This window comes from Gymnogyps californianus, chromosome 7, assembly GCF_018139145.2.
Source record: "Gymnogyps californianus isolate 813 chromosome 7, ASM1813914v2, whole genome shotgun sequence".
NCBI classification, from domain to species: Eukaryota; Metazoa; Chordata; class Aves; order Accipitriformes; family Cathartidae; genus Gymnogyps; species Gymnogyps californianus.
The window spans coordinates 21474059-21596651 of record NC_059477.1 but is presented as its reverse complement, the minus strand read 5'-3'; the positions used below and the strand labels follow the sequence as shown (position 1 = coordinate 21596651).

Genomic DNA, 122593 nt, shown 5'->3' with positions numbered 1-122593 from the left:
GGTGTTAGGCTCTGGTTTTTTACTTATCATGTGCTCTAATCACTGTCCACCAGGAAGAGTAGGAATATATGTGTTGTGGGCATGTTGGCTTATTGCTCTGCTTGCACAGGCTGCATGTTTGTCTCCTAACTGCCTCCACACAGTCTCATTGCTGCCTGTCTGCCTGCCCAAGGTTATCTGGGCTTTACTCCTCGGCTCTCTTTCCCACAGAAAGATCAATATCTGCTCATAGTTCAAAGTTGCTGAGAGAGTGTACAAGTGTCAGAAGAGACTGACATGAAATCAGGGGGGTGGGAGAGATATAGAAAAGAGTTTGGATTTTGTAAGGGGAATGAGGTGGAACGTCGTATGGTATGGTCCCAAGTTGTGTGCCTCTGCTCTTCAGTAGGGCTGTTCAGTCCAACTCCCTGCTCTTCAGTAGGGTTAATATGTGACATAGGACAAGGTATGTGGTCTCCCTGTGTTTCCTTTGGAATAATAACATACTACTTCTTTATAGAGGAGTTGTGAATATAAATGCTTTAAAGACGATGTGCTCATATTGACTAAAACTCCTCCCAATACACTCACTGCACAGTTTGACCACCTTCTTCTTACTCAGGGCTGTCCCAAGATTTTGCTTGTTGATCCAATTTCCATATTTTCCCCCAGCTCCACAGCTGCACTCCTGTTACTCAGAAAAATATCCTGAATATGCCCCACACACCTGGATGCTATTCTCCTTCCTTACATACCTTGTCACTGGTAAACTTGGCAAGTTTACAAGAAGAAGAAGAAAGGTGAACTGTGAAAAATAATTGCATTACTGGCTGGTGGCAGGAGAAAACAGGGAAGTGGAGACGTAAAGTTTCCACCCCTTATCTAGGTTGAATATATATATGGGTTGAGTGTTAGAGGAGGCTGTATATGCCTATGTAGGAGACTTCTGAGTGAAATGTTATTTTAGCCAAAAAAGAACAGCCCACAGAGATGAAAACAGCTTCAATCAATCACTCAGAGCAGAGTGAACTGCACCATTCATCTTGGTATTCTCATTACCAGTGACCCCAGCGTCAGTGTGTGTGAGTCCAGGCTCATTCTTAGCTTCTGCACTCAGTCTCGGCACTCATGTGGTGCCTGCTCAGACGTTACCTTTTCAATCTCTCCACCTAGAGGGTTAGCCTGTTGCTTCTGACCCCTCCCAAAACGCTGGCTTGCATCAAACGTATCCACCCTGTAACACACACAAATAGGAGCTCAGATCCTGGTCAATCAAGGGACTGCAGGAATGTCAGCAGAGATAAAGTTCTGCTGTAACGTAACAAAGTCCTGGTCTCCAGGCTACTACCTCCCAGTTCCAGACGTCTGACCAGTAGTGTTAGTTCAGAGTCTGTGTAGCTCTGTTTCCTCTTTCCTACATCCCCCCTCTGCTGCTTTCCAGTTTTTGATGCTTTACTTTGAGCACTGCAAATAGTGTATAAATGATAGCGGAGCAGCATATACCAAAGGAAAGAACAAAGCTGACTAGATTGTGCTCTTTGTAAGTATGCATAAGAAAATACTGATCAGCTGGGGTTTGTCTGACTGGTAGAGCAACAGTAAACAGAGGAAGTTATTAGTTTTATAGATAGTGTGATCAAAATCCCTGTGAGGGCTATAAAATAGAGAGCAGCAACTGAACTGATGACCAGTGAGGCATATGGTATCTAAATTAACAGAGAGCATGGGATCTCCCAGGAGGAGGTCATCAGGGTATCAGAAAGCTGAGGCAGAAAGTTCCTTTTGTCTCTTCCTACATTAAATTCCTGAGATAAGGGAATGCTACACTAATATGGAAAACTAGGTAAAACTGGAAATGTAATGCTTTCTCTTGAGTCTTTGCTGTAGAGTTTAATGGATAAGGCTATGTACATTGCTAGAGCTACCTCTAACCTCACTGTGTACATTTCTAAAACTTAAGAGGGTGTTGATTACTCTGTTCTCTTATAAACACTGTTTTACTTCTAGAATGCAAATGATCTTATCCTTAATTTAGAGCTAAGTAAATGAGAACAGGCAGGAGAAATTCATAAATCAACTGATAACTATATCTCATTAAAGAGAATCATTGGCACTATAGAGCAGCTTCTTTCTGAATCACTCCATGTGCCAAGTACACTTAGCATGGGTAGTGATGGAAGTGAAAAAAAGCAGCAAATCATGAGCGCAGTTCAGTTTTTGTGGGCATCTATTCCACTGAATTCTGTAAGAATTTTGACAGAAAAGGAATATTATTTTTCAACCCCATACTCTAGTGCATCGATAAGGATGACAGCGCTTTATAAAGTTAGTCTGTGACACTGAAGAAACTGCATGACTTTGCACTTGTGTTTTCTCCAGACTTTCTTATTTTAAGATGAAAAATTTGGAAAATAATTCTTTGTGGTTTAGTGTGGCCTCCTAAGAAGCAGTCAGTGGTTGTCAATCACAGATTTCTCCTGAATCCACTTACTTGGGTTTAAAAGTGGCTCATGTGATAGAGCTGTATCATTCGGGCATTGGAGTCCCAGCACTGCAGCATCGTAGTCTCACTCTCATTCCCCAGCATAAGGAACAGATAATTTAGACTAAGAATACATTTCCATTTTGTTGCATTAGCTGTCCTTCACCATGGACCGTTCTCTCTTTCATAAGTAATATGTGATTCTCTCAGCTCAATTCTAGTAGAATATGGGGGCTTCCTGCATGTAGTAGGAAAAATAGGGATGTGAGATTTACTGAGGGAGAGAAGCCAAAAAGTGTACCCATTTGCAGGTCATTTCTTTTTGCCCTCCATCTCATAGGTTCCAGAAGTGTGAGAAAAATGACGCTGTTCATTAGACTGGAGCAGGAGTCATGGCCATGCTGACACCCTTGTCTTTGAGGGGTATATCCTTTCTCCTCTTCTTGTCCTGGGTTCTCAAACAGCTGGTCAAGCTGTTTGCCCCTGAGCAATAGGGGCTGATTGAAGAGTGAAGTGAAATGTGATTTATTCCCAGATGAGGATTGTTTGCTTTGGTTTGGCACGGCCAGCCAGGCAGCGGGAGGTACGTGCCTCGGCCGGTGCTCCTGAGGTTTGAGCTGAGCTGGAGGAATTTGTTCAAGTGTTCAGTGAGGAGCAGTCTGGTCATCTATGTGCAGGACTGAGGCAAGGAGCTCCTCTTTCCAAGCCTGGAGCAGTTGTGTGTATGGCCATGGTTGTTCCCTTTGTAAAGAAGAGGAAGGAAGCTGACTCTACTGCATAAGAGTGTGGTGAGAATTACTTCACATTTCTATAGCTCTGGGAGGATGGAGAGCATAATACAAGCATTGTACACATTTGAAGTAATTTTATTGATGGTATTTTTATTTACAGAATTGGAGGGGGGGCAAATTTATATTTGAATTGTTCACATAATTTATGCGTTTACCTATTTATGTATTATTCTGCATCACTTAAGGCATCAAGGTATGAAGTGACACAGAAACATACCATGCACTGCATTCCGAAAAAGATTTTTCTGTCAGTCTACGAGGGCAGTGTTTTTAAGTCTTTATGTTCAGCTAAGGAAAGATAAGTCATTTCAAAATTGTGAATGAAGCTTTCCCCAGCCTTCCTTGGGATCCTGGGCCTGTGATGGCAGCCAAGACGACTGGCATTTTTAAAAAAATCCTCTCTTAATTAAGAAATTTGGCTTTTCTAGGTCCTTCTCAAAAACTCTCCCCATGTTGGGGGGCACTTACCTATGTCGTAGTTGATAGGCACAAGGAGCATTGACTGCCTTTCACTAATATGTATGTATTACTGGAACAAGCCACCTTACAAGCATTATACATAGAGGGTCTGTAGAGAGGGTCTTCAGATTATTTCCCTTGGTGTGAAGACAGTATCTCTTACCCAACACACCTTCAATGCCATAGTCGTGTCCCATATCTGTGTCCCTGTTTTGACCCTCACAATCCCACTATTGGGCTTTTTCCTCCTGTCTCTTTTTTTTCCCCAGCTGAAGTGGAGTTGTTGAAGACTTTGTATAGAGCACTTGCATTTTGTGAGAAAGATTATGGATTTTTTATACACTCTTGTTTAGTAGTCCTTGAAGAATGGGTTATTTCAAAAGTGATTCTTGAAATATTGAAAAATATTGCCATTAGAAAATACTTAATCTTTCCTGTACCAAAATGTTCCAAAATTACAACACAAGTTCATTAAGTAACAGGTGTATTTTTACAGCATTGGATTCATCCATTCAGCCAAATCAATAGCAATGTGGCAGCCATATGATCATCCAATATTTATGTGTAGGTTGAACAATGATCTTCCTGGCTAAACTTTGTGCTGTTTCCAGTTTTAACACAGTATAGACACAGACAGCTGTTTAATTTGTCAATAAATATACTAAGTAACTAAAATTCATTACCATGAGACCCAGATTTTAGATTATATACTCTCTGTAGCTAAATGGAGGCAAATAACAGTTTAATTACCTTTTCATTCCATACTGAATAATTACAATGCAAGAAAAGAGTGGCTATATGTATCTGTACTCATCAAATGAAAGGTTCCCATCCAGTCTTCCCCAAACAAATGCATTCCACCAAAAATAACACAGGCTTTTTTTACCTAATGTTTCCCAAAATGAGAGGACAAGCAGGGTGCACACAGCAGATCCTTTTCAGCTGCTCACCAGAGTCTTGGCTTGCTTTCCATTTTATAGAAGTCCATTTCTAGCTATTAGAGTGGTGAAGAAAATGCAGCCGTGTATGCTAGAGGCAGAAAGGCATTTCCAGAGAGTTTGAAACGATCGTTTTTAACTGAAACATGTCCCAGGCATTCCAAGTGGAGCCAAGAATAACACTTTCAATATTGATATAGTTAAGAGTCTGACTCCTTTTTAAAGTATGGAAGCAAGGGGAGGAAGTATATCCAAAAATGTTCACCAATGTTCCCTAAGGCAGGAGGAGGAGTCACAAAGGGCCAGCCAAGGAAGGAGCAGAAGATGAATACATTAAGATATTTAAACCTTTAACAACAGGCAGTAAAACTGTAGTGAGGCATAAAATTTGTTCTGCTTTTCTTAAAGGGCAGCTCAGCTTTCAGAAGTTTGGGAAATCTTCTGTTAATCTTTGTGAAATCCACCTAGACTGGGAAATGTTGAGGCAAGCCTTTAAATCCTAAATACGCCTTTGCATGTGCCGATCTTGTCTAGGGTTTTGTGTTTTTCCTTTATGCACAGAAAAATGCAGGAGATGCCATAGCAGTTTTTAATCTTTCTTTTATTTTCATCTACTGATGTTCAAATTAAACTCTGTTAAAACTTGTTTGTTGGTAATCTGAAGCCAATAAATAAACCATATACTCTAGCATGTTAAAAATATGAACTGGTGACTCCTCTTACTATGCCAGTCATGTTGCCTACCATAAAAATGTGAATATGCTGAAGCAAATAATAATAATATTAATGGCACATAACTCAGAACTGTTGGTGGTGTATCCACACGTGCTTGGAGCTATATACATAGGTTAATTTACCTTCTGGTGAAACTTCTTGCTGTTGTGGATAGATGGTTTCTTTTAGTAAGGCTTTAAACCAGACAGTTGCTTTAGTAAGGCTTTAAACCAGACAGAATGAGGGATGGTGTGAAGACGCTGCCTTTTGGAGCAAGCTTATTTAAAGCCTGTTCGGGTTTAAAGCCTGCCATACTCTCATGGAGAACTTGACTAGGAGGCTTGGCTGAATGTTAATACAGCTGTTCACCTAAAAATGCTCTTGTTTCTGATTCTTGGTCACAATTGCTAAAGAACAGTATTTCGTTTAAGGCAGCCCCAGATCCCCAAGCTGGGGGCAGGCAGGTGGCCAGAGCCCATCCAGGCTCCCAGGGTCCTTCATGGCTATGCTGGAAGAGCTGACGGACTGGGGGGATCACAGGAGGGACTGGGGGGGTTCATGGCAGGGGACCGCAAAGGTTTAGGGAGGGACTGGGGGTGTCGGAGAGGACCTGGGTGGGGAGTTCATGGGAGGCTATGGCAGTGTGAGCCGTCATTGGGACAGGCTCTGGGGTAGACTCCGGGATGGGGTGCTCAGGGCCCAGGAGGCAGAGGCACAGCAGAGACCATGGAGGGAACCACTGGCACCCAAGCAGCTGTTATTCCCAAGTATTTTTTTCTCTGCTACCTGCATTCAAACCAGGGTCCAAAGAGCCCTGCATGGTGGGACAGTCACTCTGGGATACCCGAATTTGAAAAATTCTGATTTTGAAGACACCTGTCTATGAAGATGGTGATGGTGACTCATGTTTTACGCCCAATCTTTAAATCAGCGGTTACCATCCAACCCAGCGCAGCCGGAGCCCCTCTGGCCCCGTGGCTGCAGGTTGGTTTCCGTGGTGGAGGCAGCGGTCTCGCCGCCCGCAGTAGCAGGCAGGGGTCCCCGGAGGCGGCGGGGCTGGAGGAGCCGGGCCCCCCTGGCGCCTCAGCCCCGTGGCTGGAGCTCTTCAGGCTCCAGCTCTTCCCGCATCCAGGCCGCCGTGCTCCCCCCGGGGCCCGGCCCCGCTCTGGCCCCGGCCGGGGAGAAGCGGCCCCGGCGCCGGCCCCGCCGGTAGGGACCGTCCCCCTTCGTCTACGGGGCCAAGCGGGGCTGCGGCAGGGAGCTCCCCGGCGGGGTGTGCTTGTCCGCGCCGCTCCCCGGGGGGCCGCTGGCCCCGGCTGCGCCGCCGGGAGCCCCCTCCGCCGGGCGCTGGGCCGCCTCCCGCGCTGCCCCTCATCCCTGGTGTCTCTTTGCCTTACCCTAGGATGTAGCGGCAGCCCATTTCTCATGGAAATAGTGCTTTGTGTAACTGAATTGACATTTGGCCTTGATACCTGTATCTCCTGATAACTGAAACAAATTTCTAAAATAAATATTGTACTTTGATCTTCCAGCCCTGCATTTTTAATGACAGCTCTGAACATCACTTCATTAAGAATACATTTTAGGAGACTGAAATGCTCCGAGTTTGAACACTAATTATTTGTACAGAAAATTATGACTGCAACGTTTCATTATTCAGCCCATTGGTTTCTTCCAGAAATGAGAAACTATTCTCGATTTTTAAATAATGTGCTTTCTTGGATGCAGATTTATGGCATTTGTAGTGTGGCATCTGTATAGAAACTTACCCAACTTTCCACTAACTCTTTTGTAACGTGACAAAGCATTTTGGTTCACCGAGATACCTGGGGAAATAACGTACCTTAAAGGTTGGGGGGACCCTCGGGATGCGCAGTGTCTCCTGAACTACCTATCGACTGTCATTTCGTTTATAAATATTGTTCAGATGATTCTCCTGGCAATTATTAGATAAAACGAATTAACAAAAATCGAGGTAGGAATTAAATCGGGCACCTCGTAGGAGTCCGGTGTTGGCACAAGTTTGGGGATGTAGAAGTTCAGGGACGACGCAAGTGCGAGCGCCGCCCTTTCGCTTGCCTGGCGGGTTATTGCTCCGCCGGCGAGCAGAGGTGCGGGCCGGGATCCCCCCGTCGGGGTCCCCCCTCGGCTCCGGCTGCCCTGGCTGCAGCTCAGACGCGAGGGGAAGGCGAGTGCGCTCCTGCCCCGATGCGGCTCCAGTGGCGCGGCTGGAGCTTGGCCAGTGAGCCCGGGAGACCCGACGGCTGCGGGCGGGTGTGCGCCCGCCCTCCGGGCTCGCTGTGGTTCCCCGTCTCCCGCCGTGTCCCGCGTGGGCGCGGCGCAGCCCCCGCCGGATCGCGCACCGGCGGTGCTGGGGGCTGTTTGTGCGCGGCGGATGGAGGTGCCGCACCCCGCGAGCCCCGCGCCCTCGCAGGCAAATGGGGAACCCCGCCGGCCGCAGCCGCACGCCCCGCCGGGGGCTGCTGCCGGGCCGCGGGCTCCTGCGGCAGCGGCGAGCCCTGCCTCGACGCGTCAGTGCGTGGTAAAAGCGCGGGGTGCGGGGCGCTCCTCTGCCTGTTACCGACCTGGTGAAGCGGTTACCTGGCACGGGGGAAGAGCTTGAAGTGGCTGCTGCGTAGGGGATCGGTGTTACACGGGGCCGAGCTTTTACTTCTCCCCAGGACTCAATATGGAGCCGTGGGAGAGGACTTGGCACTTTAATCCCTTCAAAGAAACCGATCTAATTCAAGCCCTACAACTCTTGAAAGTCTTTGAGCGGACAGTGATTGTTTCCACAGGAAAGCCAGATAAAGATCTCTGTGTGCTGGCGTTTAAAGAGACTTCAGTGGCGGTGTGAATACAATTGAACCCAGCGACTGCGGGGAGGATCGAGTTACCTGGGCAAACAGCTCCCGAGGACCAGAGCCAGCCGGCATCTGCCCGAAAGGGCACCCCCCACCCCCCCAAGATAGAGCTGAACGTCCTCGTTTGATACCTGGCCAAACAGGCCGGCTTACACGTTTGCGATGGCCTCGGAGCAGATGGGGAAGCGGCGAGGAGAAGAGCGCGCTTCCAGGGCCACCGGCGGAGCGCGGTGCTGAGCGGCCCCGCGGAGAGGCGCGGAGGGGCGCGGAGAGGCGCAGGGCCCCGCCTGCCCATTGCTGAGCGGCGCAGTGCGAGGGGTCCCGCCAGCTCTGCGGGCCGCTGAGCGCAGCAGCGGGCAGTGGCGTTAAGCTGTGACCCAGATGTGCCTGGTGGTGGTTAGCGGGGAAATAGCCTCGCACGTGGTCGAAAGAAAAGCAGGTTAGATTCTTCATACACACACACACTTATATATAGGTACATACACAGGCCCAAAGGTGAGGGGTGAGGGAGCAGAGCCCTCGGGGCCGAGTTCGGCTTTGTGGCAGGAGGTGGACGAGAGGGTGGAGGCAGAGACCCGGTAACAGCGTCCGTGCTCCCGAGGAGCCCCCCCGACCCGCTCTCGCCCCCGGCCCCGGCCAGGCAGGCTCAGCCGGGCCGCCGGGCGCAGTCCGCCTGCCGCGGGCACCCATCCCGCCTCCAGAAACACTATCAAGAGAGACTCCTGTCTTCATTTAAAGAAATTACGTCTTTCACACCCGGCTCCCGCTAGGGAAGAGGAAACTTTTCCGCTCGGTTTCTCGGCTGGCCGGTTTGTCGGTGTGTCTGTCTGCGGGAGCGCTTGCTGCCGGTGGCACCCCGCCGTCCCTCCTGCGAGCCCGGCTGGGCGCGCTCGCCTGGCCCCGCGCCAGGCGGGGGCTCCAGATAACACGGGGTTAGCGCCGGCTGAGCGAAGCGAAACCAAACCCAGCTACCAGAGGGGAAAATGTGCGGTTGTTTGCGGAGTCATATCGAGGGCATATCCCTCAGCCTCGGGGGAAGGGCGGGCGGAGGGAGGGAGCGGGGAGGAACCACCAACAATTACTCCAGGGAAGTTTTACGACTGGGATCGACCAGCCCCGATCAGGTGAACTCGCTGTACTCCTGTTACTTTGAGTCATTAAGCACTATCAGCGGAATCCGGAGGCAGATTTCTCGGGCGATAACAAAGACACATTGTCACTTTAGGGCTCTGCCACAAATCCTTAATTGCAAAAATAAAAAAAAAAAAAAGAGGGAGGGGGGATCCAGTGTCTTGCACATCCAGTGCGAGGGTCTCCAGGCGGTAAGGGGTCCTTTGATCAAGAAAATCCAATTATTTGTGTATATACATTTCCCACATAGTGATTACTTCATTAATTGTCCCGCCTTTATCTCCTCCCTTCCCATCCCCCCTAATAATCAGTTCTTTTATCCAGACCAACAAACACACCATAGGAGCTTTGTGGATTCAAAGGATTTGCTTTCGCTTCTGAAAGAGCCGCTATTCTTTGATGATTGGGTAGCGGCAAACTTCAAAGCCATAAATCTTCCCTCTGACTGGCTGGCGGCCCAGCAAAGTCCTTATCAAATTCTTGGAGGTGATCCTGGTGCAGTCAGACAGTCCGCGGAGATCGCGCAGCGCGGGGGGGGTGGACAGGCACAGAGGCGAAGAGATCAGAGGGAAGGAGGGAGAGGGGGAGAGAGAGAAGGAAACTGGGCAGCTCCTCGTCTTCCCCTCGGCGTCCCCATGCCTCGGCGGTGCCCCGGCGCCTTCCCCTCGCCCCGGGCGCAGTAGCCATGGCCGCGGTGGCTGTCCTCCGGAACGACTCCCTCCAGGCTTTCCTCCAGGTCAGTACCCGCGCCCGGGGCGGCTCGCCCGGCGCCGCGTCCCACGGTCGTGACCCGCGTTGCGCGGGGGCAGCGGGCGCCTGCTGCCTCCCTCCCGGGGCTTCACCGCACGGGCGGCCCGGGAGAGGTAGGCAGGGACCCCCGCGGGGGTGAGGCGGCCGGGCTCGGGCTCCTCGGGCCGGCAACTTCCCTCTCCCGCCAGGAGCCCGGCGGTAACTCCAGGCAGCGTCTCGGGGCGGGGGGGTGGGGGGGGGTGGCGCGGGGCGGGGGCTGCCCCCTGCCCGCAGCGGCCGCTTCCCCGGCGCCCCCGGCTCAGGAGAGGCGGCGGGGCCGGCGGCACCGGCCGCAGGCGGGACCGGTCTCGGGGCGGGGCGGCGGGGGGGGCCGGCCCGTCCTGCCCGCTCGGCGCGCGCTGTTGTCGGGAAGTTTGCCGCCCGTGCGGGGAACGGCGGGGCGCCTCCGGCAGCGCACGGGCCGGCGGCGCGGGCAGAGGCGCTGAAAGTTTCCCGCGGGCGGCGCGGCCGCTCCCGCGGGTCGGCGGCGGCGGGCGGCCAGTAACGCGCTCTTCTCCCTCCTTCCCTCCCTCCCTCCCTCCCTCCCTCCCGCTCCCGCGCAGGACCGCACCCCCAGCGCCTCCCCAGACTTGGCCAAGCACTCGCCCCTGGCTCTTCTGGCCGCCACCTGTAGCCGGATCGGACAGCCGGGCGCAGCGCCCTCGGATTTCCTGCAGGTCTCCTACGACCCGACGCTGGGATCCCCCTCCAGGATCTTCCACCCGTGGAGCGGCGAGATGCCGGCGCACTCGCCGGGGGGGCTGCCGCCGCCGCACCCCAGCCTGGGGCTGACCCCTCAGAAGAACCACCTGCAGCCCTCCTTCGGGGGGGCGCACGAACTGCCCCTCACCCCCCCGGCGGACCCCTCCTACCCCTACGAGTTTTCCCCCGTCAAGATGCTGCCCTCCTCCATGGCCGCCCTGCCGTCCAGCTGCCCCCCCGCCTACGTCCCCTACGCCGCCCAGGCCGCCCTGCCGCCCGGCTACTCCAACCTGCTGCCGCCCGCGCAGCCCTGCCGGCAGCTCTCGCCCAACCCGCCGCCCGAGGACATCCCCTGGTGGAGCATCCAGCAGGCCGGCGCCCCGGGCGGCTGCGGCCACCGCTTCCCCGCGGCCGCGGCGCTGCCGCGGAGCCTGGTGCTGGGCCACTCGGACTTCGCCCAGTACCAGACGCAGATCGCCGCCCTGCTGCAGACCAAGTCTCCCCTGGCGGCCACGGCCAGGAGGTGCCGCCGCTGCCGGTGCCCCAACTGCCAGTCGGCCGCGGGCAGCGCCCCGGAGGCGGAGCCGGGCAAGAAGAAGCAGCACATCTGCCACATCCCCGGCTGCGGCAAGGTGTACGGCAAGACCTCGCACCTGAAGGCGCACCTGCGCTGGCACACGGGCGAGCGGCCCTTCGTCTGCAACTGGCTCTTCTGCGGGAAGAGCTTCACCCGCTCCGACGAGCTGCAGCGGCACCTGCGGACTCACACGGGCGAGAAGCGCTTCGTCTGCCCCGAGTGCGGCAAGCGCTTCATGCGCAGCGACCACCTGGCCAAGCACGTCAAGACCCACCAGAACAAGAAGCTGAAGGCGGCGGCGGACGGCGTCAAGCGGGAGGACGGCCGCGACCTGTGACCGCCGGGCGGCGGGGCGGGACCGGCCCGGGACCGGCGGCGACCGCCGCACCTGCGGGCCGATCTGAGCCGCGCCGCGGCGGGGACCCGGCCTGACGGCGCTCCGCAGCCGGGGGCAGGGCGGCCGGCTCTCGGACTCGCGTCGGGCCCGGCGAGCGGGAGCTCGGCTGGGGGGGGCGCCGGGAGGAGCCACGGCCCCCGCGGACCCTCAGGCCCGGGACTGGACGCGCGTGGGGGCCCTGGGGCAGCCGCCGCGCGCCCTCGTCCCGGGACAGGCGCCCTCCCCGCCCCTGCCGCCCCGGGGTGCGGCTGAGGGGAGGCCGCGGCCGCCGCCTCGGGGGTCGGGGCTTGTGGGCGCCCCGGGGGTGGGGCGGCAGCGTCGGTCCGGCCGTGCCGGGGCCCGGCCCTCGGTGCTGTCAGGGGAAAAGACTGAAGTTTTGTGTACAGGTTATTTAATAGTTCTGTTTGAATACAAGTGTTTCCCTCCTCGTCCTCGGCCCCGTGCGGGTCTCCAGCATGAGATGTTTCTGTAAAGCGAGACCCGCGACTGCAGCGTGAAATAAACACGTTAACACTGGGGTCACGCAGGGAAGGTCCCGCCGCGTCGGTTTCATTTGATCGTCCCCCGCGCTCTCCCCCGCCCCCTGCCCGGAGAGCGCCGGGCCCCTCTGCGCGCGGCCGCCGCCTTCCCGCCATTTCCCGCTGAGGCGGCGGCGGGCGCTGAGGCGGCGGGCCGGGGCCAGCTTCATCGCCGCGGCCAAGCGGAGCTCAGCGCACGGTGACCTGGGAGCTGCTCATGGTAAACACCTTTAAAATCCCTAGCTTCTTCGGACTGATGTTGGCCTGTTGGTATGGTTTCGGTTTTTTAAATTATTGTCGTTATTTTGTTTCCTACACGTGAAGCAGTGAGAGAAAAGAGAAACACATGGTGCCAATACTGGGAGTGAACGTATAGGTCAAGTACTACAGACTGGGATATACATTCCAGCAGAGGTGGGCAGTAGTCAAAGTCAACAATGCCCCTTCTCAGAGAGGTCCAGGCCACAGGGCCTGTGACAACCAGCCATTCCCGGCCTGAAGTTGTCTGTGGCACGGCACAGCCAAAACATGCTTTCCATACGTTAACTTTCTGTAAAATTGCAGAATTTAAGGGTGAGACGCTTGTTATCCTCCCAGTGTGATGAAATGGCAGTCAGTCTCCCACACAGGGGAGGATACTTGGCACAAAGCTGTGTTTAAAAGTACTTGCTAGACAGTGACAGCTTTTAGGGTTCCTTATGTCTCACTGGGCATCACGTAAGTGTGAGTTTAGGCATACATTCATTTTGGCAAATTTCTTTTAAAATAATGACTGTTTTTACTGTAGCAAGTTCCCTATTTCTTTTTTTAACTGAAATTTGTATAGAACGAACAAATGAGGAACCTGATTAGTAATTTCCTAAATTTTGCATTTTAACATAGAGAATATGTTATTTGCTCCTTATATTTTTACCAAGTCAGCTTTATTTTCTGGCTACCTAATGAGACAGCCAAATAAAAAGTGCCAGCGGAACTTCACTGGGACTAATCTGGAACCATTCAGCTTCAGATGGGTTCCTGTCGTGGCAGTTGTCAAACAAGCTTCGGCACAACCATAATAATAGAGATACGCTTTGCCATGGACTTCTGAATCAAGAAAAGCAGCAGCTCGATAAATGTTTGTAATGACAGAACATGTAAAACTGATGTGTTTGTATGTGTGTCAAATACTGCAAAGAATCTATTCTCTCAAGAAATAACGAGATGAGACAATACCATCAGAACCCTCACATCTGAAATAATGAGAAGTTAATGGACAGTTACCATGGTACAGCTCCTCAAGAATATTTTAATGTTTATGATTCTGAATTAATTTCCCACACCATATTCTTAGGGTCAACTTACTAAATTAATAACCAAGCAGTTACCTTCTTTACTACTGAAGAATCTTCTATAACCTGTCCTATTATAGAAAGCCTTGTGAGAAATATGCTTAGCGTCATTGGTTAGCATTCTTTTGCCAAAGATTTAGGCTCTAGAAGCATGTTGTTGAAGGATATTAAGTACAAGATACCTTTAGTGTTCCAGAATGAGCGACAGCAATGCAGGAAATAACTGATGACCCTGATCCAGAAGTCCTTAGTCAAAAAAGTCTTTGAGACAAAAGCACATCCCATTTACTACTGACATATGATTTAAATATGTCATCAGGAATAACATAATGTTTCTGCTTTTTAAAATGTTTCATGGCATACAGTGGCAACCTGCTTCCTTTATTTGATACTAAGTTACATTAAGAATGTAGCATTACAGAATTCAGGACTGCTTTAAAAGAGAGTTTGTTTCACTAGTCTTTCAATTATGTGTTTGGATCAGACCTACTTAAAATGGACAGTAATGGAAAGTGCTTTTGTTGGTAGCAGTAGAGGGGAAACGACAGTATCCCAAAGTATGAAAGGTCCACTTACAGGATAGAATAATGGACTTGGATGTCACCACATGGTAATGGCCTTTCACTGCTAAGTAAGTGCCAAGATCAGGATGAAGTATTAACGTGAGCTGAAGCAATGCATTAGATAGTTTCTGGCACAAGTTTAGCCGGACTAAGAACTAGAGAACCATTCCTATTAGAGCAGATGTAAGTAGCAGAAAATAGCCTGATAATTGTAGACATAATGTTTTCTAAGCTGGACCATCATGGAAAGATTTTTCACCAGTTCAATGACAAACTGAATTTACCCACATCTATGTTGTCTGGTCTAGCCAGACTATTTTGGGTTCTTACTCATTCCTCAAGACACAACTTGTACTGAAATACTGAAAGTTTTACCACTCACTTAAGTGTGAGCCTGCAAGTAATTTAGGTTTTAAGCAAAAGACTGTAACCTAGGCAGTGCTACCACCATGTCAAGGGTGGTACCTGATTAAAAAAAAAAAAAAATCAGTGGCATGTTGTAGCCTATGCACCTTGTATAATATCTGTATAATGACTACATTTAAAGCATGAAAGTGCACAGGTTAAAAATATGTACAGTCAAAATTAGTTAAATACCTGTCATGAGAGAGAGATGCATTTAAGTGAAAACCCACGATATCAAATGCTAATGAAAATCTTAATCTGTGAGAATAGTAAAAAAAAAAGGGGGGCAGAAAATTGGGGATTTATGACACAAGGTAAGTAAAAGTAACAGTTTAGAATATAAAAAATATGTAATGAAACATTATTTCTCGCTAAAGCTTTTAAATAGTTTATTGGAAAAAGAGGGCATATCCATCATAGCTGTTTCATATTCATCTCTAAATAGCTAAATCATATGATAGCTTTTCAATTGAAATCTTTAAACTTTTATAGTAATATGGCATTTAAATATACATGACCTTTCTGATGTATGGGTAGAGTGTTACAAAAATATATTGCTTACATCTCAAGAATTTATTTCTAGTTGGCAAATTGCACTCTATAATAAAATTAACTTTTAATTTTGCATTCACAAAATACATTTTACACTTTTAGCTGTTTCCAATCAACTAGAACAGCTGTTCATTTTATAAAATTAAATGATTAATATTCTTTTTAATTATACATTTTGAGTACATATGCTGCTCAAGGTCAATTCATTTCTGAATTTTAAATCTTAAATGTCATTGGTATAATAGACACATCATATAAACTAATTCATCTTGTAGTTAATTCAAATTAATTAATCTCTACCAAAAAATCGGGATATGGTTTAAAAACTTGAGATTTGGCATGTTTTCTGTGTTGAAAAGTGACTTTCACACTTGGACATACTTCTAAGCAGAGAACATTTAAAAAAAAACCAACCAACATTGTTCTTCAGATAGGTTTTTTTTTTAACATGTTGTTAATCAAATTATTCTTAGTTAAGGGCGAAATAGAATAAGACTTTCACCTGGGAGAAGGTTGCAGGATTTGCCTTTTGGTCCTAACTGACCAGATGCTCACTGCAATAATCCAACAAATTTATAAAGTTATGTTTCATACCTCCTCAACTACTATTATAGAAAAAGTAGGATAAAGTTTTTTTAAACTATATTGGGAGACATTCTTCCTAAAACCATCACCATGTAATTCTTCCTTCCATACTAAATTACAGATGTAATTTTTGAAAGAAATATTTAATCTTAAATGATTTGCAGATTTTGAGAGATTGCATTAAGTTTTAAAGTAACTACAACTTAACTGTTTCAGTTTGTAAATTCTCACCTATATCTAGTATTAGTCTTGAATACTGAAGAAATAGGGAATATAAAACGCTGATGTCTTGAAACTCTTAGACGAAAGATACATTTTACTGTTCAGTGATATTCAAGGATTTTAGCAGACCACTCAAAAATACATAAATAGGGTAAATTTATATCTCTGTCCAAGTAGTTGCACAATTATCGAGGCACTTTTAAATGAGCCTTGTAACATTTAATAGATCTTATCAGCGTATCCCCATACTGAGTGGTGAAAAACAAAAGTATAATGCCTAGCTTATTGTCAGATCTTATGGTTTGCTATAGAATTTTTTTTCTTTTTTTTTAGTTTCTCCAATTATTTTACACTTTTTATGAGATTGTTGTGAATCCTCTGGGAAAGATGTGGGGTCTGCCACTCTGGCACATGATGGAGTCAATTCAAAGACCTCAGATTTTTCTGCAAAACTTTTTAAAAATACTTACCAAACAGGCTCCCTAAGTCTTTGAGACTACTGAACTTGAAAGCAAAGCTTTCCTCCAAAGGGATTGCCTAGCAGGTATCTTCAATAACTTTGCATTTAGACAGCATCCAAGCCACCAAGGACCTGGAAGTGTTCAGCAACCAGCAAGGCTCACAGTTGTCAGGTAAGTGTTAATGTGCAGCATAGAGAAGGATCCAAGGCCCTGGGCTGATTGAATGAATAGTCTTGATCAGAGAAAATCAGCAGAAGTGTGTGTAATTCAAAGGGTCTTTTAAATAAGTTTATGGGTTTTAGTTCCTGTTAATATTTACTCCCAACTGATTTGAAGTCATATAGGTGTTTCATTAAGGATAATGAAAACCAAAGAAAACATGTATTTTGACCTTGTGACTGTGACAAGTCAGTGGGAGATTATGGATAGTGAGGTTTGGCCTTTAACCTGGAGGCCATCGATCCTGTTTTTCTTCTCATCATCTCTTAATTTTTTTGTGGTACACATTTACTTAAGTACACACAAAATCACAGCATGTCCCTGACCTAGGTCTGGTGATTACCTCACTGCTTAGCCATGTTAATGGGAGCCCAACCTGAGGCTGTGTACAAATCCTGTGTGCTCACTGAGAAAGGCTATGGATATCCACTCACGGGCATGTAGGTACATAGTAGGGGTCCATCTCCTCTGCAGGTGGCTGTGTGGTGAACCCCATGTGCGAGGTACTGAAGTTAGTGGCCAGGAACTCTTGAAGAAGTGGTGAGTTTGTACTGAGGTGTGAACTGAGTCGCTATTCGCTGAACAATTTAAGTGCAGTCTTTAATGGGGCAGAGGCCTTGTACAGAGTCTCTGTATAGGTTCACATTTCTCCGTTAGTGGTAGCAAGGCTAGAATTTCCTTTCAGCTAATTGAATTACCAAAGAAATCATAACAATCCGGTTTATGATATCTGATCCCCTTTAGCTCTGCCTAAGCAAGGAACAGTTTAGCAATGCAGGAATATTGTATACTAGAAGCCATTTTAATGTGTGCATCACCGTAGTGACCCTTCCTCTCCTGCACTTTTGCCTCCCCTCCTCCAGAGTAAAAAAGAAGCTGTACCAGCAAAAGTAGTCTTGTCTGTCCTGCCGCATCTACAGTAGAGTCTTCTGCTGGTGCAGATGTCTCAGTTAAGGGTTACATTTTTTTCTCCCCCGTGATTGGCACAATTGTGCCTGCACCAGCATGTGGTCGAAGCCTGGTTTACCTCGTCTTCAGGTGAGCACAGACTTTTTATACTTTGGATTTAATTGTTCTCTCTAGCCTAACAATATAATGTAACCTTTGCCTTAAGGTAGGACCCTCCATCTAGCTCATCTTAATCCCCCTTCTCTAGGGCACTGGTCATTGGCTTTTGCTGGCCATCGATGCCAATACTGAGCAAGTAACTCACTTTAGGCAACATCACAATTTGCCCTTCCTGTCAACCTGTCCCATCATAAAAGGCAATCTTTTTTACATTTGTAATTTCCTGTTGCCACTGAATCACAGACTTTTACCATGACAGTGACTGAGATGTCCTGAACTGAGTATTACATCACCGTAGCATTTACTATAGAGCAATGGTGAACCACAAGGGGGAAAATGAAAAATAAGAAAAACACTTTTTTTTAGGAGATACTTACATTTGAAATGAAAAATAATATTCAAATGCCATAAACTGTGCTATTTTTCACAAGTGTTTCTGTTTACAAATACCCACGTCACCAGCTTCATCAGAAACAATAGTGTGTGCCTATGTTTTTGTATTTTTTAAAGATAGGGTTGTCTGCAAAACCAATATATTCCTATTATCTGTAAGTCCCTGTTCTTATAGCAGTACTGAGCTGTTTAAACAAAGTTCCAGTATTAACCTATATACCACTCAAAAACATTTTTCATTTTCCTTTTTAACATGAACCAGCCATCACAGAGCACACTTTCAAAACAGGTTCTATTTACAAAGCAGGTTAAAAGAAATTTTATTAGACCAAAGCCTGTATCTTCACTTGGGGTCATATCCCACATGCTTTATTCAGGATCAGATGGCGTGCCTGTGATCTCCACATGCAGATCTCTCATCTGTATGGAAAGGAGATGTCAGTCATGTTGCCACATTCCCCCTTATTTTAAACAGCTCTCCACAAGTCTAGGATGCACATGTGAAGAAGAGAAAGGAAAATGTGCGCTATTCATTCATTAAGGATTAGACAGGAAAGATAACACAGCCTGAGAATGTCAGGTGGCCTCAGCTACCGTATGTTAATCCCAAAGGAGTGTGGAAACCGCTTCATTTCTTCCCCTGACATCTAAATAATTTGGTCCTTCTGACCAGGAATAGTGGTAGTGCTTTGCTTTTGTTGAACCCTGCAAAGTACAGCCAAACACTTGACATCTGCTTACTTTACATGTTATAAAACATTGCTTTTTCACCTGAGTAGCCCAATATAGGAGGCCCATTCTTCTCAGCATTACCTGATCCTTCAGAAGTGTGGCTCCACTGACGTCTTTCTGTTAATTTGCTCGGGAAGAACTGAAAGAAATAGTTTTAAGCAGGCAAAGATTACACTTTTATATTTTCCAAATATAATTTCCAATATATTAACCAAATCTTCTTATGTGCCTACATGAGACCTAAGGCTATGTCTGAGCTTCTTATAAAATGCTTGAATAAATTGTATAATGATGCTGAGAAGCTACTTGCAAAGTACTGTAATCAAGGCTATGTTCAGTGCTTGAATAGTTAAGTTAGGAGACCAGAACCATGAGCAATCTTGTTAGGGGAAGTAGGTTCTCCGTAACACTATTTAAAACTGGCCAGAGCAGGTCAGTTAATGAGTGTAAACACTGGAACTGTAACTCTGCTACCCCAATGGGATCTTGAATATACAAAGAACAACACTAAACATGCTCAGCGCATCCTGGCAGTCTACAGGGAAGCATTTTTTTCTCATCAGAGGAAAAGCTTGTAAAAGTTTTTCACACAAGGGGAAAAAAGGCTCATGGATCTGAAGATCATGACTCTTCTATCAATCAGGAGGGTGAGGCAGAAGACAAAGCAGCTAGGGAACCTTTCCTTTTCATGGGCCACATTTGCTTACGCTCACAAGTATCAACACTAAGGAAGAGTCCTAGTTCCCGTCTCTGCCCCCTGAATGCAGGGGGGAGACACAAGACCCAAGAATTTTTAGAAGCCTTTAGTTGATTCACTTCCCCCAGTTTCCCCACACAACTTATGAGAGTTTGTGGTACAGCCCCGAAGTTCTCTGTAGGGTGTTCCAGTATGTAGCTGTTGCGTTGCCTTCATGGGGTTTGCTCTCTCCTCTGTCCCCAAAAAACCAAATCATTGTGCACAATTACACTACTTTGAAATACCTCGGTAGGCATGAAGAAGGAAGTTTCCTAAGCTAAATACAGTGATTGCAGAGTACTGAAATCACTGAGACTTGAATGTGGGAATTACCTTCTAGTTTTACCATTCAATTATTTTTCTCATTAGAACCACAGTTTTAATCAGCTAAAAAATATTAAACAGCCAGTAAAGCAGAATAGTATGTTACATTAAAATAATTCTTTATAAAGTGCCTAAGTACATTAGAACCTCATTTGTCTTTTTATTATATGCATTCATTCATCCTAGACTTAGTTTAAAATAGATGTCAGGTATCAGCTATAATACTCAGATCTGGATTCTGATCTAGATGTTAGAACCTCTGCCACTTACTGAGCATGTTCAAGAAAGGGGAAGGAGGAGGGTAAGTTTAGGCCTGTTTTTAATAAGCTACAGCAATTAGATATTTTGAATACTCAGAATGATGTATTAGAATTATACAATTATTTGGTTTGTTCAGTTGCTTTTCAATACACTTGAGAACCAGCTCCTAATTAAGATACACACACTATCAAAGATGAAAAACTTAGATGGTGGTAAAAACAATTAGAATGATGATGTAGGGTTAGATTCCCCGTGGTTTTTGTACAGATCTGCAAGACAGTGCGGGGTATGGGCACGTGGAATTTGCCTTCTCTGCACAAGGTCCAGAAACAGCTGCAGTACTTGTCGTGGTTTAAGCCCAGCCATGCAACTAACAGGGACGTGAGCCACCCTGGAGCAGGTGTGATGCTCTGGGACATGGCTCTCTTTTTCCCTGAGCTGACTGGGTACTCTGACAACAGGAGCTTTACCCTTCAAGAGAACTGCTGCAGTTACCCATTGCCTCTGGGTAAGGAGGTGTTCCTCTGTGCACAATTCCTTCTGGGGAGCAGTAGTCTAGGGGTGCTACAGTCCTCATCCTGCTCCCATGGCCAGACTGTTAAATCACAGCAGAGCCTCTGCCTGTGGAGCATATGCCAGTTATGTGTTAATTATTTGTTATTTCAGTTTAGAAAACGTTCCTTCCTATTTAAAAGGTGTAAGAGGAAAGCACAGCATACAACAAAGCACATTTTATAAAACAGAATAAGATAAATGATCCAGCCAAGATTACCTCCAATTATAGGCATGCCTCACCCCTTTAAAACTAATAGACTATGTAATATACCAACTTTAATATGTCCTGAATGTATTGCTCTTGATCTCAAAAGCAGTAAGAGCAGTCTCTCATGAAATCTTGCTGCAGAAATGACTGAGTTCCTACCATCTCAATGTCACATGAAAAACCTTAATCAAAGCAACCAAACCTCTTGACTTGCTGCTGATTCCACAGCACTTTTTTATAGTGATATCACTTTTATCTATCATCATTTTTTCAAAAAGCTAAATCAAAAGCATAAAATAGTCTCATCTGATTTTTTGCCTGCAGATGTCCTTCTCATTGGTTAAGCCATGAAGTCTTACATCAGTCAGAGACAAACTAAGTGGCCAACCTGACTTTCTGTTCTCCTTTTCCGTGTACAGAAGTTTCTTATGCACAGGTGACAATCCAGTATCAAAATTAGAATTTTTAAAAAGAAAAGATTTGTCTTCAGCAGCTCAGCTGACACAAAGGAGTACTTGTTTTTAGAAAGGTGCAACATTTTTTTTAATTGCAGATCAGAAAGCCAATCCTTTATTAATCCTAACCAAGTAATCTGAATATATCACTAATGCCTGTTAGTGTGAGATGAATTTAGAGCTGTATTAATGATGACTAATATGAAGGATTTTTACAATTTGAATTCTGCAGATAAATTCTAACATTTGTGTGTGCAAAGTCACACTTTTCTCACATTTTGACTTTTATCAAACTTATTTTCATTTAAAATAAGTCATTAGGAAATCACTTTGAACTCGACTGCAATAAGCAACACTTCAGCTGAAAAGGTTCACAAAAAGATTGAGTCAGCCAAAAGATCTGCCCAGGGATAGGTGGCTTGTTAGTTAACACAGCTAATGCCCCTAAGTTTTTGTGGCCTGTGGCAAGAGAACAGTGTAGTTAGGATCACATCTTGCCACCTTCAGCTCTCAGGCCTCAGTGATTAGGTTTTTATTAATGCCTCTCCACCAAGATGCAGCTTTTTCTAACTTCTTAGGAGGGCTTGGATTCATGCCTCTGGGGTCAGACTATTTTACCTACTCCACTGTGATACTTTCAGGAAAGACCTGACAGTATCCCAGATACATCTGTTTAAAATCATTTCAGTGCCTTTGGGGGCATGTGTGTGAAAGACGTTAAGGAAGCTGCAGAACTGAACATGCCCCGGGAGCCAACCAAATAATCATTAGAGAGTCCCAGAATGCAGGAAGAGTCCCTGCTACACACAGCTTCCTTTGGCAAGCAGGAACGGAGAAGCTTGAAATGGTTTTCTCAGGGGAAATGGTAAACATAATGGAGATGCATAACTATCATGAGCCAGACCAAAGGTCTGTTTAACCTAGGAGCCTGTTTTCCAGTAACAGATGCTTAAGGAAAGTGGATTAAAAACAAGGCATATATAAAACAGACATTCCCCTTGGCATGGCCTCTCAGCTGCTGGGAAGCAGTGCTTCAGAAACTTCCTGAGCTGGAATCGCATTTCGTTTGTTGTGTTTAATAGTCGCAGATAGGCCGATCCATCACAGATTTGTCTCATCCCTTTATGACCGGATTTATGCTTTGTGGGTCCGCAACATCTTTTGGTAGTTGTTTGTGCGGCTGGATTAGATCCTCTCTGAAAAGAAAGAGCGCGACGGCTTTATAACCAGTTCAGTTTTCCCTGGATGCCCCTTAACGCTGGGGAATCGCGCAGAGCGGTGCCTTTCCCCACTCTACAGGCCATTCCCAACCGCACGGACTCGTACCGCGGTCCTCGGGCGCACAGCCGCGGGCTACAGCGCCTCCGAGGCCTCGCCTCTGACCCCAGCCCGGCCCTTCCCGCCCGGCGCAGCCGCGGGGCACCGATCCCCCCGCCACCCGTCCCCTCCCCGCACCCCCGGCACCCCTCCCCGCGGCGGGCGGCGGCAGCGGCAGCAGCCGCGCCCCGGCAGCAGGAGGTCTCCGCCCCCGGCGGAACGGCGGCAGGTGCCGGCCGCGAGCGCAGCCCCCGGCGCCCCGCCCGCCGAGCACTGTGCCTGGGGGCGCCGCCCGCTCGCCTGCCTCCCTCCCTCCCTCCCTCCCTTCCTCCAGGGCTCGGGGCTCCGTGACATGGCTGCGCCGCCCGCCCCCAAGTGAGAGGCGGATCCTTGCGGTTTCGCCCGCCCGGCGCTGTTCGGTGGCGTGATTCTCCCGCCGTGGGGTCGGTGTGAGGGCGGCGGTCGCGCTGCCGCTGGAGCGCGGGGGGCGCCGTTCCCTGAGGTAGGCTCGCCCTGTTCTACGCGCGTTCTGCTGTGGGGACTTGAAAAAATAAACCTGACGGAAATGTTCGGCGTATTTCAGACCTTTTTGCGGCAAAATGAAACTCATTTCACAGAACCGTAGGTCCAAGTCCCTCAACGTTTTTTCAAAAAAAAGTCACTTGGCATCGAGACTCCTAGCTTTTATTTCTGTACCGTGGCTTGTCCGTCTTTCACTGCAGTAGTGTAAGCTCTGGTGACGTCTTAGTTTGTTGCTTCTGAAGGTCAGATACGCGCCAGCATTTCTGTTTGGAGCTGTGTTCTTCACAGCTTGTCCCTGGGCTGTAAAATGTCACCGTAGGCTGAAGCATGGTATGCGAAGTCCAGAGAAGCTTTTCTCCCGTTAATGGAAAATTTTGGAGTTAAAGGAGTGAGTTAAAATATATGGGTTTACAACTTCCCAAACCTTTCTATATGCCCATATAACATGAAAGCTGATTTAATTTAAAGAATAAAATGTGATTTGACAAGCAGATAGTCCTGACTCTTATCTTGTCCCTTTATTGCATCGTACAAAAAGATGAAAATGGTTAATAACATCTGAAAGGTGATAGCCCTTCTGATACTTTATTTCTCTCAGGATAAATTTCCTAACATGTTTTTATGGTCTTATGTATGTATGCCCAAGACAACGTACAAGATCTGGCAAGTTTCCTGTATGCTTCAGGTGATGGATGTTTGTCACAAGAGACATGGTTCAACATTTGGAGTCTGTGCTACTTAGGCCAGGTTAAGTAGTTACTGCTCTCTTTTTTTTCTTCTCTCCTCCTGCTTGAGCTGTTTGTTCCTACTCTTGAACCAGCCCCAGCAATGTGTTTTTGAACCAGATCCAGCTGGTGTCAGTGAACTGAAAAATAACCTACCTGGGGGAGCAAGAGGGAGTACTCAGTCTCATCAGTTCCCAGGGTAGAAAAAGTAACAGCAGATGAGAATGAGGCAAGGGTGAGAGCGGCAGCCGTGTGGTGATGCTGCCTGCTCTCGGGGCTCTGGGAGAGGCCTTGTAGTATGTGGAGCAACTCTTTAAGTATAGACATAGTTACAGGCACCCATAGGGAAATCTGCTAATCGCCTATCCTGTGCTGCTGTGGTTGTTTCAGTGGCCTTTTCCATCCGTTGTCAGAGAGTAAGGAGGATCGTGTCTGGGGTGTCGATGAGATGTCTGAATTTTGGCCACTTCCTCAGGTGGTAGCACTGTTTTCTGCCTGTCACTTTACTCCATTGAAATACACACATTACTGAAGAAACTTGCTGCTCAAGACCTCTTTCTGCTCCTAATTAAATCAAAGGCAAAACTTTCTCTGACTTTTAAGGGAGCAGGGTCTGGCCCTGCAATGGAATTCAAACATAAAACATCGTGCTTCTCTGACAGCTGTGTACCTTCTGTGAGGGGAGGCCAAAACCCAGCAACAAAATAAGGCTTGCTTTGGCTGCTTCAAAGTGAGATAGCGGCAAGGGGAAAACATTTATAAATGCCAGTGCTGGCAAGGAGAGCAGAGAGACGTTGGTCTGTTGCTTTCAAGGATGCACAGCTACTGCGTGTTGAGGAATTCTGCTTTTTGTGATTGAGCTTCTGAGCTTCTTATCTGTATGCTATAGGAAAATGTATGTATCCTTAAGACTGACCACAAAATAGATAGCTTTATTTTTGACCGCGAGAAGTTGCAGATCTTTTTGTTGAATGTTCTTAATATTCTTTTTGGCATATGGCTACTGTGTCATGGGCCCTTTCAGCCGAAGATTAAAGGAAAACCAGCTGATTCTGTTTATAGGAGCCTTCAGATAACTCTACTAGATTTTATAGTGGATATGGTCACCAAACTTGTTTAAAAATTATTTCTTTATGGTTTATTTTTCAGGTTTTTGGAACACTAGAAGTGATCAGTCCAGATGTATTTTATTATGAGCTATGTGTGACTACAGATAGTGTGGGGGTTTTTTTAAGTAAAGAGTTTCTAATTTCCAGGTGTTTTCTTAAAACATTGGAAAGTGTGTTTGTTATTAAGCTAATTATGAGAGCATAAGTAGCATATTTTAATATCTAATATTTTTGTTTTTAAAATTTTGTTCAGGTTTTTAAGAAATATTATTAATATTTGTATCTTGTCTTTCATGTGGCCGGCAGACCCTGATTAAATCTAATAATGGCATTGTAGTGTAGTCTCTTGGTTTTAAAGTGTAGATTGTGTAGTTGGCACGTCCAGTTTCTGAAAAATCACTCTGATAAAGAGTACCCTACTTGAGGTATCTATCATGAGAACATGTGTGTTCCCTCTCATGTCCCAAATGGAAAATGAAATCTTTTCAACACCTGTTTCCAACACCTCGTTCCCATGTTAAATGTATAACTATAAACACTATATTTCAGACTTTAAAATTAATTTGCACTATTTTTTTCATGTTAAACTATGCAGTTAAGTATAACATGTATTTTAAACATTTATTGTCTAACAAAATAATCATGTAAGGTTTTTTCCATTCACTGATCCCTAAAGTTTAAAATAGTTTCTCTGTGTTTGTTTATAAAATCAAACACTTTTTAATTAAGTATCCCTATAACTACCTGAGGACATTTTAGGAAAGAAAAAAACCCTACCCACCTCAGAAGTTCAGCACACATTAGATACACAGAAGTACTCATAATTTGTCCTCTATACAGTTGTCATAATACAGCAAACCATTCAAGAATAGACTCCAGTTAGAAATACCGTTTAAATTTTGTTTAAATTATGTTTTACTGTCGCTACATAGAAACAGCATGAGCATATACTCTCATAATTACACAACACCAGCCTTGTAAGCTCCTGTAAGTTCTATTTACCAACCCTAGTATGTAGAAATGTGTGTGTATGCTCACACATATATGTAGCTTATTCTAAAAGTTTTAAACGAAGATTTTGTATTAATAGCAATGCACAGCAGAGATCCTTATAGAACATCTAATGCTGTTAAGAATAAAATCACACATTAATGTTTCCATTATGTTTTATAGGATGATGTCTTAGCATGTGACTACTGGGGTGGTAGTTCACTTTTTCACTACCATTACACTTGTCTTACAAAGTATTTCGTTATATGATCATGAATCATCTCATAGGCAAATCTCTTTTTAAGTACATGGAAACTTTAACAGTGTAATGCTAACTTTGTTGTGGTAAACTAATTAAAAATGAAAAAATACAAATTGCAAAAAAAAGAACTTTTATATGTAAAAATTGCGCTAAATGTACTGTGCCTGCTGTTTAGATGAACTTACTCTAGAGACATCTGTAATGGACAAGACAAGAAAAGAAAGACACATCTTGATGCCAAAAGTTTGTAGAAAGCCTTCATTGTACGAAGGCCATAAGAAGAAATCAGTTATACTGATCTGGGAAAGTCCGATGGTGGATGAAGGGGTTTTGGTAATGGCCACTAAAACAACCATTTATTTGTAAATGTTTTTCCCCTTGTTGTGTGTTAAGAAGTTATTTAAATGAGTTTTTCATATAGTAGTATGCAGCAATATATTTGAAGTAAAAATGTTTCTGCTTTAGGTTTTGGTAATTTATGCCTAATACCTAGAGCACATAAAATGAATTGTTTTATTTGTTTGCTGTGATTTGCAGGGATATTACTCCATGACAAGGTTACACTGACCTATCATTTCATGCATCAGCAGTTCTTATATTGCACTGATTTGATCAAGCCTAGTGGATAAAAGAGGAGCAATCCACCCAGTGGACCAAATGAGAATTGTAATAAAAAGTGCACATTCTGAAGGGCAAAGTAGGTTAAGTATGGTACTTACTGCACTTGGCATCATTTTTGTGATGTGTCAAATTTTAAGCTTTTTTCATAAATGTTTGTTCAAACTTCTACATTCAAATTTTGTGTTTTGATTTTATGTAGCTATGTAAGTGATGCTGTAGCTACAGTTGAGGAAAAAGGTAGGTTTTTGTAGCTACTGGAGGCTTTTTTAGGTTAGGTACTTGTGAAAGTGCAATAAATCTTTTTCATTTTGAATTCACAGTAATTTCTGGGTGTCTCTGCTGTACAACTCTAGATACTGTTGTTGCTCCTCATGCTGAAGAACTTCACCATTTTACAGTCATAAAATGTCAAACAACCCTTCCTAGTTACCTGGTTTGGGATCTGCTAGACAGAGGAAAAGGGACTGCATGGCCTACAGCTTTACTCTGTTTCTGGAGCTATCTTGTTCCCACTTGCTCTCCTTGAATGCCAGCAATAGCTCAGTGAATCAGGAGGGGCTGTATACTGTGTTCTCTCCCAGGTAAGCTTTAAACTGCTGTTATCAAAGAGATGGGTCAAGGTACTTGTCTTATGCAAGGTGTGAAATAACTGTTGTAGGCTCAAACATGATTTTAATAAGGTGTAGCAAATCAGGTCTTCAAATGGCTCTAGAGTAAGATATGTGGAAGTCATAACATAGAAGCTTAATTTTTTGTTTCTCTAATGACAAAGAGTATACATTAGACACATTTTTTAAATCTTTATATGTTTGTCCTATATTGCTCTATTGTGATGATCCGTTAGCACTACATAATCAGTCTGTACTGATGAAGGTTTGCTAACAGTGGAAAATCAAGGCCATCGGAAATGATAATTACAAATTCTAGCACCTCATAAATGCTAAAGAGCATAATAGTAGCATTCATGTGGTTTGCTTACTAAGGTATCCACAGAGAAATTCATTTAAGCACACATTTAATTTTCAGTGATCTCAATAGGACATAAGAATGTACTGTGGTTGTTTACATAATCGGGTAGAGTGTGAGCACATACGTCAGTGCTTTGCTGGATAGATCACTTCTAATAGAGATGGAGACCCCAGGGAAGAAGCCCACCTCAAGAGCTTGTAGAAGACACTGGGAAAGTCCTAATTGGTTTTCTTTGTTTTGTTTGTTGAGTTTTTTTCTTTGTTTGAGTTAGACATTAAGTCGATATGAATTAATTGCTTCAGTAACTGAAGCTAAGTAAAAACATGCTGTCCCAAGATTAAAAAAAAAAAAAAGTTCTATTCACTTTGATGTTGCATGTCTATTTGGACAAATTCTGGTAGTCTACTGTAAAAAAAAAACCACAAACAACACAGTTGGAATTTTTAAATTTTTTTTTATTTTCTGCTAGATACAATTGTTTAAAAAGGACAGAGATCAAGAAGGTAAGCATCAGCTTACTCCAGAACTTGAATATGTACCTCCTTTGTGGCAATAGATTAGTTTCATTTCTTATTTAGATATTCTGTTGAATGATGTTTTAAATTGTAGGTGAAGTGATGCCAAAGTTTCAGTTTCTATCTTTGCGTGGATTTGTGTTGAAATTGCTGAAAATTTTTGCTGCCTCAGAAATTTAGTAATACCATGAATAGAAAATAAATGCTTTTTAAAGTTACTGTTTCTATTTTGGGAGCAAACAGATAGACAAAATGAAAAATTATGTATTTTGGGCCCAAAAGGTAAATTATTTAACAATTGCTAACTTTTAAAATGATACTTGCTTTAAAATACTTGTTACTTAATCAGGGAAATCTAAGTAAGCATGGGGTTGAGCAATTCAGTAGTGCATATTTGAAGTGGAACTTTTAAAAAGATCACCATACAGCTTCAAGTTAAAGATATCTTAGAATTGAGGAACAAAATTTGCATCAGGTAAACCAAAATGTGAAACAGCTGTTTTGTATTTGCTTTTCAGAAGTGGCTATTGAATCAATTCAAGCAGTACCATGGTAAGAAGATGTCTTTTGTTTTGCAGCTGATCTATTACATGCTTTTTTAAGCAATTAGAGCTCAATAATGCAATCATTTGTCACCCAATTAATTTTGAAAGACTGGAAATACATGGATGAACTCTTTAACCTGTGGTTCACTTGGCACCATTGTTATTTAGATCAAATAAAAAAATATTATTAGTGTTGAGTAAGCTACATTATAGGAACTCAACATCTTCACGTTCTGTGACTTGTCATTTAATTTTTTAAATATTTTTATTATTACTGTAGATAAACATACGGATAAATAAATGTAACATGGTTTTGTTTTCTATAGAATATACGTTCAAGGAAGTGAATCGAACTGCTGAGAGACGCAGAGTCAATAAATATGATTTCCACTGTTGCCGTCATTTAATATGTGTCAAAGAGCAGAGTGATGCTGTTGACCCCAGGTGGGTACTTACTGTGTGGGAGCTTTCTGTGTCACAATTTATATTTAAGTGAAAAATAAACATGCAAAAGAACCTTTTCTTGGGACTCATGTTCTGATCACAACCTTTTTTGCCATGGTACAGATTGGAAGCTCACTAGCTTTGTTCAGCAGAAGCTGAAAAATACTGTATTTTTATTGAAATATTATTATAATTTTGGAGGAGAAGAGTATATTTTGTTTTCTCTGTGTGGAGAATCATTGATTTGTAGTATAAGGCAATTTAGGATTTGGACCACAAGTGGTAAGCAATGGTGTCCCCCTGCAAAACAAATCTGTTGAAAAATAGGTCTTATTTCACCCTGATTAAATCATTCTGATTTAATAAGTGCTATGTAAATGTTACCAGGAAGGTTTTTTAATAGGTATTAAATCCTCTGGACAATTTAGGTAGTGTCCAGTTCTTTTAATGGTTAGTCAGTGGGAAGTCTGTCAACAGGAGGTGGTCATTGGGAGGAAATCCTCAGCAAGAAATCTTGCCACACCGACCTCTGTGGCTCTTCCCTTCACCTGTTCATGACCACAGTCTTGAACTGCAGGTTAGGAGGATGTGCCAGGAACTATATATTTTGTATCCCAGCTTGTCTTTCCGGTAGATGGTAGAAGGCCCAAGGAGAATGGTGGCACAGATGAGGCAGCTGCAGTCAGCATGATCTGCCATTGCCTAGGGTGAACACAAACAGAGGGGAGAAAAACAGCATCTTAGGCAGCCAGAGAAAACAAGGTTTGAGCTGCATGGTTTTGTCTGCTGGACATGACTTAAAAATAAATGGATTCTAAAATTTGGAGCTATTGTAAAACCTTATTTTTTGTCAGTGAACCCAACTTTGATCTGGGTTGCCTTGAAAGCAATTGCAAAGAAAAAATTCATTATTCATCATACTCCTTGAAAAGCTTGGATAATAGAAGGCTTGTTAAAATGTGAGATAAAATTTCTTTTTCTTTGTGGAAACCAGGAAAGGAGAAAGGTAGCAAGCTAAATGACTGTTCCTTTCTGATACTTTATAAATGAGGAATTTTCAGCTTCAAGAGTGAGTTATTTATGCATCATATTATGTCTAGAACTATTTTGTTCTTCATTTTCACGTATGTTCATTTTTCAACCAACCCATTTTTCTGTAGAGAATGAATATTTGTTATAGGGTTATCACAGGGTATATTATTTTGCTGTGGCTGTAAAACTTCATTAGAGGTCAGTTTGATGAATAATGATGCGATTTTTAGTATTTCTCATATTTATATGTTTGTTTTTTTCTTCCCCCCCCCCCCCCCCCCCACTTTCTTGCAATATATATATGGGATGTTTCATCCAAAAGTGTGAGAAATGAGAATTCATCCAGCATTCTTCCCCAGATGATATAAGAAAATACAGGTACGATTTGTATTTACTTAAAGTTACCTATGGTTTGTGGGTGTGACTGTTCAAATGAAACACTTATGATGGGTTGATTTATAGTAGATGTTATGAGCAACTTGTAGTTCTGCAGCTTAGTTGTGCAAAAGAATTTTTTTTCCCTTCAGGTCTGAATATGCTGTCTTGGCACCTGTTTTTTATCTGGCTTTATGGAGAAAGTTTCACCCGTGGGATGAGTGCTTATCTCAGTAAAGCATTTGCCTGTAAACATTCTTCAGGCTATGGGAACCATGTTTTTTAGTTCTGTTGTCTCCTGAATATAGCTCTGTAGAGAATAGTCTTTTATGTAGTAACAAACAGAAAACATTTGGCTTTTACCAATGTGTTACAGAGTTCAATAAATACGTGGTGGATGCCCTCTAGCTAGATTGACATGGAAGTAATACCTGATGGCCGACACGCTACAGAATAATTGCTCCACAATAAGGTTGGTACTTTCTGAAGCTGGAGAGTCTGAAATTCTGATGGCATCAATAACTTTGTATGGCAGACAAGAAGATTTGGCCAGTGTAAAGAGATTCTACAGAGGAGTTCAGTGAAAATTTTATATCTCAACAGACTATAGAAATATATTACTTTTTTTTTTTAAGTATTACAATGATCAGTTATTAAAACCTTATTTATATTACTTGTTTCTGGAAATCAAAATTCAAGAAAGTTGGACATGAATGTTTGAAGTGAAGTATACTCTGAATTATTGTTAATTCTCCATGCAAATATCTTTTGTAGAGTTCTCTTTTCCATTTTTTTCAAATTTTTCCTTTTTGGTATTAATGATAAATAAATAGCCACTATGGGGAAGGGTTAGATGCCCAAGGAGGGATGCCTGTAATTCAACATGCTGAGCTGAGAAGCCTCCTAAGCCAGTAAATTGGAAATAAGGAGTTTAAGTGTCCTCAGAAGAGTTTCCATCCTGAGCCTTTTCCAAGAGTTAGGCACCCATCCTTTCTCCTAGCACAGAGGAAAAGACAGAGTGAGAATGCTGTTCTCCCTTTTCCTGAAATCTGAGTAGTAGTACATTCTGAGGTTTTTTGAAACTCAGTTCCTTTTGCCTGCAGAGATTTAAATCTCAATTCCCACTCCTCAGGGGGAAAAAAAAAAAAATACCAAATTGTAGGCCATTATGGATAGGGGCTGTGTTGGACATTTTTGCTGAAATTATTCCTTTTCCCATGATATTATTAAATACTTGTCATGCCAGCAAGGAAAGAACAAGTGTGAGAATGACTCCTGTGACAGCATTTTGGTATTTGTAATGAGCTAAAGACATAGGCAAGGTGTGAGGACAGAGGTCATGTCTTTTGTTGGACCAGTTTGCATAACTGAGGAAAAGTAGATAAATACTGGACACAGAAGCACTTCTTCAGGTCTAGTATTGAAACAGAAGACTTCAAAGCTAAGTGTAAGTTAAGACTAAGGTGGTCTGAGTTTAAATTGATATCTATAGTTAGACTGCAAGAGAAAAGATAGTTGGTACTTTTGAAATAGAAGGGATTTTAATTAAGGGGATGGACGGGAGGAATAAGGTGGTTATCTCTCAAGGAAAATGCATCAGATTTCTCCCTCCTAATTCCATCCAATCTTGTTCTTGCATACTCCTCTCTGAGCATATGCACCCTCTTCTGATTTTCTTCATTCCTGTATGCCTTCCCTTATTTGCATGGACCTCTACACGCATGTGCAGGCTTGTACAAAAGCACATATTTTCGTTCTTTCTTTCCTACTGCCTTCCCAGTTGGGTAGACCTAAAATACATAGTACTGACTCATTGCCTTGACTTTGCTTTGTTTTTCTTACCTGGAACACTGTCTTGCATGAAGGGTTTGTCCCCAAAATACTCAGAGAAATTTTTGAGAAATGACTTTCTTTAAAAATTGACAGCAGACACTCCCTTTCACTCTAGTTTCCAAGGAACGAGGGGCCATACTTTCTTGAAAACAAGCCCCTTGGGAAAATGGCAGAATTTAGCCTGTGACTTTCCATTGCGAACAAGACTAGAGAACAGCCAAATTCAAAGAAAGGAATTGGCTGCATGCATTCTACTAAAGACAAAACTCTTTATTGTGAAAAATAACAAACAAATTTAATTTTAAAAAAGAAAAGAAAGAAATACAAACTTTCCCATAAGATTGCAGTGAATTCAAGCTATCCTAGAAGTCTGAAACAACGTACTTTGTTATGTTAGGAACAAAGACGGTCTTAAGTACATATTTGGTTTCTTGTGATCTGTTTTCAACTTAGCATTATCTTTTGAACTGGTCAATATATTTTTACATGTTCTTAAAATGAATTGTATGACTGAAAAAAAGAAGTTATTTGTGAACAATACGGGTTTTTTTCATCTAAAGTAAAGATGTCAGTTCTCTCCTTTAATCCGTGTAACTCATTGTTACACTGGAACTGCAACTGATGTTGCTATAAAGACATTCTGGTCTGCATCAGTTCTTTGACTTTTTCATATAATATAAAATTTTAAATTGTCTTTTCTTTTGCTTGCTACTATATTCTTTGATGCCTACTTTTAAAAAAATTTCTTTGCAACTGCATCTTATGGGACAAAGCTGCTAAAATTAATATCACTAAGATGAGCCCAGTAATGTGATTTTGTTTGTAGCCTAAGAGTGATTTTTAAACTCAAAAACTTAATCATTGATGAACACATTCTTTCAGCTTTTTGTCCTATGTGTCAACAGGAGGACTGCATTTAAAATTAGATGGGTGTATAGACAAGAGAGGTTTAGACAGCTAGCATTTTGAGTTCTTACTAGTGGAAGATACCATCTCAGTCCCATTGCATTCTTGCAGTAAGAGATTATTATTTTTCTCTTCAGGTATAATATTAGTATCTTTAAAGTTCATAAACTCTTCTAAGTAAATTTTTAGAAGGAACCTTTTTGATGTAATCATTAAATAGAAAATATTTTAAACTATATACAAAAAGACCTTATCAGTGATCACCATTAATGAATAAATGTTTGGGAGTTAATCTGAACATATAAAATGCTCTGCAAGTGCTAATGTTTGCTATGGTTGTCATTAATAAATTATTCTACTTTTTTAATTCAGGTGAAAAAGAATCTAGGAACATTAAGAAAGCACTCAGTAATGAACTTGGTGCTGAAATTGAGCCAAATACTATTGAAAATCAGAATAATGATGAGCTACTAGGAGACATATCACATGATGATGAAGAAAGTAGTAATGAACGAAGTGAAAGTGAAGAGGGAAAACTTACTGCACCAATAGAATTGTTGGGTGAGGTAAATCTTCCTTTATTAAAATAACAAATTAACAGCATGACTAAGTATTATGGACTCAGGTAAGCTGGGGCACCAATTCTGCAGTGAATACTACTTAATTCTTGTCAAGATTTGTTAGCAGTATTAATTACCTAGTTAGCCAGCCTTTCATTCCCAGACCTAGGTTTCCATGTGATTTTGGCTTATAGTGAAAAATACTCATTGATGAAAACGATACATTGTGTCAGTTATTACCATGATTTCTCAGCAACAGCTCCTGATGATAAATATGTATTTTGCTATGTTTGCCAAGGAGCACAGCTTTGGAGGCCTCAGACACACGGTTGTGTGGGTTACAATTTCTTCTTGCCTGCCTGCTTGCCATCAGTTGAGTAGTTGGCTTTAGTAGTATATTCTTCGATCTCTGTTGCTGTTGTTGTGTCCAAGTGACCTCAGCTGATTTTTCCTGGCTCCCTGTTCATTAGCTGGTCACAAGCTCCTGCATGCGCTGTTCTTTAGGATGGGGAGGAGAACCTTCATTTCAACTCATTTAATTGTTTTTTGTAGAAAATGCAATAGAGAAGGAAGGTTGATAAGGGGAGGCAGGATGGCAAAGCCCAAAATACTGGGCACTTTGCTATAACAAGAACAGTGAGTTTTGTACTCTCTTGCGAAAAATAACAATTGCCCAGCCACTGTCTAACTGACTCTTGAGGGATTTAATTAGGGCAGTTTTCACCTCAAAATTATTCATCCCTGTGAAATTTTTGAATTCGATTGGTTTTGCTCACTTTATGGTGCATGTGTGCATGTGGTATGCAAAATAATATTAAAGCTTTTTCGTGTCTTGCTGGTTTTGGGTTTCTTTCAGGTTTAACCTGGTGTCCGAATTTTCTGTGTTTGTTATTCTTATTTATGATATAATGATTATATCAATTACAATCTTTATTTAAGATCTTTATGATCTTATTGCTCTTAAATGTCATTTGCAGTCTTTCCATCCTAATTCTAGAATTAGTTTTACCTGAAATTATTAATGCCATGAGCTGAGAAATCTTTTTTTTTTGCATTGCAGACACTTACTCAAAATTATGATACTACCCAAGAGCACAGGTTGTGACAGTAAGCTTGATATTCTTCAGGTTATGACTATCCATTTCTGATATGTGTATATGTAAAGTTTTTCACTGGTATAATTGCACTTCCATGAACCATAAGTGGCAGACTTATTTATGGGTTTTTTTCTGTTTATTTTGTCATCATATACATGTTTGTAATATATTATGTTGTCAGATTGCAGTTCTGATCTACGAACCAGAAAATACTGAGGCCAAGCAGTTTTTCCACTTCCGGAAGAAAAGGTGTTGATGGGTAAGTTTGAGAATCGCAACTACAATATTTATTGTAGAGGCATTCTTGCCTTTCACAGATAAACACTGAGAATTATTGTACCAATAGGAACCTGACTTTGTGTTTAAAAAGTCAGTAATCGAGAAAATACTGATATTACATCTGGATTTTCTACATTTTAAATAGACTGCCTTGGTCTATAAAATGTCACACTAAACATTCTCTAGTTGTTAATGTTCAATTGCAAGTATTCATTTTACAGTATGTTAAGGGAGGAAGAAAAGAATCAGAAATCTTATAAATTTAGAAAGTGTCTTCTAAACTCAGGACAAGTAGAATGGACCAGGTGAGCTCCCATCATCTGTCTCAATATAATATCAACTAGCTTAGTCCAAAGCATCGATAAAGACCTTAAACTAACCTGGCTTACCCGGCACTGAAGTGGAAGAGGAGTGCTCAAGAAAACTCTTTTAGCTCTTAGGTAGGAAACTTCCAGCAGAGAATATGTAAAAATTAGTAAAGGAAATCAGTTTTTAAACTACCCCAGATAGATTCACAAAAAGACATCTAATGATGCTCTGAGATGTTACCTGTGATCAAGGCAATTGAATTGTGCCAAAATGTAAGCCGTGTTTGTCATGAAATAGGTATTAGGCTGAATGAGGTTAAACTCAAGGAGTCCCTCTGAATTCTGTAGTATGAGAAGGAAAGAATGAGAAGGAAAGAATTACAAAGATTACTTTAATCCATCTCTGGATACTCCCAAGCCTGGTTTAGATGTACATTTTCTTCTCTCACATATTAACTTTAGCTTAGACCACTTTTTCATGATTAAGACTTCCTATAAAGTAGGAAGGGGCAGGGGGTAGAGAGAGGGGGAATGTTCCATTCTCTTGCCGCTTTGTAGCTACAGGAAACAGGAACAACAAAGAAGCTTAAACAGTGGCTTAATTCATCTGAGCATTCTCCCATAAATGAGTGATTTTCTGGTGACCAGCTGTGCTGGTTTTAGAGCTGCGTTGAGCCAATTCCAAGTGCAAAGTGGTCACAGCACATTTCAGGATACAAGCTGACTTTGTAGCTTTAACTCTGCAGTCCGCCACACAATCATTACAGGGCTTTCTTCACTTGCTAGAAAGGATTAATCAGTATTTAATGATTTAATTGAAAATAGGTGAAACTAATTGCCCTACTTGCTTCTTTTTAACTTCTTTTTAATATAAAGTGCAGTGCAGCAATGAATGATCTTGTGTATTTTTGTCCAGAAGCAGCACAGAAACTTGCCAGTGGGGAGGGTGAAGATGATGAAGAAACAAGTGATGAAAGCCGTGACAGCAACACAGAGTACTAGCTGTTCAAATAGCAATGATGAAGAAAATGAAAAAAGTTCTGATGATTCCGAGGAAAATTAGTTTGGAGATTCTACAGTATTTCAGTTGATGATTTTGATTCTCCAACAGGCATGTTCAAGTATACTGTTTAATCGTAATTTTTCTTACAAATTTCAGTAGTCTTTACTAACATTATTATCAGGTCTTAGAATATTTGTAGTCCTTGTAGTATTTTCAAACTTATACCTGCAAAAATTACCTTGTTCTGTAACTTGATGACACATGCAAACTTGATGTATGCAGAAGTAATTGATAAAGTATTTTCCCACTGGAGCAGCAAGTCACATGGAAACTGTGATATAGATTGTCAGTTGAGCATAACATAGTATTTTAGGAGTATTAGACTCGTTACATTCCTTTGCACCACTTGAACAGGGAAAAATGAATCCTCCAGAATGATTATATGAAACTCCCTATTCTGCAAAATGATTATGTGGTTTTGAGTGACAGAAATGCTGCCTTGAAATAAAAACACCGCTTGCTGAAAATTGTTGTGATTTTTGTAGCCTTAACATTAATGAAATAGCTGTTAAGAATATTTCAACTGAAAAGCTTTACCTGAGGTCTTTGTAAAAATGTATAGCTTCAGTGAAAGTCTCTGGTCCCAATTTGGAGATAAACCATATAGCACTGTTGAATAAATGCCAGTTGTAAAATTGATCAGAAAATCTACATAACTGATAAGATTGTGACTTGTACCAATTTAGTATTCATTTGTTGTTAACATTTATAAAAGTTATAGACTGAGATGGCATGAACTATAGTAGTGATGGTAGCTGTCACTGTGGTGTGAAATATTCATTCTCAACTGGGGAAGTTTGAGTTCACACTCCTGGTGAGTTTGGTCTGCATAAAGAGATTATAGGATTGAGACTCTTGAGTAAATTTACCGCAGATATTCAGCTGTTTCTCTGGCCACAGCTAGGCTGTAGAAAGAACAAAAGTTTAGTTTCTAGAAATGGATAAAAGATAACTAAGCCAGCTGCTTTCCAGAGAGAAGTGGAGCACCTCCCTTCTCACTTGAATTGAAAGGAATGAAAATGATCAACCTCTCTGAGGTTGTGATTCCTGAATTATTAATATTCATTTTAGTGTCCACATCTTTCAGCTTCTATTGCTTGTTTTTTAATTTGGAGATTTTTCTAAGGAAGAACAATTTGCTCAAGACCTAAATGAATTCATATTCATGCTTTTAAAAATGACAGGGAAAAATCATAGGCTGGGAGTCATTCTTCCTACTTTATAAATATGCTGATTTTTCTAGACTGGCATTAAAACTTTAAAATGATTCAGATATGCTCTTGAGAGTCAAATTCCCTTTTAGTAGAGTATCTCAAGAATAGATCAGATAGATAAACTCAAGGTGGTTTACATTTTGTGCTAATATCTTCTGCCATTTTTAATGCAGACATCTATGTGGGATGTCTGCCATATGTATTACCTCAAATCAGTTGGTGTCCACATGGTGAGGACTAAGTGAACCATGTTACAATGCTGAAAGAAATAGATAATAAGTTAAATGTTTTTAAAAGTTTGGATATAAATTGTCTGGCATGCCTGTAAAAAGGTATGAATGTAACTCGACAGATAGTGCAATGCTTTTGCTTTAAAATGATAAAAAAATACTTTGATTAAGCTGTGCTACTGCAGATAAGGCTTGTACCCAACTCTTACTGTATTTACAGTTTATTTTTTAAAAATAGTAAGAATTTAGTTGTACAAAACAAGTTATATGGGGATGGAGAATTGGACTGAGTGTAATCACATTCAGTAAAGTCAACTAATGAAAACCAAGCATAGCTAACATGCTGTTCTGAGGTAGGCAGAAGAAAAGATGTAATAAACATCTTTTATTAAACACGAGTACATTAAAGTTTAGTATTGCTTTTCACTACAGAAATTCTAAGGCCTGATATTGATGTTTAAGACTATATAGTAGCCATTTCATGCTATAAATTTAAGGGTATATTTTCCTTTTACCTCAGTGTAAGAAAAAACTGTTTACCAATGATGTGTCTAAATGTTACTGAATAAATGCTTTGCATATTCTTTTTCATGTGAAAAATAAATGCTCAAGTAATAATGAGACTGACTAAGTTTATAAGTCTTGGAGAAATAATTGGTTAATATTCTCATGCTTAGATAGATGTGCCTATGTAAGAAAACATCCATTGGTTTCTTATTGCCTTTAGCTGCTGTGGTATCACTGTGTTGTGTTATTTTTCTTTCAGTGATTCCTGATGCAGACCTGTTTGGGTAAATACGACAGAGAAGATGCTTATCAAATACTTGTGACTCTTAACAGGGCTTAGCTTTGCAGTGTCTGTTTCTTTGTTTAACCTCAGCAGCATAAAGAACATGAAACCACAGATTTTGAGATAATTTATTTTACTTGAAGCGATCTTCCTGTGTTGCAGAGGGACCTTTGCAGTTCTCCAGTACTTCATCTTGGTACAAGGTACAATGTCTCTGTATCTCAGTGGCATCTAAGGTCATTCGTGGAGTCCCTGTCATTACCAGCGTATTCTTGTTCATGTTTCTTGTAGAGAATTACTGCAAAGTGAAAGAGAAGGACAATTGTGGGTTTTTTTTCGAATTACTTTCAAAATGGGCATGTCATCTGCTTTCACAGTCCCATGCTCATGAAAAAAATGAGGTATATGTCACAGTACTCAGAAAGTGGCCCTCTGGGAATTGGGAGTGCTTAAGGTGCTCTGAAGTTTGAATTATTGCCATGGCTATTTTGTTGTTATCTTCATACAGTGTCCATAAATGAGACTAGGAGAAGCTCACATACTGTTACTGAGGAATTGGACAGAAAAGCATGAGCAAAGACAAATGGACTAATATGGAGGGTCTCTGAAGGGCTCCAAAGTTTTACTGAAACTAATTCTGTCTGGTTAATCAAAATTAGGAACCTGTAGGGAGGATCAGCCTAGTGGCTCTGATAGTGATAGAGATTATTTTGAGTAACTAAAACTGAATATGCAAAGCACAGTAAAGGGATTTTTACCTCTTCAGCTGTAAGTGTTGAAGGCTTTTAATGATGCTTTTCAGGGCTTCTCAGGACTGTCTGGGAAGCAGACATGTTTTAAAACCAGTTTGTCTTTAACTACATTTTTAAGGAAATTAAGTATTTAATTAAATATCTTGGATCTCACTTCTTATGTCTAATGAGACAAGTTACACTTATAACTGTAAAATGTAAAACTAATTTTCACTCTCTGCTGAATGTGGGTTTTTTAAACCTCATTAGTAAACACTTGTTTCTTGATCTTTTGTGTGGTTGAAGTTGGTCAAATAGTTTCTGAAAGGACTTTGCATCTTTTGTGGGTTTTTTGGTTTAAAATTTGCATTTTCAAACTGGCTGTTGACCAACAAACATTTCAAAGTAGCAGATCAATCTGTAATGCCTTTTCTTGAACAAGAACTTCTTAAAACTCTTTGCAGTTATCCTTCCCTCACCTAGATTCCATGCTGTATGTGTCTTGAGGAAGAGCCTATTCACTTGCAAATAAATACAGTAATTTTTTTTGACAGGTTAAAAAACAGTGACCAGAATGCAGTCATACCAGTCTTGCTTACTGCAGATTGCACTCTGTTGCAGCGCTTTATATAGACTGCCTCTAGCAAGCAATGGACACGTTGGTATTGATGGCAAATTATCTATCTGATGGCATTGAGGGCAAATTTACACCAATACACAAGCTAGATTGCAGGTTTAACATTTCAGATACCGGAGGGGGCAATTCTGGACTCTTTTACATCCTAGAAAAGCTACATGTTGGTGTTTTTGCAGTGTTCAGATCCCTAAAACCTTTGTACAGAATTTTCTCTGAAGGAAGAGGCCAGTGGAACTACGTCTCTAACTCCAAGCTTTTCTGTATGGCATGAATAGCATCGGCCTGGATATCTGTCAAATCTTTCAGAATTTTTGCTAGCTCACTTTACCTTCAGTGTAGTTTAGTTTAGACTTCTGTTTAAAGAGATTATTAATCTACCAATCTAATGACTGTTAGAAGAATGCTGAGGAGTGAAGTCCCAGGTTGGTGTTCTCTCATTCTAACCAGAGAGAAGTGCAAGTAGCCTTGTTAGCTGTCCTGTAGAGAACAGCGCTGTCAGAAACCAGACCACTATCCATTGTTCTCTCTTGAATCCCTTCCCAGACATTTCCTTTAAACCTTTGCAAACATTAAGTATCCCTTAAGATTATAAAGAGAGAGATTATGCTTGATTCATTGTTCACAACTTTATCTGTTGTGCATAAGCTTTAAAAAACTTTATTGTGGCTGAATATGAACTGTTAAAGATAACATGGCTAAGTTGTGTCTCTTGTTCTAGTGCTGAGTTGCTAACGCCGCCCCAGATGACAGCGGCTCTGCCTTGTCCTGTGGTCATCTTCTTCCAGTGCAGCTGTCAAAATGCCAGCAAGAGGAGTCAAGAGCATTAGGTAGATGTGGGCTTGCAGGGAAGTTTTGAAGGGCCAAAGTAGAGGACAGGAGTTTATTACATAAATAGATCTGAATATGTGTCTCTAACATGACAACTCTAATCTGATTTTCTGCCTGGGAGCTGATGTCTTCAGTTTGAATCACCTGTCTCTTGATCTGGGAGAAGTGTTTTTTCCTTAAAATTGCACCTCAATGCTCTCATAATCTTCTGTACTAATACTGAGAAGAGAGGCGTGTGTAACACCTGATGGCTTTGCTTAAAGCTCATGCACTCCTCCATTACATCAAAATGGAATCTGTTTATTGTGAGAGTGCTAATGAAATCCACTCAGATTAGGTAATATGAACTTAGTCGAACAGAGAGAAAGAAGTTTTTTCCTACCTGCCTGTCTCTTTTCTCTGATGGACAAACTCGTTATCTAACTTCTCAGAGTACAGTGTGCCAATTGTCCATTTTTGTAGCTGTTTATATCGTCCTGTTTGTGTTTCTGTGCTATGTTTGCACCTTGTTATAAAATTTAGGTATTGGTTTTCTGCTTAAATTACTTTCATTTCAATCAGGTGCACTTAACCTTCCTTTTTGAAAAGGTTTTTTTATTTCAATTTCTGTAATATTGTAACTAAAAAGAATCCAGAAGGGTGCAGGGTTTCAAGTATGGTGCGGCAGAAGGCCTACTATTTCACTAGTACTGATGACTCTTCAGGGTGAATTGACGAACTCATCAAGGCAAAACCTGACTTATCCACCACAGAGAAAAGAGGGAAAAGAAAAAAAAGCCTAGTTAAGCTCACAACTGTAATGATCCTGAAAACTTTTGAGACTTAGGAAAGCCCATACCTGAGACTGAGTTATGATTTGAGAATTGTTTTTTAAAAGTAGCATGTTTCTTGTTTCCTGAGGATTATTTATGAAATACGCTTAATTTAAATAAATAATGTATTAAAAAATCCCAGAGTCCAGCTCTCCAAATTCATTCTGAGATTGGAGAGCCAAACTGCATTATCTCCTGCAGCAGCGTTACTGAAATTACTGAATGTTCTCATTGTAAACTGATGCCCTCCTATGGGATAAAAAGATAATTCAGTGATACATGTAACAATTATAACAACATCACAAGGGGAAAATCCAGACATTAGCTGTCTTGGCTCTACAGGGTTATTGGGGGAGGCGGGAAATAAATTTTATTTCAAACACAGGGTAAACAGTTGCAATTCCCTAAAAATGGTAGAAGGCGGACTTATTGGGTGTACTGTCACTTTTGTTATTTTTTCATGCTACAGTCACAGTTCCCCAACTTAAGTAATTTTGTTTGGTCCATCTGGATAAATAAGGTTTTCTGCTGGGTTTTATTTTGTTATGGTTTGGAAGTAAGGGGTTTTTTTGCTTACTTCCATGTTTGCTTGGGGGTATTGAGAGTTGGGACTTGCTGCTGCTATTGTTTCAGGATGTGGGTTGTTCTTTGGGATGTTTTTCAGATGAAGCAGATCAAAACGGACAGCAACACGTGCCAGCATGGATCAGGAAGGGGACATCCTGAAACAAGAAGCCACAAAGTATGTAAAACAATGTGCTTCAGATTAGACTTTTCTAAATGCCCTTCATCACAGCAGTGCTGAATGTTCTAGCTGGCAGCTCATCTTGAGCTGTCTGAAATTCGAGCGATGGACATGATCCTTAAATATGGGACAGCTGGGTACAGCAGTGACTGACTGATCATAAAACCCAAAGCAAATGTATCGCTCACCTTCAACACATTGTTATCAAGTGCCGTAAAACAGCAAAAGTTGTCTGTAGAATAGGAGTATAAATCCATAGTCTTCACCAAATTTCCATTTGTAGAATTTTCCGGACAGGGCCAGATAATTAGAGCAATAGTTTGTTATTTTTTCTTGGCATGTTCATTTTTTTTGGTTACAGATATACAGTAATTTATATCTGTATCTTTTAGCACTGCAGGTGATAGCCAGGAAAGTTCTGAAATACTTAGTTTTGAAAGTTTTCCAATTTTTCTTTGTCAAGAGTTAAGGAAATTGATCATTTAAATTATTCCATTCTATCAAAGATACAGGTAAATGAGACATAATTGTGTACTGGAAATGGTGGGAAAAGAAACAGATACCTGATGCAATGAATATATTTTGTAATAATGTACTGGATTACAAATGATTATAACTGTGTGATTAGAAAAAAAGAATCACAGGCTGCAAAGATAAAAATACAAACCCACAATTTCAGGAACATCACAGATGTTCAGTGTACATACTGTTGTATACATTTTTAAGGAAAGAATGTGCCTGATCCCAACCAGCTAAAACATTCACAATCCTAACACAATGGCAATTAAAAGGCAGCAGAAAGAGAACACTCATGGGGGGAAAAACCACAATCATAATAATCACCAGAAGGCCAATTTACTGCTCTGCCTGCAGATAAATGCATATGTAACATGACTATAGTTCAGAATATGAAGAAACAAGAAACATGATGGCACAGTGCCTTTCCCCTATTTGTTTTTCCATTGGCATGTAGCTACATTGTGAACTCCTTACAGTGTAGGCAGGAGGCGCTCCTGGCTCTTAAAATACTGTATGCAGCTCCTAAGACAACTCTTCAAACCCACAGGCTGCAATACAAATAATAAACAAATTTCCTCTGCTCAACAGTCTTTTTTTTATATGCCCACAGTCATAAACACTGTATAATCATTGACTGGTCTTTGTTGCTAAAGATATTTATTGCATTGCTTTCATTCCTGTGCCCACCCAGAGTACTCAAGATTCATATTTTAGCATGTCCAGTTAGTGGATGGAGGTGAACTTAAAAGATACCCCATGGTCTGGCTTTTTTAAGTGAGTTCTAACCGATGTGCTGGTTACAAGCTTCAACTAAGGGAATTGTAGTACATCTGCACCCTGCTGCCTTGCTGATACTGTGGGTCAGTGGTTTTTCCTGTGTGTTTTCACACCCTCGGTAAATGTCTGGGTTCAAAGCACAAACCAAGTCTTCTGGGGCTCCACCCTGCAGAGAGATTCTCCGTAACCTGTGCCTACAGTGCACTCGAGCAATAGCCACAGGGAAGGGACTGACACGTGGAAAGAGAAAACAGCGATGAGGGGCTGAGCAGAAAGCTCAGGCAGCACAGCTGGAGGGGAAGGCTTTGAACTCTCTCGCTGAAACCCGTACCCCCGTACCCCTCTGAGTGGCCCCGCCTGGGCGTGTACGTCTGGCAAGGGTGTTTCAAAGGTCTCGGTTGGTGTGGCGAGTGCTGAATGAAGCCTCCAGAGCTGGGTTTAGGTCGGATTTTTAAGGGGGTCCGTTGCAAATGAGAGTTACCAGGCGTTTCCTTGCGTGGTGTACAGCCGCGCTGTAGATGAGCGAGGGGGGGACCCGCGGAGCCCCAGAGTTTGCTGCCTCCCGCTCCTCCTGTCGCCGCCGGAGCCAGGACGAATAGACCCTCGTCAGCACAGGCTCCGAGCAGCCGCAGCCGCTCCCGGGCGGGCTCTGTGCAGGCCGGCTTTGCTGAGGATCTGGGCTTGAGATACAGCACCACCTAGAGGCGACGTGGGGCGGGGGAGCGGAGCCGGGCTCGGTGGGGCTTGGTTTCGACATTTTCCTGCCCGCCCGGGAGCGAGGGAGGTTGCATACCCGCCTGGGGCCGGGCGGGGCTGCTGCCCTCGCCGCGTCCCCCTGGGCCGTGCCGCTGACCTTGCCGGGGCAGCGCGCCGGGCCGCCGCGGGCGGGGCGGGGCGGGGCGGGGCGGCCCGCCGGGGGCGGGGCGGGCGCTGTCCGCGGTGCTGAGCGGAGCGCGGAGGGGCGGGAGGCGCCGCGCCGCCGGGGGCATCGAGGTGCCGGAACGACTCTTGTTTCCAGCGTGCCGCGGAAAGGCCGCTGGTCTTCATTGTCTGGCTCCTTCCCCTGACGGGCCTCAGCTTCTCCGAGGATGTAAATGTTTATGTTAAAACGTGTCTACTCCAGACACAGGCACTTCTGGAAGGCCAGAAGGGAAGGAATGAGCACACAGGCGGTGTGCCTGCTGGGCGCAGACCCAGCCAGGTCGCGCCTTGCACTGACTGGTGGCTTAGGAGTTCTTTGCGTGATCTTTCGTTGACTCTGCACTGCAATCCTGCCACGATTTCCTCTGAATGTTTGTTTACGTTTATAAAGACAATTAGCTACAGTTATATTATTATTTCTCGTGCTCTGCACTGAGCAAACATTTTGCCCGATTGGTTGAAACCACCTTTAAAACGATAGCTGGGAATAGAGGGGAAAAGGTCATATCTGCTAGGGCTGTTAATACCTTTAAAGCTATGTTTAAAAGCTGGCTTTTGTGCTGTCAGTGTTTTTGTTATGCATCCAGTTCCTAGACAGTTGGTGTGCTCGGCAAAGCAATCGTCTTGGCTACTTAATGCTGTCAGTCGGCTGGTCTCCTTTCCAAAAAGGGCTTGTAAGTTTTTGCTCTTCCCTCGAGTCCTTCAAGAAGGACACGTCCCTGCCGCTCGTTGCGCTGCCCAGCACCCCCCGCATGGGATGAAATTCTCTGGCTCCATCGGGCTGTTTCCCCTCCTCCCGTCTCATTGCAGATTCCTCCCAGCCCCTTACGTGCCATCTTTGTGAGTAGGGTTTGGTTTAGGCATCCGCGTAGCTACAGCGGCATGCTGAAATGTAGCACCGCGGTCACCACCTCAAGATGTTGGCGAAGCATGGGTGTGGGTACAAAAAAAAAAAGTTGTCTTAATGTTTCTCGTTTTAGCAAAAGGATGCCTGGTATAAAATCGTAATCTAACGGCAGCACTGAGGGCAAGTCTCCGAAATCCAGGTGTTCCCCTGCGGCCGGCAAGACAGAAAGAGCGGCGGTGCCTGTGCCTCTGCCACCCTCTGGCGGAGAGCGGGGCGGAGGGCGCTGCTGGCAGCCGGCCGCGGGGACCGCGGGGTGAGGCAGCGGGGCACATCAAACCCTCGGCACAGCGAAGGGGGGGTGGTTTTGCTAAGCTGCAGTTCACACGGACCCCGCCTGGCTCAGTCGAGGCCCGCACCGTGCGCAGGGGAGTGCCGGGGCCGCAGGGACGGTCGGAGCCGGAGCTCGGCCCCGTCGCCTCTGCCGGCACGCTGATGTGTGCGGTGCTCTGCCGCCTGTTAGCACAGCCGGCGACCTCGGGTCAAGCCGGTGCCACCTAGGGAAAGCCTCCGGCGCTGTCCGCGCAAGGGACTCAACGAAGGACTCTCAAGGCAGAAAGCCCTGCCGGGGCTGCCGCCCGCGCCCCTGCTGGGCAGCCCCACCCGCCGCAGGAGCCAGCCCCGCCGCCCCGGGGCGAGGCAGACCGGCGGCGGCAGCCGGGGCCGGGTGGGCCGCCCCTCCCCGCCCCAGCCGGCCGCCCCGGTGGTCCCCAGCCCCCGTGCGGAGCGGAGCGGCGCGGAGGGGGTGGCGGCAGCCCTGTGACTCATGCCTGCGTCGAAGCAGATCAACCGGCGATTCACGCTTTTAAAAAAGCAAATCCGAGCACTTCTGGAAAAAAAGGTCATCTCGCATTAAATTCCGCGGCGCGATTGGTATTCCGACGTCGTTTCTGGCGGAGTTTATAAGCAGCGGGTCGCTCCCAGGCTGGAGTCACCCTGCCTGCCTGGACTCCGGCAGTAAGAGTGTCCGCTCGCCCCCTCGGTAAGTCTCCTCTAAACAGCATCCTATTTTTTCAAACCTTTGGGAACCTCTTTCAGGATCTGGAGCTTTTTTTTCCCCTAAAATCGGTTTTGGTCGCTGTCGTACCTATAGAGGGATAACGGGTATTTTGAGACAGCCAGCGCCTTAGACATTGTGTTAACCTGTTACTTCACCTCCAGCCATTGTCTAGAGAATCTCTTCTGCTTTATGGTTGTTTTCTTTTTCCTCTTAAAAAAGTGAAATACCTGTTTTCCATTGAAATCATTGATCCGTTGCGTTTACACGCGGGCGTAAATCCGCCCAGCAGTGGAAATGAATCGGTAGCTACCGACTTGAAAAAAGCCGCTAACAAAGAAAGCGTTCGTTCGTTACCGCGACCTTCATTTTCTTTACAAGGGGAATAAAATAAATCGCAGGTAGCCGTGGGGACAAAGAGACGAGCGGGGCACGGACCTGGCAATTCTCGATCAGCGACCCTGTATTGGTTATCGGAGCGCCGTGTCCGCCAGGAAGGAGCCGAACATCTGGCGAGGAGCGAGGGCTGGTCCAGCACCTTCCTTCCCCCAGACAGACATGCCTTCTCCTGCCATTTGTGCCGCTAAAGCGAGCGCGGGCGCGGGAGAGCGCTGGTTAGTGCTGGAGCACGTACTGGTCCCGATTTGCTGAAACATGTGTGTGCAAATGCACATGTGTGTGCCGCCTGTCATCGGACCTGGGCAAAATGCACCTTTGTGGTGGCGGGGGTTTATCTGTCAGTCTTTCCTGAACGCTTAGCCTGGCGTGTGTTTGGGGCTCGGATGATAGCGCACAGAAATGGGCTCCGTTTGGGATTGTAGGTCGTTTGGGCTGGTAATTTCGAAGCCCGCTTTGCACGTTGGTTTCCATTTGACGCGAGCCACATAATTGCCCGGCTCAGCGGCCACCGATATAATTGCGATAGACTTCATGCTCTGCTAAATCCGTCATTCAGGCGCGGGGGGTAGCGCCTCGGCATCCAGCGAGGGGACGATTTTGCTCTTCAGCCTGTCGAGGCATTTTCCCGGCGCGCCGCTTGCGCCCGGCCCCGCGGCCCCGGCGCGGCCGGCTCCTGCCCGCCCGGCCCCTGCCCGTCCTGCCGCCGCCCCGGGACCTGCGCGGCTCACGCTGGGCTGCAGACTGCCGCCCGCCGGCGTCCGGACGGGACTCCGGTGCGGTTCTCCAGGAGACCGGACTACTAAAACCGCCTTTTCTTCCTTCCAGCAAATTCCTTGCTGCCCACCCCTCAGAGGAATATCGGAGGAAACCCGGGCTCCGGGGACCGGAGCTTTTCTGAAGGGATGGCTTCCTCCGCTCCCTCGTCCTCCAACGACGCTCCGGACCCCATCCCAACTAATTTACGACCCACAAGTAGGTTTTAATATTTTCCTCGTTTAAAGTGTTTTGGAGGCTTTCTCCACCTAGGCTTGGAAAGACCGATTTCGAAACGAAACGATAAATCCATCAAGCACTGTTCCGCGCCGTTAAGCAAGGTGTGGAAAGTGCTCTACACAAAGAAACCATCTTCCTGGTGGGAGCGGGAGAGGTTGGTCCGTGGCGAATAAAACGCTGGGAGGAAAAGCCCACCTCAGCGGCCAGCGCTGCCTTTATCTTACAGCCATGTTTGAGGGATTTAGACAATAAACTGAACACCCAGATGGCCAAAAAATCGGGATGTTGTGAGGGGTGTGGAGAAAATGAATCCGTTAAAGGGCGAAGTTACATCAGTGGCTTAAAGAGGGTGCCCCCCTCCCCCTTACATTTTATAAATGCTAATGCTGCAGCTTCCTTTCAGCCTACGCTGAAGCCTGTAATCAAGCGAAATTTGGATGCTAATTGTAGCTTTTCAAAGCCTTGAATTCCTAATTGCTCTGAATTCGCCTTGAGTTATTGAGGTGTGAGTGGGAAGCAGAGGCTGCTGCAGGTGGATAGAGAATCAGTTTATAGCCCTGCCAGGCAATTCAGACCGTCGCCTACCGAAAATAAATAAAAAAGAGGCTCGATGCTATAAAGCATCAGAGACAAAGAGCGGGCAACAGTAAGAAATGAAAGGTTGTCAGGCACAGCAAAGCGGGGAATAGCTTTTACCCTGAAAGGGCTACGAGGCACGAGCATCGGAGTCATTATTGTCATTATTCTGCAACTGGAAGGAACGGGGGAGGGGGCGAACGGCAGCGCCGGGTCTTGTTCCAGGCGAGGGTGACAGGCACTGCTGCCTTCGGCTGAGGTGTCACACGCAGAAATCGAATTAACTGGCAACGCGGCTAAAAATGAGATAACCTCTGACAGCAGCACCCCGCCCTGCCCGCCCGGGGCTCTCCGCCTGCCGGTGCGGGCAGCGCCCCTGCCGAGAGGGCTCCTCCGCCCGGCCGGCAGCGCCGGGGCGCTTCCCCCGCTTCTCCCTCCCCGGGGGCCCGGCCGCTGCCCTCCCCGCCCAGGTGAGCCGCCCCCGTCCCAGCCTCTCTGCCGCCTTCTCCCCTCACGCCCCAACGCCCCCTCGGCGCCGCGGCCCCGTCAGCGCCCCCCCCCCCCCCGTCGCCCCCTGGGGTCCGCCGCGGCCGCTGCCGGCCCTGCGGCTGCCCCGGGGCCGCGGGCGAGGGGCCGGAGAGGCTCGGCTGTGCCCTGGGCCGAGGCCGGCGCCCCCTCCACCTCAGCCCCGGGCTTCGCTCCCCGCTTCCCCCGGGCTCAGCTGGGGCTGACCGGGGCGTGGCCGGGCCGCGGCTCACAGGGGCTGGGAAGGAGCCTGTCCCCTCCGTCGGTGCGGTCGCGCCCCCGACGCTGCCCCCGCTCAGGAGCCTCTCGGCGGCGTTTCCTGGGGCGTGCAGGGCTGCCGGCCCCGGGGCCGCGATATGGTGGGCCGGCTCGGCCCGGCCGAGCCGCGGGGCACAGGGGAGCTCCGGGGCAGGGGCTGGGCCGGGGGCGTCCCTAGTGCGGCCGTCGGCGGCTCGTCAGTCCGGCCGAGGCTTAGTCATGCAGGTCCGATCATCTAGTCAAATACTATTTTTCACCCAATTAATTCCTGAACTCTTCTGTGACCCCATTTCACGCCACTTTATTTTAAGCTGCCACTTCCCTGGAGCCCCGCCAGTAAATTATTAGATGTTCGGGTCCCGAGTGCCTTTCCCTCTCCTCTCGGCGGGCCAGCGTGTCACCTCGCCGTCACCCGAGCCTCAGCTGCCCCGCGCCCGGCACGCTCCGGCGCCGCCGGGCTCGGGAAGCAGCCGTTTCTCCCGGCGAGGGGGCCGCGGGGGGGCTGTGCAGGGGGCCGGGAGGGCGGCACGGCGGCCGGGCAGGCCCGCCGCCCCAGGGAACGACTCTGCCCTCTCTTCCAGCTTACGACTCGTGGTGCGGCGTGGCTCACGGGTGCACCAGGAAGATCGGGCTGAAGATATGCGGTAAGTCCGCCCGTGCCTCGCCGTACGGCTCCCCACACACCCACGCTTCGCGACGCGCCCTGCCCCCGCCGGGTCGGGGGCCCTCCCGCGGCGGGGCGCCACCAGCGCCGGGAGCGGCGCCGGCCGAGCGCCCCCGGCCCCGGGCGGCGGCCTCGGGCGCCCCCTGCCGGCCGCCCGGCGGCTCCGCGGCCCCGGCCCCGCCGCTGACAGCGGCCGCCGTGCCCTCCCTTGGATTTGCGTTGGCCCAGGCCTTGTCCGCCGCGGGCGGGACGGCTGCGGGCCCCGCCGCCCCTCCTGCGATAAACGGGGGTGTGCAGGCGCTAGCCGCCCCCGGCGAGGGGAGCGCAGGGCCCGCCGGGCAGGCCGGCGGCGAGGAATGAGCCAGGGGTTTGGCCGCCTCTCCCTGTCTGAAATTTTTCAACCTTATCTCACTAGAAAATGCGGATCTCCTGGGGGAAAAAGATTAACGAGAGCCTTATTAAAGAGCAATTCGTCAGCTTGCTGTGCTGGTAAGATAGCGCTGGCAGCCAGTCAGCGCGCAGGCACATGAAATGCAGGAAGGGAAACAAATGCACAATCAGATCGCAACGTTATAGCAAGAGATCCATTTGCAGATAACAAGCTGTCTGTCTTCTCCAGATTTCTCAGTAGCGCCTTCGCTTTCAGAGACAAACAGTCAAATCTTCATTTTTCTGATGGGGAGAATCGTGCAGCTTAGCCCGTGCCCCTTATGAATAGAAATTATTTCCCATTTCCCCCAGCTACCTCTTTTGGGGGGATGGGAAATTATTTCGTGGGAGAAACGGGCCTTTTTTCAAAGCAAAGATATATTTAAACCTCTTGCCCTACTTGCCCGAGTCGAAGCTCATTCGCTAAACGTTTTGTTACCTGGAAGTTTGGACTGGAAAAGAATCAGGGTGCGAGTGTTTAGCCCTGTGTCTATTAGAGATTTCATTGGTACCCGGAGGCGACATTAACGAGTAGTCGCTTAGTTCTATAAATAGCTCCTGATCTGGGTTTAATGGACCGTTTCCCTACCAGTCCCTTCAGTGGCTGGAGCGATGGGCTTTTTCATCATCATTTTAATTTAGCCCGGCAAGCAGAACTGATAAAGTAACGCACCGTTAGGCTTGTTCCGCGTTGCTAGACTACCGGGGTTACAGAGGGACATGGCAGCTTCTCTCAATGAGATCAAATACACTGAAAATTAACTATCCCACCATTTTGGATTTGAGAAAGGCAAAAGAGAGTGTAGTAGCGGCTTTGTGAAGGGAGTTCAAAACAAGCAGGGCTGCTGTATTTTTGGCTCGGGTTTGGTGCTCGGTTTTCCTTTTCTGGCTCTTTTCTGTTTTACACGAAAAATGTACCCTGAATAGTGACGGTGATTCAGAGTCATCGGATTCGATCGCGACCACTGTTTTTGCTCGTATGAGCCCTCTCACTTGAATCTAACACCTTCACAAAGACAGAGACGGAAGGTTGCCTTTGGTAAATATATAGAGTGAAGTGTTAAGGTTGCCAAGAATCCTAATTAAACATGCTAAACAAGTTGACGTTTGACTATTACAGATGATATCCCCTCGTCCTTGCCTTTCACAAGACGTTATTCCGGACCCTAAGTATTGTGCAGTCACAAAGCTATAGTAAACCAGGCGCCTCGGAATTGTTCTTTCTGTGTGTATCACACAGAAATCGATTAATTTTGAATGCAAACTTTAAACAAGGGTTGAGCTCAGAGGAAAGGCAGGTCTTGAACAAAGAGTCGTTTTTTCCACCTGTGTTGTATATTGTGTGTTTGACATTTTCAGTAATTACGTATCCGAGGTATATGTCATTTCTTCTCAAATTGACCGATTTAAGGATTAGCTCCTTTCCTTTCTGGTTGAAAGCCACCTCCTGAAAAGAGCCCTGCCGCTGCCACACCCCCACGCTCTTCGTCTCTGCACATACCCACTTGAAAAAATAGAGAACGTATTTTAAAGCGTTTTAAAGAACTGTCATGGCGGGCCAAGTACGGGCAGATTTTCCCCTGTGTCTGGAGTTGCATGCTACACCTTTCACTCCCACCTCGGCAATTATTATTGCTGCTGGGACCGATCCTGCTAACATTTACTTGGCATCAGTGGAAATACTCGACGTAGTAAAATTGCTCAGGTGCGTCTCCAGCTGTTTGGCCCCGGCCAGCTGACGATTCCCAGCCCAGCGACCAACGCAGGAGAGAGGGATTTCAAAAGCAGCCATGTAAGTTAGCAACTCAGCTCGTCTCCGGAGTCAGTGGGATTTATGCTGCCGTCACGCAGGCGGTGCTGAACCCCGCGGCCGCGGATCTCCTGCAGCCGCCACCGACGTGCATCGACCGGCGGCCAGGGCCCGGGCCGGGAGCCGGCAGGTCTGTCCCTGCCTCGGAAGCTGAGGTCCCCGCAGGGCGGCGAGGCCGAGGGGGGTCCATGCACCTGCCTTGTGCGGGGCCTGATGTGAAATCACGCCGGACTTGTGGTCACGTTGGGGACCGAGGGACTCCCTCGCCAGTCTGGTCTCACTCGGCTTTTAACAACTCGGTCTCTTAAAGCTCATTGTTGAAAATATCTGTCAGTGGAGCACCTGCGGGAGGTAGCTGCTGCTGCTGCTGCTGGGGAAGGCTGCGCTCGCCGCTGCTACAGGAGAAGCACGCGGTCGCTATTTCATGCGCTGCTACTTGCCGGATCTCTCCTACGCCGACCTTACTTTTCATATAGGATACAGCTGAAAGGTTTGCTACAGTCATGCGCTTCCCCCCGGGCGTGGAAGGAGCCCTCGAGGGCAAGCTGCCGCGCTTCCCTGCAGCCCCGGACGCGGGTCGGCGCTGGGGAGCCGACCGGGGGAGGAGCTCGGGGAACAAGAGGGTCCGGCGGCCCCAAAGCGGGGGGCTGCCCCTGCCCCGCGGAGCTCCCCCGCGTACCGGACCCTGCAGGTCCGTGAGATGCTGCCGCGGCCGAGGGACCTGGGCGAACGACACGTTGTCTACGGCCGAATGAGCTGATGCCGGGCGGCAGCAAGTTCCTCCCTTCGGCCTTTTTTCTTTTTAATCTCCGCCCTCGAGCCGCCCCACGCGCGGCCGCGCAGCCCCGCGGGGCCCACGCGGCGCACGCTGACAGGCCCCGTGCGAAGCCGCTCCGAGCCCCAGCTGATCCCCGCCGCCTGAGCTCGCTGCCGCCGGCTTCGGCACATAATAAGGGGGCCCGGGAGCCCCCGCGGGGAAGAACGGCCGCGAAGTCGTTTGGGCAAGGGGTGAGCTCCGTGTCCACGGCGTGCTGTCACCGCCGCCTCCCTGGCGCAGCTCTAGTTAGGCCAAACCCTTCAGCGAAGCCCCGGCCTCTCTGAGCCCGATGCGAGCCGAACCGGAGGCGACTGCAGCCTTTCTCGGTTACTGAAGCGCTGCCCCCTCCTTTCCCACGGAAGCCTCCGAGGGATGTGTGTCCGCACGCCGAGAAGAGTGCCAGTTGTGCGGCGGGGAGCACGGCTCTCGGGGGGAGCGCTGCTGTTCTTGCAGACGTCTCTTCTCACGTAACTCTTCCCACTGAGCATAGCCACTGAGAGCCTGGGAGAAAGGCAAGTGGAAAAAATAAAGCAGAATGAAGCCACAGGACCTGGGGAAAGAGGATCGCTCCGGAATTTAGTCTAGACTGCACCTGCTTCGGTATCAGCTGCTCCACCTAATGAGCAGGCGAACAGCACTAGCTGTTGGAGGAGCTAGTGATCGGTGCAAAGACCGTTAAAAGCAAAACCAACAAAACTAACCCACCCACCCACCCCCCAAAAAAAACCAACCAAAATCGTCATCGATTCTGGACGGCTAGTCTTAACTTATGCACGAAGAGAGTTTCCCTTAAATAATTTTTTCTCGTATAACTCGTATTCCTAAAAGCATCAGAGAAAGAAACTAATTAGTAGAAGATCAATACTAAAAGGCAAAACGTGAAGTGTTCACTGAAAGGATGGGCTTGACAAACCTGCCTGCGAACAACCCTCTCGGAGACTCGTTTGGGTGCCCGACTGATACAGAAGGGGCTGCCGGCCGGGGGCTTCGTTTTCGGTAGCTCTTACGGGACTGTCAGGCCGGCAGCAGGGTCCGAGGCACAGGTACCGTGCCGGGAGCCATTCGCCCAGCGGCTCAGTGTCGCTCCCTTTTCTCCGCACGGAGATGCAGCCCCCGGGGCCTGCCCAAGCTGCAGGGGGCCCGGGCGGGCCGGCGGTGGGCGCCCGGCGGGAGGAGCCCGCAGTCCCGCTTCGCCGTCGGGGCTCCGGAGAGCGGGGGCACATGGCCGGAAAGCGGAGGGCGCTGGAGAGAAGCGGCGTCGGGGGACGTGGGTGAGCGAAGTTACGACACTGGTTTTCCTCCCTGCAAAGTCCTCCTCTCTGGCGGATATCCCCAGCCGCGACGAGCGTTGGTTTCAGTGGTTACTTGTTTTAAAAGAGAAGAGAGAAGAAGAAGAAAAAAAAAAAAAAAAAGGAGCCCGGCGCTGCCGTACTGTCTCCTCCAAACATACAGGCATGCTTGCTGCAGCCTGGGAGGTCAAAATCCCCAAAAGCCCAATACTATGCATGCTCACTATTAGCGGGCATGGATTTAGTGGATCAAATCCTGAAAATTAATTGTTCTCCCTGCCTTGTTAAAGTAGACGGGTTTCGTTACTCGCCACGGGCCCTGCGCGGTGCCCACCGCCGTAATTCTTGGGGTGAGGGGATATATTATTTCCATTGCATGTAACAACAGCAGTTGTGATCGGGTCCTGGGCGCCAGGGCTGCATCTCCGGTGAAGAGCGGAGCTCCTGGAGACCCCGGGGATGATTAGTGTTAGTATTAAAGACATCTTTTCAGGTGGAAAATCCTCATCTCCTGGACACGTGCTGGTACGTACTGATAAGAGGAAGGTGGGGCTGATGAGTGCTACCGGTGTCCTTAGAGCTCTGGTGCTCTCAGGACGGCTGCTCCAGAATGGCTGCTTGTTCTTATGCCTTTTGTGCGTGAGAGCACCACGAGGAGAACTAAAAGTGGCCCTGATTTTAATCATACATCATTGCCCCTGTCTGCTAGGTCCATAAACTTCGCCTGCAGGCTGAAATAGCATTGACTCATACTGAACTCTCTTCCAGTGGCTGATTACTGAAGTGGAATCTGTCTGATCGACTTAATAAGAATTTACCACTGCACTAAATGACGAAAATGTGTTTTTTGCATGGCTGCGTTTTTGCAGTTGATGGCATTTTGAGCTCTCCCTCCTGGAGGCAAATAATCCCCATAAATACTCTTATTCCTGACCTCATTAGTCAGATCCAGAGCCAACACCGCTTTGAACTGTTGTCTAGAGAGCCGCTTTAGATATTTCTAAACATGTTGGGAAGTGAGAAAACTCTGACCTGTGCACCTTGCAATAACAATGTAGGGTTCCTGCAGAGGACCAACAGCCTGGAAGACAAGGGCCGGATCGTCAGCTCCCTGAAGGAAAGGCAGTCCTCCAAGAGCCTGTTGGCGTGCGAGAACAGCGAGAAGGAATCCAGGTTCCGGCGCACCGAGACAGACTTCTCCAATTTGTATGCCAGAGGTAAACGCTCTTTACAGCTTCTGCTTGCTCCAGCTCGGGCATGTCCCTTAGCAGTCTGCCTTCGCCTCCCTTGGAAGTGCAGCCACGTTCAGACCGTGCTTTTGCTTGGTTGTTTTTGAAGGAAGCTCTGTGTGTGTGTGTGTGTTTGCTGAGAGCCGCACTGGCGATGTGTACAAGTTTCCTGAAATGCAATTTTACGTACTTTGGGCTGATCCTCTGCAGCTCAGCTCCAGCGGTTCCTCCGGAGTCACTCTAGAGCCAGCCTCCGGGAGGAGAGTAATTTTATATTTTATTTCTTCCTTCAGTAAAATAGCAATGAAACGGTCTGTGATTGCTGGTACGGGGCCATTGACGAGGAGGGTGGGGAAGGGAAATCAATCCCTTTGCGGGGCGGGGAAGCGTTGCAGGAGAAGGGCAGGTGCGGGTTTGGGGTGCTTTTGGCCCCCGGGAGGTGAGTGCCCCGCACAGCGTTAGCGTTGCAGGGCGTACTTTTGGCCGGGGTGCCTCGGAGGTGCCCCCGCTGTTCCCGTGGGCGACCTGGGCTCGCCCTTCCCCACCGGGGGGGCGAGGTTTCACTCGCCGTGGAGCGAGCCGGGCGCCCGCCCCGCTACAGCCAGGCTGCGCCGGCGCCGCGGCTGCCAGGTCCTGGGAGCGCTGCGGGCGGCCGAGGCTGGTTCATCGCTGCCGCTCGCTCTCAAAGCAAGCCCTGACAGCTGGTTTGCCCCGCAGATTTGCTGCCCGCCAAGAATGGCGAGGAGCAGACCATGCAGTTCCTGCTGGAGGTCGTGGACATCCTCCTCAACTACGTGAGGAAGACGTTTGACAGATCCACCAAAGTGCTGGACTTCCACCACCCGCACCAGCTCCTGGAGGGCATGGAGGGCTTCAACCTGGAGCTCTCGGACAACCCCGAGTCCCTGGAGCAGATCCTGGTAGACTGCCGGGACACGCTGAAATACGGAGTGAGGACAGGTAGGTTCTCGCACACTACTCTGGAGAGTCCCTCCTGGGGCTTTTCTCTGGCCCACGGTGAAAGGAGCGGGCTTGAGCCCATGGAGGGAAGCCCACACCCTCTCCACGCCCTCGACTCTGCCTCCCTGGAGGCTCAGCTCCAGGGCTGTCTGCGGGCGCTGGAAATGTCCCTGCTCAGAAACCTAAGTTACTGATGCTCCATCTGTCCCCGGCGGGCAGGGCTGGGTGCTGTTTGCAGAGCCCAGAAACAAGTTTTTAAGACGTAATCTCTTTCACTTGATGAAATGTGAGCTGTCTGTATCTCCGGGGAGCAATATCATTAGCTAAATGAGGGCATAAATGACACTGAATTTGCAGTTTTTCTTCTTTATGTTCTCCAGACGTTTAATGAAAAAGAGACTGAAATCCTAGGAATCATCAATAAAGGAACCCTGTGGATTTCAGCCCGTTACCCAGGAGCCCCGCCTGTCCAGGTCCTTCTGAATCAGATAGACATGCCCGTTTATAATCACTTCTTTTACTGGGGGAGCTGTAGCCAGGCTCTAGAGCAAAGTCTGTGCTCTTTCAGGCTGTTCGGCCTGAAATGTTTTACATCTGTATCAGCAGGAAGCTCGGCTGGCAACAAGCCCTGACTGCTGTACGTACCCAAGCAGGTCAGGAACTGGAGCGATAACGGAGCGGGGGCCGTGTCTCCCCTCTCCAGTCCTGCTCCAGCGTCTCAGGGCTGCTGAGCTCTGCCCGGCGAGCTGCCCTCTTCGGCACGGCACGGCACGACTCGGCTCGGCTCGGCACGGTGCCATGGCGGGCGGCGGTCTCCCCGCGGAGCCGAAGTGGCGGGGCGGCGGGAGCTCGTAGAGGGAGGCTTTTGTCTGACCGTGTCTGGCTGGGCAGCTGCGAGCAGTGGCTCCTGAAGGACGGGGCGCTCCTTTCTGCATTGTTTAGTGATGCAGCTGTGAAAACCCAACGCAGCGCATTCAAGGAACAAAATCTTGACAACAAATGTGGCGGTTAGCTTCCTGTCTTTTCCCATTTACATGGTGGTTTGATTTATTCAAGAGTGTCAGGGGCATATTTTGATTTTGTGCCCTTAATCAAAGGGGAGCGTATTTCACTCCCAAACCCGTGGGTTGTTGGAATAAGTTGCCAGCAGCAAAGGCAGAGTCACTGCGGTCTGTGTGCTTGCACCGTTATTCCGCTATCGCTTGCGCCGGGACGTCGAGCAAGCCCTTCTTCTCACCCCGACCTATCCTGGAGCTTTTGCGGGACCGGCAGGACCTGTCCCCGGGAGCTGAGGTGCAGGTATCCGATCAGACACGAGCTCTGTTCAAAGCAGTACCTGGTGCAGCTTTAAAGCAGAGCTGCTCGGACCGTGTGACGACCCAGGACGCACGCCCTGGCTTCCCGGGCCCCAGGGGCTCCCGTTCTCTCTCCAGGCGAAGCTCCCTTTAAGGCCAGCGGGGCTGAATCCGCAGCCCAGCCTCAGGAGACCGCAGGCTCGCCGACAGCTTTGGGAGGTCAGCGAAATGTCTCTTAAAATAACTTCCCAAACTGTATGTCATGGCAAGGGAGAGAAGTGCTGATTTGCAAAGCAAATAGCTAAGCCGTGGTGATGTTTCCGGACTTCAGGTCCGAGCCGCTTGGCTCCCCGGGGCGGGAGCCGCCCGGTCGCTTCGCCTCCGTGTTCCCCCGGTTTCCGCGGCAGCCTCCTCTTCAGGATGTGCCGAGACGTGGCAGCGCCGGCAGGCTCGCGCCTCCAAAAGGTCCCCGCTGACATCGCTCGGAGCGGGATCGCATTTCTTTCTTTATGTCAAAAGATGCTGATGTTCCCAGTGTTGAGCCAAATGCGACGTGACAGGGTCCCTCCGGGCGTCGAGCGCTGACCCGCGCCCCCTCGGGCTGGGCTGTCCCCAGTGCGTTATCCGCGTGTCCTTTCCCAAGAGAGCAGAGATAAGGGCCAACTCATGACACCGTCCCCCTCCCCTCAAAGTCCATCATCATTTGTTAGGAATTTCATCTCTTCATGCTAGAAAAGTAGACCCCCCAATAGCGGGGCTTATTGCTTATAAAAGTTGTTAAGGCGACTTTGGCTGAGGAATAGATACAGGAATATGACTGACTTCGGTTTGATAGGAAAGCCTCTGTTTATGAGGTGAATCCTAGCTTTTAAACCATGTGGGAAAAAAGCCCTGCCGAGGAGCTCTTGGGGGGTGCTCAGCGCCCCGCTGCAGCGGGTCCCGCCGCACTGGGACGTTTCCCGCCAAGACCCCGCGAAACGCCGCTCCTGTGGCCGTGCAGCTCAGCAAGCGACTGGTGCCTCCGCACCCCTCCCTTATCCCTACAGCCTCATTACGAGCGGATGAGCCTTCCTCTCTTTCTCCATTCAAATGCAAATGGACCCAGCACCTGCAGGTTGTTACTGCCAAGCATATCCCCCCCCTGCCCCGAGTTCACAGCACGGCGGAGGTCCGGGGGGGCGGCGGCGGCGGCTCTGGAGATGGGCTAGTCCGAGCCCTTGGACAGGTTCCGGAGGTGTTTTACAGGCTCAATCGGCTCTGAGGTTCTCTCTTTTAATTTAAACGCTAATGATTCCATACAGGAGCTCCCTCCAAAGTGTTTTTTCAAGTTTGTAACAAGACATCCGTGAATGTTGGTTAACGGTCTCCCCCTGAGCAGGACTTGCTTTGAAAACTTGGCTGCAAGTGTGTTATGAGTGCAAAACCATCGTTTGTGTTAGAATAGTTGGACGGTTTAAAATTGAAACCTGAGAGATACCGGTGGAGTTGGTCTAAGTTGCTCTCAATTCTCTTTCCAGGTCATCCTCGCTTTTTCAATCAGCTGTCCACAGGACTGGACATTATTGGCTTGGCTGGGGAGTGGCTGACATCAACTGCTAATACAAACATGTAAGCAGTGTCGTGTCGTCAGCGTCCATGACTGGTGCTTACAGGGGCTGCCATCTATCATGGTAGACATGTATTGTCACAGACGTGTATAATTTTCTTTAAATGACGATTGTTGCATCTTCAATAAAAGCATCTCATATTTTTCTTAATGTGGCAGTAATACAGTGAAAATAGTTATATAAAGCTGAACAGTTTTACATTTCTGATAAATAGAAATGCAAATATTCCAGAGCACATGGTAAGTAAAACATGATGTTTCTAATAAAATAACATGAAATGATTTTTCTTCTCTTGGAGCAATCTTCTTGATCTTTTTCTGATTTTTTTTTTTTTGGCTTTGTCTGTAGACTGAGTAATTCTGCAGCTATCCATGTATTAACACTAGAACACAAAATATGTAAAAGTTTATTGTCTTTTCTTCTGTTGACTTCAGAGGTAGCAGGCTTGGGGCACCACCTTCTCCTTTTCATGTACTGGTAAAGAATTGGCTTCTGGGTGGCTTCAAAATGATTAAAAATGTAACATTGAAAATTAATATGATGATAATGAAGGAATTACTTAGTCTAAGATTTATTAAAGTTGTGTGTAAATAAATAAATGGAAGTATAAAAAAGTAAAATTTTACATCTAGACCATATCAATGAGGAAACCTTTCCTAATTTTTCTTGACCTCAAAATTAATGAAAGCTAGATGTCAATGTAAGGTATTATGTTGAATTTTTGCAACAAAGAGTTTAATTAATGAAAAAACCCCCACCGAACCAAAAAAACCTTCTAGCCAGTTTTTATTTATATATTGATTTGTATATACTCAAAAATGTGATGTGAGTCCAAATACTTGGCAGGTAACAGACTGCTCTGTTTTAGTCCTGTATTGGATGTGTTTTAACTCTAAAGCTACCTCTGTTTTGAGTAGTTTGTTGCTAATTGGCAGAACACAGGAAATGTATCTGCAGATTGGAAAATGAACAATATTTTCACTGGCCTATCCATGAGTATATGGTTCATTAAGTATAGCTGATTACTAGCAGCCCTATGTAGATTACGAGCTGTGCCTGTTTCATGACATTAGCAATAAAGAAAAATACATAAGATGCTCCAGCCAAAACCAGCCTGCTCTTTGTTATAATCATCTTCTCAGTCAGTTCTCTGCTAAAAATTGGTATGAGATGTTCAGATTTAAAAGCTGATTGGGAAGAAAACCCAGTAAAACAAGTATTGCAAAGTGCTTTAAAGTGCCCCCCCCCCCTTTTTTTAAACACAACAACTAGAAGTGAGAACAAATCTGATTACGTTTCTAAAAGAAAACTTCGCTTAAATATTGTTCCTCTGTGACAAAAACATACTTCAGAGAGTGTCACTTTTTGCAAGCCCCTTTCCCTTTGACTAACTTAGTTATCCTAGCTTAGTTATCCTTCTGTAATCAGTGCAATTGCACAAATCTGATAGGACATAATAGAATTCAGGTCTGTGGCAGACTGTGATAGTGTTATGAAATGTTGCTATCATTAAGAACATTGGACTCATTCAGTTCTGAAAGAGTAACTTTTTTTAAATGAGGTTGCTTTTTCCTTTGGTTTTAAAAGTAAATTGTTAAATAATTCCATAAAGCTAGTTTCTGATCCATTTATACATTAAACAAGAACATATCTTGAAAATACTTCTCTGCGAGCATGAAAATTGAGTATCTGCTTTTATGAGGTTTAGCAAATGCAAAATAATACATTGTGCTCTTTTTTTTCAGCAAACCAAGGTCAACATGATATGCTTTCAAATAACCCAGTAGTTGCAAGTAAGGTTAAAACAAGATGTTTGTAAAACATGATTCAAAGAACTGACAGAGAAGGTTATTAAACATAGCCGAATCGTCTCTGTGAGCTCTGGGCAACATATTATTTGTTTTGAGCAGTGTTCCAGCACAGACGAGCAAGTTCTGACCTTTACCTAGAAACTGTTCTAACCTATTTCAACTCCACAAGCATGTAACACACAAGCAACAGTAACACTGGATTATAGTAGGGAATGTTTTCCATTTGCCATTTTTTCTTTTCTACCTATAAACAATACTTAAAATATTTGTGAACAATTAAAAAATATGTGTTTTCTTTTGCAGATGAGTTTTGAGTAATCAAAACATCTGTACTCTTAAAATTTTAAATTGTCATTAGGAAATGTTATTTAAATGTCACTGTGAAGATAATATATTAAATTAAACATAATAAGCTTCTCACATTGACTTGGAAATAATGTATCAATGTGCTATTCATAGCTCAATCACTAATCATAAGACCTTCAGGGTGGAAATTTCAGAAGTTGCTGTTATTCATCCAGCTCTAGGGTTCTGTAGTACAGGGCATACGCTCACCATGCAGCAGCCAGCTGAGGTTAGAAAGCAATAATATTATCTGGGAGTTCTCTTTATCCCCACTGTTAGCTGAGATGAGAGAATTATATTGGTATTTTCAGTATTATGCATTTATGCTTATGAAAATGTAACATAGAAAAATGATGTGAAATGCTTTACGTTTATTCTCAGAATGCTTTTTACATACTGGCAAACAGGAGAACAGGTAGCTGGAATCATTTGGCCTGATAAAATGATTTGGCCTGATAAAATGATTTGGCCTTTAGGTGAGAGCAGAATTAAGCCAGCACTGGCCACTACCAAAAAACACATTCATTTATTCTGTTAGTAAAGAGCTGAGACTTACGACTGTTTTAGTTAATTCATAGAAATACCTGTAAAGGTTGTAACTGTACAAAAAATCTGATCAGCACTTTTTGTCAGGAGATTGGTTCTAAAGTCGGACAGTTCCTTCCAAGCCAAACACGTTTTTCTGCGTTTAACTGAATTTTTCAAAATCATTTAAGTTTAAAACAAATAAGTTGGAGTGAACTTTAGCAAGATGTGATTTGTAAAATCATAGCCATTATCTAATATAGCTGCATTGGCCTTATCATTTGTAATAATCTGCAATCTTCTTTTAATTCTTTGTCACTCTTTGGAGACTCAGAAAATAATGACATAATAAAATAAATAAATGCTATTTTACTTGGGTTTAATATATTCAAAATTCCCCTTGTGAACACTTGATATTTTATGTACAAAAAACTTGCTTAACATTATATATTTTTTGTACAAGCCTTTAAGTCTTCTGGGAAGTATGTAGGGATCAGTGTGCAAGGTCTTAGGACAAAAATGGTGGAAAAAAAATGACATTGACTTAAACGTATCTTGTATTAGGCTACAGTGATCTATACACCACCAAGTTCCTGTTGACTTCAGTTGGTTATTCTGCCTAAATAAAGATTGGAATATATCCTAGACTTGCAGTGCTTAAAAATAAAACAAAAAACCCCCCACTGTTAGCAGACACCAACTGATTTATTAATTTTGCCTCTCTGTAAATATTGGCAGCATCCAAACTTCAGATCAGTGTTCAACTGTCTGTCTCTGACAGTTCTAATGATAATAAAAGCAAAACAAGCAGTATTTTGGCTTCTGAAAATAGCAATTACAACAATTAAACAAATTACAAATGCTGTTTAATCTTAAAGGAATGTTTTAAAAATAGTCGTGGTGTTTCTCTGAGGGACTAAGGACATAAGGATTGAAGAAAAATTTAGTATTTTAACTAACCAGTGTAGCTGTAAATAAAAGACAAGCTTTTCAGACACACCTTCCCTTCTTCATATCACACGTCTCCTTAAAGTTTGCCGCACCTATTCTCAAAATGTCATTTTAGTATTAGAGAGACAACACATACGTTTTGGTGAAATTATTCAAGTGGAAGACATCAGTCAGATCCAAAGTGTCAGGATGTCATATTCTTAGAGATTCCTTTGGAAATCACAGGTTGATTGTTTCATTTTTCTCTGCTTCCTTTTCCCCCCTCCATTTTTACTTTTTTGGCATACACAGCAAACAGAGTTTGTTTACAGCAGTAGCAATTTATCCATGTACCTTGATCACCAAAAATGGTTGTATGGCTTTTACTTTCCGTCCACATATCTGTCTGTGACATCAGGGCATACCAGACAATGCAATGTTTTTTCCCTCATTAAGTGGATACAATAGTTGACTGCTGACTTGTTTTTGGTAATTAGAAAATCATCATTTATAATTACTCTTGACAATTATTGATCGCATGGTATTGTAGAAATAAGTTGTCCTTGGAGATCATCAACAGAATAAATCCACATAATTAATTGTATGTAGACTTTGAAGCCCTAGCTCAATACTTCTAATTATGGTTGTGTTTAGCTCAGTGAAGTTCACTGTTTTCCTAAGGATTCGGCAATATGTTATTCCACAAGTGTGGAATTGGCACTTTGGGAAACAAACGTTTTACAGTACAATCTTGTATAGCAGTCAGCAGCGCTATGATGGTGAGTATTAGGTCTTATGTTGGTTATATAGAAAGTTGCAAAAGAGCTAATACTGCAGTTTTTATTGACCAATATTTCCAGTATTGTCTTCCTGAAGATTTTTGCTTGGGTAAAGTTTGCAATATCAGAACCTCAATTTATAGGAAAACTTTTAGGAATCTTAAGCATTTTCACAAAGACTCATAGACTGGGAATTTATTGTGTGTTTTTAGCATCTTTACTTGATCTTGTTTGGTTGGTTTTTTTTGCTTTATCCATGCAGGTTTACCTATGAAATTGCCCCTGTTTTTGTCCTCATGGAACAAATAACACTCCGAAAGATGAGAGAGATTATTGGATGGTCAAATAAAGATGGCGATGGAATATTCTCACCTGGTGAGTTTTTCCTCTCTGTTTTAGTGGTTTGACTAAAACTTCAAAAGTTAAAATAAACATGAGTTGTGTCTGAATACCCACAATATCTGCAACACAAAACAATGCGTCAGATATTTAGAAGTAGGAATGCTTTGTTTAAACATCCCACAATAAAGTTAGGGGAAAAAGTATATTATCTTTGAGTATGGCTATGTATCAGCTATATATTGGCTGGTCGACATTTTAAAACTTGACTACAAGCTCTGGTATATAGTCAGGCATTTAAACACCCTTTTCTTGCGGTTAATTTCTGGAGGTGATGAGCAACCACAATTCCTGCTGACCAATAGCTCTTGAGAATCATGTACTGACTTCTTTGATGGTCAGTGAGGATTGGGCTCACAGTCAGAAAAAGACTGTGACTGCCTGTCATTTTCTGGGGCATATTATCTGGGATATAATCTTACTGGATTCACAAGTATGATTCCAGTATGAAGACCAAGACAAGGTGTCTTCCCATGAAGGTGATATAAAGGCAGTCAGCAGTGACAGAAAAGACTGGTAAACCATGTGGAGGTCCTGGGCCCATGTGTGGACAGCGTGGGTGCCCAGCAGAACTCCAGATTTCTGCGTTTGGTGTGGGGGGACACCGTCCTGTTTCAGAGGATGAAGGACAATTGGAACTGTCCTTTTGGAACAGCTCACATAAAATCCAGGAATGCGCACTTCCTTGGTCTCCAGTCCCATCTGCTAGAAAAATACAGATCTTTCTCAGTGTTCTTGTTGAAGAAATATTAGAGGAAGAAGTTATCCTATACTTTATGGATAAGATTCATCTTACTAAATCTTGAGGTCTGCATTGTAGGACTGAGCTAATTGTCCCGGGCTCTTTTTAGCAGTAAACCAAGAGAAATAGGTGCTTTCCCTCAATTCACATTCTTCAAAAGTAAGTGTCAAAATAGATTAGCTGAATCATAGCCTGCAAAGTGCCTCTTTCCCTTAACTGACTGTAAGGAAGCTTAGATTAACTAGCTTGGCTGTAGAAATCTACCTTCAAGGCATCTACTTCTATATCTACAGTGAGATGAGATAAATCCATCCAGTATGTGACATTTCTTCAGTCTCAGACAATTGATAAGTTCCTGTTATTCTTGCTAACAAGAAGTTGTCATGCAAAAGCAGCACAATGAAAGCTGAACTTTTTAGGAATGTGTTACAAAATGTTAGCAATTGAAAGAGATGATGGATAGGAAATTCTGACTATCAGTATGACTTTCTAGAGGGTCTGTCCCTATGCTGTTTAGACAGATGACCGTGCATTTCAGAGATTTATTTTTTCACAGTTCACTGCCACTTTCACTGAATAATGCAAATGAGACTTGTATGTCTTTGGTCTAATATGCATTTTTTCTCATTATGACTATTTTATTATTCATTCATTTATTCATTCACAGGAGGAGCTATCTCCAACATGTACAGCATAATGGCTGCACGGTACAAGTATTTCCCTGAAGTCAAAACCAAAGGCATGGCTGCAGTCCCTAAACTGGTTCTCTTTACCTCGGAACATGTGAGCTTAATACACTGCTAATTCTTAATTTATTGATGTATGTTGTGAAGATGCTTCATCATTAAACAACCACTCCATTAAATGTGCATATGTTTTGCTGCAGAGTCACTACTCAATAAAGAAAGCCGGAGCTGCACTTGGATTTGGAACAGACAATGTGATTTTGATAAAATGCAATGAAAGGTAGGATGAATGCTAAGGTTTTGATATATTAAATGTGTTCATCTGTTAAATTTGTTGTATTGTGCTTAAGGACTGGTTCAGTACAGTGTGTCAAGTTGCTAATGGCCTATTGAGAAAATCCTATTAAATTATTTCAACTGTAGCTAGTATTTCCATACACACTCTTTAATTTTCTTTGTCTTTCTGTTTCTACAATAATTACAGAGGCAAAATAATACCAGCTGATTTGGAGGCAAAAATTTTGGAAGCAAAACAAAAGGTCTGTGTTTTTAAAAATTAGTGCTTAAATGCTTGGCTTAGTAAAATTACCTCTTCCTTTGAAGGCTGAGGGTTAACATTAAAAGAGAACATTATAATGATATAAATGTTATAACAATATTTTCAGCTGCTTAATTATACATTCATGTATTGTTTAGGGAATTATCTATATGTCTTGTTAAGGTTTCCATTTACTGTTTCAAAACAAAGTATTTTTAACTCTTGAACCACATCTGTATTTTATGACTTCTAAAAATAACTTTCTGTTTGGAAATATATGGAAAAAATTATGAAAACATGAAACTAAACCTACTTTTATCCAAACTTTAAAGTTTAGCCAGAACTATCAAAAATTCTATTGAAGTCCTAAAAATTCCCATAGATTTCAAGTGTGAGGCTGCAGAGTTAGTAAATATAGCCAGTAAGTTTAATTTTTTGAGGCATTCATTGTTGTTTTTTGAACCAATGCAATGCAAAATCCATTAATTTTCTATAAAGCCACCAAAGAGAGCAATCAAGATGATTATTTTTTTATTTCTTAACTTCTTTACATTTGGGCACTCTATGAAATTGCAGTTCACATTTATTTCATCTAATTCGAAATTGTCTCATTTTGATCTGATAGTTCCATATTTATTGCTTTTGTTTTGGATGGCTTTGTTCTACTTTGTTCTGTTTATTAGTAGATAAAGACTAAAGGAACAACTTCAAGCCTTCAAATCACATTTAATTAATTTTCCTTTATACTGCTGTAAAAGTCTCAACTTTACTTGACTATTGCTAGTCTTCTACTAGAACATTTGAATGTCCTCACTAAAAGAGATTAGACAAAATAATATTTACCTTCTGACTAGTTAATTTTGTGAAGTTACAGTACAATAAAAACAGAGTTTGTTACTACCATGTATACAATTTTTTAGTTTCTACTGTTGCTTATATGTACCTTTCACATGGGAAGAAAAACATTTTTAGGCTGGAAAATGGGGCAACACTTCTAAAATGATTTTCACTTTTTTTTTTTTCCTAAAAGAGGTTGGATTTTGTATTTAATATTTTAATTTTTATTGTAGGGGTACGTTCCTCTTTTTGTAAATGCAACTGCAGGCACAACAGTATATGGAGCCTTTGATCCAATACAGGAGATTGCAGATATATGTGAAAAATATAACCTCTGGCTCCATGTAGATGTAAGTAACTAAATGAAGTGCTACTATTCAGGCAAAAGAGGATTTTTGTTTCCATGTGTTTTCTCTTGAATTAAAATATTTATTACTAGATCCTAAGTAAATTAAAGTATGTTAGGCTTTTCCAAAACAATGAGTCTTCTCTTTGTTTCTATCTTTTCCAGGCTGCCTGGGGAGGCGGACTCTTAATGTCCCGAAAGCATCGTCATAAATTGAATGGAATAGAAAGGTACTACACGGTGCTTATTTGTAATACTGTTATTAAAGTACGTTTGTAAGGTACATGACACTTCACAAATCCATGAAAAGATGAATTTGCTGCATTAAGGAGTTTAAACACTAAATTAAACAAAAGCAAGACAGACAGGAAAGGTTCACACTAGGAAGATTGAAACAATACTACAGAAGAGAACAGTGATGTACAGCTGAGTGACAGGTAAGTTTTCAGCAGATTTGAAGGAGGACAAGGATATTGCTTGGCAAAAAGGAAGGGAGATTGTTCTGTGCATAGCTTTGAAGGGATCATAAGCCTGGGAATGGGTGAAGGAGGATTTGAGGAAAAAATGAAGTGAGCGCGCTAGACAATCTCTGAAATGTAGGGCTTTGAGAATAGCAGTGAGAAATGAGGAATCCAGAGAAGGTGTTTGAGCATGAATGCCTATAATGGGAAGCCATGACATCATGGGAATTTGTAGAGATTCTCTCCTGAAAGGTGTTTGCAGTTATTTCCAGAAAATAAAGAGTATATGTTCTGCCTGCAAATAAGTGTTCTGTAAATGAAAGTTTATAAATATATATCTATGCTTGCTTTTGTATTGCTTGTATTTGTGTGTGTATATATATGTGTATACAACAAAGAGAGGAACACATGGCAGAGACTGAATTAGTAGCAATTTTTAGGGGTAAATTTCAGTATCTGTAAGACTGGAAAGGACTATGATAGCACAGAGCTGGTACAGTTCTACTGTGCCAGGCAGAAGACTGAGGGAACTTACAGGGAGGCCAGAAAGAGTCACAGATACTCACCGCATCTCAGGGCACAGGGGTCTATGAGTTGGTGCCATGTGGGGATTACATGAAACAAGCAGGAAGCTCTTGTAGAGGCCAGAGTGAAGTCTGCAGAAAAGAGTGAAGTCTGCAGAAAAGAGTGCGTGTGTGCCCCCAAGCACATAACCCAGGTTCCCAAGGTACCCACTGAGACCAGAAGCCAGCCTTTATTAAATAATTAGTTGAACTACATTTAAAAAGGCAAAGCATTTGTGTTGGAAGTGATAGCAGAGTGAGAGTGTCCCCAGCCCTTACAATTCAGACTCAGGAGGAGTCCCATGTGTAGTCTTTGGCACAGTTGTTCCTGTATCCAACGATGACAAGGCTGTGGTCTGCAGAGGATGCTGTGTTTATAACCCCATGGGGGTGTTTGTCTTTAGATTTCCTCTGAAACTGGTCTATCATAAAAGGCTGCCCATCTGAATAAAAATCAGAAAAGCAATGAAGAGCCAGAAACATAAGGTCTTTCCCATCATTGCAGATATCAGCATCCAGGGAAGCAAAAAAATTTGAAATAAGCTCTATCCATGTAGTCTCAAATTAGCACCAAATTGCTTCCTTGAGTCAACGGTGCTGAATGTGGGCACTGTGTAAAGGTGTAAAATGAGAGCAGTGAGCAATGCTCTTCCTTAGGGAAAACAAACTTTCCTAGTGGTGGGCATCTCATACAGTAAGTAAAGAACAAGTACAAGATAAAGAATAATGTACAGAAGGACAGGTAGGAAAAACACATGGACCCTTCTGTCGCAGGGACAGCAGTGTGTGGTGTGGCAGGAGTACTCTGAAGTAGCAGAATCGTATCAACATCTGCCCAGTCCAATTTGTTAGTCACTCATGTTATGGCAACATGTCTAATACCAGGTCAGCATTGTAAAGCAATTTCCTTAAGCTACACACCTTTGGTCACAGTAGTTTGGCACACCTCTCTTGACCTGAGGTCAACCCAGAGGTGCTAATTAAGACCATAATCTTAAGCAAATACAGAAAGCAGCAGGCCACCAAGCATGATATTATTTCTTTTCTAGCCAGCTGTACAGATCTTCAAACATGGGGTGGGGCCCACGGGTACTGTGTAATTGCCAGGCACGGGCCCCAGCTGGGCTCTGCTGCTAACACTCAAGCCAGACTTGGCCTGCCCGGAGACATGGACGTGTAAGGACTGGCACGCTGCCACGGTGCAGAGCTGGGATTGCCTGTGGTAGGAGAGCCTCCGGCTGGCTGGCTGTGCAGGGTAGAGAGTGACATCTTCATGTTAAAATAAACCTAATGCTCCTTGCGAAAACGACTTGGAAATTGTCTTTGTTTGGAACCCTGGAAGTTAAAAAAATGTGCTAAACTGAAACCGTAGCACTCTCAAAAGGAAATGAGTTATTATATAAACTCCTGTTTCTTGGTTACTCCATCTGAACTACTAGTGAAGTTTTTTAAAAGATAATTGCCTACTAAGTCTGAGCTATATATCTGCTGGTTTGCATTGCCTAAGCGGGAGATTTTAGAGGGATGGTGAGCTCCTCAGGTACAGCACAGACTGCGCTGTTCTTTTGGCTGAGGGGTGCTACGGTCTAACCTAGCACAGACAGAGGTGGAATCGTATCTGGAATCTTTGTGGAATTAGTGGTCCTCAGACTGGGGTGAAGGAGTCGTGTTGCTCAATACAGAGGAGCTGTGGTTGTGTCTGTGTCCTCTGAGAGCAGGGTGTAGAAGAGGAGGAAATATCTTTGAATTTTCTTTCAACCACATTGTAAGAACAAATGCATGGTCTGTGAAATATGATTATACACTTTCCTTCTCTGGAACACACAGTGAATCAAGGGGACATTTGGTAATTAATTACTTAGGGTGAAGAGGTCAATGGATGTGCAATGTTGGCACATTTATTTTAGTGTCATCATTAAACTGTCTAGGATAGTATGTTAAAAATACAGAACATCTCATCTGTTTGGCTAGTAAATTAGGTGATCTTGTGCGTCCACCTGTGTTTACACATAAAAAGTTTTAAGCTTTACATACAGAATGGTAGGATTGTGATGTAAAGTTTTATAGCCTTTTAACAGTCCATGGGCTTGACAAGCTAGTACAGAAAAGCCTCTTGTGGCTCTAACTGGAAAAGCAGATAAGCATGAGGAACGTCTTTTCCTTTGCTTTCTACTTTTCCAGCAGCTGTTCAGCAAAGAACTGTATTCTCCCAGAATTCATATTATTCCCTTAATTCTCTGACATCTCTCTCCCCCAGTCAGTATGCTTGAATTGATATAACCTGTCAAACTGCTTTTGTTAGTTTTATTAGTGCTATTTCTAGAAGTAGAGTCTTCTGGGGATGAAGTTACTGTATCAGCTAATCAGCATAGTCTGACACTAATTAGCTGGTATTAGTAATAATATAGACTAATCAGAAGTCTGCCATTGCAATGTTAACGCACAAAAAATTCCTTTCCTGGACAGTATGGCTGGGAAAGAAGACACTTGAGACAGTAATAATCTCCATAGTGAAATCCTCATGGTCAAAACTCCATACATTTCCAGCTGAAAGCAGAAAACAAAGGTGACTGCTTCAGGTTAATTTTCTGTTTTCCAGACCTATCTGAATGTGTAATTTTTTTGCAGAGCCAACTCAGTCACTTGGAATCCACACAAGATGATGGGAGTGTTGTTACAATGTTCTGCCATTCTTGTCCGGGAGAAGGTCTGCCTTATATTTAATAATTAAGCAGTTTAAAAAAAAAAAAAAAAAAAGTAAAGATCAAGCCCTACTTTTCAAAAGGGTAGTGCAAAATCCATTTAATTTCAAAACTTCTTTTGGAAGGAATAATTGTGTGGATTTACATTGTGTTTAGGAAGTTGTTTTATCTTTTCTGATTTTTTGTTTTATTTGAGTTTTTTTAATTAAAGCTATAGACAATATGGGTCAAATCTTTAACTAACTGCTGAATATTTGCGTATTCTAATAACAACACTAGAGCCATGCTAATATACTTCATCTGAGCATCTGCCCCATTGTTTCCGTGATATACTGAACATACACCCTTGGTCTTAGTAATTGGTCACAGTCTAAACTGCTTAAATAAAATGCAACTTTTTTACTTCACACAGTGGTTTAAAAGTTTCTCAATTCTGTTGAAAAGAAGACATGCTGCTTTTATTATGACTCCATATATATTTTTAGGGCTTTCTCCTAGATTCTTTGTTGTCATCAATGAAAGCAAGATCAGTGTCTTAATTCTTTTAAGCAATATGTATTTTCCTTAGATGATTAAAAAAAAAAGTCATATCATCTGTGGATAGGACTAATTCTGTTGTCTACTAATTTCTGGCATGTCAATTGCTACTAGAAGAGGTTAGTTGAAGAAGTGGTCCCTGTGCATAGAACTGGGATGAAGGAGTTGTGGGTTCCCGCCCTAGGTCTGCCATTGCTCTTCCAGGTGACTCATCTCTAAACTGAAGACTGCAGCATTTATTTCCCTTTATAAAACACTTTGACATCTATTGGAGGGAAGCAGTAGCCATTATTTAGTGGCATGCATACTTATTATGCTAACTATTGCGGGATTTTGGCAACATTTTTTATTCTCTATATGAGAACTTTGATAGGTGTTTTTGTATTTCTCAGATACACCAGGGTCTTCAAGCTTCTTCAAAGAACTACTAATAAACTCTAAAGGAGATGCAAACCATTTTAGAAATGTCCCATGTGTAAGACTTCTGTGTAACATACTGGAATTTGCTCCTCTGTGTTTCCTTCAGAGATGTTTACCAGTAATCTGTAGGATTCTATTGCTCTGTGGACCATATTTATTTGTAAAAAAAAAAGTCTGGTTTAGGTCATTTGTACTTATATTTATCACTAATGTTAAGTGCTATAAAGCTGGACAATATATAAAGTTGAAGCCTTCAATTACTTTTTTTTTCTTCATTTTCTGTAGCTATCTGCTGCACTGAGAGATCACAGCTTTATTCTAGTGTGTAATTTAACAGATCAAAAATTTAAATCTTAAGAACATAGCCTTACAAAGTGAAGTGGACAAAGTTAGTATCAAAAACTAAGAATCCAAATTAATCTGAGACTGTTTTTTCAGGTGTGGATGTGTAAAACCGTATGACTACTCAGGGACTTCTAAGAGAACCACCTGAGGTTATGAAATTATTTTTGTGGCTCAGGTTTACAAAACAAGGTCAATATTTTATAATTTGGCCCATTAAAGAACAATTCTTCTGTATATATTCGAAATACATTTTTATATATTATTGATGCATATAGTTTCATATGCACATATGGCATATAAGTCATATAAGTACATGTTTTTAATTACAGGGTATACTTCAAGGCTGCAATCAAATGTGTGCAGGCTATCTCTTCCAGCAAGACAAACAGTATGATGTATCCTATGACACTGGAGATAAGGCAATTCAGTGTGGTCGACATGTGGACATTTTCAAATTCTGGTTGATGTGGAAGGCAAAGGTAAATAACAAAAGTTCAGCTCAAAAATCAGAAATGTATTTGTTTAATTTGTAAGTCTCGTGTAATGGAACACTTTTTTTAACATAAATGTTTGTGTAATTACAATCTCTAAACACACAGGTATCTTGAGTATTAACTCAGAAAAGAGCCATTTGAATTGTAGAACAATATTAGCCATCAATAAATTCATCTGGAAATTAGAAGAAAAGTTTAAGTCACTAGATGAGTCCTGCAGTAAAACCAGTGAGGGCAGGACACTGAAATGGTCTTTTGTTGTGATTCTATACACTTACATATGTATTTTATGACAGATTAGTTGTAGTAGCAGCAGAGTAGACTTGATGACTTACAAGGGTCCTTTGAGCATCATGTTTCAATGCATAGATTTTATAAGCAACTTTGAAAACAAAGCCTTTTTCTTAGGAAGCTTTGCCAAACTGATGATTTAACGGTTGATTCCCTGGTACTACTGTGGTATGCCTGGATGGCTGAATTTAAGCATGGGCTTACATACGGGTTTATGTGCTCACAAGATGAGGGTCCATGTAGTCAAGAAAACATATTTCATTTTTATTTCCTTATCTGCAGTCATCTTATTACTATTCTTCTTGCTCTTCTGCTGGCAAAATGGGAATTCAATTGGGTAACCTGTCCACAGTCTAATCTTTTTTTATAAAACTGAGATTAAATCTAATGGCAAAATGTACAATCATAAAACAGTTTTCACTTTGGGTGAGAGTCAGACAGCAATAGTAAATAACCTGTGATGATAAAAGATGTTTTCATGCAGATTTCCTCAATATTGAAGACTGAGGGAAGAAAGTAACAGAACTTTAGATATACAGTTACTTTTAAACAGATTGTAGAGTTGCCATAGTTTATTTTAAAAAGTACTTCAGAAAAAGAAATGCAACACTTCAACGCAAAATACTTATAACAATTACTTTAGTAATCAGCATAGGTTTGTTTACCAGGCTAAGTACTTTTCAGTTCAGACTCAGTTCTTCCTCCAAAATAAATCATTTTGGTACTGTAATCCAGTAATGTGAAACTGCTTATGACACATTAGAATCGGACTGTGACTAGCAACTTTGAAGTGTGTTGTTTATGGTTCTAATTACCAAGTGCTGGCTACAGACACCATCAAAGCATGGACTGAATGTTTTTCTAAGTACCAGCCGAACACATTTTGTTAAAACTAGCATGCTGATTCTACCTCTGCTGTTATATTCACCTGTTAAACTGACCTCGCTAAAGAAGTAGAGCACTTCACGATAAAGAAAAAAAATACAGTGGAAACCATAATGGATATGGGTCATATTTAAGTTCAGAAGTAGGATATTTGTGGATGTGATTCTTTAAAAATAATACAGATGAAAATTGCTAAGTTGATCTGTATATCTGCAATTTGAATTTCTCCAGAAATCAGTTACTTTGGATTTCTGTTTGGTCTTGAGACAGATTCAGATTTCTTGGACGTGAATTCTCTGAGGTATTGGATAGAACCTGTTTCTAGCAGATTGCATGATTATATTACAAAAATGTTAAGAAAACAAAATATTAGGAGCTATGGAAATTTTTGCTTCATCATTAGCCACCATGAGTGATCAAACTCTTGTTCTCATAGTAGAAATATACAGCCTAGGTCCAGAAGTATTCTTGTGACTTTACCTTCAGTCATTTTATTCAGTATAAAGAACTTACCCTAAATATGCAATAATTTAAGAGTGTACTTGTCTTTCGTACTTCTTCATTCATGTACAAAATGTACTTTAAAAAAAACCACACAACTTTTTTTTTCCTTATTTTATTTATTATCAACTTTCATCTTCTTTTTCTGGGATTATGATCTTTCAAAACAAATCAGATATGACAAAAGATCAGTGGGTAGGCAAATTACTTTTAGCAAATATATTGCAGGCTTTTGCTTGCTGACTTTTTTAAATGCAAATTTCTAGCGAACTGTTCAGAGGAAGTAAATTACTTCCCAACTCCAACCCTTTCAGCTGAGTTCCCATTCCATGTTCCTAGTCTTTCAGTAAGACATGGGAAGCCAAGACTTAATATTCATAATATTTTTGGAAAATGAAAAAAAAAAAAAGAGCTAAAAATAATCTATTTAAAATATCAAAAGCCCTTGTTTATCATAATAAATTTATCATAATAAATTCCCTTAAAACAAGACCAAAACCAAATAGTGATTACAGTTAGGCCACATTTAGCCACTTTTGTAGTGTTGATTAACTTTACTTTTAAATTACAAGAAATAATACTGCTAAATGTTTTCTGACTGAAAACATCTAAGAGTGAAGCCTATCTGAAAAGACAATTGCATTGGAGGAGGAAAAATGACCATATAATTAATACTTACTTTCTTTTTAAAACAGGGTACAGTCGGATTTGAAAATCAGATCAACAAATGCCTGGAGCTGGCAGAATATCTCTACACTAAAATCAAAAACAGAGAAGAATTTGAGATGGTTTTTGAAGGGGAGGTAAGTTTTCTTTCATTTAACCTGTCAGTAGGAGCCAAATCTGTATGGAATTTCGAAAAGAGTCTTCACAGTTCTTCAAGCCAGTTATGCAAAACTGCTTTTATTTTCTAAAGAACTATACGACTATTGGCATCTGGGCAGTTTTTGGCCAAATGCATGTGATTTTGTACCATAAATGTCAGATTTATCTCCTCTCCTCCTCTTCTGCAGAGAACTCAGTTTAGAGCATGAAGACTACCTTAATACAATCTACTCATGCTGAGATTCCGCATTATAACGTACATAACTGAGAATCTGCTATTTTTGCTGTATGTTCTGTTGCTAGTGCCACTGTATAATCTCTTGGTTGATAGAATAACAAGCATACTTCATCTCTCCATTTACTAAGAAAAGGAAAATTGGGTTGCCCTTGCTGCGATCCTGGAAAACAGTTCGTCATAAAACTGCATGAAGGTGAAAAGCATTTGCACTTCATTAGCACCCTAAAAGATTGTGAATGGGACAATGTGTAGGGAATCTAAGACAGCAGATGCAACCAGCAGTACTGTAATCCATTTATTTTGTTTTAACATGCAGAACTAGGAAAGTTAATACTGTATTTTTTCTTCCACTTCTGTGCTAAAATATGCTACTGACTAGCCTTTAGTGTGTGATTGATCTGTATTATTTTGTTTATTGATGCATGTGTTTGGTTCTTTTTGCAGCCAGAGCATACAAATGTATGTTTTTGGTATATTCCGCCAAGTCTCAGGGGCATGCCAGACTGTGATGAGAGAAGAGAAAAGTTACACAGGGTATGTGGTTTTTGTTAAATGCAAAAAGTCTACTCTTTCAACCCAAAGTATTCTCTTTATTAAAAATAATATATCTGTGTGTTGACACATGTTCCAAATTCTGGGACATCAGTTCTCCAATAGCTTGTTATGACCTTGATATTTGTTCATCTTTGTCTCCTATTTATACTGAGGCTGAAGTCACGTTTCCCCTATAGAACTAGATACAGAACATTTTTATGTTATTCTTTGGTTTGTATCACTTCTGTGCTCCCAAAAGTGTTATGAATCTTTAAAAAGTAGCTAGGCACAAAGACATCCCAGTCCTGTTTGAATAGGACAGTATATCAGCAGCAGAAACGGAAAGGTAATTATTTGAAAATGCTGGGACAGGTAACGGACATGGAAACCTCTAAGTCTGTCTCAGGTCTTTATTTTGATTTTAAATGTGCTTGGATAGTCATGCATTAATGTATTTCAGTGAAAATGAATACCCTTTGGAGGACTTTGGGATAAATTTATTTGAAGAAATGGTAGAGGGAAGTGAAGGCATCGTAGAGGCACCACAGGAAAATTATCGTGTTACTTAGGACTTGAGGGAAGTGAAATACATTAATTTTGTAGTAGCATTTTAGACAGACAGAAGTGGAATGAAATACCTTCAGGAGACAAAAGAATGATTTTATAGTTGTCAAAATGAATTGCAGGGTTTTTTATGTTTGGGAAGGGAGAAGAATGGGCAAACTTGGGAGGTTTTGTAGAGGATTTTATGTCTGCATCACACTGGGAAAAGAGAACAGAAGAGAACAGAAATTCCTGGGTCAACCCAGTGACAAGTTAGATAAAGAAATTGCCAAAAAAGAGAGAAAAGAGGAAGATAGATAAGACTGGTAAGAAGGATGAAATGTTTGACTTGATCCTGTTAAATGTTAGAGGACATTATAAAGCATCCTACAAAACAGTAAAAGAGCCGGACGTCTGACCTTGGCTGGCAGAGAGTAGAGCAGGAGAAAGAAGGTCTGGATGGAAAAACTGGGCTCAATCAATACCAAATATTAAGATTGTCAGAACATTATTCCTTGTAAATTAAAGTGAGGAAGTGAGATTGCAGTAAATGCACAGTACTGCAAAACGACTGGAAGGTTTCTGTGGCTTATGCTAACAGACAATATTCTTTATGACATAGGTCTTGTTGAAAAAATTCCATTGTTGTTCCTCCCCCCCCCCCGAAAATGACTTTGAGAATACATAATAATCTCATGGAAAACATCTGTTACCCTCAAAAAGGTGTTCTGGAGTAGGTTTTCATAAAAAGACAGAAAAGATTTCTTCATGACAAAATCTTCAGCACAAAGAAATGACATGTACATATAATACATGAAATTATTACATAGTGAATACTCTAGGATGCTATTAGTCCATTAATCAAAAAGATGGATATTATTGTTGTCAGTTTTCCTTTAAATATCCAATCCTACATATTTAGTTTTTCAAGCTTTTTCTGTTACAGATCTTTTAATAGAAAATAGTGCCTTTCTGATCTGTCCATTTATTTTTTCCAAATTAAGAAATGTTGTAACATACAAAGAAAGGATAAAACTTTTTAATAACTCTTCTCTCTCTCTCTCTTTTTTTTTTTTAAATTATAAAGGTGGCACCGAAAATCAAAGCACTGATGATGGAGTCGGGTACTACCATGGTTGGGTATCAGCCTCAGGGCGATAAAGTCAACTTCTTCCGAATGGTCATCTCAAACCCAGCAGCAACTAAGTCTGACATTGACTTCCTCATTGAGGAAATAGAGAGATTGGGGCAGGAGCTGTAGTACAGTGGTTGAATTATTTATTTCTCTAATTCACTATTTTCCAGCACTGGCTATTTTTTTAACCCAGTTCTGCAGAACATGTTTTAAGGAAATTCTCTTTCTGTAAGTTCCAATCTCCTAAGACATCATTAAACAGAACAACTATAGGCTACTGAAACATATAAGTATTGGTAGATCGTATTACTGAGGGAAAATGTATTATCTTGAAGTTGAAGTACTATTGACTCTTACATTGGTCTTGTTTATTGTAGTCAGCAGGAAATTAATAAGTACTAAAATAGCAAATTAAGAACTCTGCACAGTATATATGTACAGTATAAATAAATATATATAATTATATATATATACACATACATAAATATATATATATAAAGTGGTTATAAACTTAGATCTAAACCACAGCATGTTTTCCACTTTAAGAGAATTAACTTTTCCTTCAACAACTAATGATGTGGATAATGTGCTACAGATTTTTCTGCCAGGTAAAAATAAACATATAGAAACATTTCTAAAATGTAGATTCTTAGGAGCTAAAGAAGATGTATAACAGTATTAAATCTTATTGTTGGTGCTTCTCTCACGTACAAAACAGCAATCTCTAACAGCACCTTTGAGTAAAATAGTTGTATTTCCCCTTTAGTGTCACATCAGGGGATAATAGTAGCAGAGTCATTGTAACAGGTATATTATTGCTGTATTTTTAGAGGTTAATTTGTGTAGATTGTGTATATTATTGTTAAATGACTTTGTGTAAAAGGATTTAAATGTAATAGTTTTACAGCAAGATAACTGTTGAATTGTAGGTATATGAAATATTTGCTTATTTATATGCAGAGATTTACCATGCTGAAGAGTTGTCTTGTATTTTCTTCCATTTGTAATGTATCCTATTTATATATTATTGAAGTTCTAAATAATGTTTATGGTATTTTAGTGTCTTTGTGAGCCAAAGAAAAAATACAAAAATATTAGTTGACACTTTCATTTAAATCCTAGTGCCCTTAAAATAATAACTTACAGATAATTTTACTGAATATAAGGAATTCTAACATTGTGTATAGACCGTTAAATTATGAGATCCCTTTAATCTATTAGAATTTTCAGTTTTATTTATTGTAATGTCAAACTGTCTGTTCAGTGTTCTGAATGCTTTTCTAGTGAATATTGGTTGCTAACCAAGGCCCCTGTTTTTGAGTTGTATTTCATGACTAATCTCTATGACCATTTTAACTAAATTCTGTGGGAGTTTTAACCAGCATCATTCTTTTAGTGAAATGGAATTCACTATGTGTTTGGAGCTTATAAAATAAATAAAAGCAAAAGTAATATCAGAATCTTTAAATACAGCTGGCTTGTCACAACAATTTCAACTGGCTAGACTTTTCAAAGTATAGACACCAGAGTCATCTGCAGCTTGTTCAGTTTTAATCATCAGATAATCAATACTACCGAGTGGAAAACTCCATACTGGAAGCAGAGTAGTGGAACAAAATGAAGATTCAATAATCCTCTGTCTACTGAGTTACTGTCATGGTGATAAATGGAATATGCTGATTTCAAATTTTTCATACATGATTCTATGGCTATCTTCTATGCAAGTCAGTAATTAATTGGTTTTTCTTTTCTTTTTTTTTCCCCAAATCAGTAATAAAATTAAATTATTTCAGAAACATTCAGTGAAATGCAGTCATGCTATGCAGTTTTCACAGCCTCTCTGACCCCCTTCAGTCCTGTGGAAGGACAGCTACAGCCAGGAGAGATTTCCATCCTGCAGGTCCCACTGGTTGTCTTCTGAGGATGCTGTCTCACATCTTTGGCTGGGTCAGAGCAGGGAGAAGGAAGAAGCTGTCATGGTAAATGCCGTATCATATAGCACAGCCTTTCCAGCTTTTCATAGGACTATTGCTTATCCCTCTTCCATAACCTTCTGTAAAACTTTTCCTTGAAATTATTTGAGTTGAATCTAAAAATTATTATAAATTTGTCACTGTCTTTTATGAGTATGACTTTCAAAAGATTATCTACATTGTTACTTTTATGCCATGAAACCCTCCAGTAATCTCACCAGTACAATATTTCTTTCATTAGGTTACTTTCCTCAAGACAGTGTGGTTGGTTTCTTGCCTTCTTGATCTTAAACGGCAATCTTCCTTAATTATAACCCTGATATCTTACCATGTCTTCATATGGTACTTAACATTTCTTGATGTAAACATCAATGCTGTATGACCTGAGGCCTGCAATACAGAAGTAGTCAGTGTGAACATTGACTTCGGTACCAACTTCCATAATATTAAATGCCATTCTTTATAGATATCAACTATTCATCAAAACTAGAGGGCCTCTTATTAAGAGCTGTTTTCAGAGTACAGAAATAAATTTATTTTGAAGAGGAAGTACATGTCACATTTCGATTTACAGGCTTCTGCCTGAAATCTGGTCTCTATCACAGTTTTACTTTATTCAAAGGGCAGCTACAGAAGATCGAAAGATTTCCCTCAGTCCTTCTTGCTTATGAGAAACAATATGAACTAGTATAATCAATGCAAAGATGTGTAACTGCTGACCTAGCTTCACTAGGCAATTTTACGTCTTCCACACAAGCACCACCATGGTCCTTGTGATTTTTTCAACCAGTTCTTACGTGAGAATTTCTGACTTCCTCCACCTCCCTAGTCAAGATATTTCAGCAACAGTATTACTAAAGATCCCAACTTACCCTTAATCCTCTAAGCTTAATATTTTAACCTCATGGACCTTGTATCCAGATCATCATCTCAATGTTCTGATAATAATTTATTGTATTTGAAATGTTGTATCTCCTGGAAGTATATAAACTAGGTAAAGAGAATCATGCTCGTGTAACTGATCATGAAACTATAGGAAAGACCCTAATATGGCTTACTGGCATTCATACAGCAAGCCTTAGACAGTCCTGTGATATAGTCAGAAATAGATCTAGATCTCTTCAGCACATACACAATGTTTTGCTCACTAAGATTTCTGCTTCTTCATTTAATAGAGTATCTTGTGTTTTGGAGGTCAAAAGCGTCAGAGGTTCTACCTATTGCCGTTGATGGTTTGCAGCTAGGTGGGAATAATGGAGCTCCACCTGCCTGTTTCAGAAGTGAGACAGTTAACACAGAGGTGTTTTGTCTAAAGACAAGGGATTTACATTTATCTTCCTGCCCTCTGCATTTTATCTTGCCTTTCTGCAGTGTGGTGTCTTGACACAGATGATACCCACAATTAGATTTTTGCAAAGCTTTTAATTCTAATATCAGACTCTGGAGTGTTTCCCTATTACATGTACCTGCTTCCACAGGCACAGGGCTCATATTAATTTCCAACTTGGTTAGCTGATTTTAACAGAGCAGTTATGGTCATCAGTGAGAAAACTCATCTGTGTTTTCTTCTCAGTAGGTAATTTTCATCTGAGTAATGTGTTACAGCTTCTCAGACAAAAGCTTACCTGGAATTTTCCTGCTTTTTAATCCATACACTATTGACTGTGAGAGATCAGGAAGTATGGATATATAGAAGTGTTGACTAATTCAAAGCACTGCAATTCCAGGTGAGTAACTGTGTTTTTCTGAGGTTTAAAATATACTCTAAGGTAGCAATTTTGCCTTTAAAATCACACGGACAATCACTGTAATTTTGTGTGGGTGAATTGAGATCAAATAAACACTAGGCAAGATCTTAGCTGAACATGTAGCTGCAGTGCTTATTAACTGATGTAATTTATTTGGAAAAGACTGACCATTGGGTAAAAATCAACAGCAGCTGTTGATTTTGAATGAGAAAAATTCTGATTGTATTATTCAAGGTACTTTTTAGAGAAGATAGTTAGATTATACCATTCATGGCAGACAGATGGAACCAGGGGCCTTGGGAATAACCCAGGATTTTAAAATCATCATTGACTTAGTTCATAATCTGTTTTTTGAATGGTGACAAATATGAAGAGATTTTTTAAACAGAATCTCTGTTTTGTGGTTTAAGAAATGTTGAAGTTACAAAGAAGATATGCAATGCAGTTTTAATTTTTCAATAAAAGTTGATCTTAAAACTGTCTAATTTGTCTCATATAATTTTTCTGAGCTCTTTTGTTTCCTTAAGAATATGAGACAAAAGCCATACAACATTATCCCTCACATTAAAAACAGTAAAGCAAATGCTAAGGCTACTATTCAGTTTTAATTGTGAATTGAATGTGAACTTGTACCAACACAGACTGAGGAAGAACTGCAAGCTCTGAACCTTGATCAGTTTCAATAGAGTTGTCGAGACATTACTACTGTGTAGAAATGCTAAAAAACAGAGAATCTAAAAATCTTTCTATGTGGTATTTTGTGTGGTTTCTGAAATCCTCATCCAGCTTATACATAGGACCCAAGAAAGTAAACAGGAACTTTGGAATGGGTAAAAAGAATAAGATCAAGCCCTTGTGGTAAAAGCCCTGCTATTTAATCTGTGGATATATTTATAAAACTTATTTCTTGTAATGCAGGTCTTACTCCCAGGAAGACTTGAATACATGCTTACTTTGCACGCTTTGCAATGCCACTGGTTGATCTCAGTGTTTGTTTATTGAGCACATTTAAATCTGCACACAATCAGAACTAGGATATTTAATCAAAAATTTACTTGACTGAAAAAGAACTTTTCTGTATGTAAAAAAATGCAGGACAGGACCAGGCCTACAGGTGTTTTGAATAGTGTTATGTTTCAGCACTTCTGTGCTTGTCTGGCAAGAAACAATATAGAGATGGCAAGAGGAGCCCTCGTGGTCGTACGACAACACACTGTGGAATCAGTACTACAGGTTACTGGGTGCCTGACTGCAAAAGCATTTAAAGTTTCCATAGCAGAAAAGCTGTGAGTATTCTTATCAGAGTCAGTTAGAACTGGCTTTCTTTGTTCAGCCAGTTTTGTATTAAGCATTATAATGCAGAGTCTTTTACAGTAAAAATGTTTCCTTGAAACACAAATAAATGAGATTTTGGCAGCTTTATTTTGTGCGTAAAGTAAATATGTTTTGTAAGAACAATTTTGTAAAGGTGTACAAGGGAAGCCTAATCTTGCCACCACAGAAGCTGAAGGGAGAATTGTTGCTGATTGCATGAATCAAGCTTTCCTATTCTCGGAAATGAAAGACCATTTCCTAATAAAACAACAGAATGAGACCCTAAGTCCGAGGTAGGAAAAAATACTGAAATTCTTATATTCTCTAGAAAAAGGCTATGCATAATGCAGTAACATCAAACAAATTCAATGTATTTCGTATAGGAACATAGATGTTTTAAAGTACACCAGAAACTGAGTTTGAGCATAAAATAGTTGAAATGTAAAATTTGTAAGAATGCCGTAACTTCAGGGAAATACTTTTTTTCCCTAACTGGACTTGAGTGAAGCATAATAGTTACAAAATACAAGTCTTTCCCTGTGTAAATATGGTATGAATTAAAGCTTTTGTGGCAAAGGTTTTGGCACATGATATGTCTTTATCTGTCTGTGCATGATATATACGTGACATATATCATGTATAACGTGATATATATCATGTATAACATGAAAAAGGTGATTAAAAATTTTGGATTCTAGATCATATTTTGGGATAACCTGCCATTCTATTATGGGAGTAAAAATATTTTTAGTTCTTTTTTTTTTGTATACCAAATATATTGAAAAATAAGAGTACATTTTGAATTCATGAAAGTATAAAATTATTTTTTTCATGATATAGACAAATTCTGATTAATTACTGCTTTATGCATTATCCATAGAACTGTCATTGATTTTAACAGTATGTAACAAATTTGATTTTGATTGCTTTAGGGTAGGATGAGCATCCTTCAAGTAGGATGATTTTTCTTAAGAACAGTTTTCTTTCCAAGTTAAAGAATTTTATGCAGCAAATTAGGCATGAGGAAAATATATGCTGCAAAGAAACTTATTAAGTCCATTAGTGTAGCATGCAAATACCATAATGTGAAGCACTAAAAATTACGAGAGATGATTGTATCGTGTGAGTATTAAGGAATGTTCAGCTTACATACAGACTGTTCAATAAAATGTTAGGACTACAATGAGACTGTTTGTAGTTAGGTACAGCTCACTGCAGTCAACAGAATTACATCTGCCTGAATTTCTTCTTTAGTGTTTTATAATTTGCATATTGTGACAGTTATGCTTAGGGTGATGATACATGAATCGGGAGTACTACTCACTCAAGAACTGCAACTAAGCTAGTGAAGAGGAAATGAGAAGATGCAAGCATTGACTGAAAGCAAAGGTTAAAAGGAAGGATGGCTGCAGAACATGGAAGGATTTGGGTTTCATTAGAGCACCTGGACTTGTGCAAAGCATTTGACACTGTCCCGCACAACATGGATTTGATGGGTGGACCACTCGGTGGATTAGGAATTGGCTGGATGGTTGCACTCGAAGAGTTGTGGTCAATGGCTTGATGTTCAAGTGGAGACCAGTGACAAGTGGCGTTCCTCAGGGGTCAGTATTGGGACCGGCACTGTTCAACATCTTTGTCGGCAACATGGACAGTGGGATTGAGGGCGCCCTCAGCAAGTTTGCCGATGACACCAAGCTGTGTGGTGCGGCCAACACTGGAGGGAAGGGATGCCATCCAGAGGGACTTTGACAGGCTTGAGAGGTGGGCCCATGTGAACCTCATGAAGTTCAACAAGGCCAAGTGCAAGGTCCTGCACATGGGTTGGAGCAATCCCAAGCACAAATACAGGCTGGGCGGAGAATGGATTGAGAGCAGCCCTGAGGAGAAGGACTTGGGGGTGTTGGTTGATGAGAAGCTCAACATGACCCAGCAATGTGCGCTTGCAGCCCAGAAAGCCAACCGTATCCTGGGCTGCATCAAAAGAAGCGTGACCAGCAGGTCGAGGGAGGTGATTCTCCCCCTCTGCTCTGCTCTCGTGAGACCCCACCCGGAGTATTGCGTTCAGCTCTGGGGCCCCCAACATAAGAAGCACATGGACCTGTTGGAGCGAGTCCAGAGGAGGGCCATGAAGATGATCAGAGGGCTGGAGCATCTCTCCTATGAAGACAGGCTGAGCGAGTTGGGCTTGTTCAGCCTGGAGAAGAGAAGGCTCCAGGGAGGCCTTACAGCAGCCTTCTCGTACCTAAAGGGGGCCTATAAGAAAGCCGGAGAGGGACTTTTTACAAGGGCATGTAGTGATAGGACAAGGAGTAATGGCTTTAAACTGAAAGAGGGTAGATTTAGATTAGGTGTAAGGAAGAAGTTCTTCACTGTGAGGGTGGTGAGGCACTGGAACAGGTTGCCCAGAGAGGCTGTGGATGCCCCCTCCTGGGAAGTGTTCAAGGCCAGGTTGGACGGGGCTTTGAGCAACCTGGTCTAGTGGAAGGTGTCCCTGCCCATGGCAGGGGGGTTGGAACTAGATGGTCTTTAAGGTCCCTTCCAACCCAAACCATTCTATGATTCTATGATTTGGAAGAATCAGACTTCTGGACAAAGCAGAATTAAAATTATGGTTAGAATAAAAGATAAGATGCTGTCATGGTTTAACCCCAGCCAGCAACTAAGCACCACGCAGCTGCTACCCCCTCCCCCCTCCCAGTGGGGTGGGGAGGATTGGAAAAAAAAAAACTTGTGGGTTGAGATAAGAACAGTTTAATAACTAAAGTAAAATAAAATATAATACTAACAATAATAACAACAAAATAATAATAATAATAGTAATGGAAAGGAATATAAAAAAAAAAAGAGAGAAATAAAACCCAAGAAAAGACAAGTGATACACAATGCAATTGCTCACCACCCGCTGACTGATGCCCAAGCAGCAATCCACCCCTCCCAGCCAACTCCCCCCTGTTTATATACTGGGCATGACATTCTATGGTATGGAATACCCCTTTGGCCAGTTCGGGTCAGCTGCCCCGGCTCTGCTCCCTCCCAGCTTCTTGCACACCTGCTTGCTGGCAGAGCATGGGAAACTGAAAAATCCTTGACTTAAGATAAGCGCTACTCAGCAACAACTAAACCATCAGTGTGTTATCAACAGTATTCTCACACTAAATCCAAAACACAGCACTGTACCAGCTACTAGGAAGAAAATTAACTCTATCCTAGCCGAAACCAGGACAGATGCAAGCAGAAGTCTTTAAGCAGACCTGTTAAAAAAGGAAAAAAATTCTGGTTCTCTGTTTTAATAGATCTATCTACTGAGGAAAAGTGGAGTATTGTTTAGTAATGATGATAACAGAAAAATTTGAAGATAAAATATTTCACGCCTTGATTTATTTCTGCTATTTATTAGGTAATCTGTTCAGCATCTGAATATAATTATTTCAGACTGAATAAGTACACTTTATATGTGTATTTGTGAGTGTATTTATATTTCTTGATATAAAACACAAGAACACATGCATGTACGTACTCGGTGTGTGTCAGAAAAAATGAAGTCTTGCATGATGTTGACCATTTTGTGTAGGACTTTTCAGGTCATCTGCAAAGATTCTTGAAGTATAACATTAAACAAATATATCATGAAGGAAATAGTAAATTATTTTCCCTTACCTTTGAAAGTATGTGTGTGTTGTGTATATATATGAATGATTAAATCTCTATCATGTGAAATTCTTAAATTATATACCTTTTAACAGGATACCAGTCTAGTTCATCTGAGAATGGTTGGTTTGAGGCAGGAATTACTGTGTGAAAATTTTTGGCCTTGTTTTATGTGGAAGGGTGTTGTACCAAAACAGTGTGAGCAAAAATATGTAAGATCATTGCAGGTGATAGGAAATGGAGAAAAACTAAGTTTAACATTTCAAGAAAGCCTAGAAAAATGTCACTACAAGCAAAATCAACAAATGTAAGTACACTTACTTTAACTTAGATTCACAGAAGCCTATCATCTGTGACCACAATGTAAGCTGATTTGAAGCCATATCCGCTTGGTGTGACATCAGCAAGAGTATGGATAATGCTGGTGTATAAAGCAAGCATATTTGCCTTCAAAAAAATAAAAACTTAAATGCTAACTTTAAACTGGACAGGTAAAAGTGTCTCTAAAAAGCCAAATGAGAAAGGCACAAGACATTTCTCACTCAGTGTCATGTTGGTCACTGCTTTTTATGTCTTCTAAAGATGGCACGTATTATAAATTATGTTCACTGCTCAACATGTTGCCTTATTAATTAGGACTTTCCATGGGCCCCAGCAAAAAAGGCCATTAATCTCAATTAAGCTTCTTCCTTTACTTTCAGGAAGGCTGCCTGCAGGGTAAGACTGACATTTGTGCTTGTGGGCATAGGGCCAGACTGACCACTAGATTGTACGTGAGGAACTCTTTATTTCCATTACTTTGAGTTTTTTATGGTTCCTTGTTGCATTGTCTGGCTATGAGCATCCTTTGAAGAAAAGGCCCTTACTGACTGTCTCTCTCAGCTAATCACTCTTCTGCCGCACGCGCAGCACTGGCAATCACTAAACGCACTAGCACGGCTCTTGATTATCTCAAGGAGTACAGCTTCACTGGGCAATGGGGTGAGATCTCCACGTGCTGGGTGTGACAGTGCTGAACCAAAGAACCATAGTTGTTTTGATTACAGCAGGATTTCCTATTTGTGGAAAAAACAACTTTTACTAATTCATTATAACTATGACTTTTAATAACTCTCTGTTTTAGTTTGCCGGTAGGTATGCTGCTGCAATGATTTGGTGTGTTCACTTATCTCAGTCATGCTTTTAAAAAGTGTATTACTTGTACCTGATTATGTTATGTTTCAGGGCTATTATATTTCTTTATACTGTTTTGCATCGTCATGGCTTTTACATTATTCTACGTATTTTTCAAGAAGAGGGTTTTTTTTTCCCGCTACAAAAGAACAGGTTTAGTTTCCCTGCTGTAAATACCCCATATCAGTGAGTAGTTTTTATTGTTTTTACTCAGTCCTAGAGAAATGTAATTATACTGTAGGTATAAATTAATTACCAGGTCTGTCTTACAGTATAGTGCAATGCATATTCTCTTGTCTTCCCCAGGATATGAGGCCTGTCTTTTTGCAAGATATGGTGAGAAGTCACAGATTGCTAATTTGTGACCTGGCTTCCTAGCAGTGAGAATTGTAATTGCCATCAGGCAGCTCCCTCTGCTTTCTTAAGTGAGTACACACAGACTGATTGCAGCATTAGAGCTAGTGTTGCGGTTGAAAGAAAACCCAACAAAATTTCTTTCTTTTGAATACATCAACATTACTTTAAAAAGGGCTACTAGGCCAGTAATTGCTACAATTTGCCTTCCCCAAAAGCCTAATTTTAGGTTTTTTTGTTTTTTTTCTCCCAGAAATTCTGTGACTGTAATGTAAATAATTATGCTTAGCTATTGTTGAACGACTTCAGAACTCATGTTGATTTTATATATATAATGCTGCTATAATTGTACAATTACTGGTGTACTGGAAGCAGTCCAGAGGTGGAATGGAGGTTCTCAGGGGAATTTGAAGATTCTTTCATTTACTGTGTAGCTCTGTCCAGAGCTGTTTCCATTAAGCTGGCAAAGTGGTCAAAAGAAGGAACGGAAATCAATGGATTACACCATAGAGACTTGGTTGGATACTCAGAAAAATGTACATGACTTGAATTTACAACAGGAATGCCTCTTCCCCTCTCATCTTTTAGCAAAAACAATTAATTAAAAGAGCTTCAACAAACAAACAGCCCTTCCTTGGGACTGTGTCCTCAGTTTGGGGTTTATGTAGTGAACTACTAATTCATCTGTCTACCCACCTAGGTAATTTCTAAATGAGTATAATTTATATACAAGTGTACATCTCTAGGCTTGCAACAACAAATTATTCTTCACTTACAGGACATACACCAAATTTTAGAAGTAAATAATGCTTTGTATATCCATCTTCCCAGCATTGCATATCGCTCATCCTTCCAATGAATGGATCAACATAGCCTTTCAAATGTGTGTGTGTGAGAGAGAGAGAGTGTGCAAGAAAAGCTTCTCTGCTAGGCTACCAAACCAGTCTGTTACACTTATCTTTGAATGGAAGAGTAGATTGAGGGGTTGTCCTAACACAAGAAAACAAAACATTCAGACACCTTGACTTTGGTGGAGTTCTCAGGTACCAATGAAAAGGGGAAGAAAGATAAAATGATTGGTGGTGGTACACCAAAGAAGAGTCACCCAGGGCCAATTTCAAAATAGTAAAATTGCCCAGGAGGCAAAAAGCAAATATACAACACACTTCAGGCTGAATAATTAACAAAGTGGCAAAACATCAGAAGAAGCCAAGAAATAATTTGATAACAGAATCGACACTAAGTGACACTCATTGCATATAGTTTGAAATAGATACCAGCTTACAGTATGTTCTTTTGTAGGAATACATTTGACATTGAAATGTACGTGAATATCTACCTGTTCCGAACTGCTTATTTATATAATTTTAATGCACAAGATTTTTCTAGCAGTAATATTTTTTCATTATGTTCATAGGCACTAGAAGCACTTTTTACCATCTACATCACTCAGCAAAGGGTGCAAAGAGGAATTGTGTACAGAGGTAAAGCTTTCTTCTACTCACTTTGTTTATTTATGTTCAGCTATCTTAAATCAGGTTAATTTTCTAGTAGTGTGGATGTCTATCAAATTATGTGTTGGTTTCCTAGGCTAAACAACGCAAGTTTCATTACTAAAATCATTTGAAATGGCAAAGGGCAAAGCAAAACAGTGGAAAATATACTGTGTAGAAAACTGTTGTAATGACTTGTAGAAGCAAGTAATGTGAGCTAACAGACTATTCTATGTCTACTTGCTTTGAGTCTGATGTGCTCTCTGAAATGCAGATTCAACAATCTGGGCAGCTGTTCAGCAGTTACAACAAGGAATTCCGAGGATTTAGAAAAATGGAGGCCCATTTCCCTAATACACTATAAAATCAGGCTTTTATGCCTAGTTGTGAATGGGAGATGAGATCTGGCAGGTTCTTGTCCACCAAAACCAAGTCACACTCACACTTTCACTTTTTTTTTTCTTTTTTAATAAATCAATTACTGTTTGAAAAGCTTTTATATAGCAAGTTATGCAGAATCTTCTCATGGAGGACTGTGTGTGTATATACATACATGTCTCTGCGTCAGACCCAGTATCTTGATCAGTTATTCTATAAGAAGCAAAGAACATAATATAAAATAATAGATCTAAAACATATATATATACAAATATATGTTAGAAAGATTTTAGCCGTCATATGGTTTTGCTTTCTTTTGTTATACACTACACACTACAAATAACTTATAAACTATGTTATAAATTGAAGATCTTTATCATGTAATTCATAGTTATCCGTGCTCTATAAGCCACATCATAATTGTAGCTAGTATTATGAGTCTGTATTATTTGTAGGTCTCTGGATTCAGCAACATTTTAGAAGATGGAGCTGTTGAATTGCTTTTAGCCCGTTCAGTAATGGTTGCAATTGTTTTGCAGTGGACTAGTTCCTGGGATTTAGTGGGATTGCTGTTTAAAAAAACCCACCACCAAAACAGGAAACCATCAACAAATTACATTCCTAATTTATGCAGTTAGGTTGTAATCTGTTGATGGCTCTCTAACAGATTAAGACCTAACAGCATAAATGAGGAGGTAGTTTAGAACCTAACAAACATTAAAAAAATCCCAAAATAGTGACTTCACCCTGGTGTAATTCTATTGAATTTTAGTGAAATTACACAAAGGAAAATTAGGGCCAAGCTTAATGGACTAGAACCAGGTGTACTGCTCTGGTTCTACAAGGGATGTGGCTAGAGTAGAAGAAATAGACTGGTTTGGGGAAGAATGAGGCCAGGGTGACCACAGGAGATGCTCTGCATCCCTTTTGTCAGCCTGCACCTGGGTTTCCACCTACAGCTTCAGGTTCATATTTCATGGCTGAACATCCAACAACTTTCACCTGCCAAAGTTTGCTGCTGTGGTACAGCTGCACATAATGGTATAAGAAAGGTGGACACTGTACTTTCTCTGTGAATGAACTGGTTATCTTGTCCGAGCCCCCTACTCAAATGGGGCCACCCAGAGCAGGTTGCCCAGGACCATGTCCAGATTGCTTTTGAGTATCTCCAAGGATGAAGAATGAGAATGAACCTGATCTCTGGTGTCTCCTATTTTCCTTTTCTATGTGATGGAGAAGCCTTAGCACATACATGGAACTGAGAGTAGATTATTCCACTTGGGGTTGGGAGGGAGACCTGGTTAGTAAAGTCTTAAACAGAAATCTACAAAAAAGCAAAACAACAACAACAACAAAACCCAAACAAACAAGCAGAGACACAGTAGAAAGGGAGGAGCCAAAATTAAATATTTCCATCCCCTTACCAGACATCAGAAGAGTCAAATTTAAAAATTTAGCTCTATTAATGATTTATATTTATTTGGCCTGAACAAATATAATATTAAACATGCTGGAAATATCTCACAGGTGACAAAGAATTATATTTTGTATTTACAATGGAGAAATAAAACTATTCCCTGCGATCCTCTTAATATTTTTGATTGGTGTTAACTATTAGAAAACTCTTATATTGAGTCAGGGGTTTCCCTAAGAACAGAGAAAATATTAAAGAGGTAGGGAGGTGGGGTCCTCTGTGGCTGATGTGCTTGGACTAGTTTATGAATGACTGGTATTGACTAAGGCAGTCTTTTAAAATTGTGTTGCTGTTTTTAAAGTCATTGGGTTTTGATCTGTTTCAACAGCTTTGCTCACACTTTGCACTAAACACTTTGCAAATCATAACTTTTCAAGGTAACTAGAAACTAACCTGTATTTTTTTGAACTGAGTGGGATTTTCTAAACTGTTATACGTATTACAGTAATTATTTTAAAAGCTCTCTGATATCACTGTTTCTCATTGTGATAGAGTTAGGTCAATGAGTTGTGTATTTAAAAAAAAAAAAAGAAACAACTGTAACAAATCAGAACGACTTTTCCAAGATGTCTGTGTAACTTTGCATTCTGGCTGCATTTTTCACTGATCAGATTTTGAAATTGCCACTTTCCAGTTTTCATTTTCCCAGCTAAGTCTCTGCATGAGGGACATTTTAAAGCCTGAGCAAAAGGAGTAGCCAGTTTTACCAGGGAGGGTGCAAGGAGGAAAAACAAGGTAAAACTGAAATGAGGTAGAAAACCCCTACAAATCTTACATTGTATATTTTAACAGAAAAAATTGGTTTATACAAAATGGAGATTTGTAATGGAAATAGTCCTACTGCCTTTGATATTTTAATATGAAAAAATAGAACTCTAAAGTTTGCGTACAGCCCCCAGTCAGTAGATGATGTGTTTCCCACTGGGCTTTCAGTAGTCATTGAAGAGAAGCAGTAGTTGGAGAGAAGGCAATTGGAGGGAAGGCCAGGTGAGGAAAACTGTGCACACAGGCGTCTGGGTGAGGACAGAGCTCACATCGAGACCTGGATCTGAGAATTGCTCCCAGGTAGGCCTGTGACTGTGAGCCTGTGACTCCTTCAGCTCCTGCTGGATCGGGGCCTTAGCCTGCAATTTCTGACTCTTGCAGCACTCTTTGTTCCTTTTCTAAGCAGTTCTGTGGCTTCCATCGAAACTAGTGGGTAAACTGCCTTTCCCCTGCTCATTTCCTGGCCACAGCAATTTCCTCTGTGCTTCTGTTTGTTAGACTCTTTATGGTGTTTGCAATTTTTTGCCTTCATGCTGACTTAAGTAGGAAAAATCCCAAATGATCATCTGTACTCCATTTTCTTCAGCCATGTACCTCTTTCTATCCTTGATGTTGCTTTGCCACATCTTTCTTATCAGCTTCTCAGCCCAAATCCCTGTTCCAGCAGTGCCTGGGCTTAGGACAACATCCAGGTTTGCGATGGGATTTAAAAGCCACATGGAACATCCCCATAATTCACTGGGTCTGACACCACATCGAGACAAGACACTCTAAGAAATAGACTTGGTAGGTGGTGTCTGTCTTCCTGAAAAAAGCTAGAACGTCTTCCAGAAACATCTTCGAAAGTCCTAGTTAATGCTTTGTTCGTCAGTTCTCTCTAACACATGGCAAAACGCTACTCCTACAAGTAGGAAGGAAGAAGCCATCTAATGGTTAAGATTCAGTCACTGTTATGAATAACACCACACTCTTCACAGTGTATTATAACATCAAAGCCAGTCCCTGCATTCAGTGAGGTACTCTGGTCCTTGCAGGACTCAGGCCCCTCGGCTCTAATAGTGATCTGCCCAGAACAGGAAGAGGAGAGCCAGTGACAGCAGGAATAAAGGGGCAGCTCCAGAAACTGGCTGGGTCGTTCCAGCTGGTACATTACACTACACCACCGGTCCTGTTGATTGCATTGACACCTGCAAATCTCATCTCAAAATAAATAAAACATATTCCAGCACATCCCAGTGGGACCCAGCTGGGCCCACCAGCTCCTATCTCCCAAACTTTGTGCTTGCTGAGAAAAGCGTTCGAGCAGGTGACATTAGCAAGGACCATTGAATCATTCTTGTCAGCAGCACGGAAAAGCATTATTGTTCTGTGTCATTTGGCTTTCAGTGCGGTGATTTCAGATGACAAACTGCTCATTTGATTCTTAAGCTCAACACACGGGTGACATCCTCTGCTGCTGCCTTCGGGACACTGCAGAAAGTAGAGAGAGCTCCGTCTGCCTGCAGTGAAATGGAAAGCCATGTGAAATAGATGCCTATCCAGGGACAGTGCATCTTGTCATGAGCTATACTTTAATTTAGTTTAACATATCTAGATAGCTGTGGAAGTAACTGCTGACACATTTTCTCTTTCTAAAACTCATTGGTTTTGCTAGTTCACCCAGGAAGTCCTGTAGCATTTCCTCTTTGGAAAAGGTGCCAAGAGCACTCAGCCAGTGAAGGAAGGATTAACCTCAGCTCCAGCCTCTAGCTGCTCTAATTAGTACCTGTGAGAGGACACAAAGTCAAATTTTTGGGGAGAAAGGTAGGGTACTGCATTGGGATGACACTGCTTTATGGCTGGGCTCATAGGATCTGTTTATATCCCAAGATTTCTCTCTCTTCTTAACCAATTTTGTTTGTTCCCTCCAGTGACAACTCATTAAGAGAAAGGTCCTCTGGCTTTAATGAACTCTACCTACAGCATAATGCTATCAAGTAGCACTCTTACTAGGATTTTAACACAGTTGTTTGAGGATTGCCAGAATAGAGGATTGCCACTCCGAACGCATATATTATGTTATGTTACCAGTTTGTTTGATTGTATTCAAACTTCCAAATCTAATCTCAAAATAAATAAAGTATGTTCACAAGGTCCCAGCAGAGGCATCCTGCTGTCTCAGTGATGTGATAAATAACAGCAAAGGCCTAGATTCTACTTTTCCTCAAAAAATACATTTCCTTGTTGTGGAAGATAAAAGAACCCTTCTCCTTGAGGCTTGAAGGAAAAGAAGTTATCAGCTATTGAGGCAGAAGAAAATAAATCACAAAAGACTTCTCAGGGCAAGAAAAGATAGAGGAGAGGGAGTTGTATGTTAGGGTTTTGTTTTTTTTCTGAAGGGGGGATTAAAAATAGCCTAAGAAATACATGCTTGTGGAAGCTTTCATAGAACATGTCAGGGATGAAAACAACTCAAAACATAAGAAAGACTAAAAAGATCCTTTCCTGAGGCTAAAGCAGATTGCTCTCTCTGAGCTAGCGATGTATTGTTTCAGGTATGGCTGGAAAGAGGCTAATGGTATTTAGTTTGTAGCTATCCAGAAGATGGAGGAATATGCCCTTCTGTGACTAATGAATGCATGTAGGAGAGCTGTCAGAGAGCTGGAGCTCTGTGAGCAAGGAAGAGGAGTATTGTGAACAACATGTGTAGCTTATGGAGTCAGATCATCCCTGTGTCAGAGTCCGAGTGCAGTATTTGCCCTGTTTATCTGAAATTCCCCACGATAACATTTGTTTTATTCCTTCTTTCTGTAAAGAGGGACCTTCTAGGACCTTTGTATTTCTTCTCTCACCCTATTCTCACCTGTCACAGGCAAGACAAAGTGGTAGAAGCCTGGTAATAGCACATCTGTAGCATATGACAGTGTTTATAGACTGGCCGGTTTCAGAAGGTCACTGTTCTGTATTTAGGGATACAGAAGAAAATGCCAGGGCTTCGGGGAGAGGCAACTCTCTGGCAATTGTGCCTTGGCGCATAGGCAGTTCCTGTTTCTTACGGCTTTTAGAACTGCTCCTGTACTCTTGACAGCCAAATCTATGAAGGCCAAAGCTATAAAATGAAATATTGGGGATGAAACCATCACAGGGATTTCTTTTATCCCTGATACTCAAGAATTATATTTGGCATTTCTGGCTGGTCAAGTCTGTCAAGCCAAGTGCAATTTCTTTTCTTAATGTTCAGCGTGTTTGCAATAACTCTGTAAGGCCTATAGAAAAGGTCTGGACTGTCTGCCAAGAAGGGCCATGTTTTCAACCTTTGTGGCAGGTACAATAAATGGAGCACTAGTCAGGATGGGACACTAAAGGATTTAATATATGATCAATTTTTAAATACAGGTCTTTTTAGCATAAGCCTTTCTCCAGCACTGCTTTCTTCCAGGAGAGTCTTCATCAACCGCTGTTCTAAACATCCATCAGCAGAACCTGGCAGTTTAATAATACAGTCAAGGTGGACATGTGCTTTTCTGTCTTTCTGCTGTTTTATCCTAATGCATAAAATCTGAGTTGGGAAACTCAGAAGTAGGCCTTTTTTTTTTGTTGTTGTTTATGTATACCGACGTCTATCATTTATGTTTCAGTCTGAACTCTAGATAAAGGGCTCTAGAAAAACTCTAGGTAAAGCAAAATGTAGCTGACTTCTTAATTTAAGATAAAAGAATTTAAAGCGCTTTACAGAACTATAGCTGAAATAGTACATATCACTGTACAAAGTACTGGACGTGCAAGACACGCAGCAGAAGGGATTCTGTGAGCAAAAATGTTTCTCTTGTTTGATTTATTATGTTTAAGAAAACAGGATTTAACACGTCCTTGGTAAATAAAAAGGATTGCAGCAGCAAATCCTTGACTATCACCCAAGTCTCTTAGTGTAAGCAATTTCTAAACCTCCAGATTTTAGGCTAACCACTTGGGTCAAAAATGACTGACAATGCATGTAAGTATCATGTAATGAAGTGCTTGGAAATTACTTAATTTATCCTCCATTATGAACCCTTCTTCTGCAGCATCCCTAGCTACAGTGCTCCCAAAGCCAGCTGCTATCTACAGCTGAATTGTAGCAGGCCTATTAAGCCTCTTAAATACTTGCATTCTAATTCCTAAATTGGGTGGCCAGAACCTTAGTCTGTGCAATTGCTTCTATAATTAAGATTCTATCAGTGTTTCTATTATGAACCCTGTTTTCAGCCCAATATAATTTAAAGAGGCTTCTTTTCTTTTTTAACAGTGAAGGAAACCTATTGTCTGTGATTTCATGTACATTGTGTTATTTCCTAGTTAATAATCAAGCGAATCTTTGAAACATTCTGACATTTGTCATTAACTCTGTGCCCTCTCTTAACAATTCACCAATGCATCTTTTATTGTGAATACATGTATTTAAACGTTATTCTCCTCTATTATGCCTGCTCTTAGTTATACACTCTGTAAAAATGCTTAACACTATCCTTCAGGCCAGAAGTTGGGGTCTAATGGCTACACAAAATGGGACAACAAGCCAGAGCAAGGATTGCAAGTTTAAAGGAATAACTTCTGGAGGCAGAAGAGTGAGGACCTTGATTTCACTAAGCCCATTCCAATATACAGGCACACATTTTCAAAGCTTTGTAGGAGCAGAAGATGTCTGTTCTGGAGTTTCACCTACAGTCTTAGAGTCTCAGGTGAAACCACTGTGGCCATAGGAAGCAAGTAAAGATTGTATAAGAAGCCATTCTGTCCGAAACTTATGGCTACAATACCTTTAATTGTCAAACCTGTGCCCCTTACAGATTTGTGTGAAAACTACTTACCGGTGTCTAACTAAAACAGAGCTGCTGGGTCTTCAGCGGCTTTGGGAAGACAGGCAGAGTTAAACCCATATTGCAGCCAAGTCAATCACTTCTACGAGTTAAAGTAATGAAAGCTTTAGTTAATTTCCTGTGTTCTATTAATAGCACCTCCACAAATTAGATTTGCTGAGTTTCTGAAACAAAAGCCTTGATTCTGGTATCAGCTCACTTGGGGAAGAGGGCTGTAGATTACCTTTACAATCCCTCTCCCTCTGATCTATTGATGGCATCTGCAGTCCTCGGTGCAAATTACAGCAGCCAGAGGAACTGTTCCTGATAATAACCAGAGCATGACAACACTGACTACATCTCTAATACGTGCCCATGCTAGGAGCTCTGGGGGGAAAGCAGAGAGCAATTCTGCCAGCTCCCTGCCACCTGAGCACTCCCCTTACAGAGACGCAGTGTGCTAGGTCTGATCCTGCTGACATTGTGGCCCTTCCCTCCCACTGACATAAGGAAGCTGCTGCATGTTGCAATATTATCAAGTTAGAGTTTTCAGTTGAAGGTTTATTAGCTCCAGCTCTTTCTCTGCTGGATACAAGTCACTCCTAATTATCTCACTGAAACTGCTTCCTCTCCCTTGTGCATTAGTCTAAATCAGCGATAATGCAATGAAAATTGATGGATTTTTATAGTAGTAAAAAATGTCAAGCGGTCAAGACTACGCTTTCTGAGTTCAGCGTGGTCTTTTTTGTGCCTCGCGGAGCACAAAGGGAGAACCAGCCCTGCAGCATTCTCACTGGGAAGACTATGCTTGAGAGCAATCTGTCCAGCTAGTGCCTTCCTCCCTTGCATTTCATTCCCTTTTCAGCTGCATAGCAACTAATGGCCATAAAAACAGCTTTACAAAAGCCCCACATTACTCCCGTATTTAATTAACTTTTAGAGCATCAGACCATAGTATTTAATCACAGCCTGCCAAGTTTTGGGGGTTTATTTGGTCTGAGGCTCACTAATGCTTGGCTTCCTTTCAAAGTGCTTCACTGTTAACTTCTCTTTACACTTCAGACATGGTCTGGTCTTTTCACAGCTGTTCCCAGCAGCAGGTCAAGAACAGGTTCAGTCTCACAGCTCTCACATTTGCACACATGCTGACCATTGCTACCTTACTTTTTTTTATTAGATAACCTCAGTTCCAAAACACCTACTGCTCCTAAACTGAGACTGTGGGGAGTGTATGTGAGTACTCCTGCAGCCCGACGGATGGGTGTAAAGCTTCTATGTGTCAGCAGGCTTTTACCAGCCATTTGTGCAAGCTAGAGCTACTTTTTTTGTAGAGCTGAAGGACCTGTGCTTTATGCCTTCTACTGATGTGAAGTTCTAAGTATTGAGGGTGCACAGCCAGGTGGATGCCTTCCAAGTGGCCATAGTTTGTTCCCTGTATGCTTGCAAAGGAGATAAAATCTCCTTGGGCACTGCTAACAGATGAGTTGTTCTTAGACATACATCAGAATCTTTATGGCTCCTTCCACCCCAGTCCTGCTGTGCTGGGACTGGACTCAACAAGCAGATACTCTGACCTGCAATTCCTCATCTTGGGCAATACATTAAGAGCAGGAATGAATGAGGTCACGCATTGATTAAGGGATAAAAGATGTTACGACCAAGAGTTATCTTATGACCTATCCTCTTCTCAGTCACTGGACACTGCTGCTCTATTTCTGCCTAAAACGATCTCCTTCAGTGTTTGCTTACTGGGACAATCCCTTTTATCACTTTATCCACTGGAGATGCAGGCCTTCCCATAACTCTGGCAGTATTCACTTAATTTAATTTTAAAGGCATCCATTAATTAAAATGATTCTATTTCCTGATTCTTAATAATGTCTCAGAAGCTTTTGTTCTGGTGTATTTGTCTATGTTTGAGCTTGAGGCCATTTCTGCAATAAATCGTCATTTTCTGCCTGTCTTAGCCGCTAAATGATTTGGGTCAAACAGGCTGATTTGTACGCTGTATTTCAGTAGCTCCCTTCCTGCTACACATGCCTGGGTTTCTCTGTCCATCTTTATACCTGTTTGCCCAGCACTAACAATAGAGAAGGGTTTAAGGAGGGGAAAAATAAAAAAAGCAGCTGCTTTTCTTCAGCCACTGTATATCCTGCTCAGCGGAGGGATGCTGGCCCCCGCTGAAAGTATTTGCAACGCATTCTCTGCAAAGGGCAACGTGGCTGTTTCGGTTGCAAGCTGGATTTTAGCCAACAGCTGTAGCTGACAGTTTCAAGAAGGCCACTTCCCCATCCATCTTACTCAGACAATTGTATGCAGTCTCCAAACTAATAATTCATCATTTGCACGTGTGCCTTCTACTTCATTATTTTATTAACATATTAGAAGGGCCCTGATTTATTTATTAAATTCATTATTATTCTTATCAAATGATGACCTGTTGTTATCCAGGAAGATGCACTTGCTATCTCACAACTAATTACGCCAATTAAGTTTTCATGATTCTACCACAAAGCACAGCTCATTAACTTTAACTACTTTTGAAATACAGCTGCTGAGATACACACAGAAAGGAACAGGTAGGTTATATTTGTTAGTTAATCCCTGCAAATGGAGTTTGTTGTCATTAGGTCTTAGGTGATACTTTCAGGCAATCTTGTTCCCTATTTCCCAGGTAAGTTTTGTGTCTTTTTCACCTAAGAGGGTTCTAAATGTTTCTTTTTCTTTACAGACTAGCCTTTTATCGCAGAACATTGGACCATGTTCAAAGATATTTCCTCGGATAAATCTGGTGGTTTAGTTCAGCCCTTAATGGGAATCAATGGACATCTGCAGAGAACATCTTTCTTCACTGAGGTGGAACCAGCCCAAAAAGAGTGACGGCATTTCGATGGAAAGCTGAGATGCTGTACTAAGGCAAATGTTCCTAAGAAAAAGCATCTCAGGTCTCGCAGCAATGCATGTAGTGTATGCCTGCAGAGAGGGGCCAGGTTCACATTTCTCTGAAGGGTTTGACTTGAGTGATTAAGAAGAACAAAATATGGCTGCCCATTTCTGGCTTCACCACATGCAGGCATGAAACTTCCTGAGGAAGAGGGAAATAGAATTTCTTTGGTTCTGTGAGAATAAGATGAACTGACTACTGATGTAACGGTACTGACTGGCTCTCAGAGGCTGTAATGTCTGAGCAGACTCATGGAGTTGCAAAATCTCTGTCACCTCGTTTCCCCACTAGCACCTTTAGGAAACATGAGGAGTGTTCCTCCTTTGATAACATTTCACTCTTGCAGCCGCGGTCAGAATAGCTATAATTCACATTCCCTTTCACAAACAGCTGGATGGAATAGCTGCTGCAAATGGCCAGGGTGTTTCTACCTCCTCCTCAGCCCCTCACACACCTCTCAGTGGTTGCAGGAGCAGAATTCAGCCACAGAAGTGTAACTGCCAGTGACACGGGCTTTCTTCACCTTCTACTTTGTACATGGTGGTTTTGGCTTTGCCACTTACTGGGAACTGGATAATTAGAAGTTAGGCTTATAAAATCAGCACTGTGCAATTTGGCCAACCTCCGCTTTAAGGCTGTTTAGATGTTTAGAGACCAGATGGAAGGGTGTGAAAGACTAGTATTCACATCAGGGATTTTCAAGCACATATTTATCAAAATGGCAACTTTTCAATGGCAAAACACTGTTACTTTTTTTGGTTCCGGTGTTGGTGGACAGAAGTATTGAGTTTGGGATAACAGTCACCTTTTTTTCACAAAGAAATCAAAGTTCAGATCTTTTCTTTATGATCTTTAATGACATGGGAAAGGGCCTCTAAGAGGTATTTTACAGTACGTTTCACTGTGATGTAGTACTCATGTTATAGTAACCTCTGCTGAGAGATAACTTTTTAAGGATGAGGTATGCAACACACTGAAATGAAGATTTACTGTCTTCAGTGAAGCACATGAACACTTATTACATGTGACCCAACATAAATTCTGAGTAGGAAATGCCTGCCATTAATGAAATGTTTATCAGCTCCAGAGCCACTCACCTCTTCATAATCTCTGGGGAAACAGAATTGTCACTGAAATTTACTGTGTGGTCTAAAAATGCTCTGGAATTTACGGGGCTTTGGCTGGGGAGAGAAGCAACCCATTGCAGGGTTGCTTGAGTTGTGGTTTTTCTTTCTTAACACAGCAATAGTAATTCAAGGGTCTTGCAGTCCAAAGACAAGGTAATGAAACTGAATATACGCCAGAGAAGCCTTCACCAAATGAAGGTTTTCACCCATAGATTTGTTCTCAACAAAGGATGAGCCGGCATCACAGAGCCAGTCAGCCAGGAGGACAACATCTGGCTAGCATCTGCCTCAGGGCCACAGAAAACCTACAAGCAATCCACAAAATTGGCAGCACCTACCTAGCAGCATAAGGAGAGGTGCCATACAGGAGCCACTCTCCCAGAAGAGAGTGAAAGAATGACTGTGGGTGGTAGTTTGCCACCAGCTATGGATCCTTTAGGAAGCTTTGGATAAAGGGTGGTGAACCACAGCTGCTGTCCCTGGATCACACTGTGTTATACTGCTGTCTATCATGAACCTCTAATAGCAAGAAAGAAATCAATATGACTGGGATTTTCCTCCCGAATCTAAATGGGATGTGCATGGAAACATAAGATTTGCTTAAGCTGGTATAGTTTTTAGCCCTGTTTGTGTGACTTTTGCTTTATCAGCTCACTGTAACAAATTTCTTGTACTGTATTAAAAGCACAGAAATTCTTGTAAGATATAGTTTATTTATGTATTATTCACTTTGCCTTCTTACTTTGTATTGCTGCCTCTGGGTATCCTAGAGTTGATTTCTTCTTGTAATGATGAGAAGAGACACTGCGTAGGGATGTAAGCATGCCTGAACTGGTGTGCAGACACAATCCAGAACTGGCCATGCCTGACGAGAGTGCCTGGAGAAACACTGGCTGTCTGCTCTGGTGGAAACACCTGGGCACAGTGAGGCGGCCGAGGATGGGAAGGGGGTCGGTCATTTCTGCAGGCAGCACTGGGGTAAATCCCAAGCACAGTGCAGAGAGGCTTTTAATACTAACCAGTAAAACACTATGATAATACAGAAGGAAATGAGTCCAAAAGAAGCGAGGTATGCTAATATGAATTTCCTTTCTGTGCTCAGTTGAGGATCTTCAACACTGTGTTCCAGTTCACTAACAAATGCTGTTTCTGCATTACTGAAAATGACCAGTGACGCCAGCACTCCTGAAATAGGTCCCACCTCTCTGGAGAGCTGTAGTACCAGAACCAGGAGGCGCTAGTTTGCGTGGGCAGGCTATGGGCTTCCAGGCTTCCAGGCAGAAGGGACACTCTCAGAGAGGAAGAGATTGTCTAAGCCTTAGATTCATAACACTCCCTGACAAACCACTGTCCACCTCCTGCAGCTACACTGTGGCATCAAGGTGGCTCAGGGCTGGATTTTAATGCTGGACCAGCTAGCGGCTCTCCCCGCACAAACAAGCTGGAGAGGAGATCTCTGTCGTGACACACCACGCATCTGCAATGAGAATCTATCCCGTTATCTTGTTAATGTCTGCGAGGGGATGCATGCCGTGAAACAGGTTAATTCAAAATGCCGCTCTTGGGCAGCATTTCCCGCCCAAGCTGGTCTGTACCAATGCATTAATCCTTTCACTTCCGCTCCAGCTACCAGGCGATTTCATGCCCACCCGGCAATCCCGATGCTTGTGTCTCACTTCGAAGCACCTGATGAGCTCTCTCCCACGGACAGGAACAGCGTTCAGAGCTCGCTGGGATTTCAGTTTTGCCTCGAACTCCGTAGAGAGCTGTAGGATTAGAGAAGCCAGCAGAAGGTATGACCTGCCCCAGCTTGCCCTCTCTATGTTCTGCGCACCCATTTACTGTACATTATTAATATAATTAATACTAATATACATTAATTAACTACTCCTGTCTAGCACGGCCGCCGTTTCCCGGCCCGTGGAGCCCGGGCGGGCAGAGACGCGCCCCCGCCCCGCGCCTGGCAGCGCCGCCCTCAGCCGCCAGGGGGCGCCGCCGCGCCAGAGACGAGCGGGAGGCACGTGGTCCATCGCGGCCACCGTACTGCCTCCGCCTCCCCGGGAGCTGAGCAGGCGAGGTCTGTCCTAGGGCGGCCACCGTACGGCCTCCGCCTCCTCCTGGCGGCGGGGGCGCCCGGCAGGGGGCGCTGCGGCGCGGCCTACCGGCGTGCCCCGCGCGCGGCCTTCGCCCGCCCCTCCCCAGCCGGGCGGGAGGGAGCGAGTGCCACGTCCCTGGTGCGTGGGGCTTTGTGCGCGGAGCAGCGCCGCCGCCGCCGCCCGCCCCCGGCCATGGGCGCCTCGCAGAGCGTCGAGATCCCCGGCGGGGGCACCGAGGGCTACCACGTCCTGCGGGTAAGGGCGGCGGGGAGGCGGGCGTGCGCCCCGGTGGCCGTTAGGCCGGCGGCGGCCCTTGGGCCCGGCGGCCTCTCCCTCCGTGGGTCCGCGCTCGAGCGGGCCGAGGGGCTCCCCGGGCCGGGCGGCCCCGCCGCGCGCCTCGCTCGGCGGGGAGGCGCTTGGGCAGCGGCGGCGGCCGGGACTCCCGGCGCCCGCGGCCGGGCCTCCGCCGCGGCTCGTGGCGGCGGTGACATCCGCGGCGGGCTCCGCGCCGCCAGCTGCCTTTCCCGGAGGAGCGAGCTGCCGCGCCGCTCTCTGCGCGAGACTTTCGGGGCGCCCCGCCAGAAGGGCTCGGCTCCGCGCTGCCGCTGCCCGGGGCTTCGCCTCAGCCGCGCGGAGCTGCCCGCGGCCTGCGGCCTGTCCCGGCCCGCGGCGGCAGCCCGGGCGGGCTCCCAGCCGCCTCTCCCCGGCTGGAGACATTTGGGTGGCCCGGAGTGTGCCGTCAGGTTGCGCCGTCTGCGCTTCAGTTTGTAAACAGGCCGGGAGGGACGGTGCGTGGGAGGTGGTGCTGCTTTTTGGGCAGCCTTTGGGGGCAAGGCTGCTTCTCCTCTAGGAAATGCTGTTAGCACACTAGCTTGCACACGTTCAAACTGCAGTTTAAGAGCTGCAACCCTTTGGGTCCCTTGCTTGGATAACACGTCAGGCTTTATCTTGATCGTTGCATCATGATCTGAACTGTAGCTGCTTCACCCCTCGACAGTAGTTCTAGGGGTGTTAGATCAAGGCATTTAAATGACAGGCGTCACACCTGACAGCTGCATTCATAGTGAAGGCAATGTTGCTATTTTTCATAATTATGTAGTTTTTGTTCACGCTGTGGCCACAAAATTTTGGGTTTGTGTGCGACAAAATATTTTGGTAGGCTGCATTACAGGTCTTGTGAGCAGCCTTTTGGAAGTCCTTTCTTTAGCATGTGTTTCTCATTCAGTGAGCAGAATGGTACCTGGGTTGTGTGCTTGAATCTGAGGCACTGGGTGATACAGTAACTTTGCCGGCGTTACTAATCGTCTTGCCCACACCGCAGTGCTTTTGCCACTGTAGTTAGTGCGTGAGTACCCTTACTGTAGGTACCGTGCTGGGCTAGTTTTTTGTTGTCATTGGACCTTCTCAGATCGGCTCTCTGTCTAGAGCTAGCCCCATGTTTTAGACGTGTGAAAGAGCACAAGACCTCGACTTACATGAATTAGTACTTCCTTACTTGGTCCAGCTTGCTAGCAGCGAGCTACAACTATATGTAGAATACCATGGTGAAAAAAGAACAGAGATCGTCTTTCAAGTGTTAAAAAATGCTGATGTAATACTTTTGAGAAGCAAACATTGATGTTCTGATGAAATCCAAACATTCATCTGTTAAAATTTACATATAGGCTAAAGTCATAGTGGTCTTTGTTTCTTCCTTTTAATGTTACTAATATATAACAATCCCATGTTAGTAATATATGACAATCCATTTTGTCTTTTCTTTTTCCCCCACAAAAAACACTTTTGCGGTTTGGTAAAAGTGGCAGACTTTTTTTTTTTGGCGTAATATAGTGTAAATGTCATGTGCTTTTTATTTTTGAGGGTTGTAAAATCAGTAAGTACTCTACAGTAAGAATATCAGTTATGTCAGATTTGTCAGTTCATACTGTTTGATTAAAGCATGGACTGAGATGCATCTCTTTTATGAAGTACAATCTACTTGTTTTTCTTGTAATCTTGTTTGAATCTGGCACCTTTTGTTTTCATTTAGGCACCTTTTGGTTGTAATGTTTTTGCTATGACTTGAAGTGGCAGTGTTTGATTGCCAGTCTTTGTAAATGTAGTTGGTAGGTGCACATTAAGGAAGTTGATTTCTGAGAGGACAGCCATATTTACATTAAATGGACGAAAGGACCTGCCTGTTGTCTTAAACAGACTGATGTCTCTCTTTTTCACTGCCTTATCTTCTTGCTGATGTCTTCAAACACCACAACAATGAGCAATTTTTTTTTTTTCTGTGGACAGGCATCTTAAATTGCATCATGATCCCAGTCTAACAGGAATTGGGCCTGTGCTTATATTTAGTTGGGGGTGTAGATTCAGAGCAGAGAAAAATTCTGAAGTTTCACAGTTGTAATTTGGAATGTTTATATTGAAATGCATGTGGCATACAAGTGACTGGATTTTTCCTCTATAGTTTTTCCAAGTTTAATTTTCTAGTTGGTATTCTGGAGTAAGTTTGTTACAGACAAGTGTGTTTGGCTGACACTGTTAGAGGAGCTCTGCACAAATGCTCTGTCTGCACAGACCGACCTTGGGTAGAACTTGGGGTCGAGCAAGACTGCTATTTTCTTCTAATTTATTCTCAAGTAGACTTTCTTTCTGAACTCAGTATTTTAATCAGATAAATGAGAATGGTAAAAGGAAAATGGCAGTAGTCTTTCAGTGTTACAGTTCTAATTCAGATAAGGTCAGATTTCTTTGATAATGCCAAACTTCTGTAAATAGTATATAGTGGTCATTTTTAAGTTTTCATTAGTTGTTGGAAAACTAGTGACATGTCAGAAAATCTTTTCAATTATTGGAAGAATTGGTTTGGGTAGGGCAGATAAATGAAAAATATGTGTTAAAAGGCCATGAAACAAATGAGTTAACATTGTTCAGAATGACCGTAGGAGCCAAGTACAAGTTGCCAGAGGGATAAGCAAACTGAGACTGTTGCAAGTCCCAGGTTTCTTACAGTGAGACTTTTAGACTGTACACGCGGCCTCCCTACAAAACTGATAGCAAGTCTCTTGCTCTGCTCGCTTCAAACAGGAGCAGAAATATATACGGCAAGTGAATGTATTGTTCACTGTTAATTTCTGATGTAAGTTTTTGCAGATTACTTAAATCTTTTTGGCTGCTCCTGTTAATATTCTGTGCAATATCACTTTCATTGTGAGCTTTATTATCAGTGCACTTGTAACAGGAAATACGAACACTCCAGGACTGAAGCACTGTCGAAGGAAAGCGATTTCATGATGTGCATACCTGACAGCAAAAGTTGCTGGGGGTGTTGGTCAGCAGCCGGCTGAGTATGAGCCGGCAGTGTGCCCAGGTGGCCAAGAAGGCCAACAGCATCCTGGCTTGTATCAGAAATAGTGTGGCCAGCTGGACTAGGGAAGTGATTGTCCCCCTGTACTCGGCACTGGTGAGGCTGCACCTTGAGTACTGTGTGCAGTTTTGGGCCCCTCACTACAAGACAGACATTGAGGTGCTGGAGCGCGTCCAAAGAAGAGCAACAAAGCTGGTGAAGGGTCTAGAGAACAAGTCTTATGAGAGCGGCTGAGGGAACTGGGGTTGTTTAGCCTGGAGAAAAGGAGGCTCAGGGGAGACCTTATTCCTCTCTACAACTACCTGAAAGGAGGTGTAGCGAGGTGGCTGTTGGTCTCTTCTCCCAAGTAGCAAGCGATAGGATGAGAGGAAACGGCCTCAAGTTGCGCCAGGGGAGGTTTAGATTGGATATTAGGAAAAATTTCTTCACTGAAAGGGTTGTCAGGCATTGGAACAGGCTGCCCAGGGAAGTGGTTGAGTCACCATCCCTGGAAGTATTTAAAGGACATGTAGATGTGACACTTAGGGACATGGTTTAGTGGTGGACTTGGCAGTGCTAGGTTTGTGGTTGTACTCAATGATCTTAAAGGTCTTTTCCAACCTAAATGATTCTATGCTTCTATGTAAGAATTTTTATCTGTGAGAGATTTGTATGCTGCTGTGTTATGTGCTGTTCTCCCTAAAAGATACTGAACAGCAGTGCTCAAAGTTTAGATTTCTAACTTTTACTTGAGTACTTCGGTTTGTTGTAGTAGAGATAAAAACATGTTACCATAAAGAGATGACTTATTTTTTAAGGGAGGCTCACATTTTAAAAGCTTGAGTTAAATTCTCTGTGCTAAAATAAAATTTGATGCTACATATAAGGAATCTATTTTCTTACAAAAAGCTTATAAAGCTTTTTCTCTTGAAAACTACGTGTTTTGTAAGGAAATTCAATACAGTTGTACCGTGTAATGTGTTAAAATAGCTGACAGAAATAAAATGGATTCTGTCAGACCTAACAGGAATTGCTTATACACAGTACATAATGAAATTTTATTACCAATTACAGAGTGGATAGAAGAACTACAAAAAAACTTCTTTCAGCATTTTGTTGGTAATAAAGTAAATATTAGGAAGTATTTCTTATGTGGGGGAAAAAAGCTTCAGAGCTTCTGCTCCTTGAAAGTTGTGTATTTAGTGCTTGAAGCTAAGCTTCTGAAAGTTTAAGTGGACACTAGTATAAGTTATCTGACTTTCAAAAGAGCCTTCATCTGCCTCTGAAAATCAGGGTTTCCATGCCTAATTCCATTTACGTTAGCACTGCTCACTCGGAGCTTAAATTTGTGACCACTGTGTTGCTGAGCTGCCTTATTATAATGTGTATGTACAATATATACTGTGTAGGCATAGAGTGATAGTGTTGGGAAAGGTGTTCAGCAAACAGAAACTTTATGTATTTACCAAAAAAAGATGTCTTTTTAGTAATGCAGGTTAAAATTAGTGTCTTGACCTTGAAACCTTTTCCCTGTTTAATTCTTGACAGTGAATTAGAAGTGAAATAATTAGTGTGTAATCTATGTGCTCAGCAGCCCTGCTGTCATCTTGGTGAGAAACTGCCTGCAGCATTGTACGAGGCTGGAGGAGTCATACAGCCCTTTTCTGCCTTCTGACATTCAGCATTCTTCATAGAGGTTTTCTTCACTTGCTCTTAAAATGCTCCGGTGGTGGCAGTTCCACAGCTTCTCTGGGTAGTCTGTTCCACTGTTTTTCTCTGCTGTTAGAAAGTCATGGCATTTACCCACAGGTGTCTGTAACTTATATGTCTGAAATAACAGCTGGCTTTGAGAGTATTAGGCTTCCCAAGCTGCCACGGATGGTGTCTTGCCTGCAGTGGCATCTGTTGTAAATGGTATTACTTGATTATTTCTCAGTCCTTATTCAATTAGAAAGGCAAGTTACTGAATACGTACTTGGGGCATACAGCAAAGCTGCACAAAGCCAGATTGCTCAGGAGGCCTAGAGTTTAAGTACATGGAATCTTTATTTCCATCATTAATAAGAAGGGTTTTGTGCCCTTGTATTTCCTAAGGTCCCTGGTTATCCTTTGTTGCTGTAGTTCCTGGAAGAGAACCATGGCCACAGAGCTTTGAGCAGAGAGCTGTTTTGTGCGTTGGCACTGCGTGATGGTGATGAATTGTGCGGGTAGCTGGCTGAAAATAAGGTGGTGCGACATAAAAACTGTATGGGGTCAGCGCGATTGTTGTGCAGGGCTGAGTATGTCGCTTCTTTAAGGAGGAGATTTTTCATGTGGAATGAACTCGGAACTTCTGTTTTGCATTTCTGGGACTGCCAGGCATAACAATGCTTTTCCATCAGTGACGTTGGGCCCAAACAAGCTAGGGAAATAGGAAACTTTTTGTGACTGAACCTGTGCCTGGCAGCATGAGGAAACGTGATGACAGAAGGGATGCAGCTACATGCTTCTGAGGTGTATGTATGATTGATGCAACTATAAGACCTTGATTTCTTTTAGATACAGCTTCCTGGTAGTTTTTACATGCCCGCTTAGAAACAAACCATGCAGAGATGTTCAGGATTGATGGATTTGGGGGAAGGTGTTCAACATCTGAAGATGCTTTCTGCAAACTAATTGTTCGGAACTTGGAAACTCTCGCAGTCCCTTCATCAGTTTGGGGCAGACTATAAATAATTTACTTAGAATACTAAATCTATACATCCCAGGTGTCAACGAGCTTGACATTGATGGATGCTGAACATAGGTAATTCTCATTTATTGTAGGTGCTCCTTCTCATTTTAAAAGATTACCTTATTGAATACTGGTCACTGTTGGTTCACAGTGTTCAGGATGTAATCTACTGGAGATTGTGGGGGAGGGATATTGTGTCAGGGTGTAGGGGTTTTGTTGTTTGGGGTTTTTTTAAGAAGTTCATTTGGAAATGGAGGAAAATCTCTGAATAAAGAGTGGACCATGTCAGGACTGCATTTGCAGCTGTCCTACTGGCTGAATGAAGTCTGGCTTTTCATAATTTCAAGGCCGTGACATATATTCAATCCTAACAATCTGATGTGTTACCTGAATAAATGTATCAGTTTGCTGGATTTACTGATTTTTAATGATGAGGTATAGAAAGACATGTTCTGTCTTTAAAATTCTTGTTTTCCCAATAACTTCTGAAACCATCTGCTGATTTCATTTTGGTATAAAGCCTTTATGTCAGGCTCATTAAAAACACAAAAGGTAAGTTCTTATATGCCACACGCAATAGGTGGTGGAATGAGAGGGAGAGAGAGAGGCTATTGAAGTATTTTCACGTCACCTCCCTAAACTGAGGGAAGAGCAACAAACAGCACAAGCTCATCCTACATTTGCTACTAGAAAAATCACATCCGAGGAGAGGATGTTTTGAATGACTAAATTACAAGAGAAACTTCAAGCCTGAGAATGCAATTATGGAGCATGTCCATAGGAAACCAGTGTTCTTTAATTCTGCTTTCATGAAACTGTTCGTTTAACCTTTTTTTGGCAGGAAGGCCTTGAGTACCCAACTTAGTAAGTAAATGCTTTCTACTTTTGAGAAGAATAATTCATATAGTGTATTTTAGCCTCTCTGTGGCTTTTCTCATAAGCTAAAATTTCTGGTTTTGGAGGCTGTTCTGAGGTAGCTCTACATTATTGAAAGTTTTCATATCTACAGTTAAAGATGAGCTCTAGAGACAGTCCACTAATGTCAAAGCAACACCCACAGTGTGCCTGGGAGTTTCTATGCAACTAGTGTCAGAGGGTCTGCTACATGGAGCTTAGCTTATACTTTTACCCTATTACCTGGTGCACAGCTTGCTATCAGATCTCTAGTTACTCTTTGTGAGAGGCATCTTGAACCGACAGATTGAGTAAATAACATGGAGGCAGTAGTTTGGATCTAGTTAGCGGGACGCCAAGTTACTTTGGTGATTGAGAGCTGTGGTTCTGTACAGTTAATACTTGGCACAGAGGGAGAATATGTGTACCCCCAGTTGTAGAAAATTATTTCCAAGGAGCATGCAGGCATCTTGAAGAGACACTTCTGCAGACACACTTCAAGTTAGTTAGAAATGATAAATGTGGGGTTTGGGGATGTTACTGCTGCCTCAGTGATTTTTATTACATTGGGATAATGTTGGTTTCATGCTTTTTTGCTGCTTTACAAATCTTAGATAGTAATCAGTGTGATGTGACGTGACTCTGGAACTACTGATTCCAGATTATTTTTTCTTTAATGAATGTTAGATTATGTGACACTAGTGTTCTAAGCTTCTGGCATCTGTTACAGAAAGCTACCCACAAGTAACCTGAGTTTTTTTCCAAGCTCTGATTTTGTGAATGTGTTGGGCAGAGATAAATAGATTCTAAGAGGACAGTTTTAGTAGTAATCAAGCTTATTTTTTTTTCCATATTAGAATATTTTGTTCTAGATGAGTCATATTAAGAAAACTCAATTCCTGCAGAATCAGACTGGTATTGAACAAACTAGCAGATTTGTACCAGTTCTGTCAGATGGAATAGCACGTAATGTAAGAAACCACACTGTAAAGGGTAACGCTTTTTAGATCTTTTTGGAATATGAATGTGCCACATAAAAGAAAAAGCCAGCAGGTAAAATGAATCAGCTTACAGATAAAGAAAGAGAGTCTTTACTACAAAGGCTGTAGGAAAAATCTGATAGCCATATTGGAGTTACTTTTGTCTGTCAGCAATGCATGTAATAGTGAAAAAACAACACTGGCAAAATGTCTCTCAGTTACTCCATTTGGAATTAAGTTATACCATTTGGAATACTTTAAGCTTCTGCGAGCAATGTGTATCCAATACTTAGGCCTTGTCCTAGTGGAGTGGTTGAATTTGAGCTGCCATGGCTGCAAAATTGCACATATCCCTTTTCTTGCAGCTTGTTGGTATGTTAACGAATGATTGGTTTTACAGATGCCCTCTATGTCTTAAGAATGTCAACAGGTGATGTTTAATCATGAGATAACAACTCGTGCTTACACAGATGTGACTCTCCTTTTCCTCTGGGAAGTGTAAGATAGAAAGCAAGGTCCAACGTTGGTATTTCTGTGGAAAGATACTGCTTTTTAACCAACTTTTTCAGAATTCATTAAGCTTGTCCTTTGACCATAATCTCCTTTATTGAAATAAGTATCTGCAATTTATCTGCTGCAGCTGTTAAGCAGTGCTTATCCCAGGGAGTGGCTACTGTTGTGTCATTCCTCAATAATTTATAAATTACTCATTCTTTTTAAATGTTTCTCTCTCTCTCTTTTTTTTTTTAAGGGAGGGGTTTTTGGGTCCAAAAGATTATATTTGAACACTTAAAAATCATACATACAAACATCAGTAGCTTCTAGAACTACAGTTTGCACAATTAGAAATATAATTCTAATCTACAAATCAGCGTTGGTACACTTTTGCTAAATTCTTGTTTAACTTCATTAGGTACAAGAAAACTCACCGGGGCATAGAGCTGGATTGGAGCCATTCTTTGATTTTATCGTGTCCATTAATGGTTCAAGATTGGTAAGTGTGTTGTTATTTTATAGCTCTGAATATAAACAATGTGTTGAGAATCCTATTTTTATAGGTAAACCAATGCATTTGTTTTATTTAAATGTATATAAAATATTTCTCCTTAGTTGAAAATGAGAAAGCCTAACTGGATCAGAAATTAATTTCCTTCACCCTGTAGTTCTATCAAAAATTTAGCTGGAGAATAAGGATGCAGACAGACAGACATGCTCTCTGCAGACATCTGCGCCAGCAGAAGATAGTGCTACCTACTGATCCACCGCTAGCTGCTTGTGTTAGTGCCCCCATAGTTCTGTCTGTAAAACTGCTTGTGTGAGAACTTGCAAACTCATTTCAGTCAAAACAGGTTGATTAAAAGAGCTGCTGTCAAAGCTGTTAGCTAGGCAGGAATCATGGGGGAAAGTTTTCAAGCAGAGCTGTAGTGAGACAACAAACCATTATAGCAGTGGAAAAGAACAGCTGTGGGTAAGCTCTTCCACCAGTACGGCTGGATTCAAGAAAGCCTCTGCAAAGCTGCAAGGCGCATTGTATCACGGGTTTAATTAAAGTGCTTTCATGTTTGGAAAGCGTGATCTGTTACTGTGAAATCCCAGGTTTTTGCTGGAGTTGTATTCTATAATTGTGAAGGGACTTGAAGCTTGTTATAAAATAGCTGTAGATACATATTCTGATAATGCACAGTGTTTATAGAACCTTTGAAATACAAAAGTGGTGCTATAGAACTGGATGCCTGCTGTGTTAAACACTAAACCAAGCTCTTGTTTGAACACTGACAGAATAAAGACAATGACACTCTCAAGGACCTGTTGAAAGCAAATGTTGAAAAACCTGTAAAAATGCTAGTGTACAGTAGCAAAACACTGGAACTGAGAGAAACGTCAGTGACCCCCAGCAACATGTGGGGTGGACAGGGCCTGCTGGGCGTGAGCATTCGTTTCTGCAGCTTTGATGGGGCCAATGAAAATGTATGGCATGTTTTGGTACGTACGGACTTCCAAGTATTTTTCTTACTGTTGCTGACTGTTAAACCTTTTATCTTTTTACTGAAAAGTAACTTGCAAGGGGGTACACAAGCCATGAGATCAAATTGGTCTATTTTCTCTTCATTGATTTTGGGTTTGGAAAGACTTTTGAACTAGAACTGTATGTCTGAGTATATTATCAAATCTTGTACTTAAATCGGTGGTTTTGTACAGTACTCAGAGCTCCTTGTAACAGTATCAAAAGAGACTGTTATCTAGACACTGTTTCACTAGTTCAGTGACTGTTCTACTAATTGTGTTGAAAACTTGACCAGTTTGTCTGTTTGACTCAAAACCTGTGTGAAGTGCACATCTAACTGTTCTGCTACACCCCCTGACAGTTACATAGTGTTTTGTAACTTTCCATCTTAAAATTAGGAAGTGGAACCAAATTCTCCTGCTGCATTAGCTGGACTTAGACCTCATAGTGACTATATCATTGGAGCAGACACCGTCATGAATGAGGCAAGTATATAAAAATAAGATTTTTTTTTTTTTAAACTAAAAAAAAAATTGTACCAGAGCAGTTTGAAACATGTTCTGTCTCTGTTCAGTGCTAATGGAAGTAAGTTAATGCAAAGAGGAAGGAGCTCTGGCATGGTGCCTCTTCTTTGTGCTTAAATGCAATTCTGGAAATAAAGACTGCTCTTAAATATCTTCATGAAGTCAGATAGAAACTTTTTCTGTACTCTAGTATTAGTATTTCAAATAGCAGATTTGAAGTCTGGGTTGTGCCACATGTCTTCTGAGTTGCACTAGCAAAGCACATTTTAAAGTTGGCCTTGTGATAAAACAGCAGCACTGCAACATGAAGCAGTTACCAGGTTCTGTTACAGAAAGTTAGGACTAGGAAGATGATCATTCTAATGTCAAATGATAAAACAAGGACAAGAAAGTCCTTATTCGTTTTTATCCTTTTGCAGTCTGAAGATCTCTTTTCCCTTATTGAAACACATGAAGCAAAGCCATTAAAACTTTATGTGTACAACACAGACACAGATAATTGTCGGGAAGTGGTGATTACTCCAAATTCTGCCTGGGGTGGAGAAGGCAGGTAAGGAGACAATATGTTACAGGGGGACGGGATGACTTTCTTATAGCACTAGCCTAAAAGCTGCTTGCTTAAGTTTTCTACAAAGACAGGAAAAGAGTGGTATTATATCAAAGGCATTTCTGCTATAATAAATTATATATTTACTTGAAATTCAGATTTAGTTACTAATGAGGCGTGTGTATTTACACAGTAAACTGGCTAGTGCAAAAATGCACAAAGTACAACGGTTGCTTTCTGCATTAGGCTTCAAATAGTGGTTAGGCTGTAGTATATTCTTAAAGTATTGCACAGTAGCCAGAACAGAGGACTGCAAATAATAACTGTGAGTTGAATTCCAAGCTGTATACCTGATATAGCTGCTTGGTTTAAATAACAATGAAATTTATTTTGTGCTAAATGTTTATTGCTAAAAGCTACAGAATTTCCTTTCAGCTGTCTCATATTGATTATTTCTGCATAGAAAATGAGGCAACATTGGGGGGGAGGGGAAAGTTGTACAGAATTTATCTTGAAACTTGTTGGCGTCTTGAGTTATTCGTGCATTGCTTGCTATGGAGTCTGTAGTTGTAAAGTCACTTCACTGACTTTTAAATGTTCATATTTTAAAAGCTTAGGATGTGGCATTGGTTATGGATATTTGCATAGGATACCTACACGCCCATTTGAAGAGGGAAAGAAAATTTCTCTCCCAGGACAGTTGCCTAGTGCATCTCTCAGTCCCCTCAAAGATGGCTTCACAGAAGTAAGTTGTAGTCACTTCTTTGGCTTGGTAAAAATGGATTATGATGTTATATTGCTTTTCTGTGTCTGTTGGTTCTTGTGCAAACAAACCCTAATGCTGGAACTTTCTTTTTTTCCTTTCAATAAGGTTCAGCTGTCATCAGTTAATCCCTCAGCCACATTACCGCCTGGGTCAGCAGGCCTTGAACAGAGTCTTTCAGGACTTTCTATTAGTTCACCCTCAACTACTGTCAGTAATGTTCTCAGTACAGGTTGGTATGGAAGTAACTGACTTCTGAAATGCATGGGGTTTCTGACTTTTTTGCATTCACAGATGTTTCTATCAATTTAATAGAAGGCAGAAGAGAGAATAAAATTTTCTCTTCCCCAGACTTTTCTCAACAACAAAGGCTGGAGTACTGTAATTGTGCCCTACTTGCTCACAGAATAATTGCAGACAACTATCAGAAATACAATGCGTATTATTTAGAATACTGTTTTTCTCCATCAACATTTTATGGTTAAGGCAAATAGTAATTCTCCTGTAAGCAATTATTTATTTGTACTCCTTAAGGAAGGGAGCTGAAGTGTTGTATGATTAAAATTAATGTTGTTTTCCTGTATACTCCACCAGGTGTTCCAACAGTTCCCTTATTACCACCACAAGTCAGTCAGTCCCTTACCTCTGTGCCACCAGTTAACCCAGCAACTACATTGCCAGGTCAGTAGGTAAAATTTCTTAAAACATTTCTGAAACAAAAATCTTAAGGGAGCAAGGGAAGAGAGCTGTCTCTCTTGCTGGGGGGTGGGAGGGTATACCTTCATACAACTTAAACATTTCATGTTAAAGATCTCTATACAACCTCTATACAACCTCTATAATGTTAAGAATTTTTTTTTATAGCATGTGCACAGCATGTCTGTAGCACCAAGGACTGAGTTGGCAACAAAGTTTACAATCATTTACCTTTTAGGGCCCCCTGCACAATAGATGCAGCATTCAGGATTTCTCAGGAAGGTATTAGCTTTGCTATTTGCAACATTTCTTCAGTTGATATGTTGTTACTTTCCATAGTTCATAAATTGTATGTTGCAAAATGCTTCTGCAAATAACTTCGTGGTCCGGTTTGTCCTTTGGACTCGGACATCATGACAGAAGAAAGATCTGAGAAGGCACGTCTGGCCTATTTTTTGCATTCCTTTCTCCATAAAACCTCCATTTTAGGAAACTCCTTTTTAATACTCTGCTTGATCATTCTTCCTGGTATAAATAGAGGGCTAACAATATAGAACTGTATGTTGCAGTTACTGTTTCTGAATTATTTAGTAATTTAAACAGGTATAACAAAAGTAAGAGTCTGTCTACAAAGTGGTGTGCATCATTTCCTGATAATAATGAACATTTCAAGCACTAGTATTCCAGAATTATTCACAGTGGGTAAGATGAGGATTGTATGGGAATTTTGCCATGTAATTGGTGCACTGGTACAGGACTCGATTGTGCATTCCAAAACACTGAAGAAGTTGTATTTTATGTTTTGTATGCTATGAGACAAGTAGATAAAGATGTGTCCAAAAGTTTTAAGTAATGCTTGGAGGTATGCTCTCTAACATAGGAAAAAAATGTGTAGTAGAGCTAAGCGCATGCAAACAGGGCAGAGAACTTTAATCTTGTACTGCTTAGAGAAAATAGCAAGCTACTAAGAAGTTCAGCTTCTGTTAATGTCCTCTTCTTCTCCAGCCCCTTATCCACCCCTTCCCCAAAATCTGCAAATACGAATTTTCCTTTCACCTTGTTCTCTGAATAGTATCATTGCTTTTTTGAAAGCTATTAGAATATTTCTTGCAATTTGCATAGCCATACTAGTTAAATTGTAAGTATTAAAAATATAGGAGGTTTAAAATTTGAGTGAATTTGTGTGAAGTTCAGCTTTTTTCAGGTTTTAAAAAAGTTCAAACCAAAGTTGCTTGTAGCTGAGCTGTGAAGGCTCTTTGAGTCAGATTATGTCAGCCTTTGTGGCTAATTAATTCACAGGTGGGTAAAGATGACTGGTTTTTAATCAAAATTTGTGTACAGTGGCCTTGCTTTAAGACTTTTCTCCTCTCCGACTTATTACTGTAGTATCAACAGTTTATTTCAGAATTAGCCTTCTCTGAGCTAAACACAGAGTAGGAATAGAGCCTTTGCCCCAGAAATGGAGCTCTTCTGAGACAAGAAATTCAGGAGCGGAAAGATGTTCCATAGCAAACACGATGATGGAAGGGTGTATGTTGTGTTCACATATGTTTCACTTCTATTTTCAGTCCTTCCTGACTTTGAAAGTTACTTTGTCTTGCCTTTTCTATATATTTTTCTGTTTAACTCTAGTTATGAACTAAGTAGAAAACACTATTATTAGAGTAATCAATATTAGAGATCAGAAATACTATGTATTTCATCTATTATTATCTTCTGCCATTCAAATTAGGAATGGAGGGCTTCTGGTACAGTGCTGCAGTGAAATAACTACCTTTGTTAAAAGCTGAACTTGGAATGCAAACCTACTAATTCCTTGAAATAAGATTCTACTTTCCTCAGAAAAATCTGAAAGGTTGGGATTATGTATTTGCTAGTCCGGACTTCCTGCAATAGGTATCTGTTTTTCTTTGTGCAACTTAAAAGCTGAAACTGAGGTGAATTTGCATTCTTATACGTAAAAATGATAATCAAGATGTAAAGCAATATAACATAACTTTAAATGATCAAGAAAATCTCAGAAACAGTTAGGAAAAAACCAATTTTTTCAGCTGTAACTTTTCCACTCTTCTCTTAGGTCTGATGCCATTACCAGCAGGGCTTCCCAACCTGACTGATCTGTCCAAACTTAATTTACCTGCACCACACATTGTTCCAGAAATCATACAGCCTGGTATGTGCTTCTGCAAACTGAAACAGCGGGTCTCTCCTTGATGATCCTTGACACTTATTTAGAGCCATCTGGTAGAGTCCTGAAGAGGATAAATTGAATGTTTGCCTGAGATGCGAGTTGACAGTAGTGCCCAGATTAGGTAGACAAGGAATATGTCTTTAGATAAACTAATTCTAAACCAGTGTCTGTGTTTAGTTGTTTAATCTTATATTACCTGATTTATGATCTCGAAAGAGATTGTGCCAAGAATGGAAGTATATAGTATTATGGGTAGAAGAAAATGTGAGGTGTTTCCTTGTATGCTAGATGAGGAGATTGAAGCACCCTGACTGAATGCCAAAAGTACAAACTAATACTAGATTTATGGCTTTGAATAAAACAAAACTGCTGAAGGTGCACATGGAGCAAGCAAAAAGAAATTGGAAGCTTATATGGAATAAGGTTCTTCTTAACTTCTTGTTTCTGGCAGTTTCAATGAATGCCAGAAAAAAATCTAATAATCAGTATTAATGCATCAAATGCATAGTTCTCTGGGGAGGTAGAAGCAAACTTGAGTTTATTCTGATTCTTCAATTCTGAAATCTGAAAAGTGTCAGGCTTGAAACTAGCCTGCTAAGTCAGTGCTGCACGTATATCGTGCTCACACTAAGTTCAAAAAGCTTCCTTCTCTCCAAGAGTACGTAGGAGATTAGAGAAGGTAAAAATTTTAAGCAAACAGAGAATCTCTCCAGATCTGTCTGTGGTATGCAGCAGCTCACTGCCTTTTTTTTTTCTTTTTTTCTTTTTCTCCTTAGGTTTGCCATCCCTTCCCTCCTTGCCACCTCTGAATCTAATGGGAATAACACCTCTATCAATGCCACCCAAATGTGTTCCTCTGCTTCCTTTGGTCACAGAGGCATCTACAGTGCCTACAGATTTGCTTCCCTCCATTACTCAAGCTGGAAGCTTTTCCGTCAACCCTGGCACTACTGTAAATCTAGAACAGACCTCTATGCTCACCTTGGATAGCGCTGCCCCAACTTCTAAGGCAGCTATGGTTGACAGATCAAGTGAATCCTCTACAGTTAATGAGAAAACATCTGGAGTCACAAGTACACAAGCTTCTGAATCATAACTCCAGATCACTCTGTGGGATTGGCTTGGTATTTATTTAGCCAGGGGGTACATATTTGAAGAGCAAGCTATCATTAATTTCATACTAGTTTGTACTTAATCTTTAGGAGTCCTGTAAATAATATGGAGGTATAATAAAAATAAAAGGGGGTTTATAAAGTGTGTGTGGTGGGAGGGGAGGAAGAGTACTTGTATGTAACCAAAAAAAAAGTCAAGGTGGTAAATAGAATTCCACTGCCAAACTCGGAGGTATATGTTTTTAATATAGGCTGACAGCCTTAGCCTGCTAGGCCTGTCCTTGCTTACAGTTAGCAATTTTTGCTTCTGATAGAAATGAAGCGGTTCTTGCGTGTGACATTTACGTACCATATTTCTTGTTCTTTGCAAGTATCTTGTTACTACAGTGGGGATGAGAATGTTTAATCTGAGTTGTAAATTTTAACACTGCAAAACTTCCACCTAAAGGTATTTCTGTTAAAGTTGCTGAGTGACCTGTTAACTGACATCTCGTTATTCAGCTTGTACACAAATCTTTATTTTTAAGCTCTTGGGAGATGCTCAAGCCATGTTTTGTGACCGCTGCTGCGTTGTTTCATACGCCCACTGTAAAATGGCATTTGGAAGGGAATACAGGAAATGTTAAATGTAGCACACAATTTGGCACTTCATGACTACTGTAAGACAAATTAATGGATTAAGCATACATACAGCAATAAATTCCTGGAATTTTATCCTTTGTGTGACAAAATAGCATGTTTATTTGTTTAATGCTTAAATTCTCATTTAGCTGTTTTTTCGCTCAGCTCTCTCTAGCACAGATCTGTGAAAGGGCTCCCCTCCAGAGGAATGGATCCAAGAGGGAATGCCAGAGTTCTTAATGGCAGGCAGGATCAGCACTAGCGGTTAGATCCGTTGCAGCAATGAGTCATGAAATCTGCCTGCATATGATTCATAGCTGGCTTTTTAAATTGATATTCAGGATGAAAATTGTAGATTAACTGTAGATTATACACTTGTATCAACTGCTGTGTGCGCTGTACTCGAGGTGATAGCCTTCGCTTCTGGGATCAGGTACAGTTGATGTGGAAAACTCTTCTGTACTACTCCAGTCCTTCTGTACTACTGGGATTTCATTTACACATGTCTGCTACAAGCATATGCAAACTTTAGCCATAAGCCATATCATCAGCAGGCTGGAGCTGAAGTCTGTCTCAACGGCCACATAATCCATTTTGGCAATGTAGTGTGCCTGATCACTGTTCAGAATAGTAGTTGCATCTAACTGCTCATCATAATGTTGCAAAGAATTAGTTCAAGTGGAAGCCTTATCTAATAACTGTTGTCCTGTCTCATCTTTATTATTAAGTATTTGTCTTTCCTCTGCCCCACTACTGCACATTTCCTCATCACCTGTTGTGTCAAAAGCCTGTGTCAAAGACAGACCCCAAACACTTTTTTTCACACTGAGAGCGGTTTCTTTTCTCAGCTGCTTGGAGTGTGAAATCCCTCTGCCTTGTTAAGTAGGGGGCTCACTGTTTCTCAGAATGTATTTTTGATTTACCTTTGTGAATCCAGTGTCATATACCTCAGAATTAAACCTTGGCATGAGAAGAAGGATGTTCCCTCTGTTCTTTGCTGTATACAGAGAAAGTATGTTAATATTGAGCTTCATAAAGCCTCACAGGTCTAACAGTCTTTCCTGTAACTTCCTTACACGCTTCCACAGCTAGAGTCCTCATCATTATTGTTTTCCTTTTCTAACCCAAGAACAGCAGAAATAGAAGTTTTGTCACACACCAAATTTAGAGCAACTGCTGATTGTAATTGGATGCCTTGAACTAGAATCCTTGGGTAGTTTTTTTTTGTTCTTACAGTATGGCACAGTGTCCTTTGGAGTAACACCTGAAGTTAGCTGGCATGTTTCTATGCTTTCCAACAGCAAGCTGCAAACTTTTGTAGGTGTTGTGCAGTTGCCTCTAGCAGCAGACAAAATAAGATGCTTAGTCTAAAGTCATGCACTTCTCTTAGCTATTTTAAGGTCCCTTGTTGGTGACTTTGTAGCTCCAGCCTTTTGATAGGTAGGTATGAGAGCAGTGGAAGGAAGGCGGTGTTTAAGTGTAACTATCAGCAATTCTGTTAAAGATAACATGACTTCAAATTTGGAGATGGTTCAGTGATGCAGATTTTAAGCTGTAATCTCGCAGCTAAAAAGTCATAAACATTGAGAAGTCAAAAACTTACCACTTAAAATAGAAGCAAGGACCTTGAAGTCATACTATTGCATTCTGTCTCCATTTTTTAATTCCCTCAACTAGATTTAGTGAAACTGTACCTTAATCACTTCTGGCAATGACTTAATGACTTATTTTTCCCCAAAAAAGAGAGTACGGAGGGATGAGGACTTAAGATACACCAAGGGACTGACAGCCAATGTAACCTCGTTTCCATGAATTCATGTATTCAGCTCTTAATGAACAGTTACGAATAGGCATATTAGCTTTATTTAAAACATTGACACATGTAGTTCTTTAACAAGTACTGACAGCGGACAAGAAGACAGATGTACCATGAACATTGCCAGCCTTGCATATAATTAAGAATGATTAACATGTGTGTGACATACTGTAAAATGAATAAGGTAATTTCCTGCTCCACCCAAGGCTGCTCTGGGGGCAGTGGTGTTCAGTGGTACCTATGTTTGTTGTGAGTGGAGGGCTGTCTCTACAGCTCTGCTCGAGAAACGGTGAGCACAGGCTGAAGAGGTGCATTTTGCAACTTGAGGCTCTGCTGCTGCTCTGGGAAGCAGCTGCTCAGGCTGCAGGGTCAGGGCAGGAGTGTGAACAAAGCCTTAATGGTGAACGTTTCATAGCTTTGGTGGGGTCATATAGTGGGCTGTTTCTGAGCCCCTGACAGCCATCTTTTAAATCAATCCTGTCCAACATTAAACCTCCCTGTCGCAATTGGAGCACCAACATTTGTTCCCGGGAAATAGCTGTGCAAGGCCACGAGATGGCGTGCAATAGTTTCTTTTTGCTGAATTTACAGGCTCAGGCTCAGCAATGAGGGTGGTTGGATGGTTCCCGTCCCCCCCCCACCCCCCAGCAGCAACTCTAGTCAAATGGATGCCAGCTGGATGCTGAATGATAGTACTTTAAGGAATCGCAGATAACTGTAAAACCAACTGATTTGAAGGCAGAAATAGGCTGAGCTTAAGCTATTTCTAAATTCCAGAATTTTGCTGGCATTTTGCTGACTTAAGCCAAGCGAACCATGGGGCAGGGTGAAAGTTTGTTTTG

General features: G+C 42.5%; 3 protein-coding genes and 1 long non-coding RNA gene across 4 annotated transcripts; all 4 read left to right on the top strand.

Moving 5' to 3' along the window:
* Window positions 1-8608: 8608 nt before the first annotated feature.
* On the top strand, window positions 8609-11763 carry SP5 (Sp5 transcription factor). Its single transcript, XM_050900009.1, is given in 4 exon segments — window positions 8609-8666; window positions 9683-9901; window positions 9904-10094; window positions 10711-11763. Coding segments are annotated over 4 exon segments (1521 nt in total).
* Window positions 11764-28402: 16639 nt separating this feature from the next.
* On the top strand, window positions 28403-36999 carry LOC127018694 (uncharacterized). The gene is made up of 8 exons (XR_007766806.1): window positions 28403-28429; window positions 28960-28993; window positions 29313-29430; window positions 30785-30840; window positions 31214-31309; window positions 33949-34142; window positions 35415-35492; window positions 36737-36999. It is a non-coding gene; the product is annotated as an uncharacterized LOC127018694 (long non-coding RNA).
* Window positions 37000-48274: 11275 nt separating this feature from the next.
* On the top strand, window positions 48275-78377 carry GAD1 (glutamate decarboxylase 1). The gene is made up of 16 exons (XM_050900090.1): window positions 48275-48359; window positions 50321-50383; window positions 55807-55965; window positions 56695-56937; window positions 59750-59840; window positions 64492-64604; window positions 66038-66153; window positions 66257-66336; window positions 66541-66595; window positions 67665-67781; window positions 67943-68007; window positions 71430-71508; window positions 73135-73284; window positions 75672-75779; window positions 76484-76573; window positions 78204-78377. Exons 1-16 carry the CDS (start codon window positions 48290-48292, stop codon window positions 78375-78377), a joined length of 1773 nt encoding a protein of 590 aa, XP_050756047.1. The 5' UTR covers window positions 48275-48289.
* Window positions 78378-103682: 25305 nt separating this feature from the next.
* On the top strand, window positions 103683-120028 carry GORASP2 (golgi reassembly stacking protein 2). Its single transcript, XM_050900161.1, has 10 exons — window positions 103683-103810; window positions 112390-112470; window positions 113256-113459; window positions 113880-113966; window positions 114425-114555; window positions 115165-115297; window positions 115424-115547; window positions 115910-115996; window positions 118089-118184; window positions 118979-120028. The coding sequence occupies exons 1-10, from the start codon at window positions 103748-103750 to the stop codon at window positions 119296-119298; spliced, it is 1326 nt and encodes a 441-aa protein (XP_050756118.1). The 5' UTR covers window positions 103683-103747; the 3' UTR covers window positions 119299-120028.
* Window positions 120029-122593: the final 2565 nt, after the last annotated feature.

Excerpts from the sequence above, each read along its gene's own strand:
- GAD1 (XM_050900090.1), top strand. The coding sequence starts at position 48,290 with ATGGCTTCCTCCGCTCCCTCGTCCTCCAACGACGCTCCGGACCCCATC. Across the intron at positions 75,780-76,483 it reads AGATGGTTTTTGAAGGGGAG|CCAGAGCATACAAATGTATG; the intron begins GTAAGTTTTCTT and ends TTCTTTTTGCAG. Across the intron at positions 76,574-78,203 it reads GAAGAGAAAAGTTACACAGG|GTGGCACCGAAAATCAAAGC; the intron begins GTATGTGGTTTT and ends TAAATTATAAAG.
- GORASP2 (XM_050900161.1), top strand. The coding sequence starts at position 103,748 with ATGGGCGCCTCGCAGAGCGTCGAGATCCCCGGCGGGGGCACCGAGGGC. Across the intron at positions 114,556-115,164 it reads GCCTGGGGTGGAGAAGGCAG|CTTAGGATGTGGCATTGGTT; the intron begins GTAAGGAGACAA and ends ATATTTTAAAAG. Across the intron at positions 115,997-118,088 it reads CCCAGCAACTACATTGCCAG|GTCTGATGCCATTACCAGCA; the intron begins GTCAGTAGGTAA and ends CTCTTCTCTTAG.